This window comes from Cynocephalus volans, chromosome 8 (genome assembly GCF_027409185.1).
Source record: "Cynocephalus volans isolate mCynVol1 chromosome 8, mCynVol1.pri, whole genome shotgun sequence".
Lineage (NCBI taxonomy): Eukaryota > Metazoa > Chordata > Mammalia > Dermoptera > Cynocephalidae > Cynocephalus > Cynocephalus volans.
Window position 1 is genome coordinate 41,712,694 of NC_084467.1, and position 144,179 is coordinate 41,856,872.

A 144,179-nucleotide genomic window follows, 5' to 3' on the forward strand; every position below is an offset into this window, starting at 1 on the left:
TTGCAAGTATTCAGCTGAGATGGCTATAGATTTAAATGGAGGTCTACAGATAACGTTTCCCAAAAAGAATGACCCTGGATGAAATGAATTAATAATAACCCTTCTTTCATTTCATAGGCATTTTCTCTTTCTGAGATCAGAGAGTGGTTTTGTTGATCATAGAGATGTACCTGATTTAAACAGGGTAAGATAATTTAATTTCTGTTTATTCCACTTATTCACAAATATTTATTTATTTTAGAGATTGTAAGTAATTTACCCCGAATTTCACATACAGTAATCACCAAAGCCTTATGGCTCTAAATTCATGCTCTTTCCACTACATCCTGCTGTCTTATATGAAATAGATTTCGTCTTATGCAAGCTCTGTTTATGTATCTCTGTGTCATATTTCCATTTCTTTAACAGCAGCATCATTTCACCACCTAAAAGGACTGCCCACTCTGGATGGAAACCTAGCCATTGTGATGATGAGAATACCTCATTCTCTGTCTCCTAGTTAACAAAGCCCTTCTGGACCTCTAGGGCCCCCATTATTGTCTCTTGCCTCCGATTACCTAGAGCATTTATACTCCACCCGACACGTTCTCACACTTATCTCGTTTTGTTGCTTCTGGTTGAGTCTAGTCTCCCTGAATGGGTTGTGTCTTCTTCTACCCAAAGACTACGTTTTAAACCAAGAGCTCCATTAGTGTTTTGTCCAACACTAGACATAGTGCTTGTGAGCTACTTGTTTGATTCAGAACCACGTACGGCTAAAAAGAAAATTACAGTGAACTCCTCCGAAACAGGGATCATATCATTAACTTTAATTATATTCCTAGCCACCAGCATCTGGGCCAGAGTAGTTGCTCAATGAATATTTTTTGGATATGTGGTCTTAGTTCCCCTACACCCTTGCAATTTGTTCTTGGCATCTCTGTTTACCAGTGTTCCTCTTAATTAGTGATGTTGTTTACCTCACTATCTTTGAGGCAGGGTCCAGGGTTTATCTCTGTAATAATGGTAATAATAATAACAGTTTGTTTTTTTTAGATTTATTACTGGGTGCAGGGATTATACCAGGAATTTTACATGAATTTTCTTATTAAACCCTTCCAACCATCCTCTGAACCCAGGCAGTCTTGACTCCAGAGCCCACACTCCTCACCTTGGTACTTTTGACTTTGTAGCCCTTCCCTGTGCTCAGTAACTCACAGGGGGCTCACGCTTGTGAATTTCTGGTGAAGGAGGGTTGAAGATATTACCTAAGTATTTTAAATATTACTAAGTCCTAAGTCCTTCCTATTTTAGTGTCAGGGATGTTATCAATATCTTCTGTGTGAAGTTCTGTGGTTTCTCTTTCCTCTCAGGTGGATTTGCTAAGTACACAATTATTGCAGGGAATAGCTAGATTAGGCTGGAATTGAGGTATTTACCAACGTTGATTTGCCAGGCAACAGAATTCCTTGTTTTCCTGAGTTTTGTTGACACTGTTAATGGTGTTGGACTTAGAAGGATATGTGGGATGTAAATAATGGTCACTGGAATGGAGGGGATAGCAGTTCTTGGGACAGTGTTTTTAGTTTTCAGGAGATACAGTAAAACTGCAAAGGCCAGAGAGGGCTGAAGATTACATTTATTTTCCTGAATCCTCATTTGGATTTCTACTCATTTAATACTATTTGACAGTGGCTTCTGGGGGTGGGGAGAGCATGGGCTCTTCTATGGGACCCCCTCCCCATCATTTTCATTTTCCTCCTAACTACCTATGCATTCATTTGATAGATAGCAAGACTGTAGAGTATGAAAACTCCACCTCTAAATGGTGAGGTTTCAGAAGGGCAGAGAAAGTTACATAAATTTTTAGGCCTCAGGTTTTTCCTCCATAAATACCGAATACTCCATAGGACTGTTGGTGGAATAAATGAGATCCAGATTCCTAACTGAGGCTTACAATATCCAGTACAATCTGATCTCAGCCTCCTCTCAGACCTGCTCTCAGATCACCATTGGCCATTGCTCACCCACCAGCCTCACTGGTCGTCTTGCTCCTGTTCTCGGATGCCCAGCTGGCTCCTTGGTGCCATCCCGCTCCATCTGCACCTTCAGACCCTCACGTGGCTTGCTCCTTCTCTTGGTTCAGGCCTATGCTCAAATGGCCCCTTCTCAGGAGCCTTCTCTGATTCCCAGTCCAGAAGAGCCCTCTCTCCTTCCCTTGTTCTGTCCATCCCTCTTATCCTGCTTTATTTTCCATATGCTACTTACTACTATCTAAAACTATTTTAGTTTTTTGTTACTTGTTTGTTTTTCCCTCACTTGGATGTAAACTCCATGAAGGCAGGGACTTTGTCTATCTAGTTTCCTCGTCTCCTCAGCCCCTCCAACAGTGCCTGGCACAAGAAGTGCTTAAACAGCATTTCTTGTCATGGATATAAGCATGCCCAGCACTATCCATTCCACAAGGAATGAATAGACTTTGTAATTTCAACTTTGTAACAACTTTTTTACTGGGTTATATGTCTTTTATTTTTACTAATTTAGGCTATCAAAGTTTGATTGGAAGATTTGATTACAGAGACTCAGAGTCAAATTGGGTTCTACTGTGAGTACAGCCTCCTACTAGACCAGGAGACTGCCTTTTGTGTAGGAATTGTTAGGTGCAGGCTTATCACTGGCAGGTGATTTTGAGAAAAGCAGCCAAGGTAGAATGGGAAGAACTGAATTCAAGTAGATCAAGAAAATACCAAGAGCTTTATCTGAACATCATGGGAACTGTAACCAAACTGGACCGATGGCCTTATACTTACTGATGGTGAGACCTTGATCTAGTGCTTTTACCTCCTCTGCACTTCAGCTTCCTTGTCTGTAAAATGAGACCTATAATTGAAGAGGGGGGTTGGGGAGGGGCTGCCTACCACACAGTGGTTGTCATAAGACTGTTGAGAGAATGTATGTGATAACAGTTTATCTTGAATGGCACTCATATAAATTGTCATAAATTTGTATAAAGTGCTTGGCACCCAGAAAGTAGTCAACAAATGGTACCTATTACTCTTTATTTTAATATGATTAAGTCACTTGGAAATGATTTGAAACATTTATAAAGATTCGGATGTCTTGCTAGTGTTAATGATTAGTTTTTACCTAATTTAAATGAATTTTTGGATTGTCTTCTCCTCGTTTGCAATTTTTAAGCATGGGAGGGCCCTTGAGTGTAGTGAGTAAGAATATGGACTCTGGAATCAGACAGAACTCAGTTCAAGTCCTGAAGTGAATGAATAAATAAATAAGTTAGTGTACTAAGGCCCAAACCTAATCTTAGCCCATGCAAGTTTCAGTTTCCTTTCTCTATCAAATTCCTATCCATCGTCATCGCCTGAAGGAGGCACTATGGCCTCCAGGAGCCAGGAACAAGAAAAATAAACTGTGGCCTCAGTAATTTGCAGATGACTTTTGTACCTCTGTATGAATGTGAGTGACCCTGTATTTCTTCCCCAGCAGAGGCATGGGCATGCTTGATCCGCTGGGCCTTTCCACTGTTTTATGAGACAGATGCCAAGACCCCTCAGAGCAGCAGGTCCTCACTACCATTATCATTGATGAATGACAAAAAACCTGGAAAAGAAAGAGTTGTGGGCAAGTAACTCTCCCTCTACCTCATCAAGTGGAGACAGAGATCCTTCTTGTCTCAACAGTTAGACACTGATGTACCTTGAAGGTACAGCATATCTATGGCCTTTGCAACAACTGGGAATGACATAAGTAGTAATCCTAATACAAAGATTGATTGAGTGCTTGCTAAATACCAGACATTGTGCTTAATCTTTTATCTGAATCCTTCTACAATGCTAGGAGGTACAGGTGCTACTATTATCCCCATTTTACAGGTGAGGAAACTGAACTTTCAGGAGATGAAATAACTTTCCCAAGGTATCCCACCTAGAAAATGGAGGAGTTGGGATGTCAACCGAAGTCATCTAAGTCCAGAGTCTGTGCTGGGTTTTCACACTCTAAGGCTGTCTCCAGTTTTTGTCAGACTGTGAATTCTTTGGGAGGAGAAGCATCCCTCGTCCACCTTTAGTCCCCATCCAACCACAGTGCTAGTTCAGTCAATGGTTATTAAGATGAAATTTAAAAGTCCTCTGTGTGGATGATACCCCAATCTGTGTCTTAAGTTTTGAGGTAGAAGATGCCTTCAGCTGTGCATTCTACTCAGCCCATTGCTCAGACACACAGTATCCCTCAGCTATCCTAGCACCTGGGAGTGGAGGGCATTGCCATATCTCTACCGAGGAAGAAGGCCTCCATAGAAGGTAGTGCAGTTGGAATATAAACTCAGGATTCTTGACTTCATATGTGGCCATTTCACCTCCTCTGTATCTTTAAACTTTCAAGAAATTTGGAAATTTTGTGGGTTGGGGCAAAGATATTTAACAAATTCTCTTTTATTATTTAAAAAAAAAGTCTTACCTTAATTGTGAGGTAAAAGCTATTTTATTCTCTGATATAGGTACAAATGCCCTATTGATTTTTTTAAAGCAAAGCAACAAAAACTCATGTCTCTCTTTTTGTGAAAAATCATTATTATTAGGTGCTGTGGTCTGCAAGATGCTAATCAAGGATTTTAGCTAAAATGCTTTGCAAAACCATTTCAATGTAAAATCAATAATATGCATTAAAATTTTATGAAAAAATGAATTAAGGACAAAAAAACTCTTTACCTTTTAGTGAATACACACACACACAGAGACGTATGGACTATTAACATGGCATGTTAACTTTTGGTTGTCCATTGGTGTTTGAGGTGTAGTGGCTTTGTAGATGAGGAAAATGCCAAGAGTCTTGTCTGAAAACAATGGTGGCCATAACTAAACTAGACAGACAAGGAGTACCAAAGTCCTTAGTGCTTAAGACATAGAGGTCTAACATGGTACCCTGGAAGTCATGAAAGTTCTGGACTTCCAGGTAATACTCCTATACTTCCAGCTGTCTTCTGGACCTCTTCAGTGAGCCATGTGATCAAGACTGTAAGCTGGTATTTGGCCAAGCATGGCTGCAAGGCATGCTGGGTCACCAGCATGTTAGGTAGGGAGAGGTGAATGATTTTGGTGGCCAGCAGTCCAAATAACATACCTTGAAAGTTTTAACTGGTAAAGCTCAAGATCAACGTCCGGGGGCCATAGCTGTGCAGGTAGCATGGCTTGGCTGGCTGGGCTATGCTTCTCTAGTTTGTGGCTGAAGCCTAGCCAGACTCTTTTATAGTACTTAGGACTTGTTTTATTATTTATATTTTTGTTTTACCTCATTGTAAGTTCCTTGAGGAGTCAGTCTCTGGCCAGTTCTTTATTTTAACTGCCCTTGTTGTTTACACTCCAGAATAAGCGCTCTAGAAATATCTGTGGAGTGAGTCATTAACAGGAAGATCAGGTACAAAAATGGTACTATAATAGTAATGACAATAATTACTGTCATTTATTGAGCACCTTCAATATGCCAACTGCATTGTTCACATTCTGATTTTAGTATTTTAGATCAGCAATCTTTTGGTAAATGTTCACTTGGACTGATTATGTGTCAGGCCTTGTGCTAGCTCAGAAGTTTGCAGGATAAAAAGGACTCAGTCAGTTACCTTGAAGAACTCACAAAAAATACAAAGGGCAGTTACTGTATGGTAAGCTCAGTGCTGCAAGAGCTGTGGGAGTTCATTCAGAGTGGGTCTAGTAACCTTGAGGAGAGAGGGGCATGGTGGTGCTACAGCTTAAAGACGAAGAAGGAATTCTCCAAATTGAAGACACTGGGGACAGGGAGGGGAGCGTGGGTCAATCTAGGTAAAAGGGCAGTAAAGGCAGAGATGGGAAGATGCTCAGCTGTGTAATGTATTTAGGGAACATTAATTAAGCAAATACGTAGAGTATCTGCTGTGTGCTAGGCACTGGGAATACAATTATAAGCAAAACCTCATGGAGCTTATAATCTAGTGCAGGGGATAGCATAAATAATAGTAAAAGCACAAATAAACATTTGTCTACAAATTATATTAATAGTGCTATGAAGTGAAAGAATAAGATCCTAAGAGAATAAAACATAATTTGGATTTGGCCTTCATGGGAAAGAGATGTTTAAGCAGAGACTTACTGGCATAGTCAGGAAGAGAGTAGGATGAAGTGTGTGCCAGTTGGAGAATGCTGTTTGTGTGTAAAGGTCCTGGGGCAGGGAAGAGCTTGGCATGTTTAAGGGGCTGAAAGGCTACCATGGAGACAGGTAGAGACAGATCACATAAGTCCCTGTAGGTGATATTTTAGGGAATTTGGATTATATTCTAGGTGCAAGAAAAAGTAATTAAAAGATTTTAAGGAGGGGAGAGGAATGATTTTTTTCTTTCATTTTATAATGAACATTTTGAAACATACAGGGAAGTTAAAAGAATTTTAAAGTGAACTCCTGTATACCCACCATGTAATAACATTTTCTTTTTTTTCTTTTTTCTTTTTATTTATTTTTATTGAATCAAAATTGATTATACATATTTTTGGTGTTCAACATTGACATATGTTGATCAAATCAATATTACTAGCATACATATTTTTACAAATTGTACTTATTCTTTACCCCCCTTGTCCAATCTCTCCCCATCCACCTCTCCCTCCCCCCTCCCCTCTCTAATTACCCTAGATTTCATCTCTCCTTAAAGAGTAATGGTTACTCTGTTGATTTGTTGCCTAGATGATCTGTCCAATGCTGAGAGGTGCGTTCAAGTCCCTCAATATTATCGGACATCCTCTTCTTTGTCTCTGCTGGTGACTCTCCTTGTGTCAGTGCACTCCAGTGGCTGGTCGACTATCTGTGTGATGGTTATGGCATCTAGCCACTTTCACAGCAGCCATGGTTATTGTGGTGGCTGTGGTGGGCCACCGACATGGAGGTGATGTTTTTGGCATGCTCCTTGGTGCTGTCAGTGTGCCTGGTTGTAGGGAGTGTCCAGTCCCTGGCTCTATGCCTCAGGTCCCTGGGTGGGCCCCGAGGCACTGGTATAGTGTGCCTAGTTGTGGGAGGGGGGTCTGGTCCCCTTCTCCATGCCTTGGGTGACTGGGCAGGCCCCATGGCACTGGCGTGGTGTGCCTGGTTGTGGGAGGGGGGGTCCAGTCCCTGACTCCATACCTCAGGTCCCCAGGCAGGCCCCAAGGTGCTGACACAGTGTGCCTGGTTGTGCGAGGTGAGACCAGTCCTCGGCTCTATACCTTGGGTCCCTGGGTGAGCCCCGAGGTGCTGGCAGTGTGAGTGGCTATGGGCAGGGGTCCTGTCCCTGACTCCATGCTTCCTGTCTCCTGGCAGGCCCCAAGGCACTGGTGGTGTGCCTGGGCTGGAACTAATTTTTTGTCCTTTGCTTACTTCTAACATACGGGAACTTCCTGTGGAAACCAGTACTTGAGCTCTGTGGTTGAGCTAAATTGCGGCTTTGCTGCTGTTTCCCTAGGGAAGGCTTTTTGTGCAGCTCAGGGTTTAATGGTTGACCTTATAGGTACTTCTGGCTCTCTAGAGACTCAGTGCACCTGGATTGTATAGAAACTCTGATCTGGGCCTTACTTTTTTCATCAAACAGCACCCCATGCCATTCTGCATTCCTAACCAGTCTCCTCTGAGTGGTCTTGCACTGATTGGGGGATGGATCGGCTGTCCTTGCTATGTCCCAGTGTTCTCCCAGTGGGCCTGTCTTCCCCACCACCCATGCTCCAAACACTTCCCATGGGACGGGACCTGTGCTGGTACTTTGCGATGACTCAGCAGCCTCTGAATGCCTCCCCTTTTTCAGCTGTTCTGGCTCCTCGCTCCTGCGTGGGTCCATGGGACCCCTATTAGTGGTCTTGCTGTCCTGGGGGCCACCAAGATCCTCTTCTCCCCTGCCGCCTCCAAGTAACTCCATCTGAAGGGCACAGCTGCGGCTTCTGCTGGCTCCTGCTCCATGCACTCAGCAGTTCCAGCATTAAAGTGGCTGTGGCCCGAAATATTCAGAGCAGTTTTTTCTTTCTCTCATCGTGGTTTCTCCTGCCTTCATGAACTCTGTAGGTCCCTCCTCCTCTTCCCCTGAGCTCCAGCAGCCCCAGCTTAGCTGATGTTACATTTTTCCAGCTTGGCTGATGTTACATTTTTATAGTTGTAAATTGGTTGATTTGTGGGAGAGAGTGACGCTGGGGACCATCTATTCTGCCATCTTGACTGGAACTCAAATGATCGTAATACCATTTTCATTGTACTGGATCCAAAGATTTTATTTATTTTAAAATGTTCTTGCCTTTTTGTAGAAGAGTGTTAGAGAGAAAGATGAATGGGAATTGGGAGCTCAAGCTGTAGTCCCATTATTTAGTGCCATTTAGGTAAAGGAGAGCTCAGGCATGGAGGCCTGGGAGACTGCACCAGTGAGGCAGAGGCCAGACAACAGTGGTTTTTGTGTATTATGCCAGAGTACAGGTAGGCCATGGGAGGTAGTGAAGGATTTCAGTTGAGAGTAGTGTGATCAGGTTTGCATATTCCAAGGGTCCTGGAGGCAATAGTGTGTGGAGAAAGGTCTGACTTGGGATAGATCTGGGGCTGAGAGGTGAGTCTGGAGCCTTTAGTCTTCTGCAGGAGAGAGGATAAGCTGTGCAATGTAGGGCCAGGAGAGTGGGAAAAGAGAGGGATGGAGAGAGGGGGTGGATTTCAACATTACTTAGGGGTACAATGCCTGACCCATAATAGTTACTTTATAATTGTTTACTGAGTGAACGAAAGTACTATCAGCAGGACTCAAGAGAGTTCTGGTGATGAAAGACAAAGAGATTAGTTGTAATCTGTGCAAATCGTTCAACTTCTCTGAGCTCAGTTCTTCATCTGTGAGATGGGAAAGGTGAGGATACTTACTATATTAGTCAAAGTTCTCCAGAGAAACAGAATCAGTAGGAGGTGTGTGTGTGTGTGTGTGTGTGTGTGTGTGTGTGTGTGTGTGTGTGTGTGTGTGTGTGAGGCCTTGTGCTGGCTCAGGAGTTCTCAGGGATAAAAGAGACCCAGTCAGTTACGTGGAAGAACTCACAGAAAAGATAAAGGGCAGTTACCATATGGTGAGCTCAGTGCTACAAATATCCCATCTCTGTCACTAGCTGCATGATCTTAGAGGCAATTTACTCACTTCTCTATACTTTAGTTTCTTTTTCTACGAAATGGGGTAATAATTGTAAAGTGCTTAGTACAGAACCTGGCATTTAGTATATAAATATATACTGCACATATGTATACATATATGTAGTATGTATGTGTGTATTTATGTATGTATGTGTATGTGTTACAGTGGTGGGGGTAGGGATGCCAATAATTACACAGGGAGCAAACCGGCACGCCTTCCAGCACCAGTTAGGTAACAACTGTGTGTGAAGCAGCCAGGAATAGATCAGTAAGGAGTGGTGGGGTGAGGAGAGAATTGGGGAGTATCCTCTTAATTTACAGGCATTAAAATTCAGGAATTTACAAAACACTGCTTGGGCCATATAAAACGCCACCATTTTTTGACCACTGGACTTTCATATACCACACTGTGTAATGAGTGTTTTACAAGTAGTTTCCTTATCAATTGTGCTAGCAGGATTGTCCATTTTATAGACGTCAAAATTGAAACTCACTTCCCAGGTAGTCAGTACCAGGGGAAACTGGCATTGAGCAAAGGGAACAGAGGCTGGACTCCAAAGACCCTACCATATTGCCTTGAGGTTCCTGGGTGAATGGAACTGGGGCAGTCAGTCCATCCTGCAGTCTGTCAGCACTGACCCCTTTGTGGATGTGATCTCTCACCAATCTGTGATAGAGGTAGGACAAGTGAAAGAGGAAAGGTGCCTATGTTCCTTGCAGCGTCCCTGCAATGTCTTCTGGGTCCTCCCTGTGCAAACCCCACAACCTGCTGACATCAGTCTCTCTTCCCCATCCTCATGCCTATAACATGTGCCTCTGTTGGTGGCCATGCTGGTAATCGCTGTGTTTGTTCGTGTTGCTCACTCCACGATGAGCTCAGGAGGGTTAGAGCTGTATTCATTTTTCCACCTCCTGCTGCCTGAGCAAGTGGCGTTATTGAGTAACAACTGCTTGGTCTGAGTTCTGGTCATTGTCCATCTCCCATCAAGTGGTGGACTCTGGGCAATTAATTTACCATCTAAGATGTTCAGTTTCTCCATCTTTAAAGTTGGGATAATGACTGTCACAAGTTGGATTCCCCAGGAAACTGATTCTGTGATGTGGCCTAGCATGCAAGAGGCTTATTGGAAAGCATGCTTAGGATCATCACCAGGGGAAGGGAAGGGAACGAAGCAGGATCAGGCAGAGAGTAAAGTGAGGCTGCAGGACAGTCTCAGTGAAAGCCTCAGCCCACCCCATGAGGAGCTCTGTAACTGAGATAGCCTTTCTAAATTGTCCTGAGTCAGGGTGAGGGTGCCAGGTCTTTATACCCTATGTTGACCAGTTGATGGATGTGGGTTCCTCAAGAAGGGGACATGACTTTGCGAAAGGCACCTCTCTCAGTCAAGGCAACCTCCAAAGTGACAGTGGAGGGCTGTCTGGGGCACTTAAGTCCTTCAGTTCTGAAGGAGGATGTGGGTGAAGTAAACTCACAGGGTTATTAGGAAGCTGGTTCATGTGAAAGCACACTATAAAGTGTTAAATAAATGTAAGATTTTAGTTGTTGTTAATATTAATAGTAACGTTATTGAGGCTCAGTAAATATTTCTTTGACGGAGTTGAATCTATTTTTTTAGACCAGCTTCTCAGTAAGAATCATGAAGTCAGTATAGACCCTTGTTTTTATTCCTCTCACTTCCCCAAAGACACCATTTCCCCTCTCTCTTTTGTTATTAATCTCGTCTTAAAAGTGCTTAGGCCATCCTATTTTAAAACCTCTAGGCTTGTTTTGATTTGATTTCCTTTCCACTGAAATGACTGTTCTGAACTCTGACCTTAATCCGGGATGGTTAGAGCAGCTGGAAGCACTTTCTTGACTATCTGTCTCTCTTCACACTTTATATTCCATATAGGCTCAGAGAAATTCTAAGTCTAAGTGCACTTTTTAAACATTGCTAACATTAATAATTCCCATCAGTGAGGTTAATTAAATGTAAATGAGTGCTGGCCCTAGCATTCTCAACTTCGTACTGACCCTGTAGGCTTGCAGGGCTCAACATCACAATACCTTGGCAAAGCCGGGAAAGATCAATGTTCCAGAGATCAAGAATATTGAGCAACTCTGAGTCAATTCCAGGAACCAGCTGCTTATAGAAAGAATTGTACATGGGAGTCTAAAGGTGTAATATGTTGTTGATTTCACACACACACACACACATACACACACTGATATAATCAGGTAGTTATTCTGTGAATTCCATCATCATATGATTTCTTTCAAATATATGTATATGTACATGTTTCGAACTCACAAATCTCATTATGTCACTTTCCTGCTGAAATATCTTCTGTAGCTCCCTATCATTTCCATCATAAAACCCAAAGTCTTAGCAAAGTTCTTTTAGTTCCCTAAACATGCCAGGATCTGATGCTGCTGTCTTTGTGCATGTCATTTCCTTTCCCAGGAATCTTTCTCCTTGCCTATACATCCTTCAGTTCTCACTTCAAATGTCGTCTCCACTGGGCAGCATTTCCTGGCTTCCCCACAAAGACACCTGCCATTCTGTACTGCCTTTCCTCCCAGACTGTGAGCAGCAGGATGAAGGGAAATGAATTTGTGGACCTGTTGGAGAGATGAGAGGGTCAGGGTGGAGAGAGAATAGAAGTTACATGCCAGGCCTTTATACTTAAAACTTATATCCTGCAAGGTCAATAATTAGCTATATGTATCTCTAAGAGTGTGACTTAATGTATCTGATTAATGTTTGATTTTATTCTTGCTTTTAAGACAAACCAAGAACCATCTTTTGATCCAAGGATTAGAAGAGTTTCTGAAGGTAGGCTTTCTGACAGAAGCAAAACTTTCCCCTGACTGCCCTCTTGTGGAGGTGCCAAAGGAGCCCAGAGATGACAAATATATAAAAACATCTTAAACCTTGGTCCCCAGATTGAGAACGCAGTGTTCTGGATTGTCCACTGTCCTGGTTAGTCAAACTGCCATATGCAGATAATTACAGATTTATAAAGAATTTGGGTATGGCAAGACATACCCCAAATTGAATTCACTTTGTCTCTAGTAAATCAGATGCTTCTTCAAGAAGGTAGAATACTCAGAGTGAATGTTACGAACAGCACATGGAGAAAGGCCATGAGTGATTAGGAGAAGTCTCTGATGGATGAAGTGCTAGATGCACACCAGCTTTCACTAGCACATCTTCACGGTTGAAGAAAGCACTATTAAGCAAGAGCATTTAAGTTCTTTTTCCGCTAGACCATCAGCTCTAGCCATGCCCAACCTCGCCTGCTGAGTTATGCTGAAATGCTGATTTCTGAGCCCTTCATCCAGATTCTGATTCAGTGTGTCTGGGGTGGTGCCCAGGAATCTGCATTTTTTAAAAAAAATTTTTAACTTCTCAATGACCTCTCCCCCCACACTACATCATATCTGTTCACTTGTCTTAACAAGTTCAAGGAATTGCTGTGATTATTGTGTCTTCTTCCCTCTCCTCCTTTATTTGTTTGTATATTTATTTATTTACAGCTCCCACAAATAAGTGAGAACATGTGGTATTTCTCTTCCTGTGCCTGACTTGTTTTACTTAGTATAATTTTTTCCAAGTTCATCCATGTTGTTGCGAATGGTAGTATTTCATTCTTTTTTATAGCAGACCAGAATTCCATTGTGTATATATGCCACAGTTTCCTTATCCACTCATCAAATGATGGACATCTGGGCTGGTTCCAACTCTTGGCTATTGTAAATAGTGCTGCAATAAACATGGAGAACAGGTATCCCTTTGGCATGATGATTTCCATTCCTCTGGGTATATTCCCAGCATTGGAGTAGCTGGGTCATATGGTAGATCTATCTGTAATTGTTTGAGGAACCTCCATAACATTTTCCATAAAGGCTGCACCATTTTGCAATCCCACCAACACTGCATGAGAGTTCCTTTTTCTCTGCAAGCTCACCAACATTTACCATTCTCAGTCTTTTGGATATTAGCCATCCTAACTGGAGTAAGGCAGTATCTCAGAGTCATTTTGATTTGCATTTCCTGAGTGATGTTGGGCATTTTTCATGTGTCTGTTGGCCATTCATATATCTTCCTTTGAGAAATGCCTATTCAGCACCTTTCCCCATTTTTTAATTGGTTTACTTGTATTTTTGCTGTAAATTTGTTTGAGTTCCTTGTATATTCTGGATATTAATCCTTTGTCAAATGTATATTTTGCAAATATTTTTCTCCCACTATGTTGCTTGTCTTTTCACTCTGTTGATTGTTTCTTTTGCTGTGCAGAGGCTTTTTAGTTTGATATAATCCCATTTGTTTTTCCTTTGGTTGCCTGTGCTTTTGGGGTCATATTCATGAAGTCTGTACTCAATCCTACTTCCTGGAGTGTTTCCCCTATGTTTTCTTTAAGGAGCTTTATTGTTTCAGGATGTATATTTAATTTAACTCTTTAATCCATTTTGAGTTGATTTTGGTATATGGTGAGAGGTACGGGTCTAGTTTCATTCTCCTACATAGGAATATCCAGTTTTCCCAGCACCCTTTGCTGAAGAGGCAGTCTCTTCCCCAGTGTGTAGACTTGGTGCCTTTGTCAAAGATCAGATGGCTGTAGGTGTATGGGTTGATTTCTGGGTTCCCTACTCTATTCCATTGAACTGTGTGCCTGTTTCTGTGCCAGTACAGTGCTGTTTTGGTTATTATAGCTTTGTAGTATAGTTTAAAGTTAGGTAGTGTTCTGCCTCCAGCTTTATATTTTTGCTCAGGATTGCTTTGGCTATGCGTGGTATTTTGTTATTCCATATAAATGTCTGGATAGTTTTTTCCATTTCTGAGAAAAATGTCATTGGAATTTTGCTGGGGATTGATTGCATTGAATCTGTAGATCATTTCGGGTAATATGGACATTTTCACAATGTTAATTCTTCCAATCCAAGAGCGTGGGATATCTATCCATCTTCTTGTGTACTCTTTAATTTCTTTCAACAGTGGTTTCTATTTCTCATTGTAGAGATTTTTCACATCCTTGGTTAACTTTATTCCTAAGTATTTAATCTTTTTGGTGGCTATTGTAAATGGGCTAGCTTTCTTGATTTCTTTTTCTGCATGTTCACTGTTGGAGTATAGAAATGCTACTGATTTTTGTGTGTTGATTTTGTATGCCGCAACTTTGCTGAAATCATTTATCAACTCTAAAAGTTTTTTTTTGTGGAGGCTTTAGGCTGTTCAATATATAGGATCATATCATCTGCAAACTTCATCTTTTCCAAACTGGATGCCCTTTATTTCCTTTTCTTTTCTAATTGCTCTGGCTAGTACTTCCAACACTATGTTGAATAGGAGTGGTGAGAGTGGGCATCCTTGTCTAGTTCCTGTTCTTAAGGGAAAGGCTTTTCAGCTTTTCCCCATTCAGGATGATATTGGCAGTGGGCTTATTATATATAGCTTTAATTGTGTTAAGATACTTTCCATCTATACCTCACTTGTAGAGAGTCTATTATGAATGAATGTTGAATTTTGCCAAATGCTTTTTCAGCATCTATAGAGATGATCATACGGTTTTTGTCTTTGCTTTTATTGATGTGCTGTATCACATTTATTAATTTAGTGTGTTGAACCAACCTTGCATCCCTGGAATGAATCCCACTTCATCATGGTGTATAATTTTGAGTATGCTGTATTCTGTTAGCTAGTATTATATTGAGGATTTTTGCATGTATATTCATCAAGGATATTGGCCTGTAGTTTTCTATTTTTGATGAATCTTTCTCTGGTTTTAGTATCAGTATGATGTTTGCATCGTAGAATGAGTTTGGGAGAATGGCCTCTTTTTCAATCTTTTGGAACAGTTTGTAGAGAATTGGTATCAGTTCCTCTTTGAAGTTTTGGTAGAATTCTGCAGTGAACCTGTCTGGTCCTGGGCTTTTCTTTGTTGGGAGGCTTCTGATAACAGCTTCAATCTCTGTTATTGTTATTGGCCTGTTCAGATTTTCTATACCTTCTTGGCTCAGATTTGGTAATTTGAATGTGTCCAGAAATTTATCCATTTCCTCCAGATTTTCAAATTTGTTGGCATATAGTTGTTTAGAGTAGTCTCTAATGATTCCTTGTATTCCTGAGATATCAGTTGTAGTATCACCTTTTTCATTTCTAATTTTTGTTATTTGGGTCTTCTCTCTTCTTAGTTAGCCTTGCTAAAGGTTTGTCAATTTTATTTATCTTTTCAAAAAACCAACTTTTTGTTTCATTGATCTTTTGTATTGTTTTTTGGGGTTTCTATTTCATTTAGTTGCTCTGATCTTAATTATTTCTTTCCATCTAGAAACTTTGGGTTTGGATTGTTCTTGTTTTTCTGCTTCTTTAAGGTGATGTGTAAGGTTGTTTATTTGCCAGCTTTCCATTCTTATGAAGTAAGCATTTAATGTGGTAAATTTCCCCCTTAGTACTGCTTTTGCAGTATCCCACAGGTTTTGGTATGATGTGTCATTATTTTCATTAGTTCCACGAATTTTTTTAACTCCCTGTTTAATTTCTTCTTGGACCCATATGTCATTAAGTAGAATGTTGTTTATTTTCATTTGTTTATATAGTTTCCAGAGTTTCATTTGTTATTGATTTCTAATTTTAATCCATTGTGATCTGAAAAAATACATGGAATAATTCCAATTTTTTTGAATTTGTTGAGACTTGCTTTGTCACCTAACATGTCATTTATTCTGGAGAATGTTCCATGAGTTGATGAGAAGAATGAATATTTTGTGGTGTTGGATGGAATTTTCTGTAGATATCTGCCAAGCCCAATTGGTGTAAATTGTTGTTTAGATCTGTGTTTCTCTATTGATTTTTTGCCTAGATGATCTGTCCAATGTTGAGAGTGGGGTGTTCAGGTCCCCTGCTATTATGGTGTTAGTGTCTATCTGATTCTTTAGACCTAATAGTGTTTGCCTTATAAATCTGGCTGCTGCAACATTGGGTTGGAACCGTCTACTCTGCTGTCTTGACCAGGAGCCAGGAATCTGCATTTTAATATGCACCCTAGGGTGATTCTAATGGATGTGGCTCTCATACGTCTTGCAGTGGGGTTGGGTGTGTATCTTGTGCCCAGTCAACCAACGTGAACCAGAAAGAGCCAGCCTTTCAGAATGGGGGTTACTCTAGGATTTGGGCCTTTTTGGTGGGTAAAGATGAAAGGCATTGGCCAAGAAGTAACCTCTCCTGGAGAATAATACCAACTGCTATTTCTTGAGCACTTATCAGGTGCCAGGCACTCAGCACAGCTTCTTAGGTACATTACTACTAATCCAGCAAAGTAGTGTACAGGTGAGGAAATCAGAAGATTAAAGAGATTATGTGCCACTTAAACCATCCAGAGTCATCCAGGTTGAACTATAACTTGAATCCAAGTGTGTCTGACTAGAAAGCTCCCTTCTCCCTTTCACTGGATGAACGTATCTCTAACTAGCACTAATGCTCATCAGCCTTCTCTAGGTCCACTAGTCAGTTTCACTGTCATTAAACATAACATTTTAAGAGAAAACTCCATATTAAAGAAAGTAAGTTAGCAAATCAAGAATGTCTCTAGGGCACTGCTACTAATACCTTCCAAGTTTCTGGGAAATCTGAAAATCAGTCATATTGAAGTAGAAAGAAAACTGCTTACTGTGATTTCTTTTAGAGGCTCCTGGAGGTTGTTTTAGGACCAAATTAGGCAGCCATATATCTTAATCGTGTATTTTGTAGAGAACCCAAGGCATCATTGACACTCCTAAAAGGTCAGTAACAACTTGTTTGATATTTCAAGTTAATTGTGAGTCTCTGCATGTTTGCATAGCTGACCCTTCATAGTTAAAGTTTCCTTACAAATGTTGTATTGCCCCCAACATTCGAGGCTGCCTTGGATGCCTTGGATGCCAGTGGAAATTCATTTGTTGCAGTGGAAAGGCACTTGATTTAACACAGTGTACTTCATTTTCCTGTAGCCATCAGAATATTTTTTAAAATAAAGTTTGTATTCTTCTGATTTTGAAAGAAACACACATTCAGTGCTAAAAATTAGGAAAATATAAAACAGGAGGAAGAAGATAAATCATCCACAATCCTCTTATGCAAGAGTAATGATAATAATAATAATAAATACTTTTTATGTAAGGTATGCTTACTGTGTGTCAGCCACTGTTGTATGGTAGGTGACATAATTCTAATTTTATGGATTTGGTAATTTAAGTCTTAGAAAGGTTAAATAACTGTCCTCCTAAGTGGTAAGTAGTGAAGCCTGGATATAACATTCGGGTTTTTTCTGGTTCCAAAGCCCATGTTCTCCCGCATAACCATTGTTAATATTCTAGTATGTTTCTTCCAAGTCTTGTTTTTTGCGTATTTTTTCATAGCTGAGATCATACTCTGAATGTAATTTTTGACTCTCCCATTTTCATTTAACATAATGGCATATGCTTTTTTCTTATGTGATCTGTCTCTGCCTCCCTCTCTGCCTTTATTGCATTACCTTTTTCCACGCTGCATGTCACACTCCAGCCACACTGGCCTTTTGTCTGTTCCTGGAACAAGCCGAGAGTGTTCTTGCCTTGGGAACCCTTGCATTGGCCACTTCCTCTGCCTCAACCATTCTTGTCTCAGCTCTCAAATGGTTATTTTTTTTTGTCATCCTTTAGACCCCAGCTTAAATGTACAGGTTTTCCCTGAATATCTCATCTCAAGTAGGTCCTGTTCTCTTTCTTATCCCCTTGTGGATGTCCTTCATAGCACTTGTTTCAACGTAACATTAGTTTATTTATTTGCCTTTTTATTGTGTCCTTGTGTTGCCTTTATCTTTGTGAGTCTAGTCCTAGCATGGGCCTATACATGATGCTGCACTAAACGATTTTCATATAAAATACTTTCTCTATCATTAAAATAGTCTTGTAGAGGTTCAAACTGGGTCAAAGTGTACAAATATTCTTAAGGCTCTTGCTTTTTCGGAAATGGATACTGAGACTTTCCCTTGCCTGCATTATTTTATTTAATCTGTTTTTAAACTAGTTGTGAGAGTAGATGTTTTCCCACATGTTTGTTAACCAGTTGTAAGTCCTCTTTTGGGTAACTGTTCATATGTTTTGTCTGAGTCTATATTGATGTCTTTTATAATACATTTAAGTGAGTGCTTTAAATAGTAAAGCAGTATTCCTTTTTACATCTGTGATAAATATTTTCCAGATTGTCTTCCTCATAACTTTTACTATTTTAGACTTACTGAAGTTTTGAATTTATATGTAGTCAATTCTATCAATATTTTTCCTTGTTAATTGCTTTTAAGTTTAAAAAAGTCCAAAATTGGATAAATGGTTATTTATGTTTTTCCCTAGTTATTATGTCATTTGGTAAGCATGTCTTGTTCGGAAGGTGCTTTCTAATTGTTTAAAGGAGCATTGAAATTGTTTGAATTGTAAATACCTGGTTCTATAGCATCTTCCCCCAAATTGGTGTGAACATTTTTCCAATTTGGCTTTGAAAATATAGATTTCAAAATGAGGTGTAACTAGACACGCTTTAAAGGTATTTCTTTGTTTAGTTCCTTGGAATCATTCAGCTTTTTTTTTTTTTTTTTTTTTTCATGCTCTCCCTGCTCTTTCCTGGAATAGTACGCAGAGGAATCCTTTAGCATACTAATATAATAAGGATGCTTTTTATGGCTTAAGAGATCTTGGGAATCCTTGGGAAATTGTTCAGTGACTCTCTGCAATGGAATTAATGTTTTTAAGCCAGAAGGTTGCATTCTATGTAAGAGATATATTTTTCAGAGCTCTTCTTGCAACGAGCTCTTGGACCCCTGCCTCCTGCCATCCTGGGAGTGGTGCATCCCCCAGATAATTGGATTTTAGCCCTTGTTCCTTTGTTGTTTGCTTTTCAACAAGGGGAGGATGTGTTTTATATTCTGGAAGGGATGGGGGCTGCAGTAGTGTGAGTGCTTTGTCTCAGGGTCTCTACAGATCCAAGGCCAGTCCTTCGTTCTGGGACCCTCGGTCATTCCTTTGGCCTCTGCTGTTCTTCAGCTAAAGGGAGAGATTCCCATTGTTCCCATCTATTTTTCTGAAGGGAGAATCCTTGTACCAAGGAAGAGGGTGGGCTTAGAAAATCAATGGATTATCTTCTGGGCTTAAAACAAAAGAAAATGAGTCCACAGTTTAAGGATATTTACTTTATCATCTATTATTTTCCTTTGAAGATCCCTTTGGGGCAGGAGATTCTCTTCCTTAATCACTGTACTGATTTAGATCCCCAAAACAGCCAACCAGAAAAGGAATTCTGAAACATGGCTTATTTTAAACTAATGTATTTTCTTGTTTAAGCCAGCTTGATATAATAAGGAAACAGAGGCACAGAGAAGGCTATGAACTTAGCTAAGGTGACACAGTGACACAGCAAAGGTGCTTGCTGCTCATGCCTACTGCTCCAGTACTTTCCACCCTCTCTTTTCTCACAATCTTCAGAGGAGTATATATTACAACTTGGGCTATAAACAGCAGACTACATCTCCTATATTTATTTTCCTAAAATCTTAGCTAAAATAACCCATTAAGGATAAATATGTTTTGATTTTTGTGAATTTCACCTTAGTGACGTGACAAAATGTAACCACCTGAAGTCGATACTTTCTGCATTAATAGTTGCTAGGGACTGAATTGTGCCCTCAAAATTCACGTTGAAGCTCTAACTCCTAATGTGACTGTATTTGGAGATAGGGCTTTTAGGAGATAATTAAGATTAAATGAGGTCATAAGGGTGGGGTATCCTTATCTGGTAGGATTGTTGGCCTTATAAGAAGAGGAAGAGAGAAGAGATCTTTCTCTCTCTCCACAATGTGAGCCCACAGTGAGAAGGCAGCTATCTGCAAGCCAGGAAGAGAGCCCCGACCAGAATCCAACCATGCTGGCACCCTCATGTCAGACTTCCGGCCTCCACTACTCTGAGAGAGTAAATTTCTGTTTCTTAAACAACCCAGTCTATGGTATTTTGTTCTGGCAGTCCAAGTTGACTAATATAAAGGTTTTATTGTCTTATTAAATTCTGGTTCCTAGACCCAGCAGATATGCAAATTGTAAGATCATTGTTGATGATCTGTGTTTTAGAAAAATCGTTCTGATGGTTCTTTTGATGCTGTGTGTACCTTTTGTGGGTTTCAGTGGGGAGTGCTTCAGAGCACTTGCTTTAGTTGTACGAAATGCTTATTGTTGACTGGAAACATCCTGGCTCACAAATGGAACTGGCGGATGGAAGCTGGACTGTCCTCCACTGAACCAGAAGTGAAGGATGTATTAGCATCATGATGTCACTGTGACCAGAGGTCTTTGCTGGGCTGGGAACTCACTTCTGAGCTCCTGAAATCGCTTAATTATAGGCAAATGCACATACTACCTGAACAGCACCACTACACTGGTTTTATCTTCCCTGCCATGCTGAATTATTTTCTGATGTTTGTGTAAAATATCAGAATCATAGAATTCTTTTAGGAGGCGCTCTAGTGCATCCCTTCTCTCTGTAACCAACTCTTCCACAAGCTTCACTAACAAAACTCTGAACCACTCATCTTCCCCACGGCAGAGTTGGGACCCTTGCACTGATGAATTCAGCTGGTGTCAACAGTGGAAACAAATATTTAACAATGGAACCTTGGACAAAATAAAGAGATCTAAAAATGTGCGGCCTCAAGCCTCATAAAGTTCTTGAAATAAAAGAAAGCCAAGTTCTGGCCTGCAGGTCTTAGCAGAGTGGTTATGCTATTTCAATAACATTAACCACCAAATGCTCTTCAGCCCCGAGGAAAAACAGGCTCCTTCAATCACTCAGGACGCTAGAAACCAAGAAACAAGAAAGGGCACCTACCCACATAACCAGCCAGCACCTCTCACATCCTCCCACAGATCCTGTTCTCTAAATGCCAGACAGCAGAATAATCTGTTAAACCTTGGAGAGTGGCAGTGACATTCAGATTTGGTTCTACTCAGGGTTAGCAGTTATTCTGTGAAGCACGCTAAGTGCAGCCATAGGCCCATTTCACAATGTGATGCTGACCCAAAGCAAGGCTGAGGTCTCCACAGCAAAGGAATTGAGCAGCTCTGTGACTACGAGCCACCCTGAAAATGAATGAGCTCCTCAAATATTATCTGCCACACTTCCTGGCACTGGTATAAGGAGGAGAACCACAGATGGTCCCTGGCCTCGCAGAGTTCTCAATGTAGCAGAAAAGACCCACAAACTTATTACAGCGTGAAAAGTACTATAATGGTGGAAAAGGAGCAGAGGAAGTTATGGCAGCAGAGAGGAGGGCACCTAAGGCAGATTTTTAAAAACTGGCTAAATTAAATAGATAAGGCATTGTAAACTTGGAAGTTTTTCTTTTTAGATTCCAAGATGATCTCTATAGCTTCTAATGTGATTTTTTTAACAAACGAGCTTTTGGGGTTTTTTTTAACTTTGGTTTAATTTCATCATCTCTTAAGAACCGTTTTTTTAAAAAACATCTTTCTCACCCTTTCTGTTGTCAGAATGGGCTGGGGGAGTGGAGGTGCATTTTCTCAGTGGATGCCACCAGGGATAAGGAAGATGAGCGCAGGTGTAGGGAGAACACAGCTGGTTGCTAAGGCCACCTGCAGAACAGCCAGATGAGGAAATTCAGTGTCCAAGGGATTCAGATTTTTGTTTTGAGTCATGTAAAAGCATGGCAACTGAAGTCCTAGCATGTAAAGCACAGGAATTTTCAGGTTGGTGTTTGTGCGTCTGAAGGGCAGATGGAGGTTGTGAGAAGGTCTGTCCACAGGGGGCAGTTAGTTGGAAGGTTCTGGTGCTGAAATCAGTGGGGAATGGCAGAGGCTAAACAGGCTCAGTCAGAGGTTATGTACATCAAACTGAGTCTCATGTTTCCTCCTGTTTGTAATGGTGGTGATTATATTTATCTCATAGCGTTGTCATAAGGGGTAAATGAAACTCTCATGTATAAGGAGATTGGTCCTTGAAAATGACCTTTCCCACCTCTCCTTCCTTCCCATAGCCTCTCCCCCACCTTCCCACACTTCTCTTTTTCACTTTTCAGGAGCCAGCAGTACATAGAACTATTCTACAATGTTCTATACAAATGTGTGCCACTAAAGCTTCTGAGGGAGATGGTGAGGGTGATACAGTAACTTCTAAGACACTTAGTCTACTATTGCTATTGGGAAAAAAAATTGAACACACAGTCTATATTATCAGAATAGGCAAATTACTGTAACAACCCTCAAATCTCAGTGGCTTAACACAGTCAAGATTATGTCTCATTCAACATGGGTCCACAGGAGACTGTGCTCCACACAGTCATTCAAGGGCCCAGGCCCTTCCCATCTAGTGATTCTGCTCTCCTTTAGGGCCTCATAATTCTCCCTTGTACTCTGTGCATCTACTAGGTACGCAGGGGAAGAGAGAAAGTGAGCATCATGTAGAAGTTGTTTATGGACCACGCTTAGAAGTGATGTGCATCACTTCCACCTACGTTACCTCGGCCATAACTCAGTCACTTAGCCCCACTGTAATATATATAGCTGGATGGTCAGGCAGAAAAAGAACCAGGATTTGGTGGACACTTGGCAATTCCTACCCCTTGGCCAAATAGGGAAAATTATCGGAAAAGTAGTGAATGAGCTTTCTGTCACTGAAGGTATATAAGCAGAGTCTAGTGGCCCCTTCTTTGAATGTCCTACTGGGGTAGGGTGGGAAAAATTCAAGCTATAAGAATGCAGTGGACTCTTCTGTCTCTGAGATTCTCTGATTCAGTAAAGCAGCAGAGAATTGGAGCCGAATTACCCAGCTGAATTTCCTGTGCCTTAAACTGAGTTCTTGGAGTAGAAATAGAACGTTGAATTTCATTTCATAAATTGTTCTCCCAGCTTGACGTACTGGAGAATTTTAGCACGCACGCTCACACCTGGCTGCCCGCCACCTTCTGCCATTGCAGATACGCTTACAGGAAACTGTAAGTGGATCTGCTTTTGATGCTGGCAGCATCTTACTAAAATGCTTTTGCTGGCATCATGGAACAGGAGCAGAATTCAGCTGGGACCAATAATGAGGCTATTTAGAAAGTTCTCTCCTCTACCCCCTGACAAGGCAGATGTGGTGGGGATTTTTCCACTTCCATTCTGTTGATGGTGGCCGAAATGAGTTCAAGGCCATCAAAACTGTTTAGACCTGGAGAGTTGAAACCCCAGACCCATAAAGAGGACAAATCCTCTTTCTCCCATCTATCAAGAGAAAAAGAAACTCATCCCAGAAACTCACAACACAGATTTTGTCACCTATTGTTCTGTAACAGACCTAGAAAAAGAACAGCCATGTGTCAGTTTCGAAGGAAAAATAGTACTGACCTCCATTAAAAACATCTGCAGGTAACATTACAGTGGCTAATGCTTTTTTTCCCCTGAAACCGTGTTATATTTAAATAATATTTTCTTCTGAGCACTTTCACTTTTGTCATCTCAATTTAAAATTCCCAGCCATTATCATGTGAGGTAGGGGTTTCATGCTTTATCCCCATTTAGTAGATAAGACTCCTTGAGGTCCCAAGAGATTAAGTGACTTGCTTAAGGTCTTGGAGACGTGAAGGCAAGATTGGTATCCAAATCTCTATACTTCCAAACTCTTTCACTAGACCACACAAGGTTATGTCAGCTGACTTTTTTTTTTTTTTTTTTTTTGGCCACTCCAGCTCATTGTAACTGGCTCTGTCCATCTGTTGATCCATTTATCCATCTGTCCATCCACAAGCTCTGTACCAGCCATTGTGCTTCAGTTACAGAGATGAATAAGGGTCTTTGCCTTCAAAGTTCACAGCTTAATAGTGGAGATGGACATAGAGATAAATAAATGATGGATACAACCAAGTGTATAGATAGGGTACAATGAGTATGTATGTGAGTAAGGGGCAGGATAGGACACACAATGAAGATATGGTCAGTTCTTCCTTAGAAGGTCAGGGATAGTGTCACAAAGGAGGTGACATATGAGCTTAATCTTGTAGACATATGACTGTCAGACACACAGAGGTAAAGGAGCACCCTAGGCAAGGCACCAGCTTGTGAAAAGGCATACAAGCTTAAGAGAATGTGGCCTACATAGGGGTATCCTGGCATATTTATGGATGGATTTGGAGAGTAGTGAATTGCGGGGCAGCCCGGCAGCATTGCTGAGCTAAAAGTGAAGGATGATGTTCTGTAATACTTATTTGCAACCTTGTTCCTGGGCCTATGGTGACATCTCAATTCTCTGAACTTAAAGAGTGGTTTAGGTCTGACCTACACAATCTAGTCCTTGATTATGTACTCTCCTGTCTTGTTCTGCCTATGTTCTCATCAGCAAACCTGAGCTCCCTAGTTTGACTGTAAATGCTCAAAGGTCCTGAACCATGTCATGTCTTTGCCACATTCCCCAGCCCTGGGCTAAGAACAGGACATTGTGAGTGCCAAGGAACTGCTTGCTGATTTTTAAAATATTCAGAAATCAAGCAGTGAACTCAAGAGAATGTTAGCAAGGTATAGCATCATGAGAGAGAAAGAATGTGGACTTTAGTTCAATTAGGTAAACCGGCACCATGCCAGGCATGGAAGACAGATGTTCTTGCCCTCAAATAGCTTACAGTCTTGAGTGGAAGGTCGACATGGAAGAGAGTAATCACAATTTCATGAGGAAGGGAGTAAGCTGAGGAACAAGGTCTGTGAGAGCTCAAATAAAGAACCACTAATCCTTCTGGGAAGAATTGAGAAACTTTATTGTCTGTTCCCACTCCAATGTAAACTCCCAGGGCAGGGGATTTTGTGTTCCTTGTTTACTGTTGAATCCCCAGTGTCTGGCACATAGTAGATGCTCAATAAATATTTGCTGAATGAATTTGAAGTTGACACTTGAACTAGATTTTGAAGGATGAATTGGTGTTCACCAAGCAGAAGAAGTGGGGACATTATGTTCCAGGCAGAGAGAATAGCTCATGCAAAGACACTTATACAGATGTACATCTTTATTTGCCTAAATATTATTTCCCTGGATATAATTCCAGAGGGTATTCTTGTAAAGTGTGGATATCAATGGGATTTCTAGATAATAGCTTTTGTTTTTTTTAGCTTTTGACCAAATTCTCCTCACACATTACTGTGCTAAATGTTTTGGGAAGTTAACCACACCAGTGCATATTAACTAAGGATTCTGTCAACTGACATCCTTTTGAACCACCCATACTAGGGTGGACCTTGTTGCACCTGCATCCTCTGTCCTCATCCCCCTGTTGCAACCCATGAGTGGGTATCAGGTGAAGTTGGTCATAAGTAATGTGACCATGTGACCTTGTTTACCTTGGACAGTTCTGATTTATGCCTGTGTCTCCTTGTAATTACTATTAGAGACTTCTTGCACTCTCAGAAGTATCTGGATTTGACCAAAAGAAGGAAGCATCCCTTCTCTCAAGCATCATTCAAGGAAAATGGTTGATATAGAGTCACTACCAGATATCAGGAACACTAATTCAACACTTATTCAGCAGATATTTATTGAATGTTGTTCTATTCCAAACACTCCATGGACTCCTAAGGATGAACATGGCATTGTCTTTCCCGGCCCTTATTTCAGAATGATGTTTGTACATATGCTACCTTTCTCACAGTTAGTTGTAAGAATACCACAGTAAGCACTCTGTGAATGTTTGTTGAATGATTATAATGAGTCAAATAATGTATGTTACTTAACCTAGTTCTGCCTTAATTTTCCTCATCTGTCAGGGATAACAATAGTAGTACCTACCTTATAGGATTATTGTGATATTAAGTGAGTTAATGCATATGAAGAGCTAAATGTAGTACCTGACACAGTAAATGCACAATAGATAGTAGTATTGTGTGAAAGCACTTTGCAAACAAACCAGAGCTATCTATAGCTTTCTGCAGCTTAAAAATGAGAAAAAACATTGTTTGGAAGCTTTGTCTAGGAAAGGTTACATGTGTTAATTTATTCAACCATCGTTTATTATGAATCATAGATAAGCCCCACTCTTAAGTAGCTCAAGCTTAGTATGAGAGACAGACATGCAAAAGAAGACTGTGAATTTACATTCGTTTATATCATGAAACAATATCCTATAGATGTTTGGGGTCTGTTAGAGGTCTGCTGGGTACCCCTTCACAGACCACTCCTTGAAAATAGCAGCAGAAGAGGTGGTGGATGTTGACTGATATTAATCAAGGAAATAATGTGGTTAGACTGAAGTTTTAGAAAGGTCACTATAGATGGAGTTCAGTCAAAACTGGAGGTAAAGATATGTTTATGATAATAATCCAGGACAAGATCAAGATGTCAGATTTATTTTCCAAGCCCTCTCCGGGTATTTGTGAAACCTGTGTTGTCAACCTTGAGCATCCCCACTGTTAATTGTTGTACTTTGTGTTTCTGTAAGAATGGTTGGGACATAGATTAAGTGTGAAGCTTGGAAGTACATAAAAAGTATGAGAGGAGTAAGCACTGTTATCCTATATGCTTGGGAGGCCACAGCAACTGAGGCATTGCATTCAGGATTTTGGATAGAAATTACCAAATGCTTTCAATTGGATGTAATGGACAAGGAGTCTTGGGCCCAATGGAAGTACTTGGGGACTTGCCCAAGGTCACACAGCTAGTTAGTGGTAGCATTAGTGCTAGAATCCAAATCTTCTGACTCCCAATTCACTTTTTTCCACTGTAATATTAGACTAGACCGAATTGGTTTCCTCACTGGTTGCTGAGTTCCTCAGGGTGTCCCAGGAACTGTATGGCTATGGAGTAGAAATTTAGTGGAACCTATTCTTTTCCCAAGCAGGAGAGCAGAACTATTCTAGTTGTCTATATATTGGAAGTTTTCATAAGATTTTGTTTAGAGAAAAACACTTGCTGGAAAAGAAATTTTGAAAATAAATGCTCTGAAGTTATAAACTGGCGAAGTAGCCTGATACTACTGTAGTACAGAACTGTTTACTCTCCTTTTAAACTAATTATATATATATAATATATATAATATTATATATATAAAATATATATATATAATAAATATTATATATTATATATATATAAAATTGTACAATGTGTATAATTTTATACACACATATACACACACATTAACTAATTAACTATATATTTTTTTATAATTAACTATATCTAAAATATACTATTAACTGTCTTAACTTGCACTTCCTAGTTTTTCCAGAGTCCTTGTTGCCTAGATCATGGGAATATAGGCAGATGTTGAATTCATACTCCAGGCTACAATATCAGCAGTACCCTCCTTTTTTCCATAGCTTCCACAATATCTAAGCCTACAGGAGTTCTCTGTGATTGAGATCTCTCCAGCTATGGAAGCACAAATTCAGTGTGCAAACCCTCACATTATATTCACTAAATAAGGTTGCAGCCAGAGCATTCCCATCTCTACCAGTAAAACAATGCCTCTGTTGAAAGCTCATGACTTCAGTTCAATGGATTTGTCTTAAAGAACAACTTCCACTTTAGAGTTTCTGGTTTTAGTCACTTTGAAAACTTCTAAGAGGAAAAAGACCTTCCTTTGGCAGAATTATCTCACATCAGAGAAATGATTTTGTGGAAGGGTGGATTCTAAAAGTTAATTTTTTTGAGTCATCCTTGGGATTCATTTATTTTTTATGTATTCTAAGGGAGGTTATATCTCAGCCTGCTGCGTGAATATATTCATTTTACTTTAGCAAATATTTACCGAGCGCCAACTATGACAGCAACTGTGCTCAGCTGGAGGGAAACAAAGACAAATAAGAACAGCCTTTGCTCTCAAGTACCTTGAGAACAGGTAGAAGAGACAGACCTGTAAACAGCTATGGTAATACTCTGGCATGAGCTCCGTGGAGGTGGGAAGAGCAAGCTGCTGTAAAAGCTCAGATAATAGAGAAGCTAATTTTGCTTAGTGAGATTGAAACCTTGAAGGGTGAGTATGATTTTCCAGGGAGAGAAGAGATTCCAGATGGAAGAAACAGCATGAACAAAGACATGGGATAGAAGGGCCAAGTGTTATGGGAGAAAAGACTGGCATATTTAGAGCAGTGTGTATGGAAGGAAATGTTCCAGTGGAGTCAGGAAGCTTCAATGAAGGCCAGATTGTAAAGAGCCTTGAATGCCATGCTGAACAATTAAACTTGATATAAGCAGTGAGGATCTTGGAAGAATTTTTAGGTAGAAGAGTAAGAGTAACAAAACATAGGTTGAATCATATGGAATTGACAATATTTTGCCTGCTTTTGACCTATAAAAACAATTTTATGTGTTTCAACCTAACACAAAAAATAGTTAGCATTTTTGAGTACTTATCAGCATGTCATACCTGGTCATTTGTGTCTTACATAGATTATGTCATTTAATCCTCACCACCTTAGGCATTATTATTGTCCCCATTTTAAACATGATGACACTGAAATTCAGATAATACCTTTGGACTTGATCAAGGTCCTGGTCCCCGATTTTTAAAAGTCCATGGTTTTAATGATTTTAACCAACCATCTCCAGTTCTGTATTTTATTAAAATAACTCTGGTGACCAGACTTGATATTGGAGAAACATGATACTAACCTGGTTCTTCAATTGAGGCAGGTTTTCAAATCTCCTTCAAAATCTTAGATTCCCTTTAGCCAGCATTCTTACACTGTAAAATCAGTAGAAAAATCTGAGTTAACCTTACTGAAAATTTTGTTTGCTAATTAAAAATTACTTATTTATAGACTCTGACATATTAGAGCTGGCAGAGACTTGAGTTTCATTTCTTATTTACTCAAGAAGTTTCTGATCCAGAGAGGAGAGGTGATTTGCCTAAGGTCATAGAATTATTAGTGGCAGAGATTGTGCTGGCCTTGAGGTCTCCTGGCTCCTCTTTGTATGTTCCCTAGTGAATTAAAATGGATCTTACTTTCATGAAGACCCATCAAACACCTACTGTATATAGGGGCCATTATCCTAGGCATGTTCTTCAGTTCTCTTACAAATGGAAATACATAAAACTTCATGTCAAATAGATGGCTCAGTTTGGCTAAATACTGATACCACATCAAAGATACAGAGGGAAAATCTGTCTTTTAGCTACACATATCTTGGTGTTGGCATACATAGATTGTGTGGTCTTATTTGACAATACATTTTTTTGATAATGAGTTTTTAATAGTGAAGATATTCATTGAGATTACTGTTCTAAGGCCTTGTGTGTTTTGTTTTCCTAAAATACCCATGTACTATCAGACAATAAAGAGCAAATTTCAAGCAGGAGTTTGTACATTATTTAAATTGTGAAACCTTGAAGAAGACATAAGAGTTTCAAAATTCTTGAACAAGATGAAAGTTTTAATGATATGCATAACTTTGTGACACACATTTATATTCATAAGGTTTTTGAAGCCTATCAAAACTTTTTGCAAGCATTTTTATTTCACTGACAATGCAAAAACAATCAAATGTGGTGATTATTCGATTATCCCATGATCCATTTTATGGATAATATAATGGGCAAAGTAAGTAGCAAATAATAAAATCAGTAAGTACCTGTTTGGGGTAAAGTTGGAATTCTTTTTTATATTTTTTCTTTTAAATTGACCATAGAACTTTAGGTTACATGAGTTTAGTTATTCACTCTTCTCAGTAAAGGAGCAACAGCAAATAGTTGGATTGAATCGTGAGGTCAATATCAATAACCCTCTTCAAAGAACTTAAGTGTAATTTCTATAATAACCTAGGACTGATGGTGACTTGGTTAAAAAAAAAAGTTATGTATTTTTGAATAATCTCATAGTAGTACCAGGGCTTTTCTAGGGACTCCAGTTTCATAGGAGCCCAGCATCATTATGCTTACCACGTAATATCAAAAAGGAAGATTAACATGAAATAGGCATTTGTAGCAAACAAGGCTTTGGGTGTTCTAATGTTAAAACTTCTGTTCAAATATCTTACATTTAAAAAATACTCATCTTCATTAAAGATGTGATCATTTTCAAGGAGGTATTTTGAACTTGAAGCTGCCGTTGCTAAGGAGTTGCTAAGCAAAATGAACTACTCAGCACTAATGTGTAACTTTACTCTTCTGCTTAAAAGTAGTTAAATCATTTCCCCAGCTTCAGAGTCAGAAAGGCAAAGAACTAAAAAGGGTCAAGTGAAGAGTTGCCCCTTTCTGACAATTAGGTAGCATGCCTCTCTTGTTTTTCAGTTTTTCTTCACCTCACATAGAGAATGGAAGCAACCTTTCTGAGCATAAGAAGGTTGGGAAGGTAAACTAGGCTACTGAACAGGGCAGGGCTTATAATGAATCTGTAGAATGTCCCAGGCTAAGGCAGAGGGGAAGTGTCTGACCACTGAGAGAAAAGCAGCTGTGGGCTGCTGATCTAATGCTTCTGCTGATGACAAAACTCAGTAAGAGGTTTTTTATAATAATCCAGCATTAAGAGTGACTCAAAAAGAAAGTTATATATCAGTAAATAAAGTACCAAATAATTATGCCCTAAGCATGTGGTTCAAAAGTTTTTCTGAAATATTTGGAATCAATAATTTATGTCCTTTTATTGAGTGCCCACTATATTCCAGGTAGTAATTATCAATGTGCTGGGATTATTAGGCAAATACCATACGATTTCTCCCATGCAAGCTTCACAGTATAGTGTGAAAGTAACAATAAACTATAATTCATTGAATATAATCTGTAATAGAATTGTTTGACAATCATTGAAATTTAGAATTGTGTTCACAGTTGAACATAAACAAGATTTCTTAGATAAATTTTTGATGAAATTTGGATAATATTTGGAAAGATTAATGTCTCGAGGCTTTAGTAGACAATTCCATCTGAAGATCAGGCACTTTCTGCTCCACTTCCAGGGATGGGAAATGGAATAACACACACACAAAATAATAGCAGACAAAATGTGGCCCCTGTAATTCTCATAGTATAAGGGTTCCATCATCACCTGGTGGTAGAATACTGAAATTGCAGGCATAGATTAGGGGTTTTTTGTTGTTGTTGTTGTTGTTATTTTTTTAATATCAATAGATGTCAAAAATATCTTTCTGAATGCTAGCTTTTGACTATAGAAAAAGAGAATAAGACTTAAATCTCTTTAGATCTACTCTTTTCTATTTAAGGTAGTATGTTATAGTGAAAAGAATGTGGACTGAGGTTGGGCATACGTAAGTATGAAACCTTAATTTGCGTCTTACTAGCTATGTGATCTTGAGAAAATCACTTGAATTCTCTAATCTTTAGTTTTCTTATTGGAACTCTCAGAGTTATGAGATATATAGGCAAAGCACCTAGTGCAATGTTTGACTCACAGTGCATGCTGAGTAAATATTAATTCTTGTTCCTTTTATAAAAGTACTTACTGAATAAGAAGTCTGCCTTTCCACAGTCATCATATCATAATATTCCTCTGTTTATAATTTTTTAAAATGAGAGAGGTTGGAATAGGTTCAGAGGGGCCCTTGGAGCAGGGTCTAGCTAGGATGAGCTGGCTGTCAGTATCCCTTTTCTGCTCCCTTGCCCCACCTTTGTGTATGAAATATCCTGCATTTTCCTACCCAAATTATATCATTATTTAGGACTCACCTCAATTCCATCTTCTCCCATGAAGACTTCTCCCATCACTCCAGATTTCACGCTCACCATTGACCATCTATGACACTTAATTTTGATACTATTCTTTTTACATTCTTCCTTACACTGTTACAATTTGTGCCTCAAAAGGAAAGCTCCATCCCGACCAGACCGTAAGCTCCTTGTATTTCTTTTTATTCATCATGCCAAAAATTTAGCACTGAACTTTGCCCACGGGACCAAGTAAATGTTTATCTGCAGCAGACATTTTTAAAATTAGAACTGGAACATATCATTCAGCCTTTGTTAGTTATTATTGTCTTATTAGTCTCCAATTGTTTTGAGAGTCTTTGTATCATATCTTCCACAACAAGACTGAATTATCTCCCAACCCCATTCTCCATATTAATAAAAATAGCTATCATTTAGAGTGCTGCCTCCATCAAGCCTATGTCTGTTTTTATTCTGGCAACAGACCTTAAGGGAAGTATTATTGGGCCTGTTTTACAGATGAGGAAACTGAGGCTTATGAAGGCTAGCATATCATTTTCTCCTAAGGAGATGTTCAGTGACCCCTAGTTGAATCATATGAGGTGGGCCTTGGGATAGTATTTGAGGTGGCGGTGAGCGGGACTATTGATGCTCATTCATTCCCCATAACTGAGTAACACTGAGAAATGAGGACATAGATGTTAATCCAACCAGTGTTTATTGAGCAGCTACTCTGCCCAAGGATTTTTGCCAGGTTTGGAGGAGGAAGAAAGGGTGGGCTTGGGGACTCAATTCAGTACTCATCCTGCCTTTTAGCATTTTTTGTTTTCCAGCTTTAATTCTTTGTATCTCCTCCATTCTGAATTTACAGCCTGATCATAACGATGGATTAAAATGAGATATCTTGAGGACAGACCTAGCTAAAACCATGTCAAAAAGAAATCTCCTGGTCTTAGTTGAGAAAAAAATTCCACCCTCCCTTTCCTTTCCTTTTTAGTCTGTGCCCATTTCTCTCATTCATTCAGCAAATATTTACTAAGCATGTTTTTCTGTGACATGATGGAGCAGAGACCTTACTTTTAAATCAGGAAAACACCTTTCTTGAAACATGCTTAGATATAACACTCGTCACTACTTTGATGTTGAGTAAGAGTGTACATATCAAGTGCCTAGTGCAGTGTTTGGTGTATAGTAGACTTCTGGTAAAAAGCAGCATTTTTTACTCGTACTTTATAAGTACCATTATTTCTTTATTTCTTCTTCTCCTCCCTCTCCCTGCTCCTCTCCTCCCATTCACCTTTCTTCCCTCTTCTCCTCCTGCTCCTCCTCCTTTTTCCACAGATATACTTTCCTTGCCTTTTACAATACATCTGTTCTTTTATTGGTAATTACAGAATTATAAACGAGTCCAGAATTTTTTAGAGCCCCATATTTAATTATTTTCAAGACTGTATTAAATTGGTTAAACACTATATCCTTTAATGGTATGAATAACTATTCCATATTTCATCTGCTCAGTATTCTTAGATTTGTAAGAATTTATATTTATATTAAGAGTTTTTATTTATTCGTTGTTTTTTAAAAATTATTTTTAGTAAAGCTCATGTGAATTGATATGAAAAGGTCCCAAAGCCCTTAACACAGAGATCTTCAGAAGTTCCTCTGTGCTTTTACGTTGATTCTGTTGCATTTTCTTGGGCTGTGATGAAGAATATATCAGTGAAAAGCTCACAGTGACTCCACCTGAATTAGATTGCTTGGATGAATGTGTATTTACCTTTTTCAGAATTTTTTAAGTAAGGCAGTTTTCCTGTCCTTTAAATTTTTTTTTCCCCAAGAAGACATCCTAATGTGCTCAAAGGCACATTTGAAAATGCAAGCATACACTGATTCTGGAAAGAAACCTTCTGGCTTTCAGCTGCTGTTCTAGCATAAGGCTTAGGAGTATGAAAGGAAAATGGGAAGATCAAAGGTAAATCACCTCTTAGGTCAGTTTACCCACACAGGTGAACTCTTGGCAATTTGAGCATATTAGACATCCATTTGTCACATTTTCCCACACGGTAGCATTTTCTAGCTCTTTCCCACACTCCACAGTAGATGAAACTACTTAGGAAGGAGAAAGCCATAACATGGTCAGGTCATCATATATCCCTAGGAGAACATCCAACATTGAATTTCTGATCCTTCTGATAGACATCTTCATGTCTGTCTGGTGCACATTTCTTGTCTCTGTGGTATGTTTGTATTTTCCTTTAAAATTGATTTAATATTTCTACTTAGGAAAAAAAGACAAACACCATCACCTCAATTCAACAAGGGAAAATTAAGCTTTAAATTTTATCAAAAGCTTTTAAGTATAATATAGTATTGTCTGGGCAGACAGATTGTATTTTCCCTAAAGAAAGAAATACAGCAGTTTAGGTATATTTTTCAAGGGAAGAGGGAAGGGTAAAAAGAAATTGAACCACAGGAAAATCTCAGGTCATAGTCACTGATGATGATATTTAAATGGTGTGCCTTAATCATATTAGGGCAGAGGACATGGAATTCCCGATTTCTGCATGACAGGGAAGGGCCAGCAATTATCTATTTATCTGTGTGTGGATATGTGAGTGTCTGTTCACTGTACCTTCTCACCCCATTTTGCTAATTCAATTGAGGGGCAAGAAGAGGTAATCCAGACGGTCTGAACAGGAGGAAAAGGTCTGCAGCTGTGCTTGGAGGGACTGGTGTGAAGAGACAGGCTCAGTCTAAATTGGAGGTTTGTGCTGTTGCACGTGAATGCTCTGGAACTGCCCTAATCAACTGAAAATGAGCCGGCTACAGTCATATGGAACAGGTCTGTTTAGCCACATTACTGCATGGCAGATGGTAGACCGTCAATGGGTAGTATTGATTGGTTGGATTTGCCTTAGGGTAACAAGACTATGGGCCCTTAAAAATCCACTTCATCTTATTTTTCTTTGTGCAGCTACGTATAGTAGTGGTTTTCTCTTCTCACTCTCCCCAGTCCCTCGTATCTCCTTTTTCCCTTTTCAAATCAAAAGTCTGCCTTGGTAATCAAAATAGAGAGGTTACCTTGAGATAAACACTCTTTAAATTATCACGAAGGCAAGAAAACTCAAGAATATTTTATTTACTAGGCTGATTACATTTTAATGTTTCAAGAAAGTGACATTTTTTAATTAGTGTTTAAGACATATGGTGAGTGTACAAATTAGCTTATTTCATACAACCAGAATTTGATGAGAGCAACTCCTCTTCACTCCCCAGTTAAAAATTGTCACTTGAAACTTAATATATGCAAGGAGGTTAAATGGTATTAAGTGATGCAGATTTGACTTAAAGATGAAGGAGATAGTCCCTTTGGCTAAATTTTGCCTGGATGGGCTGGAAAAATACTAGTGTCAACACCTATGTTTGCAAGAGGTTGTGGAAGTTCCAGACCTTCGATTTTGTCCAGCCAAGAAAACAAAATCCCAGGTATCTGTACGTGTTGATTTCCATTTTAGACACATGGGAACAGAGAATAGTGCATGCATGCTTTGTACATAATAAGATCCTCCTTAAAATCAGGCCATACAACAATATAAGTGATGTAATTTATTTTTGTTCAGGTGGTTTTATATCCTTTTAACATCCCCCTTCCATCACTTGGAGCTTTCAACTTGGGACATTCTATTTATTCCTGGCAGAGGAGCAAGATTAATTGGAATAGAGTGGTACAAAGGAGATGCCAAGTTAACTATATGTCCAAAATAGTATACGACAGATATGTTACACTTCAAGGCAGATCTTAGGGGAAAAGAACAGCGCTGGATAGAGATATGTGATTGGTTTGCTCGTGTGGTTGTTTATAACTATTCATATAATTGTGTTTTAGAAAGAGATGCTTAGGGGGCTGGCCCGTGGCTCACTTGGGAGAGTGTGGTGCTGATAACATCAAGGCCATGGGTTCTGATCCCTATATAGTGATGGCCGGTTAGCTCACTTGGGAGAACACGGTGCTGACAACAAGTCAAGGGTTAGGATCCCCTTACCGGTCATCTTTAAAAAAAAAAAAAGAAAGAAAGAAAGAGATGCTTAGGATTTTGTTTGGTTTTTTCCACGGTGTCAGTACTTTTAAGCTTTTGGTTATTTCCTATTAGGAAAGACCATTTCAAATAAACTTAATGTTTTGCTCAGAAGAAAAGTTGCACCCTTAAATTCTTGCCCCCATCTGCGTGTGTTGACATGCACACTTTTGAACTGGGTTTTCATCACACATGTGATTGTTTTTCTCATTTTGCTAAAGGAAAATATTTCCATGGGGTTTTTGGGTTTCCCCCTTGCTCTGTGCTGATTGTATTTCCCTCGTTCATCCTTTGCTGAATGAAACAAAGCTTGTTTGTTTTTCACTCTTCAGTTCTTATTAGAATTGGCGGTGTCGTTTTGTTTCCTTGCTTTAAGTCAGGAGAAGGACTTTTATTTATTTATTTATTTTGACAAGATACAGTGAGAGACAATCTTGCCTGTTAGGATGCTGGCGTTTCTCATGTCACATCCTACATCCAAAAGCTATTCCAAGGGAAAGAAAAAAAAAATCTTTTAAGATGGTTCATTTGAATCTGTGCACTCTACCCACCTGGTGGTTATATAGTGAACTGTTACTTTAAAGAGTAGTTTAAACACCAGCCATGTTTGGGGCAGGCTGCTGCTCTTGCAAAGAGAGCAGTACATATAACAGGAGTCTACTGTGTGTGAGATAAGGGGAAAATTCAGCTCACTGACTAGAGGTTTTAATGTGCGAACTCTAGGGAAATAATATATTGACTGTTCCGTGGCGCACAAGAAAATTGAAGAACCCTTTGCAGACGGAGTGCTTTGCAAAGGATTCTATCTGTTTCTCTTAAAACAAAATCTGTGGCAAGATGTTTGAAATCAGCAGGACGCTTAATGCTGCTTTGTTAAATAATGAGGTAATATTTTGTCACTTTTTTTTCTGGGCAGCATCTGTTCCCCGCCCCCCTCATTTTTTTCCCCTATATTTATGAAGGATTCTTTTTCTTTTCTTTTCTTTTCTTTTTCCCTCATGGAAGTCAAGGAAATACAATTCACGCTTCCATTTCTGTTCCTTCCTTTCGGTGCTTTTGGAGAATTTGGTTGTCTTTTTTTATTTGCAGTTTCAGCCGGCTGCTGTTTCCTAGCCCATTGTGCCACGTAAGGCTTCTCCACTGCGCGGAGTAGGTAGTTATTAACGCTGAATTGGCTTCTGGTACAGTCCATCTGGACTCTGTGTGGGAAAGCTGGCTGCCGGCGACTGATGCTGAGATATCTACAACCTTTGGGATGTGTGCATGGTGGCGAGGGGCTGACTGATATGAGATTACTTCTTTTCAGGGAAATTGTTATCAATGAGTCAAGAAACTGCTCATTTATGGTAAGAGGGATACAGTGGCGTTGGTAGCCCCACAGCCCTGGGATATCATTTTTAGGTTGCCTTAGCTGCTTGAGTGAGACAAGTTTCTTTCTGTGGTGGTGGAGGATTGTAACAGAAAAAAAAAATCATGCATGACTGGGAGACTAGCCTGCCTGATTCTTGAGATAATATATTGAGAATCTGTTGCTTCACAAATGTCACACCACTGATGTAGCGGTCAGCCCCTCACTCTGAAAGATGAATGGTACTATTGGAAATGCGATAATAAGGTTGACTTTTCCCAACAATAGGATTCTGCCTTTGTCTTTAGAGAAAAGGCCTCTGAGGACATTTGTGCATTTGTTTGAGGACTCTGTTGAAAGACTTTAGAGTGGAGGTTTTTGGAGAAATGATCAATATACAAAGTCCATGGATTTTTTTAGTCTAGTAAAACCAGCTAATAATTTATTCTGTAATATACAGTTACTATTTCAGAAAAGTGGCCAGAGTGTCTTTTGATGTACCTGATGTTAATTTATGGCTCACTGTGCTGAGGTTAATATGGATGGGAGGAAAGGGTTTTTAAAATTCCATCTTTATAACATCCAGAGAAATACTAAGTAGATATTTTGTTCCAAATGAGCTGTTTTTATTTGTGTGTTTGTCAGCATTGTGTTAATGTTTACTTTTCACAATATTTTGATATTGGTAAAATGGTACTCCGAGTTTCTGTTGTTGATTTGGGGCACATGTACTGTGTACATATGTTGAGCCATTTAGAACACTTAACCTGTGAAGTCATCCTTAGTACACAGTTCAACAGATACTGTAGTACTATTGTGATTCAGAGGAGCCTTTATACATTTGCTAAAGCAATTATTTTAAATGTTTACTTAATTCAGCATTGTTCCACTTGAAGAGATTATAGTTTTAACATTTTACTTTTTCATTTCATGTATTTTCATTTCTAATACCTGAACTTATTTATATTCAAGTCTACTAGTTCATGCTGTGAAATCAACACATTGTTTTATGGTGTGTCTGTGTTTTGCAAAGTGCATATATATATGTATGTTTATGTGTGTGTGTTCACGAACAGAAGCTTGGAGAGAATAGTTTTAATCTTTTATGCTATACTTCTGGGCTTCAAAGTCCAAGAATAAATGGTTTTGTAAAAAAAAAATTAGAAAAGAAAATAACCTTCATATTTTTAAAGATGTGAAGGTTTTTAAAGATGTGAAGGTTATTTTCCTTTCTAATAATTATTTTTTAAAAAACCATTTATTCTTGGACTTTGAAGCCCATAAGTATAACATATTTTCCGGCCTGTATTTCTACTCTGCCTAGTCATATCTCGCTGTCAACTCCAGCCAAAGATTAAAGATTATGTTGAATTATGTCCCTGGTAATATTCGTTACTTCAGTGCATTTATTAAGGAACAAAATGATTAAATTTATGAATTAAATGAATAGTGATGTGTTTGCCTTTTACGTAGGTGTGGGGCATAAACTTCTCAGGTAAGCCTCTTAAAAAACCCAAACGTAACAGATATGATGTTGATGGGGGTGGGAAAGAGGGAGAGAAAGAGAGGAAAGGGAAGAATTGGTAAAGGGCCATGAAAATCAACTACATTGTATAATGATAAATAAAGATAAATAAATAAAAATTTAATTTAATTTAAAAAATGACCCAAACCTGAACAAAAAATAATATACTACTGAAGGCATGGTAACACAGAGGTTATGAAATGTGTAACATAGGCAGACAAATTGTATATATCACTACATACTTTCTAAATATCTCTTTGCAAATCTTTTAAGAAGCCAAAGGAAAAAAAACATACTTTGATGATGAGAAGCAAAATCACTTGTTCGGTTAAGCAAGATGAGCACTCTGCACACGTTATGAAATGAGGCTATTCTCAAAAGCATGTTTTACCTTTCTCCATAGCAGTAGGCAAAGCAAAAGGAGAATGTGTTTTAGTAGATTTTTAAAAATTACTATCCAAGTTCAGAAATAAATTCATTTAAATAAATCATTCATCATTCTATGTTTTGAAAATCTCAAACAGAAGACAGAAAGGTAGAAGCTGACAGATGACCCCCTCCTCCTCCCAGATTTTTCTCTTTTTTGTTTATTAGGAAATAGTTTCCCGAGGCAAACTTGTACAAACCTAGTTCACGAAGCAAACTTAATCCCAAACTTCCTTGCTTTTGAAACGTTGGCTATGTTAGATACAGAAGGAGCATTACTTACTAAAAATCAGCAATACTGGGAAATAATAAAGTTAAAATGTTGACGTATTAGCACATTAAAGTGCTTTTGTTGTATCTTTAAGCCTAGAGGCAGATCATTAAATATGCATTTCGCTAGAAAGCAACTGTCGAGAAAGATAAGGTGGTTGAAAATATTCCACACTGAAAAAGCTCCCCATCAGGGAGGAGGGATGGTGCAGCCTTCAAGACGGGGGAAAGGGAGGACACTCCCACTGGTAAGGTTTGCAAGCCTCCAGTGACCTGCAGTTGTTACAGTACTTTTGAGGTGGGAGGAGGGAAAAGGTAAAAATACAAGTATGGCTGTTGTTGCTTCAGCCGGGCCTTAATTACCAGACACAAGAAGCAGTTCAGAAATCTGGTCTCTGTTGTTGTAGAGGTCACCAAATCATTAACATCGTCAATCTGGCAGTAGCTAATTTAAATAGCACCTGATGTTGCAACGCCTCCCATCGTTTCCCCAGCCAATCAGATCCTGGCTTTGGCTGACAGATGGTCCCATAAATGGATGTAAAAAGGGGAAGCTTCGAGCCAATTTCAGCAAGGCTATGTTCAGTTGTTCTTATCTACATCCTAGAATCGGGGGTTTCAGCTCACTGCTCCTTTTCTTTTTTCTTTTTTTTTTTTTCTTTCCCTCCTACCCCTGCCCTCCTCAAAATAATAGATTTACTTTACAATCATCCGCACTGTGTTTTGTGGATCTTTAAATATATATGACAATAGTAGACATTTAAAAAATATATTCTGAAACCTTTGCAAATTTTAAGAGAAGAGTCGAAGCTCTGCAAGACCCAATATTTGCCAATAAGAATGGTTATGGTAGGTATGACTAGATTTATAATCTGTTGTTTGTGCTGCTGGAGGGAAGAAAATCATCTCCACCTTGACCAGTTTTATGCTTGCACAAGAGTTTAGTTCTCTGCTGCTGTTTGGTTCCTACATTTAATATCTCTTTTGTGTAGAGAATGCGGGTAGGTCCTTTTATTGAAAAGCAGTGGGGCGATAGATTGTCATTTTTAACAGGTCGTTGTCAGTTTTCCCTTCAACATAAAGGCTGGGCGGGGGCGAAGGGGGCTGTTGGCTGAAATAACTGCTGGTTTGTTGAAAGAGGTTATATTACTTGATACCATAATAGCAAAAGAAGGGTTTTCTTTTTGTAAGGGAGAGGGGGTTTGTCTACGTGCCCGGGTTTGTGTGGCTGGGGGTGGAAGCGGGGTTAGGAATCTCTCCATTTCCGTGCTGGAAATTTAAACCTGGAGAGGCAGCTCCTGGATGCTGAACGCTGAGATGGGCAGTTGTGTTTCGGGGGACTGCGCAGTCAAAACGGCAAAGAGAGTGATTTATTTGGGCTTCAGTAAATGCTGCATCTTGTATTTCAAAGAGTTTCCTGTCATGACCTCATAAAAAAGAGGAGGCGGCTTGTGTGTGTAGCGGTGCCTGGCGTGTGGAGTTGTTGCTTCCTTCTCTGGGCAGCAGCTCTGTAAGAAGGAATGTCAGCTTTTACATAACGTTCCTTTCCGCTTTTGACACACTGTGTGAGGGTCCATCTTCTTCTGATCACAGATGGAGTGGAATGGCTTGAAGATGGTAAGTGAAAAGAGGAAGGCAGCTTGGAGGTTCCAGCCGTGTGTGTGTGTGTGTGTGTGTGTGTGTGTGTGTGTGTGTGTGTGTGTGCGCGCGCGTGTGTGTGTAAGGATGGTGGACTGTACATCATAAATCACTGTGCTGATTGTTTGTATGTGTATGTGTGTGTTTATCAGTATTTCTCTTTTCTGAAAACCACAGTCCATCTCCAAGTGTAATGGCACTGCATGCACACAAGGCACATACACTGCCTCTTCCATCAAACACACATTTTAGCCAAGCAAGGTTGGTGTCTTTTTTGACAATCACAGTGTCACCGTCACTGTTGGCTGGCATGTCCACCGCCTCTGTGAGCCTTCAACGGAATTACACGACTGTTAAAGTTAAAGGCACATTTCTTTTTCAGTCTTATGCTAGGAGTGATGGGGAAGGCTGGGAATGAGGGGTGGAGGAGGTAAGATTCAGTACCAGCAGATGCAATTGTGAAACAGGACTTTTGGATGTGGAAGGGGAAGTGGAAAACCTTTCTGCCGAAGTAGTAAATCTATTTTTAGCATCATCTTTTTCTGAAAAAAGAAGCAGGGAAACTCCTTGAGTGCCGCTCCTGTCGCCTGATGTTGACCCCGAAGATATGGCACAAAATGGCATGATCAGATACCACGAGTGCCCACTTTGACTTTGAATTTTCACCAGCAATAGCTTTCACAGGGTTTCAGAGCTGGGTATGGAGGGAGGCTGTAAATTCATATCCATCTCACTTATTTTTCGCTAGAAAAGCCTGGGGAGGACTTTTCACTCTGCATAGCTGTTATAACAAAGCTGTGGTCTTTTTCCCATTCTTAGAGGATCGCCTTTGTCTGGCTGCTTGTTTTGATGGGTGTAAAACAAATAAGATTAGACCGAGCAGCCCAACTGAAAGCGATAGCTGGGAGGAAAACCCAATGAAAGGTTGCCGGGGAAACGAACAGAGGAGAAGCCGAGTAGGGAGCAGGTGGCTATCATGAGAACACACTGCAAACAGTGTAAAAAAAAGGGAGGGGAGGGGGGACAGGACCTCGATTATCTTTGCTGTTCTTTGTGGCTGGCCCAACTTTAATTATTCTTTATAAATAGGTGTTAATTACATTTCTAACTGGTTTACAGTGATTTTTAGAAATCTATTTTTAAGCATCTGTTCTGTCTCCCATGGTTGGTTTTTTTTTTTTTTTTTTTTGATTTTTTTGTTTTGTTTTGTTTTGTTTTAAAAACAGAGAGAGAAGGAGAGGGGGAAGGGAGGGTAGGGAATCTTGCTTTTTTTTTTTTTTCTCTTTCCCCCTTTTCCCTGCTGTGAAATTGTACGTGCGAAAAATCGCAAAGAATCCTGTGAGTCCATTTGAAAAAAATGTGAATTATATTGAATGAAGTTGACGGAAGCATAATAGTGAACTCCCACAGCTGATAGGTTCTGCAAATGATTTTTTAGAAATTTCCAGTAAATATTCATAGGAAAAATATAGGTAGAATAGATTTACCCTAAGCAATGATTTTGTGTTAGGCAATATTGGTATTTTTACTAAATCAGATGTTGATACTATAGTTCTGGAGAGTTCATTGTATCTCTTATTTTATATCCCGAGTAGAAATTACTTTAAAAAATAATAAATGAAGAGCTATAGTCCAGCCTTTTGCTTCCTTTCCCTCCCTGTGCTTCCAGCCACAGGATCCATCAGGCTTCGCCCGCACAATCACTGCCTTCCATTTGGCATTTGGTCCTCGTTCTGGTCTTGACATAAACTGAGTAAAATGCTGAATTTTTTTTTTTTTTTTTTTTTTTTTTTTAGTGTCTCTGAAAGTCTGGAACCCATGTATGCCCCGGGTGACGGGCATCTCTCACGTTTTCTCTAAGTGTGTTTTACTAGTAGTCTCTTTTTCCCATGATGGTGGGTACCAGAAGGACTGAAAGATATAGTACTTGGATGAATAGGTGGTTAGCGTAAAAACAGCTGAAACAGTGATCTCTGTTATGGTTTCTTCCTCAGGGACAAAACAGATGCATGATCAGGTAGCTAATTTTAAGACCAAAAATGAGAGATTAAGAAATACATTAAAAGGTTAGGAAATATAAGTGTCTATTGAAAGTACTTTTAATTTTTACTATCTTCACTGTGATCTTTGCACTCCTCCCACCCCCTGCTGTCCTTTTTTCCTTATAGATGCTTCTTTTTGTTTTGGCTTCCTATTGGGAGATTTAAAAATTTTGTTTTGGCTCTTGCAGTAAAAATAAATATACTTATATTTTCTACATACACTTGAACCTTGCTCTTCTATATTGAGCGCATAAGCATATCTCCTTTAAAAATAGAATAGTTTTTGAAAATCTCTAATTTTAAAAAATTTTCTGAGAATTTTCTGGCAATTTTTAGTTAGGAGAAAATAATTTCCATAAGAACTGTCATTTTGGCTTTGGTTGTTAAAAAAACACGTGGTTCTGCTGCTGACCTTTCTCACTTCTTTGTTTTAAAAATACTAATGCCTACTATCTGCATGTGGAGGTGTGCTTTTATGGAAGCACAAGGATCAGTGTGCATTTTTATTAAGAAGTGAAAATCTGATTGGAAATATTTCTGCATTAAACACCTGACTACATGGCACTTTTAATTATCAGAATGTCCATATATCTCATAGTAATATAATACCTAAATCATTTAATATTTAATTTTTGAAAGGGTAAAATGAATCTAGGTGAGGAAGTAGCTGAAAAACTTCTCTGAGAATCATGGATTTACAAGAAAGTTTTAATATCTCATTTACAAAAAAAAAAAAAAACTAACAAACAACTTAACCATTCATTTGTAGTCTCAGTCCCATTCATTCCTAACTGCCATTCATTCAAGTCATCCTCCTGGCCAGATATGGATGGTCCCGTTTCTGTTTAATGGTTTGTGCAAAGCCTTAAAACTTTTTTTTCTCCCTATAGCTCTTCCTTGGTGCTTTGAATATTAGGGTTTTGTTATGAGAGAAAGGCCAGATTACTGTGTGAGATAATAGTAGAATATTTTTTTTAAAAGAAAAAGAAAGAAAATGAAATATGTGTTTGCATTTTAGTTCTAAACTCAGTCTTGAAATGGGGTTTGGGACATGTTATAATCTGTTTGAAATTTCAAATCTAGAAATCATTGCATGAATGGTGCTTTGTGTGTGTGTGTTCAATATCTCTAAAAGGATTTGTGGATGAATTGAGGTGGTTTTCTCAAGTTAGAGTTACTATGAACAATGAAAGGGTTTCCTCAGGGCAAGTCAGTTTCTTTGGTTTGATTTCTTCCCTTCACACTTATCTCCTTATGGTGGGTAGATTCTCTTCCTATATGTAGACCAAATACTATTCCTTCTGTGAGGAGATATGCTGCTTTATTTAGCCCTTGGCATCTTAATGCCTCATTTTAATTTAAAAAAAAAGTGAAACAAATTATCTGTGTGTACCGCAAGTAAAGAATAGCGGTCTTGATAGAGGTCATTGTACGTGGACAGAGGTACTTTGGCCTTGACAAATTTCTTTATCAGTTCCAATAATCTGTGGCCACCAGGCACTTAATTTATATGCCTGGACATGTAATATGTACATTTGTTGGTGAGCTGGCCAGCAGATGCTAGACACACGAGTATGCGCTGGCAAATGCTGCAATGCAGTATTTTTTTCCCAATGTCATTGGGAGTTTTGGGGTTAGGAAGGGACATGAACATTCTCAAGCTTTTATCTTACTATTTTCCAATCGATGGACCATGTTGTACAGAATTGGCCAATTCCCCTTTTGAAGAAAAGTCAACCTTTTATTGACCATTATCCATTCTCCCATCTGTTTGATGGATATGTAGAAAGTATGTGTGTGAGAAAGAAGGAGAGACTCTCTGTGTGTATCGGTGTAAGTGTGTGTTGCTGGATTCCTGCACCTGTCTTAGGCTTTCCTTATTTGGTATTACCAATAGTGTGTACACACTTACTTGCAAGTATATATGCATCTATAAATGGAAAGAAAACCAAACTGGGCTACTTCCCATAAGAAATGGCTTTTTATCTTCATGAGCTCCAAAAGTCCTCTTAATAGAAAAATATCAAACTTCAAATACTCATCAAAAAAAATATATCCAGATCCTGCAGACTTCCATTAGTAACCAAACACCTTTCTTTAGCTGCCACCTGAGAAAATATAAATTGGCAAATACATAACAATACTTGTGAGCTAAAAGCTGCCCTTTCAATCAAGGAGTTGGATTAGAATTAAAATGTGTGTACAGGTCTATGGGGGAAGGGTTGTTTTTCTTTGGAGACATTTGAATCTAGTCTTTTTACCATTAGTGAAAAATGAGGAGGATGTAAGGTTGCTACATTAGTATCTGTGCTTTGTTTTTTTGTTTTGTGTGTGTGTGTGTGTGTGTGTGTGTGTGTGTTAGGAACATTTTGTATATTTAACATGTTAGCATATTTTAGGGGTAGAGGGCTTTTATAGGTCATCGGTATTCTAAGGGGGAAAAAAAGGTGATCTGTGGGTAGGTGGGAGTTGTCAGAAGCAATAATTTTCTTAAACTAACTATCCAGCAATTAAAAGGAAAACCGGCTGGAGGACAAGAGTGGAGGGGATACCAACATGTGGATCTGCACCTTTCCGGATTAGGAGATAATGAGTGATAAATTTGAACTGGTGCAGTGCGGGATGCCCGATAATTTCTCAGAACCTTGACTTTGCAGGTTCATTACTTCCTTGCTTGCTTGTTCACACCTTTAATTATATCCAGTTTGGGATCCTAGCTGGGGGCACCAACGATGAGCCATTTTGTTTGTTGTTTACTTCATTAAGTATTCAGGCAGTGTGTTTACAGTAGCTTTTGAGCATCAGTGTTAGGAATCAAGCACTTTGGAAATGAAATTGTTACAAAAGAACAAAAAAATAAGAAAGCAATCAACCAGGTAGTTTTCTTTGGATGTTCACATCCACTCTGCTTAATGGTGATATTTATGCTGTTCCTTGTACATTCATTAAAAAATAACTTCTGCAGTGTCAGGACTTCATAGGCTGGTGGCTTTCTCTCCATCTCTGTCTCTGTCTCTACCTCTTTCATCTCTTTCTCTCTCTCTCTCTCTCTTGCTAATCTCTACCTCTCCACCCCACCCCTGAGATTCTGCCTTTGCCCTGACCGTTTTAGGACCGACCATTTTTGCTTTGGGAGGCTCACTGTTAGATTCTTGTCGTATCTAACACCAGAGATATTTCCCTTCTCAATAAGGATCCCTCTCTACAAGGATCAAGAAATGTTGAGAGCGGTAAAGGAATCCTCAAATAAATTTTGGCTGATAAAGCAGTAAAAATGTTGAAGAAATAAGGTCAGTGTAATTGTTGTGCTTGCGTTTTTGTTTTTCGTTGTTTTTGGAAAGCCTTATTTTTAACCACAAGAGTAAAATGCAAAACTAGCATTTGTAATTTTTTTTTTTAATGGGAAAAAATTATATGTCATAGGTCTCTCCTGAAAATAAATTCCCTTGGATTTTTTAGTTTGAAAAATAACACTTAAACTCAAGTTTAACTTTTTTAATTATTCATTTTAAACATAAAAATGCAATTCATAAATATATTTTCTATAGGAAGTCTAGTTCTTTTTTCAGGATATGGGGAAGCAGAGAAACAATTCCAGCCAAGATAGCGAATTCTGAGAAACACACTACAGCACAGAGGTTTCCTCTATCTGCACTTTGTTGCACTGAATCCTTGCCTGCTTCTCTGAAGCAGTTATACTCTATTGTTGTCTACTTTCTTGTAACAACTAGCTCTTGAAATTGTTTCACCCAAGGTGTTCATAGTAGGGCTGGCTGCCATTTGTTGTTGGATGAATATGTATTTGCTGTGCCCTTACTCTGTGCATTTCTTTGGAAAGTGGAATTCAAGGTCACCATTTCTATTTTTTCTGACACTGATCAAAAGATATTATTAGAGGTTAAGTCCCGGTGATTGGGGATAAAATTGGGGTGAGAGATTTTAAGGTTGCATGTTACACAATGAGGTTTGCATCAAATAACATGAAAAGGTCTGTCGGAACATTCAAGTACATGGATGTTTTTCCATTTGTATTTGTAAGAGTCTAGGCATGACTACAAAAGGTAGAAATAAAAGACCTTCTGGACATTTTTGTCTATGAGGAAGCATGTATCCAGATGTTCTCTCTCAGGAAGAAGTAAAGTTTAGACAGTTGGAAGGAACTTGTCTTTCAGTCAGCTGCCTGTGAAGCTTGGCTGGAACCTGTTAATTTTACAGATGCCTTGCTTCTGACAGAAATGACTCTTTGAATATCTTTTCCTCTGTTACCACCAAGGAGCATCTGAGCAGATAGAACCCTCTTGGCATGCCCATGTGCAAATTGGAAGTTAGCTAGTGGAGCAGAAATCATAGTGTTACCTTGTCATACACATCTAGATACTGGGTACTGTGTGGGGGTGGGGGGTGTGCGTGTGCGCGTGCGCGTGTGCGTGCGCGTGCGCGTGCGCGTGTGCGTGTGCGTGTGGTATAGATGGCCGTGACCCCTGGTGTGCCGTGAGATGTTCCAATAGTGGCTTCTCAAGTAGTCTGTGTTTTCCTCAGCTGCCAGTCTAAACTCTTGAAAGTTTTGCTTTCTAATTTGTACATGAAAAATAACAGGCTTAGTTGAACTTTTTTTTCGAGTACCCCCTTTGAAGATGCAGCAGTTGTAAATAGAGCTCTAATGATAAACTTTAGCACTAAGTGCTATTTAAAAATCTGTAGTGGAAAGGCTGAGAACTTGCAATCTTTACTAATGAAACTTTCATTAGGAAAGTGCTCACTTAAATGGAGTAAATGACTAAGTCCCTGCAATTTTGTGATTTTGACCAGATTTGACTCATCCTTTCTTATGTTACTTTTTGTAGTGCAGCCAACCGCACATCTAAAATTCTGGATATTGTACATGTCTTAAACATTAATTATCTCTGTTGATGTACTGGGTACAGACAGTACAATTCCCACAAGTCCAGATTCTTACTGTAACACCAAAACAAAAGTGATATTTATGAATAATATTGGGAAAGTTATCCTCATAGTAACCGTTCCCCAAAGAAAGCTTTACATAAATGTGCATTTATTATTCAGGATATTAAAAGAGAATTCTTAGCTTTTACTTTTTAATTTGGGCTAAAATATGTAAATTGGTTTTATTTTGGTGTTGCTCTGTTTTAAGTGGCTTTGGGGGAGGATAACTTTCTAGCTTGATTATATTTTAATCACCTCTGTAGTAGAAAAGATTCCAATCTTGAAATCAACCTGGTTATTGTGATTAGGACTCAGAAGGCCATGTGTGCAGATGTGGCTAAAAACATTATATTGACTTGTACACACGTAGGAAAACTAGATTCGTTTCTACTAGATACCACTATTAGCATGCCTCTGTTGGCAAGGCCAGCTTAGAGGCCACGGAACCATGAGTCTATCTTTGGCCTCAGAGGACCTTCATGGTGTGCCTGTACAGGCAAGCTTCTGGAAAGATTGCTGTTTGTCTTAAGAAACCAGGAAGTACGAAGGACTTCAGCATCAGGTGGACTGAGTTAGAAACCCAACTTTTCCAATTAATAATTGGTTGATACTGGATGAGGTATTTCACCTTTCTGAACTTCAATTTCCTCATCTTTGTGATGAGAGTGACAGTGCCTAACTCACAGAGTATCTGTGAGGATCAGATAAGAAATAGTATTTTAAGACACCAGTCCTATACAGGACCTGAAAATTGAAGATGCTTAGAGGACATTAGGTCTCTTTCAGTCTGTCAGTCTTTCTGTCCCTTGGCAAAGGCCATTCCCCAGAAAGAGGCCCATCTGCACATACCAGATGTCCTGGGAAGTGACATCACATGCTCCCCTCATAGTCTCCATTCTCTCCCCAGCACTCAAGGGGGTGACATACAGTGGTTTTTTAACAGTGTTAAGCCCTCAGTTCTTCCCTGGAATTGTGCAGCTTTATTAAGTTTTCTACATCCTCCTATGGTTTTGCCAGTTATATCCATGATCTCCTTTGGAATTAGCATTAACTTGGGATTTAGTCACCAAAAGAGAAAAAAAGTGAAGATAAAATTACTTTTAACTGGTGCTGTGTTTTTAATTTTATGAAAGAGTTTGTTAGGAAATTTAGAAGTCATCTAGAAAGAAAATAAAAATTGTTGAGCTTAATTGATATGACCCCATCTTTATTGTCTAAAATACATATATCATAACTTGTGAGTTATTTGACTTTTTCCCAGAAACCAACTCACACTGGAGCTATTTTTTTCCCCTTCACCACATCAGCTTTTTTCCCCCCCTCTATTCTCCTCATTTTCTCAATTGGCTGAATTTTGAAGTTCTGTTTTGCAAGGAGTAGTAAAGAGGTTGAGGCAAAAAGTGGCTTGATGAGATTTTTCTAACTTGCCATCAGTTTTCCCTCTTCTGCTTGGTGAGGCAAAATGATGGATCACTTCGGCACAGCAAACAGCTCCAGAAGTGATCGGATTGACTGAAGAGGTATGCGAGATGTGAGCAGAATGCTGGCCCTCAATTTATTACTCTCCGATTTGAAGAAAAAGAAATAAAAAGAGAGAAAGGAGGAATACTACCACAAAGGCCCTGACATAGTTATCGATTGCACATACTTGGGAAGGGGTAGTGAGTGGTATTAGGACTGGTGTTAGACCAAACCTAATTTTGTACCTTTTCCTCAAGGCGCTGAGGGGGGAAATAAATTGGCACAATAAATAAATTCACCAGTTGTTCTAAATTGGGACCTGTTGCTGTTACCCGTGAGGATTGAAAAACAATGCAAGTAGTTCCTGAAGAGGTTCAAGACTTAAACTGAAAACACAGTCTTAGAACATTATTTGAATGTGACAGATTTTGAATTCCACTTCATATGATGATGAGAATATGAAGGGCGTTCATTTTCTTTTCTTCAATTTAACCCTTAAAATAGGGGGAAGTTGATCTGATCCCTCAAATGCCATTTTGCAGGCCCTACGCTTTTTTTTCAAAAAGACCTTTTACTGTGAAACAGACAGACAATACAATATTTCTCTTTCCATGTGAATCTATTTCAAGACTTCACCAAGAATCTCCTGAGGATTTTGCAGGTATATGTGTATATACCTTGCATGTGGTGTGCAAGCTCACTGGAATAATTTGGTTGATTTTTAGAATGTGTTTGTATGGGCAGAAATATATTTGTAAAAAAGCGGGGGCTTCATTTTGGGAAAAGGGTGTTATAGAAGATGTTTCTCAGTATTGTAACACAGCAAAATCTCATACCTATTAGTGAAGAGCCAAAATGAGATGATTGAGTGAGTGGTTTGAGCAGGCAAGTGGGCAGGGCAGGGGGTGAATAGATAGTTTTAGGTCCTTCTTGCTAGAAGGTTTCTATTATTTAAAAAATTGAAAATTCATTCAAATCAATTCTTGAGTCTCAATTCCTTCTTTTTTACATTTCTGGCATAAAATTTTCTACAAGGAGAAAAAAGACTTTGAGCTGAGAAGACCTTTAGTAAGAACTTTTAAACAGATCTCCAGTTAGTGAATTTTGGAGACATGGGTTTTCAGTTGGTATGATCTTATCAGTAGTACTCTTCCTGAACTATCAGGCTGTGTCAATTTTCCAAAAACAGAAGAGCAAATTTACATTCTAGAACGTCAACTATTCCCAGCACAGTTCTACTTGTAATAGATCTGTGGCCATGGAGATCATCTCTAATATTCACTTAGTGTTGTATAATTTTTTCCCTATAGTGTCAGTTTGATATCTTTAATTAGGGTAGGTACTGTTAACCTCTTTTATAGAAAATGAAGCTCAGCCACTTGCCTAAGGTCACATGCTTAGCAATATCAGGACTCCTTGTTCCAAAGAGCTTGGGAATATGTCCAGCTTGGCCAAAGTTTGCTTTCTTAGGGGGAAAAAACCTAATTCCTTTTCTAGATCAATTTTTTTAGTGTGGAATCGACAAATATATATTGCATGTCTATTGCATGTAAACCACATTCCAGGTGCTCCCTGGAATGTTGCAGTATTTAAAACATATTCTAATAGAGTGGGTAAAGACAATGACAGGCAAAATGTGGACAGTGTCTCAGCAGAGGAGGTATAATGTACAGAAGAGGGGAGACATTTATTCTTGTTGGGGGAAGGAGACAAAGTTTCACAGAGGAAATGCCATTGAGTGGAGACAGGAAAGCTGGTAGGCAGAAAAATCAGGAGAAAGGGGAATTTCACTTGGAGGGAATAGTATGAGTAAAGACATGGAGATGGGAACTTACATGGCTTGCTTAAGGAATCATAAGTAGTCTAGTGAGAATGCAGCATAGGATGTGTAAAGATAAAGCTAAAGAGACAAAAGCTATGGTTTAGGAAGGTTCAGGTGTTTTGACTTTGAATTGGTAGCTATAGAATGTCTTAGATAAGAGGACTGTCATTTCCTGACTGTTTTGCAGGATCAAGACCTGTCTTTATTAAGTCATGATTTCTCAGAAGTTGAAGTCATCCTAAAGATGCTTCTAAATTAGATGTTGGTAATTTAGGGGGATTTGGCATTAGAGCATTCTTTTGGTCATAATGTGATGTTATGATGATAATGCTTATTGGTGAAGTCACATTGAGAAATGCTTTTAGGGTTACAGTGTCAGAAAACAGTAGGAGGAAAAATATCGTTTATTTCAGATTGTGAAGAAATGTACCATTAGAGGAGTACACTGCATCTTCTCATCCACAGGTACAAGTGCTCATTTTGCAGTATAATGTGTGACCAAAGAAAGGATGGTGGTGGGTGGGGAATAAGCTTATTTTCTGCCATATGAAAGAGTACCCACTTCAGATTTCTAAGTGCATGTACCAAGGCATGCTCGTCTTTCCTGGTTGTCTGTTCGAACTTGAGGGCAGAGATCATGTAAAGTGATCCCTTATTTTAATGTCTGGCATATAGTAGGTACTCAATAAATGTTTACTAAATTGACTTATCATAATATAGTTTGGGGGGCAGGGGTATGTTTGTTCTTTTGTTTGTTTTTTAAACAGTGTGAACTAGAAATACAAGTCTTGTGGATCTTGGATCTGCCATCAACTTGTGGGAGTCTGTTTAGCCCGAGTCACCTAACTTTTCTGAGTTTTAGTTACTTAATATATAAAGTAGAATTAATACAACTTCATGACTTAATTGGAGGATCAGTTGAACAATATCCTTGATATACCCTAATGGACAGGATAACAATATTAGTAAATTACTAGGTTCTAGTCTTGCTTATAGTCTTAGTCAGTAATTGCTGACATTTTAAAAAATCAAAACAATGAAATGATGAAATGGAATGAAATAAACAAGAAAATATCAGTGGATGGTACTTAATAATGGTATTATTTAATGAAACTTTTGTTTCAGTTACCTATATTCTGAGTTATGATATGAAGTTGCTATGTTCAATATATTTCTTACTTTTTAAAATTTTGTTGGTTTGTAGTCAGAAAAGTTTGAGAAATGCTATTCTAGATGATAGTAAATTGTATATTATCCAAAGAAAGAATAACAGCCAACTTTTATCAGAGCTATGCAATGCAAGATCCCTAATATTTTCCAAAATTATTAAAGAAATGATGACTTCTGATTGCTTTATATTTAATATGAAGCATCATAGCCTAAATCTTTGAAAACTAATGATGTCTGCATGATATATGTTGGGGTTCTCTGTTAACCAAAGTATTTAGCAAACTTCATTCCTTGACTGTGCTACCTAGCTGAACCTGCAAAGTAATAATAATGAAAATAGTAAGTAGTGAAGATGATCTAGAGTTGGGACTAAAAATAATGAGATTCACTTGCATTTCTTGACCTCTTACTATGAGTCAGGCACTGTGCCTTAGAAACACCACCCTTTTTAATCCTTAGAACAGTCTTAAAAGGTAAATGTTAATTTTTCTATTTTATGGATGAGCTAACTGAAGTTTTTGAGAGGTAAATAAATGTTACACAGCCAGTAATCGGTTGGGCCAGAATTTGATTTAAACCCAGGTCTGTCTGATTCCAGAGCAAAATTTAAAAGATTTATTCATTTCCATGACAATGTATTAAAATGCCTACTATGTGTTAGCACTGTACTCCTCTACAAAGATAAGTGGCTCAGCTGGTCTCTACCCTTGAGGGTTTGCTAGCTGCCCTTGAGGTTTTACTGTGCATGTAAGTGAACAAGACTTCATTTAATCACAACAGGAGATAGGACAGGTGCAGAGAGAGTTTCATAGTATATATTTTACTTTGGAATTACTGAGAAAAGTACCTGGCATATAGGGGGCATTCAGTAAAGATCTACTGAATTGAATTGAAGCTGGATTAATTTTCACCTAGGGATTAGGGAGGAAGTGAGGAGAGTTTTGGGGAAACTTTATGTTACAGAATCACTATACTTTTTTATTATGGATACCTACATGGGTGTCCTTACCTGCAGTGTGGATAGATCCATCTGTCCCAAAGTCATTCATTTCCTTTTGGAGCTCCTAAAATTGGCAGCAGAGAAAAGCCAATAATTGTTCAAGAACCCAAATTGTATACTTCACATTTCATTCAGCCAGAGAGAACATTTTCTGTGTTAGTATGAAAAGAGAATCCATGGCAGAGACATTTGGAAAATGATAAATGGAGGTGGACTTCCTTAGAATGGAAAATAGTAATTATTATTAATATTGTTGTTATTTTTACTATACCACTTACTAGCCTTATAACCTCAAGCAAGTCACAGTACCTTTCTGAGCCTCAGTTTTCACATTTGTAAAACAATTTATACCTCTCAGGGTTGTGAGAATTAAATAGATCCATTTGATAAATACTTACTAAGCACTTACTATTCGGTAATCTCTGAGGATTTAGTAGTGAAGGAGACATAGCTCCCTGCCCTCAAGGAACTGAGAGTGGTGAAAGTGCTGTAGGAGGTGGGAGACGCCCACCACCTGTGAAGGCCACCAATGAGAGAATGCAACACCCTACATTCTGCCTTGGGGTAGGTATATTATTGTCACGCACATGTCTCATTTGCACCATCAGAATTTCAAGTTGATTGAGGGAGAGAGTACTGTGATATTCATCCTTTTATTTCCTCCTACGCTGAGTCCCAGCCTTGCCTGTTGGCACAATGTTACTTTACACCATAGTTGCTCTATGAATCCAGCCCAATTCAGCAAATATTTACCAGGTTGTTCAGGATACTGTGCTGGGGAAAGGAGAGTAGCATTTGCTGAACTGAGTTGAATTTAAAACGATTTTAGAGCACAAAAGGGGAACAGCCTCAAGAGGTGGTGATATACTACACTGGTGCTAAAGGTGCCTGTGATCTATTTGGGAAGAAAACAGGACCCCAATGAAAATTCAGCAGCAAGCATAGAAAAATAATGTATTCTTTCTCTCTCTCAGTGTTGTTTTGTTTGTACTTCATGAGGAAACAGTGTATTTGCTATAGTCACACAGTTGAGATGAGATCTCAGAAATTGATTTGTGGCTCAGGACCAAGTCTGGCCACCTTCACAAGGCTCTAGAGACCCTCCGTGGCCTGGCCCCTGCTCTCCTTTCTAACTCCCATCCTGCAGCTCTCTGCTGGAACTGTCTAATGCTCCACTGTGGAACTGCGACATGCCGTTTTTACCTATACTCAGGCAGATCTCTAGGTCTCTAATATCCTTCTGGTTTCTGCACCTGCCTTCATGAGACAAATAGGAGGTCCGTCTCACCTGGGAAGGTTTCCCTAACCCACTCTGCATGGAGCCTTCTCTGTTGGCATGGCCAGCGTCCTCCCGTCATTTGTCTTTCACACTGCATAATCAGTTGCTGATTTGTCTATGTTTCACCACCTCCTCAGCAATCAGGACCGGGTTTATCTCTGTGCCTGGCACCTAGCAGGCGCTCAGTAATGAATTGTCAACTGAATGATGTAGGTGGATGTCACTTAGGTTGTCTATAATGTGTTCTCATCAGGTGCCCTCTAGCCTATAAGTTGGGTATTGGACCCAAAGCCAGGTTGTCATGAAGACTGGTTTTGACACTGCTATTGCTCACCAACCACACGCAGGTCTATAACTTTGAGCTGAAGATCTTGAGCATCTGTTTACATGGAACTTTTCCTAATCACCATGACTCACCTGTAATTCCTCAGTAATTCCTCTTTCTTCTAGACTCCTTTATGTCACTTGTTCTCTGTACCACACAGTTAACAATGATACATCACAATATAGTGTACGTGTCAGGCTTTGCAAAAAGAACTTTCCTTAGGTTATCTCCAACCTCACAACAACTGTAGGAAGAAGATATTTTTATTCCTATGTTGAAGAAAGAGCACCAAGTAGCTTAAGTAACTTGAACAAGGTCACATGGGTAGGAAATGTCAGACATGGAATTCAAAGCCTTGTTTGGTTGATTCTAAAGCCCATATTCTGCCTCCCGTTTTGTATCTCTCACCCCTTAAAATGTATGGACTAAAGAGAGGCATTTGGCCTAGTAGTTATAAAGAAGGACTTTTGATCAAGACTACCTGAGTTCAAATCCTGGCTTTACCAGTTATGACCTTAGGCAAATCACTTCCAATCCCTGTGCCTCAATTTCTTCATCTGTCATCTAAGGTTATTGTGAGGATTTAATGGACCAATTCATATTAAGGACTTAAAGCAGTGCTTGGCATATAAAGTGATAATGATTGTCATCATTGTTATTACCATACAGTATTAATTTGTGTCCCATTCTTTAAGTATTTGTTGGGAGCCTATTATATGCCAGACTCTGTTCTAGGTGCTGGAGATGACAGCAGTGACTAAGACAAGTCCCTGCCCTCATGGAGCTTTTGTTTTAGAGGGGGAAGACAGACAATAGAGTAAGTAAATAGATATTAGTAGATATTATATATTGTGTGGTATTTTAAAATTTCACATAGTGAAATGCTATTTAAAAATAACAGGTAATGGGTTGGAGAGTGACACTAATGAACACTTGTTTGTTTACGCACGGGGAGGCCACACTAGTTCAGCCATTGCCGTGCTTCTGCTTGGTGAACTGGAGCAGTCGGTGCCTGGTCTGAAAGGCTGAGCTTCTAATGTCCAGTTGCTGGCTCTTGGAGTGACAGGCTTACCTAACATGTAGTCAGTGTGAGGTGCTCATTCCTGGATTATAGCAGGAAATGGAATGATTGGGTTGAGCTGTCTAGGCCTTAGGAAAACCCAACATAGAGAATTCTTAAATAGGCCAGGGGTCCCAGCCTATGAGGGAGAGGCTCAACTCTATTTCCCTGCGTTAGTGTGTGAAATGTGATAAATGTCCTGAGAAGGTCAGAAGGAGGGTTTGGCCAATCATTCACCTAAGGACAGGGTCAACCAGAATGTCTTGTCAAGTAAGTTCATAATATCTCCTGATGGCTCCTTCTGAGACCCTGAACATAAAAGATATGGTAGTCATTGGCATTATCATAGGATTCTTCGCTTCCATGAGAGTATTCTACTGGTTAAGAGGATCAGCTTTGGAGTCTGAGTAATAGGGTTTATTTTCTTGGTGAAGTCACTACCTTGTCTGAACCTCAGTTTTCTTATCTGTAAAATGGGGTTAATAATACCTTCCTCAGGCATGTTTAGAGGATTAATTAAATTAGCATATGTAAAGAGCCTGGTTTAGGGTCTGGCAACGTCATAGGCATTTCATAAAGGAGAACTTTGAAAACTAGTTCAGTCCCCCTGTGGTGTGCATTTTATATATTAGTCATTTATTTCAAGGCTCACAGGGAGAGAAGATTTAGACTGAAATATGAGAGCTACTTTCCGTTCCATAACTTTAAAAAAGGAGAGCAGATAATCTCAAAACCCAGGATATATCATCTCGGAAAGGATTGTGGATGCCAAAGGAAAATAAGATTGGATTTGCTCCCAATCAGTATGATAGAGACTGGAATAGCCAGTCTATCACAAAGTTGTGTTGGCTGCATCCTCCTGGAGCCACAGGCCCTTATAGGCCTGAGGCTCTGTGAAGAAAAGCACTTGGTAAAAGGACTTTGGAGTCTGAAATCCTGAGTTCAATTATTTCTAATAATAAGTTAAAATATTCACTTTTGAGTAAGGGTGACGGGGAGGGATGATTTGATTATTTTCATAAGCCAAAATATTCAGGGAAGGACTCCTCTAGTAACTGGAATTGTAAATAAACCCAATCCAATGCAAGCAACTGGAAAGCACTAATTTTAGAATATAGATATACCTTTATGTATTTTTATCTTCTCTCCTCATTGTATATAATATTACATTAGATTAAAATTGTAATATTAAAAAGGGGGGGGAGAGAAAGGTACAGTTTATTCTTATCCCAGAGTTCCTTTGTTTTCATTAGCCATGTGTATACTTAAAATTACTTAAAAAAAAAAAACCAAATTCTAAATCAAATGCATTTAAGAATAGAAGAATAATTTTTCAAGCACTTGGCAGTGCACTTTTTGTGCAGAGTACTGGATGAAGGCCTAAATATTTTCTTCTTCTTGTGGTTAGTAGCGTGTTCGTACAATGTTGTGATTCTCCCAGAATTTATGTGACCCCCTTGGCCACTAGTTCACATTTCTTTTTATCTTGATGCCTGAGCTCATCTAAAATAAACAGAGCAGGAAGAGGGAAGAAAAAGCTTAAGAAAAGGATTTAAAAATATAGACCCACGTGTTTCTCTTATGATTTTCTCAGCATGCCAAAGAGCCTGTTGGGTTGGAAAAAAGGAAGTCTCCTCCTATGTCCCTGTGTTCTCTCTCTCTAAACTCTACTAGTACCCTGCACCTGATCATCGATCCATTCAGTGGGCATTAGTTGAATTATTTCTGTGTACTGCATGCTGGGAGCAGGAAGTCAACCAAAATTCAGGCCCTACCATGAAGGACACAGGCAGGTAAAAGGTGACTCAACGTAGAGTGGTGAGTACCAAGACAGAGGAGGGAGAGGAAGTGCCTGAGGCTATGTGGGTCAGGGATGCAGCTCTGGGAGGTTTTGCAAAATGGCAGGGTTATTTAGATGGTGGTGGGAGAAGCATTTTAGTGGGCATATATGCAAAGACATGGAAGGGACATATTGCAGAAGGCATTCAGATTATGGCACTTGCCTCAGTGAATTTTGAAATACTGTTTACAGATCTGTCTATTAACCTCCCAAGACTGAATTCCTAGAGGTCAGGGATCAAGTGCCATGAAACAAGTGTCAGTTATCTAACATTAATAACACATTTAATCTTTACCACATTCCTATGAACACTATCAACATTGCCCAATTTGTATTTCCCATGTTACATTTGAGAAAAATGAGACACCGAGTGGTTAAGTAACTTGCCCAAGGTCACAAAGCTAAACAGGAATTTGAACCTGGGCAGTCGGACTCTAGTGCTTGTGTTCTTAACCATTATGCTATGCAATAGATATTTAACAAATGTTTGAGTTGATTAATTGAATTGATGTAGAAGTAATTACATGATAATTTATTTATTCATTTACTGAGAAGAAATAACATTCCAGGCATACCCAGATCTAATAGCTGTTGCAGCAAAATGTTAAGAGCCCCATTGGCTTTCACTTGGGCTTGTGTGACTTACAGAAACTCTCAAAGGTGGAAATGTTGTGTGAGGCTCTTAACCTCAACATGCAGACTTCAAACAGACTCAGACCCAAAGTGAAAGTGAAATATGAGTTTAGGCCTAAAACAGAGGCTGTAAAGATGGCCTCACCTGGAAAATAGAAGGCCTCTGATCTTAAAAATGCAGTCTTTTGGGACAGTTTGAGAGAAGTTGAGGAGACAGTAATGATAAGGGCAGTATAGCTTTAAAAGTATGAAAGTGCTCCTATTTTAAAATTGATTCTGAAGAGGAAAGATAAGAGAGAGGTTTGTAGTCAGAGAAGAGTGGTGGGGAATAAGGCAAGGAAAGCAGACTTGGCTATGGAAAGCAGGTGAGGACCCAGACAGTCATCTATTTATTCATTTATTCTACTAGCAAAACCTGGAGTTCTGCACTGATCCCTAGGGTTACAAATGAATCAAGCACAATCCCTGTCCTCAAGGAGCTCACTAGTCCAATGACAGAGAGACCGGAAGCTGGAGAGTTTCGATGCTTTGTGGTAAATGTCCATAAGAGAAGTGTGCAGGAGGGATGGAGATGGGGTCCATGGGCATGGGGACGGGGTGGGGGGAGCTGAGGAAGGGCATGTTACACTTGATGGCAGAAAGGAGGGCTTCCCAGACCAAGGGGAGTGCTTGTGCAGAGTGTGGCATGGTAGAGAGCACAGTGTGTTCTGGTTTGTTATTGCTGCCTGCAGAAGGAAGTTGCCTGGAATGTGTTTTCCAGGGCTTATGGAACTTGTGGTGGGTAAAGGAGGAAGATGGGAGTCAGTGACAGAAGATGTCAGCTCAGATCCCAGCTCTGCCCCATGTGAACAGGGTCTAGTAGCTTTACCTTCCATTTGCTCCTTAACCCTTAGTCTGCACATCTGTAAAATGCAAGTGATGGTGACAAAGAACCCCATCCATCTCTCAGGGTCTTCATGAAGATTCAGTGGGGCGATGGGTGTGAATGTGCTTACAGAATCCTCTGAGTCTAGCATGTGATTTAATGAATTCTTACTCTGTAAGCATTTTGTAACGGCTTTGTAAGGGTTAGTCTCATTTCTTCAGGGAGGATAACACTTGCTGTGTTATTTCTCCACTTCCCAGCACACCTTTCTGACTGTGCCCTGGAAAATCCTCTTGAAGCGCATTCTGTCAGTGTAGCTGCTTCTCAGGGTCCACAGGAAGGAAGGAGCTGTCCAAGTGGAGGGTGGACCAAGAACACCCCCTGCTCTTCCACCCTGACTGAGCAGGTCCTTGTAGAAAGCCAGAAATGTCTTCTGCTATCAGTGTACAGAGTGCACTGTGGCAGTGTTCTGAAATTTCCCATGAAAACACGAGGGTTTTCCTGCAGAAACTCAGAAACCCTAATGTCTTTGCTTATTTACATTTGAAGTATTTCACTTTAACCATTCGCAGTGGAGGGTGTTTTGAAAGGGCAAAGGATACTAGAAATTGTGTGAGAGTCAGAACGGTACTTCCATTATTCACTTTTTAGAGTTCACTTAACACCACCCCCTTGCTGTGTCTTTTCCTGTCTTATTGTGAGAAATTATTAGTGAATGTTTGTGAGCATTGTAAAGATGAAGAAAAGAGCTATCAGCATAGGTGATGAGTAGTGATATTTTTAAGTGTTCTTTTCTATTTCAGAAATTAAATTCTAAGGATAAATCTTACGAGCTCTTAGGTTAGTTAACTTTGCCACCTGCAGCACATTTTAATGAGCATGTGTTTTCAGAATGTTTCCTTTTAGACAAGGGGAGCGAACATGTATCGAGTGCTTACTGTGTGACAAACCCTGGACCAGATATGCCTCAAATTTGTTATTTTTAATCCTCATAGTAACCCTGGAAGGCAGATAGAATTGTTTGCATTTTTCAGCTGAGTTAATTTAAATTATACCTCAGAGAGTCTTAAGTAGCTAAACCAAGGTCAAGGCTGGAGCTGGTTTTCAAACCCAGGTCAGTTCAACTCCAAACCTCGGCCTCTTCCCATTACGACATGTAGAATTTTGAATTAAGATCTTTCCTGTCACATCCATTTGTTTGGCAGTATTTACCGACTAATAGACAGAAGATACACAGACTAGATGGTTTTAATCAGATTAGATCATTTACTTTCTCTAAGAATGCAGGGTTGTATTTATGGTGATAGGAACGTTCCTCAGACTTAGAGTTTTAGGAAAGGGCACAGAATTTGGTTTCAGACTTGAGTTCAAGTTGCAGTTCTGGCTGAGTGACAGTGGATACTGCTACTTTTCCATCATGTATAGACTGGCCGCACTTCTACAGTTTGTAAGTGGGGGGAGTGGCAATACCCACTTTGCAAAGTTGTGTGGGAATTAAGAGAAGCAATGTATGTAAAGACACCTGTCATCATTGATTTTGTGCTTACTAGTGGCAGTACTGGAAGGAGTTAATGGTAATGGCTTGCCTAAACATTTTCCTGTGTAACCCAAAGCACTTTTTAGTCAGGGTTATAACAGGATCTCCATTTACCAAGTGTTTGCCATGTTCCAGGCAGGGATTTTGCTAGGCATTTTGTATATACTTCTCCATTATATATACATTTATGACATTATATAATAATTACTCATACACCTATTTATTTACTTCCTTGCAGGCAGGAACTCTTTCTCTCTCCTTCATATTCCTGGCATTTAATGTAATGGTTTCTGGCCCATGGAAGGAACTCATTAATATTAGGGGACTTAGTGTGGTTTTATTCCTGTGTACTGATTTTCCTCTTCTTTTAAAAGCTAACTCCAGGGGCCGGCCCGTGGCTCACTCGGTAGGTAGAGTGTGGCGCTGATAACACTAAAAGCTAACTCCAGTTGCAGGGAGGGGCTGTGCAAATGAAGCACTATGTTATCATTAAATTGTGGCTCATAACTTCCTTTCATATATTCCTATAACTAAAGAAATTTCAGTGCTCTAATTTGACAACAGATGATTCTGAATATTTGTTAGCCTTTCAGTTTTTTAAAAGGTAAATTTCTGGGGCAAAAAGAATATGTCAAGAGTTGGAAGAGATTACCACGCAAATTTACTCTGTATGTGTAATTTCAGAGGACAAGGTACCCTACTCAAAGAAGTAAACTTTTTTTAATACCTTAATTTCATATACATATATCATATCCATTTGATACATATATACATGATACATATACATGTATCATATCCAAATTATTCTTGGGGACATAATAAATTAGTCCTAAAAGGACCTTATCTAAGAATTATATATTATGCAGTTTGAATTATAATACAAAGGTAATATTTTTGAAACTTTATCACGTGCTTATAAAGTCTTACTATTTCTGAATTTTAAAAATGCCAGTTTGACTTTTGTCCAGTTAGTGAGGTTTAAAAGCATATTTTGAAAAGGGCAAAAAAGATTGTTTGTGAAGACAGAAATATTAACTTATTTATTCTGTTATAATCTAAAATTCTCTTTTTATGAAGCAAATCATAAAATACATATGAGATTAAAAAAATAGAACTATAAGGAAATTGGGATGAAGAAAAATTCAAAGAATAGAAAAATAAGATAAATTCAGAGGTGAGTTCATGTTTTTTGTGAAAAAAAAAAAAAGTTTGCATTGAAGTCCCATGTTCTTTACATACCTGGGGCTGCAGATTTGGCTCTAATTTTCCTAACAGTGTTAAAAAAAAGGGGGACCCAGTGAATTACTAGATTCAGTGTCCATAAAACAAAAGCAAACCCATCTCACAGAAGACAGAGAATATTAGTAGTTCACTTTCATAATAAAGTATTTGCCTCAAAGCAGTCGAAAATACTCTGATATTTGTGACCTTTTTTCCTCTTTTCTTCTTGTTCATGAAATTTTAAATATGTACTAGGAGGATCTCTGTGTGCAGGAAAGAGAGAGAGAAGCTTAAAAAGCACGGTGTGGAATGCTGCTTGACAGTGTCATACAGTCACAAGATGTCCTTGAAGATGGATCACAGAACAGAGATCAGGGAAATTTTGGCAGCTGCAGTTGGGAAAATAAATGGCTGTTGTATGATTGGGCAGATCCTGAAAGTAGGCTCCTGCTCAAACCATGTAATTAAGAAAAGTGGGAGCTTTTGTCCAAGTGCAGAATGTTCATAATATCAGAGTTTGTCAGCAGTTTTTAGGATGGATCGGTACTTTTCACTCCCTTACCCAGGGAATGATTTTCTTGTAAATCATCTCCTTTCCTTGCTGTCCTCATGAAGGTTGCTGCCAGGCCCTAAAACAGACTTAAGATTCACTTTGCTAATTCACAGCTATGTAGGTGAAGGGGAGACTGAACCCGAGACTGTTTCAGGAAATGCAATTTTTGTTTGTTTAGGCTCCCATGTGTCCTCTAATGTAGGAACAGAGGATGGCCAAGGAGAGATCCTGCAGGATAGCTCTGGGGAGGAGATAGAATCATTTTTAATACTGTGGCTACAAACTGGTTTGTAGCACTTGACATTTTCTTTCTTTTTAAAAAATAACTTCCTTTCAGATTATAAAAGTGCTTTATTCTCACTATAAAAACAAAACAAAAAGTTGGAAAAAAAAATGGAGACAAGTATAACAATCATGTATAATCCTACCACTTACTGTTAGTGTTTTTATTTTTCTCTCCTGCTCTGTACATGTTTTTGTAATTGAGATAATCAATCTTTTATTTCATCTTTTTCTACATTGATCATACACATTTTCTCATATTATAAAAACCCATTATAAAATGTAATTTTAACAACTGCAGAATACTGTTTAATAAAATTATACAATATGTTATTTAGCCATTCCTCTTGTCAGGTCCTTAAGTTGTTTCTGTTTTTTTCACTTGTCTTGATATACCTCCTGGTGTGCACTTTTAGTCTACAGAATTACGGATTCTTATCTGAATTTCATGATGGATCATTGGGTGCAAGAATATGAACATAAAGCACAGGAAGGTCGTGCCAATTCATATTTCCACCAATAATTATGAAAAAGACTTTCACTGCACCTTAAAGCTTGACAATTGCATACTTTGAATTTCTATTTTCTATGTAAACATATTGCCCACAAATAATTCAAAGACATACTTCTCCCAGCCTCGGTCTGAGTTCTCACCAACACTGATTTGGTGGAATTCAGTTTCACTACTGCCTAGTCTACTGTCCCAGAGAATGTCTAAGAGGAATGGTGTCCAACTGGCTCTCAGAGGTAGTTTGAGGGATAAAATTCTCCCATCAGTCAAAAAGTCCTTTTTTTAAATGCTTCTTTCTTATAAATAAGAAAGAAAGAAAGACAGTAAAGAAGGAAATTGATAATAAAACTTCAAGTGTGATAAAATAATTTGCAAATTTAAAACTACCTTATCAGAATGACATTCAGGATCTTTTCAGTAATGAACACATAAAATATAATATGAAGCTGTGTGAACTGTCAATGGGTATAGTTTACCATGGCCACTTATATATACATTGAGGTACTGAGAATCTTTTTATTTCCCTCAGTATCTTTGGCTTCAGAATGCCCCAAATAATCTCTCTCTTTTGAATTGCACAATTAGAAGAGCTGTTGGCATTAGCCAATTCCTGTTAAAAAAGAGAAATTTGCTCTACACTAATCTTTCTAAATACTAGCTCTCTCTAATCCCCTCCTGATCCTCACTTTGGCTGTGTTAAGAAAACAGGTATTAATTTTCAAAATAAAATAAATGTCTGTGTAGATTTCTAAAGGATTTAATCTGAGTATGCATATAACTTAAATTCAGAGATGTGACCTAATGCTTTAGATCATGATAGCAGTAGAATAGCACATTGCATTTTACAGCTAAATCTGATGAGTTTGCTCACACTCAGAGCCACTAGCCAGGCATTTTATAAATATACAGTACTTGTGTTTACATGAATTGCGTCATTGGCTATTGTTTATGCATTTAATCAGAACATAAGTCGGACTTAATGAGTCTGTGGGAAGTTTTTCAAATGATTCATTAACTGTTGTTTGTATGGAAGATGAAGATAATATATTTACTACCACAACTGGTTCCTATCCCAACAGGTACCCAAAGCTCATTATTAGACATTTTGTTTATTTTGTTTATATTAAACATTCAGAGTTCAGAGGGGCTTTGGGGGCAGAATGAGAAGGAATTGTTTTCCAATTGATATATATATATATATTTTTTTTTTTACCAGAGCTAATATTTTTGCAGGAGCCTGAGCTTGCCCAAGAAATTTATACTTGTATTTATATTAAAATGAAAACATCTGTCTTTTTCAAATATGACTTTAACAAAGAAAGCTTATTGGAAGTTTGAGATTGTGTTTATTTATTGGCCATTTTGGAAAAGAGGACTGAATTGTGGGGGATGAAGGAAGGGTTCCGTCATCTTTATAATGAAGTGGATGTCGAGCTGTCCCTCAGCTCTGAGAGTTTGCTGTAAAAGTCTGTTAAAACCAAATACCCAGGGGTTTTACCAGGACTGCACCAGGATGGACATACCAGAAATCATTTTAGGCCCAAACTGAAGTTCTAAAGAAACACTGTAAAATGTAAAGGAGGACAAAATTTATTTAGGAGGGGAAATGTGTGTGATGTGTCTGGGGAAGAAGATTAAAAACTTGGATTTCTGTGAATCTGAGAATAATGCCTAAGAGAAATTAAATTTTGATTCTGCTTTTCATATCCATGCTAGCCTTGCTATTTTAAGCATTAATGCCTCTTGTTCTCTTCAGCGGCTGCTGATTTTTTTAAAAGCCCTGACTACCACCACTGAGAATACTTTTGGCATACCCAGTGTTCATCTGCAGTGGAGAAGATGCCATTTCAAAGGAGGGATGCCTCAAGCTTACCTCATTGTCATGAATAAGCATTTGTTTAAGTCGTAGGCATTTAGACTGGAAACAGGACTGTCAACTCGGTATCGGAATGGTGTAGGATTAGTCTGAGTGTACTCAATTTATGTGCTTTTGCTGAGGAGGGGGAGTCATTAGAGAAACTGGAGGGGATCACTTAAAAGAAAGGGGTGTATACAATTGACTTTAATTAATCATTTGTTTACCTGCCTTTCTCTGCCATCCTCCCAGCTTGAACCCTCTGCTGGCCGGGACCAAATTATTTTTGTTTCCCCAACTCCTAGAACAATGTGTTGGCCTATAATAGCATTCAATAAATTTCTGCTGAATTGAATACACTTCTTTTAAGGATATGCTGAGAATTTATTCCCACCACTTCCTAGAGTAAATAGGTCTTTCAGGTTATTTGTGCATCTGCCCTAAGGTATTATTAAGCTGTCAGCATGTTTTCCCCTTGTTGGAATTAAATATTTTTTTCTAGAGTTTTCTAGTTACCTTCCAGCAGAATCTACAGAATCTTTGTATGAGTGGTTTTGGGGGACATGAGTGCAGTCTTCAGTCAGAATCCCCTGGTCCAGTAGTTCTTGTGAGTCAAATTTGGTCGGAGGGGTGGTATTTCCAAATTCCCTTTTCCTAGAGCGATCAGATGATCAATCTCAGCCACTCCTCTTGGGTCCCATTAATATTATCTGTCTTCTTTGCAGTTGAATCATAAGAAAAGAGTTGCATCAAGAAAAAAATATTAACCTGAAGGGACTAGTACAAATTAAAGCCTTTTGAAAAGAAGGAGGAGAAAATATGGATTTTATGAGCTGATGGAAGAAATTTTAAATAAATATGAAATGGGGGGGTTGTAAGGACATTTTTAGTATCTTTCAAGGAGCAAGAAAAGAGAAGTGAAGAATTATTACTGAAAATAATGTCTGTCTTCAGGAAGACAGAGACTGCTGTGTAATTTTCTAACTTTGGGGATTTGTTTTTCAGGCTTTTAAAAGGCGAATAAGATTGCAGCGGTCTGGGCTGCTCCACCAGAGTCTAACGTACTGCATGTCAGAATTTTATAAGGGTTAAGTGGGAAATGCCTACAAAGAGAATTAGGACTTTTATTTTTGTTCTTATGAATAATTTAAATCTATTTCTTTAATGGTTCGATTCAGAGACCGCCCTTGGTAAACATTATTCTTCATGCTCTCGGTAGCGCATGTTCTATTACATAAGGGTTAGCCTTTATACATAAATTTTCAAAAGTCCTTCCAATATGGTAGAAGAAAACACGTTTAAATACTCGTTAAAATATTTAATAAAATACACGTGTGTGTGTCTCAAATGTACACACCTGAGACATGTTTACAATTGGTAAATTTCTTTAGCGGCTTTTTAGTTTCTGGGAATGCTGACACTTAAAGGGGACTGAAAGTAGAGGAGAGAGTATTTGGAAAACAAACATTATATTCCTGTGACCTTCTTTGTTTCTTTCCTCTTGATCCTCTTGCATAAATTGAGCAGTGAGACCACCACCTCTCCACAAGAAAACCGGAGGTTGAGGGCTGCCAAGTGCGTGGTGACGGCTGCGTAGGGCCCTGCACTGGGCTTTTGGACTATGAGTTTCAGTAGTGAGTTCTACATCAAGGCAGGTTCCTGTAATGTAAAGTTGTAACCTTTTATTTGCCTCATGAAGTAAATCCTGAGAGTATAAAGTAGGTTAAAATAATTAAATACAAAACAATAGTTTGTCAGACCGCCATTTTTATGGGAAATATTGGGCAAGGACACAATATGGTGTGGCTGGCAGGATTGGTAGAGGGATGATGGCAGTACCTCTGATGTGGCTTTCTGGGGCCTCAGACAATGACTGTCCCCAGTTGTGAGAAAGATCAATTCTGTAACTCTCACCTGATTTCACCCAGATTTGAGTAAGTTAAAGCCTGTGAAGAGTAGAGGATGAAAAAAAAATTTTTTTTTAAATAAATAGAGTGGAAGATGGAGGGAGGTGTAAGGAATTCATGAGCTAAAGGAAGATATATTAAAGGGGACTTTAAATACATTTTTAATACTTTAATACTTAAGTACGCTTTTAGAATTTTAGAGTGATCTTCCTGATACACTTCAAGAACTTTTCTGGCCACAGGACATGCTCTCTCCTCTGACATATGGACCCTTCAGCAATAAATATTTGTTTGATTAATGAATGAGAGAATTCTTTCAGCAAGAAATTATATTAATGGAATGATTTGTGAAAAAAAGGACAGGTTTTGCCCTTTGATTATATTGCTACTCTTAGCTTTTCTTGTCTAACTCCCAACCTAGTTTCTTAACTATTGGTTTTTAATCTTTCTCCCTGTTCCCCTTCTAATAACATTAACATCAGTTGTCACTAATAATCTGTAGGGATTACCATTTCAGGAATAGCACTCAGTGCTCCATGTACATTATCTTATTCAGTCTTCATGAGAATTTCGTGAGGACAGGTATACTATGACAAGTATTATTTCCTTTTTATACCAGTAAGACCAAAGGCTGCCCTGAACCACTGGGTTCTCTCTCCGTCTTGATGACTCATTCAGTAGAGCTGCGATAAGGGCGTGGAGGGCCCCAGTGAGGGCGATGGACACTACATGCTGCCAGCATAACTAGCAGTTCTCACCATCTTTATATGGGGAGTGAGGTGGAGGGTGGGTGAGTGGAGGGGGTGGGTGAGGCAGAGTTCTAAACTTTCCTATCAAGAAGCAAACAGAGTATTAGTCTACACGAGATGCTTCAAATATGTCACAGGCTTGAATGGGAAGGATCGATTTGAGGACTTTCAATCTGGAGACAAGAGATTGGCTTTAGAGTATGTAAAATGTTGTATAAGTGTACATTTTTCTGGGGAAACAGGGCCAAGGCATTCAGCAGGTTCTCAGTGGGTCCATGTCAACCAAAGCTTCAACCCTCCTTCTTGAATAAATGCCTCTGCATTTGACATAGAGACAGAAAGTAGAATGGTCATCGCCAGGGGCAAGAAGAGGGGAGCATGGGGGGTTGCTGTTTAATAGGTGTAGAGTTTTAGATTTGCAAGGTGAAAAGAATTCTGGAGATGAATGGTGGTGATGGTTGCACAATAATATGAATATACTTAATACCACTGAATCGTACTTAAAAATGGTTAAGATGATTAATTTCATGTTATGTGTATTTTACTACAGTAAAAAAATTTGAGGGCTGGCCTGTTAGCTCACTTGGTTAGAGCACAGTGCTAATAACACCAAGCTGAAGAGTTTAGATCTCGGTACTGGCCAGCCACACACACAAAAAAATTTGCATTTGAAATAATATCTAAATGTGTGCCTGGCATGTAATAGATGCTTAGTGACTGACTAGTTGCTTACCTGTTTTGTCCTCTTTTGTTATATATAAAATGGGGATGGTGTTAATACTTTATTGGCTGTACTTCAAAGGGTCATTTGAGGGATCCTGAGAGCTATTGGACATGCAAGGACTTTCATTCATTCAACAGTCCTTTATTCAGAGCCTACCAATTGTCAGGCCTTGTCCTACATGCAGGAGATACTGTCATAAATAAACAAAACAGATATGATCTTTGTGCCTTGGACCTCAGAGTTCAGGTCACCATTCTTTATGAACTGTCAAGTGCTATACTCAGAAAGGTGTGGAGGTTAACATGTCTGCACACATCTGTTCAAGTGCATTTCTATGATATGGCCACCCCTTACCAGCCCTCTGCCCCCAATAAAGGAGAAGGAAATCCTCATCCAGATGGCCATGCCTGCGTTGTCACAAGACTACACAAGTGAAGTAATCTATAGACCAGGCTCTAGTCCCATCTCTGCCTCTAACTAGCAGTGTAACCTTGGGCAAGTCATTTTCCCCTTCTGGTCCTCAGTTTCCTCATCATCAAAATTATGGGGTTGGGCTCTGTGGTCCCTAATATTCTTTAATAATCTGCTACACGACCTCACTGTGAGCTCAGTGAGGTTCTGCTCCTGGAGCTTAGCACAGTGTCTGGCATATCAGGGCTATATCTCTATGTTCATCTAACATACCCAGATCTAGCCATAGTGGAAATAAACACGTTTTTTAATGTGCGTATAACCTGGCATGTCAGGAAGTACTGTTACAAATACCTTGGGTGCACATAAGGATGCAGGATTATGGCAAGGGAGATGCCATAAAGGGCAGAGAGGATTGGCTTTTTTTTTTCAGGAGCACACTGAGAAAGAGGCTAGCCCATCTCTGCTCAATACCTCCCCTCCGCAGAGATAAACGACCCTGGTGATGATCTAGCAGCTGCACGTCTGAGGCCTTCCCTTTTGCTTTTGTTGTATATTTTGCAGAAAAGAGTGGTGGGAGGGGTGAGGTTAATGCGTTGAGTGTGAGTAATTAGTCATTCAAACCATCGACATTTACAATGACAGGATTTGAGTGCCTACGTTATTGTGCACTGCTCTAATAGTTTACCCCTGAAATTTTCTGCCTGTATAATGTTTCTTAAAATATATCACGAGAACATAAAAGATTTAATGTAGTGCTTTGTACAACCATTAGAGTTTGAAGTCAACTGAACCTCCTCAGTGCTCTATCCTGGATGCTGATTGTAATTCTGTTCTTAATTGCCATTCAGAAGAGAAAAGGAGGGCAAGTCAGGGGTTTGGAACCTGGTCAGCTGCAAAGTTGGCTGTGAGACCCACACAGAATATTCCATTAAAGTACATATGCACACTTGAGTAACTGATATATTTATTTGCAGTGAAAATTGTGCTGTTAGAATATCAAAGGCGTTAGCCTGAGGAAGCAAATGTTCCGATTTTGTCGAGCCAGCCTCTGTGCTTATTGAAGGATGTGCTTCCCACCAACACACATTTCCTCTACCTCTGGTCTGTTCCCCAAGTAGAGAGCACAAGTGTCCTCTCTTTAACATCTATCATGTAACCTTAAAATGCTGTAATTTCATATTTATGGGTTTCATATGTTTACATCTTGGCAACTTCTCTTATTTTCCAGTTAATGTTTTAAAACCCTCTTGGTTCACTCATATGTCAAATTTGATTATGATATTTTATATTTCTGATTCCCTTTTTTAGCCTTTATTGAATCTGGATGCATCATTAAGGCCAGTGAAGAATCTTATTACATGATATACATTAATAAATTTGCAAATGTTTCTCAGTTTCAGACTGTACATTTTTATTAAGAAAACTCTGTGTGTGTGTATTTATTTAGTTCTTTTGAATACACAAAAGGATAACTGTGTAGTGTGTGTGCAGAGCAAAGAGAGCTCCATCTCCATCAGATGAGAATGATTTCACCTAATTTATGGGTGTGGTCGGTCGAAGTAGCTTAATAGTGAGCATTGCATCTCATGGCTCCTTTTCAAAGGTTTGGGCCCAGTTGGGGTTGTCTAATCTACAGATACGGCTCAGCTCCAGTAGTCAACATAAGTTAGGAAATCCACATAGGATGCAAGGAAATCCAGAAAGCTAATAGGGGAACTGAAATTACTTTGCTGTAGCCTTGATACTTCTTAGGCCTTTTTGGAGCAAGTGGACCTGTGAGAGGTTCACATGGACAAGTGCTGGCTTTCACCACATGTCTATGAAGTGAACATCCAGTAAACAAAAGATACACCTGGCTGTCAGGTGACCTTTAATGGTTTTGGTCCCACAGAATCTCAGCCTGCTTAGGTGTGGCTTACATTCTTCTACATATGCCATTGTAAGCATCAAAACAGCTGCCTCCATGCAAGATATATTCTAGGTGTTTGTGGGGGAAGAGAAGGGAAGGGGATCTATAGATTGTGGGATTGCTTCTTTTGCCATTCAGTCAAAATGTAGCAGTTGAGAAGCAATGTGGTTCTGCCACTGGGCCTTGTGAAATGGACAAATTCTGATTTTCAAGTTTCTTATCAAGTTAGCAGTGCTTCCTGTATTTGTTGTCTGGACACCTGACTCAGTGAGACCATGAGGCCACACAGCAAATGGAGGCATTGCATAAGCCCAGGAAGCCTGATGGCTTGGCAGAGCAGAAACCTGCCCACCAGGCAGGAGCTGTATTACTTCTTCTCCATTAGCACGCCCGTCCCCTGGGCCCATCTCCCTGATTCTCTCCCTGGATCCTTGCCTCAAGGGCAGAGCAGCCAGATAGGCTTTGCTGGGTACAGTCTCTATCAGTTCTGAGGACAGCTAGATTTAAGATTCTTCTCAGAAGCTTTTTGCTTTCTCCTTGCTGTCTGGACCAGCCTTCTGGAATCCTACAGCTGACCTGAAGTCAAGAAGAAAGTTCTGGTGATATGAGAAGTGGAGCCACTTAAGTTACTTACATAATGGTAAAGAATCTTAGATGCTTCCCATCTTCCTCAATCTGCTTTATCCTCCTGGCTCCTCTTGAGACTTCATGTTTTTCTTTTGGCTTCATTTCACTTTTATAACCGTCAGAAGAGGAAACAGACTAACACCTTTGTGGGGCATGATGAGGAATAATAGTTATGATGCCTCTGGCAACTTTGTGTTTTATACACTTAGTGTATATGATCTTCCATCCCAAAGATAACCCTGCATGGCAAGCTTTATTCCAGTTTTACAGAAGAGGAAACAGGCTCAGAGTAACCTGCCTGAGATCGCACAGCTAATAAGTGGTAGAACTAGAATTTTAAGTCAGCTTTTGTCTTGACTCAAAAATTCATTTCTTTTTAACTATATCACTTCTGCTTCAGATGAGAAAATAAGCAAAAACAAAAACAAAATCAGTTTTTGAACATTGAGAGGATGTGCAGCAACTGGAACTTTCATACTTTGCTGGTGGGAGTATAAATGGGTGTAACCACTTTGACGAATTCTTGGCAGTATCTACTAAAGCTGAATGTACGTATATCCTATGACCCAAAAAAATAGAATCCTCAGAATTCATGCAATAGGAATGTGTGCATATGTGCACCAAAAGACATGTATATAATGCTCATAGCAGCATTATCTATAATAGTTCAAAACTAGAAACAATCCAAGTGCTCATCAGCAGATAGGTAAAATGTGATATTTGTATACAATGGAATTTTCTATAGCAGTGGACAAGACCAACCTACTGCTACATATAACACAACAGTACATGACAATCCATACGTGTGAAAAGTCACAAAAGAGTATGTATTGTATGTTTCCATTGTTCAAAAATTGATTAAATTAATCTATGGATTAGAAGTCAGAATAATGGTTACCTTTGGGGGTGATGTAAATGACATGGGAAAGACTTCTGTTCTATATCGTGATCTGAAAGTGTATTCATTTTGTAAACACTCTTTGAGTTGTACCCTTAAGATTTACACATTTTACTACACGTATGTTATATTCAATAAAAATGCTTACCCCCAATGAGAGAAGTACATCAGGTGATTGGCAGAATGACCTTAATAAGTATCAGTGATTGTGTTCATGTTTCCACCACTGTTCAGGCAATTTACATACATCACGTCACTAGATCCTCCTCAACACTTTGCAGGGCAGGTGGCATTGTTCCCATTTTTCAGATGAGGAAAACTGAGACTCCTAGAGTTTAAATTCCTTGCCCAGGGTCACACAGCTAATGAGTAACAGAGCATGCTTCCATTTCCAAGGAGTTGAGGATCAATTCCAGAGGAGAAAGAAGACCTATCATGATGGACAAGTAGGGGACAGTGGTAGATAGAATGGAAAAGTGTCACTGATGGGCTGCATTTGGGGCCAGGAAACCTGGGGCCAGGCCTGGACCTTGGTCCACTTTCCTGTGATGACAAAAAAGTCCTTGGACGTCTCCGGACTTCATCCCAACATAAGAATATTGAACTACATTTTATTCCCTTACGTGCCACCTGACTCCTCAATTTTGTGATTCTCCATGTGTTTCATTGCATACAGGGCATCTTCATGATCTGACTCCATGAGCTTAAACCCATCCAAAACCCTATTCTAGCATCATCTTCTCAGTACTTTCCCTGAATGCCCCTATCCTGTAAGCAGGAGTAATTGCTCCTCTTCTACATGCCCGTTGTCCAACCATGAGCTGCCTACCTGCCTGTGTCCTTGAAGATACGGACTCTTATTCATTTCTTTATTCCCATGCATGCTACCTGAAACAGTTCACATATCTAAGGAAATCTTTGTTTAAATACTTAAATCCAGAGAAAGCCCTTTTTGAGAAATGTGTGAGAGGACAGCCTCAGGCTGTACTGGACCTAAGGTGGAGACCCAGAAAAAACTTTTCCTTCATGTTTTTGTTTCATTAGAGGTCTGGGAGAAACAGTAACAGACTGCTGAATTTAAAAAAAAAAAAAAAAATCATTAGATGACTTTGTACCTCCCCAGCATGAACTTAAGAAATCTGAAGTCTGATCAGTGATTAAGCATCAGTGAAAATCTAAACCCTACCCATATGGAATAGCCCCACTTAATTTAATGTCATTTTACTTTATGAGATAGTTAATAAACAGGTACTATATTTGATCTTGTGAGTGTAGCCCTCTATATTTAGCTTTTTCAGCTTTAATGGAACTATAATTTTAATCATGATTATTACTTTACATTTTAATTATAATTTGGTGTGGCTTAAGTATACATTTCTGAGAGTGATTGTGTAATGAAAACAGGAATTAGCTTTTCATTAACAAAATAATGGGAGAGTTCCCACTGCATTCTAGTCTGTGTTCAAGATCTATGGGCTAGCCTAAAAATAGCAAGGGGAGTTTAACATTTTGGTGAAAAACATGTTTCTAAATTGACTGTGTTCACATCCCAGTCTCTTTTGCTCCATCTTCCTTTATCTTGTTCTCTTTCTTCTCAAAAAAAATAAAATAAAATAAAATCTTAAAATAAACTTTGTGTCTTTGGGATTTCAAAAGGCTTCTTTTTATTATTTTTATTTTTATTTAGATAATTAGCACCATGGAGCCTCAGGTGTCAAATGGCCCGACATCCAATACAAGCAATGGACCCTCCAGCAACAACAGAAACTGTCCTTCTCCCATGCAGACAGGGGCGGCCACAGATGACAGCAAAACCAACCTCATTGTCAACTATTTACCCCAGAATATGACCCAAGAGGAATTCAGGAGTCTTTTTGGGAGCATTGGTGAAATAGAATCCTGCAAACTCGTGAGAGACAAAATTACAGGTATGCTCTTTTTCAATATTCTAGGCTTGGGATTCGCAACTGCATTTCTCCGTCAGATGTGCAGACCTTAGCAGAATGCACATGCGTCATGATGCATCTGAGTATCCATATCATGTACCTCGCATGCAAGAATGACATGGCTGAACAGTCATACACTCACACCACATGCATGTGTGTCTACCACGTAAAGCCGTATTGTGGATTGGTAGGACTGGGAAGTAGATGAAGTTTTTGGACCTTCTTCACATTTATGAGAAGTGATCCTTTGTATTCTTAATCACTCACCCTTTGTTTTTTAGTTCCCAGATCTGCCCTTTGCACTCCCTATACTTCACACTAGTTTTTATTTATTTATTCTTCTCCTCTCAAACGTTTGGTTCGTGTGTGTCCAATGTTTTTCCATGTGTCTGAGATGAGTGTTTTAAAGGGGGCCACTGTGAACTTGTGGAAGGGAGACACACTGCCCGTTGTCTCTGGGGAGAAACAGGCCCTAAGGATAGCAGGTTATTCTGTAATATAACTTACTCTGCAGTAGGAGGGGGATGCTTAATAAAGATCCGCATTTGAAGTATTTTATTTTATTTGTTTGTTTTGAAGATACTCTTTGAGAAGTCAGAGACTTGTTACTTGAAAGTAAAACAATACCCTATACAACTTCAATATGTGAAATTTTTAGGTTCTGACTTTTTCCTAAGTGACATCGGTTCATTGCAGACCTAATGTTTGCCAGACATTGATGCTATAATTCTTTGGGGGCAAGTTTCTCTGTAATTGTATTGAAAGTGAGAATATTTTCTTAGAACAGTATTGGGCTGCATAATGATGACAGTGAGGCTGCCATTCCCTGGTGCTCTACTCCTGAAGTCAATCACACTCAACTTTGCGTACTTGTCAGTTCTGAGTGCCGACTTTTGTTCCCCTCTATCCAGACAGTTTAACTGACAAGCAAATGGCTTATATGAGGGCACTTCAAAAAGTTTATGGAAAGATTTGTATTACCTTTTAATTCTATTTTTCCATAAGCTTTTTGAAGTACCCTCATATAAGAAAAAAGAAAACTCTGTGATTAAAATAGGGAGATACGTCAAATTGATTTTAAATACAGAATACAATGTTCCTGTATAGGTATGCATGTAAATATATATTCTCCTATTCTCATAAGTCACATGTAAATTTGTCCCCTTTATAAATTAAGTACTTTGCAAAATCATAAAACTAAAATAACAGCGCTACTTTCTAAAGTATGTCACATAACCCTCCAAACACAATTTTCTCATCTGTAAAATTAGAAAATAATACTCATCTCAAAGGGCTTATTGTGAGGATTAAATGACAATGACAGGCTGGATATATAGCATCTTGCACAATGCCTATTGTTTAGCGGTGTCTCAATAAATGGGGGGATGTTATTATTATAGATACAGCTAGCATGCTTCAAAGAGGGTGGCCAGAACAGAAAAATTATGTCAAGGTCTCCAAACACGGCCAGGCTTTAATGATCTTATCCCTGAGCAGGGATCATCTATCTTTCAGTAGAATTGCCTGTATTTTCAAAAAGCCAATGTTTAGATTCCTGAATAATCTTTATATAATAGGATGATAATTCAAACCAAATTAAAACCAGTTAACCATATGATTCTTCCTCCCACTCCTGTATAGAAAATGTATTTTTGGTGTAGCCTTATCTTCTAAGTAGGGACTCTGCCAGCTATGTTAGTGAGTATTATTAATCACCTTTTCAGAAGAGTTCCCTTAGAACTGTAGTGAGATTTTTGAGAAGTACTGATTCATGGTGTTGTTCCTTGTTTTCTAAAGACACATGTTTAAACAAGCAGATTCCTTTACTGAAAGAATGCTAATTTGGTAGTTCACCAAGTGGATTTGAATAGGAGTGACAGCTTCGAAGACAGCCTTTAATTTGGTATACAAAACCAAAATTGTCAACTTTGGTTTGTTTAGCACCCTCTCCAGCACAAGCAGAGACATACAGTAGCATCTGAGCTTGAAGAAGAAGCTTATGGGTTGAAAGCAGAAGTACAATTCAGACATACATTTATAATTATGCATTTTTTAAGTTCAGGAAAAAAAAAGAATTTTATTTGTAGATAACTAATTGGAATGAGGCGGGGAAATATAGAGAGACCAGAGATATTTGCCCTCATTTGGTAGCAGTGTTTAATAAAAGTAGAACTTGTGGTTGTAAAGTGTGCTTATTAAATTCTTCATTTACACTACCTAATTAATTCTAGCATTTTAAATTAACAGTGAAACTGGTCCCTGCAGTACCATTCCATAGATGCAGCATATTTCCTCCATCCACCCGTTGTTCAGGTTTAATTGGCTGTGCTAAAAGTCAGAGAACGAGGAAGAGACAGGGCTATGGGAGATGGGGAAGGAGTGGGAATTGCTCTAGCGGAGGACCCTCCCAGGCCTACATTTGGTGTTAAGTCATAACACAGGCTGAGAGAGGTGAGGTATCACACCAGGCAGGTGGAAAGGCTGCAGCTGGTCGTCCAGAAGTCAGGGTAAATGACATCATAGGTATTTTTGTTGCCCTGATTTTTAACATCCCAGTCCCCCCTTTTCCTCCAACACCTCCTACAGATCTCAATGCATCTCAATCCTGTGAAGTTTACAAGGAGTTCTAAATATCCAGTGGGAGGATTGGGGGGTGGGAGGTGACAAAGAGATAAGAATTCAAGATTAAGATTTTCCAGCCCCAAACCACTCCCTAAGAGAATGTAATGGATTCTCTTAGAAGGTTCTGGCTTCCATAAAGTTAAGGTCCCTTGAGAGAGAGAGAGAGTGGGAGTGACTCTTGATTGCATTACCAGCAGGCTGGATTCACCCCTGGCTATGGGTTGCTGATAAATTCTTCATTTGAGAACACATAAAAGAAATCTGGGCATAGACTTAAGTGTTACAATGCTGAGGACATAGTTGTCACTATTTATTAAGCACTTACTCTGTGCTAGATACTTGCTAAGCACTGGACATACCTTATTTCATTTAACATGGAGAATAGTCTCCATTTTCTTAGTTGAGGAAACTGAAGCTTAGTAAGGTTAAGTAACTTCCCCAGGAAGCACGGTTACTAGCAGATGGTGGGGCTGGGATTCACCACCAGTTCCCAAAATCATGATTTGATTTAGAAGCATATGCAGGTGAAGACCCCTGCTTAACCCCTATCCCGTAACCCAATGCAACACAGTGTTCCTCTGAATAAAGACTGCTGCCGCCCTCTGTAGAGTCTATTTAATGCACCATGGCTTTAAAGAGACTCCTGTGTATAAAGGGAAGCAAAAATAACAATATTTATCATTGTCTGGGGATTTAACTCAGCCTATGTCTTCCTTCAGAGTAGAGCCAAATTTACTGATAGTGCCAGATTTAAGATTCCCTTACAGTGCTTTTGGACATCTCTGTCACTTATCTTCTGAAAGACATTAGATTTTCTTTTCCCTGTTGTGAAAAGACACTGATCAGGATAATCTAGGTACCAGGGGGAGAGTTGCTTTTGTGTGCAGCCGCAGGCATGTGATGGCATTCGAAGCCAAGACCTTTGCTTTTTTCCTTCATCTACCTATAGCCTCTGCTGCTGGAGAAAAAGGGAAGTGTCATGTGACCCACAGGATTCATGCAAACCAGAAATTCAGGCAAAGGACACCAAATTCCTGGTAGAAGTTATGTTATTCTCATGGACTTCAGAGAATTTACTTCTTATTTTTTTGTTTTGTTGCCTTTTTGGTTTTGGTTTTGTTTTGCAAGTATTGAGATTGACTCACTGAATCCAAGCACCTAGATGATCAGTATTCCAGGGGAGGAAACACACGACTTGGCCAGGACAGGGTTAGGTTGCTCTGGATAGATATAGCTGGAAGCCAGCAGAGCTGGAATGCAGAATTACATTTTCATAAATGTCTATCTTGTTACCATCCCACCCCAAAAGGAATAAAGAAAGGTTAAAAAAATAATAACAAAGAAAAATCCCTAGAAAGAAAGAAATCAAAGACAACAGTTTTGATCTGCCTATCTAGATTGTGCGATTATTTGCATAACAGTGATAGAAAATAATTGTATTTTTATTTGATATTACTCTCCATGTGTCCATGCAGTATAGTTTTTAAGGGTAATTTCTATGCATTTCAGGCAAGTGAGAACCTTGTAGAGGGTTTTTTGAGGGCAGGGCAGTCCAAACTGAGCATTATTGATTACAGAACTGAATATACAGAGAGGCTAGTATATGAGACAGACTGTAAGTGCTGTGGATGGTTGAGAAAGGTGAGGTCTGTGTTAGCTGGACCTAGTGGGATAGGTCTGAAAGATGGGATTAGGATTTAGGTAGAAGAAAGGAATAGAGTTAAAATTCCAGGAAAGGAAGGAAGTAAAGCTGGAATGTGCCTCTTTGGAAGCAGTGTTCTAATATAAAGCAGCATTGCCAAATTAAGTTATGCAGGCCAAAAATGAAGTCAGAGTTTTACCCCAATGGAAAAAGATAACATTTCCTAAACACACCTCTAATACATCTCTTCGTTTCTTCCTTTATAACAAATGTCTTTGATGTAATTAATATTATCATTCAGTGGAAGAAGCAGAACAAGGCAAAGAAACCCAAACCCTTCAGTGCTGTGGACATCACAGTGAATACTTTGCTACTGCTTTTGTGTCTGGGTTTACATCTCTAATTAAAGGAACTAACTCGGTTTTGATGTGGTGATATTGGGTAACTTCTGTTCTTTCTCGGATTTGTGAAAGCACTACGAATCCTTTGTCTCTCTTGGCACATGAGATGTAGGATATGGGTCACAGCAGTGGTGAGAGTATCTATTAGAGCACCCAGGTCAGGAGGCATGACACAGAGTATATAGTGTGTTGGGTGGCAGAGGGAGACAAGGGAGAGGGTTGTGGGTTATTTTATGTTATCTCATATACTTTCAAGGAACTGGACTCAGAGGAACACTATGGGAATTTGGTTGTCTGTCTTTTTTTTTTTTTTTTTTTGACCGGAAGGGGATTGCAATCCTCGGCTTGGTGTCGTCCGCACCACGCTCAGCCAGTGAGCACACCGGCCATCCCTATATAGGATCTGAACCCACAGCCTCGGCGCTAACAGTGCTGCACTCTCCCGAGTAAGCCACGGGGCTGGCCCATGGTTGTCTGTCTTCTGCAATAACTATAAACACAATAAGAGGCTCTGAATTACCAGCCAGCCACCAAAAAAGAAAAAAAATTAAAACTTTTTTAAAAAATAGAATTAAAAAAATAAAGGCTCTGAAAAATTCTAAAATATGAAAGTGCTTTGAATTTACTCCTGAAATATGAATTCAGCCCTAAAGTGAATTAATTGGCATAATTCCTCACAGCACCCAGCAAAGACAAAGAATAATAATAGCAGCAGCTTTTGTATGTTTTTTTGTGTGCCTTAATGTGTGTTCTGGAAACTATATTAAATGCTTTAAATATAGTATCTTATTTAAATAATAAATTTGGATTTCTTAGAGAATCATAATAATAGCCCATGTTTACTGAGCACTTACTATATGCTAAGCATTGTGCTGAGATCAGTAGGTGGAGTCTCATGTAATCCTCAAGACAGCTATTTTGCAGATGAAGAAGTGTGAACATAGGAGCAAGGGGAACTTAGCTTCCAAGTAGGAGGACTGAGACTTGAAACAAGCACTGTCTAATTGTGAGTTGTCTAATTCATACTTTACCTCTGGGAGTTTCCCCCCAAATACTAACTGACTCCTTCTTTTTACAAACCAACTCAGCTTATATACCTAGGGAATGAAAACTTTCAGTGCAGGGAAAGCATAATCAGAGCTCAAAGTCTTTTGTTTTGGAAAATAGCACATTGTGCATTAAAAAAATATTTTTTTTGAGTTAAACAGGTCACTGCTTACCTAAATGAGGAAGACTAGACTTGGAGAGGTTTTTAACTGATTTTTCTCCCTTCATGAAATAGCCTTCACTATTCACCTTTTCTTTATTTTGCAAGCACTGTATTAAAATGGAAGCTGCCTTAAATTTTAAGCATAGTTAAAACCCAGCCTCAATTAGACATATCCAAGAAAATCCCAAGATATTGATTAGCTAAATGAAGTTTTCTATATGCACATCAGAAGGATATTCATTAGCGATGGGAGGATTACAGGAAATAGTAGCATTTATCAGCATATTTTGCTGCTGATTTGGAACATGTGTCTCCTGAATTCAGATGAAAATCAGCCAGATTTGCATCTGTCATTTTATTTATCACCTCCCTGCAGTCATCTTATACATATTCCACAAAGAAGACTAAAAGAGTTTTGATTTGTTGACTTGGGGAGGTGGGTTGGTTATTGTTGGGGGTGAATGGAAAATTTTTAGGTATGGAGAAAATTTGGCAGACTAATGGGGTTACAAAACAGGAGAATACAGTTCTGCCTTATTAAGGGGAACTTGAAGAACGTCAGAACGTTAAGTAAACTGTGTGATTGTTGTGCCTCTTACACACCCATCAAGGGCAATCAGAGACCTGTCATCCTTTCTAATTAGGACAGGTTAGCAGCTGAGTGGAGCTGTGAGGTTTAGGGTTTGTGCAGGTACTTTATGCATCTTTCAGCACAATTTTTCCCAGGATGGCAATAGTCAGGATTACAGACCAGGTATGGTTTCCTTTTGCCTGCTGGCTATCTTCCCCTTCATCTTCCCTTCCAAATCAGACTGTTCTTCCCTGCTTCCAAATTCAGATAACCATAGGAAAGTATTGTCACATCCCAAGAGAGGTGTCTCAAAGGGTATTTACCTAGGATGTGAATCAGGCCTGGGTATTTTAAGGATTTTCTATTTCTGTGCTTTAGCTGACTGTTTGGTTCGTAAGACCAATTCCCTGTTCACCCATCGTCCTCTCCTTCCCCCAACACACACACACACACACACCCACACACTCACTCGCTCACTACCTCCTTCTCTATAGAATGGTCGGGTTGATTGAGACTAGGAACTAAGCAGGAAGGTAATGTCAAACTGAAATTTCCACACATTATCTAAAAATGTAATTCATCAGCTTCAGGTAGGAGGAAAGTGCTTTCTGAAATGTGTTAATGGGAAATTCATTTTTTTCTTGGCTTCTGTGAGGTGTGGCAGTGGTGATTTCTTTTTTCAATTTAACCCCCATCCCAACCCCACACCTCCCTTACTGCTCTTAACTGATGAACTCTGCATCTGTCTTTATTCCTCGTAAGAAATAAAGATCTTTAAGTTGCCTTTCGTTTTTTCTGCAGTCTCAAAATCGAGCTTTGATGGGAAAAGATATTTCTAGTTTGGAGAGAAGATAAAATTCAGATAGAGACCATATATTTGTATCAGGCTTTTAGATTTGTAAAACATTTTCAATCAGCCAACAGTATTTATATAGCGTGTCCTCTCTCACACTTTCCTTCTCTTCTCTAAAATTATGTATCAAAGTTTGTGAGGAAGCCAGAAAGGATAAGACACAGTTTGTGCCCAAATGTTGCTGCAGGGCCAATGAGTAGGGAAAGCCAGAACAAACTACAGGGCCCCCTATTGGCCCACAGGTCTGGAATGGACTGGAGCCTGTTTATGATGCATGTCGCTACACATCTACCTTTGCTGTTTTGCAGGGGTGTTTTGTTTTGTTGTTTACCAAAGCCCAATCTTATCCTTCCTGGCCCTGGCTATTAATGTCATTGGAAAGAAAGCATAAAAGAATTTATAACAGTACAATGAAGTTGGAGGTTTGATGGCATGCCTGCTGTGTGTCAGCTACAGTGCTAGACATATTATAAATGTTATCTCATTGAAGCTTTATATCAGTGCCACATAATCAGTAGTATTGTCCCCATTTTACACATGAGGAAGCCAAGGCCTAGAATTAGTCAGCTGGTAAGTGGGGTTAGATCTATCGGGCTGCAAAGCCTATGGTCCTTCTGTTACCTTATCACTCTGCCTCTGCTGAATGAAGAGGAAGACAACATCAGCTGTGGGTGTTCAAAGGAGGAAAAAAATGACAACGGACTGGAGTTCTCAGAGAAAGTGTCAAAGAAGAATGAGCCTTGAACTTGACTCTGAACTTTGCAGAGATTAGATTGTATGAGACCAGTCCATGCAGAGGATGTAGCTGAGCCAAGCTTCAGAGACCTTATTATGGAGTGAATGTTTATGTCCCCCAAAATTCATGTTGAAGCACTAACCCCCAATGTAATTGTTTCTGGAGATAGGGCCTTTGGGAATGTAATTAAGGTTAGATGAGTTCATAAGAGTAGGATCCGATAGGATTAGCGTCCTTATAAGAAGAGGAAGAGAAACCAGCACTCTCTCTTTCCATGTACACACAAAACAAGAAATCAGCCTTTTGCAAGCCAGAATACGAGCCCTTACTAGAACCCAACCATTCTAGCACCCTGATCTCAGACTTCCAGCCTCCAGAACTGTAAGAAAATAAATTTCTGTAGTTTAAGCCACCAAATCTGTGGTATTTGTTATGGCAGCCTGAGCTGACTAATACAGACATGTTGGAGTAATAGTGAATAGAATAGTCCAGACTACTCTGTGTGCTAAGTGTTGGTACACCCTTTGGATCAATAAAATAACTGAAGCTCTGAGAGGTTAAGCAATTTATCCAAGGTCACAGCTAATAAGTAGTGGATCTGAGATTGAACATAAATCTGCTGGACTCTGCAGCCCATGTTTCTTCTAATTTGCTGGTAAGTAACCCTACCTAACACAGAAAGAGGTTAACAATTTGCAGACTTCCCATGGCGTCTATGATCTGAGAATCACTGTCTACCTCGCTGAGGTCAGGTGCATATATGCTTGGTGACTTGCTTTCCACCCACTTTAATTTCTTGCTGATTTATAAGTTTGGTTTTCTGTTTGTCCCTTGTTTTGTACTTGGGTATATGGTGAGATGTGAGACCCCATCAACACAGAGTATATACAGCTAGTCAGGGTAATAACTCTAATTCCTATGGCTGCTTATGGAATTTCTCATCACAAATATCTTGAATCAGATTAAATCATTTTATTGGTGGTATGAGCATAAGGTGCACTCTTAGTAATCTTTAATATTTGCCCTTCATGTTTGTTTTCAGAGGCTTTTATATTCAGTACTTCCTTTAACCTGTTCAAGTATCCAATAAGGGAAATGTCTGTACTCATTTTACAAATGAGGCCAGTGCAGCCCAAGAAGACTTGAGTCAAGAACACTTGGCTTCTTATTTTCCCAGCTCTTTCTTCCCCTCTATTTTCTTTTCTTTGCCTGTCCTGCTTCCTCTTTCTGCCTTCTTGTTTATTTATATGCCACTTTGATCCAAAAATGATTTGAATTAGCTTATTTGATAATATGGAAAAGAACTAAAATTAAAACACCCATAGATTTTTTGAAAAAGCAGGGTAGAGGAAAATGGGTATGGAACGGTAAAAGGAGGCCAGAGGAAAATTAGTAAATTAAATGTCGCTAGGTCACTTGTCTGAGAAGTAACAGACCACTTAGCCTGAGTTTTCTTTATACCAAGGAAAAGTGGATGGTGACAACCTTGATTGCTGTCTCAAGTGGTAACCAGGATCCCGGCCCTACCCCTGCTTCCCACCACTTTCACTATTGCCCTTTCTCTGGATGTAAAGGCCTCTGATTGGGGAGAGTTGTCTGCTACAATACAGGATGGGATAGAAAGCCTGAAATCACATACATGGAATTTTCCTTTTCTCATCTTTTTCACCTGGACCCATTTTGAATTGATTGACTTCCTTTTTATGGCCAGGGCTGGCAGTAACACAGGGAAGCTGTCTGAGTGGAAACCCTGTTTTTATTAACATAGGGTATAAATAATGTGCCAGAAGAGGTGTTCCGAAGCTGGCCTGAGCCTCTTCAGTCTTCTTGTCCCTTCAGACCCCAAGGTTAGACAGACAGGAACTTCAGTCTTCTGTTTGCATTTTTCCGGTGAAAATTCTCACAGTGAGTTCCGGCTGGTTTCTCATTGCCCAGAACCCTGAGCTGGACGACAAACAGGAAGCTCAAATGTCACTCTCACTCCCTGGTCCTGACCATAGAAATGAGAACTAATCCTCAGACCCTTTGCTCTTCCCAGTGCCCCTCACCAGTCAATGGAGCCTTCCCAATGAGACAGACCACCCTCTAAGCACAAAAGAGAGAGAGCACTGTCCAAGAGCTCCACAGTCCCCAAAACACACACACATACATCCCACAGACTTCCTGGTCAGAAATACCAAACAGTTCATTGAACTAGCCAGAAGCAAGACAGACTTCAATGAAAAGTCCTGCCCCCAACCCCCCACATACTTAATAAATGCACATGTGGCCTTACGTAAGTCTCTATCCCCTTGGAACTTCATTTCCTCAATATGTAGTAGAAAAGATAAATTTTAATCTTCATTGGGTGGTATTTATGAGTTCAAACCAGGTGACACATATGAAGGCACTTTGTAAACAAATGCAACCAGTAGATGGGAGGAGCCTCTTCTATCTCATAAGTCCTTCCCTCTTCTCACCAAGGGTCCTACCCCTGGGCCAGCAGGTGGGTAAAGGAGGAGGAGAGGGAAAGCGGATGTCTGTTCCTGGTTAAATCCTCAGTTATGTAATTTCAAGTAGGAAGAAGGAGACCGTGTATGAGAAGGCAGGAGAATGGAAGGGGAACTTATATTTATCAAGCACCTGCTAGATGCCAAATGTTAGACGTTGCTTTTATTTGTTCTCTTATTTAATCCTGACAACAACCCCAATAGGTAGATATTCGTGTCTCTGTTCTTTAGATGAAGAAACAAGGCTCATGGAGTTTAAAGTGGCTGACCTAAGGTCACACAGGTGGCAAGTAACCAAGCTGGCTTCATAAACATGTCTGTCTGCCAGTTGGGGTGAAAGATCTTCACAGAGAGGGTTCCCCATGTCCTTGCTGTTTCATCTTGAGTCACGAATGTGGCTGTGTAGGATGCATTCCAGTAAGCCCTAGAAATAGCTGCAGTAATAACCAACACCAGTTTTGGTGGTTCCAAAAGATTGTAAATGAAAGCCTAACTTTAGTTCAGTATTTTAACATGCCAGAATAATTTCTGACATTGTTTTAAAAATTAGGCCATTTTTGTGAGTGGCAACATGATAAAATGGAAGGATCCACCAAGTTCTTATTCTGGCTTTATCTGTGGGACTTTTGGTGGAACAAACCATTCTGTGCTTCAGGTTGTTGTACATAAAATGGGGATAATAATACTGGCTCTTCCCACCTTACTGTGTCATGAGATTCGATGAGCTGCTAATGTTGGTAAATCATTAAAATGGTACACCAATTTGGGATATTACTACAGTCGCCTAGAAGATAGGACATTGTAAGCAGGGGATTTTTGAGGGTAAAGCAAATACTAAACCTCCTATGATATGCTAGCTTTGTTTTCTAGTCTGCTTTCCAGATGTTTTGTTCAGTTATATACATACATCTCAACAAAAGCTGATTAACTCTCTCAGACATCAGTGTCTAACTGTTATTAATGCTCAAACTGATCAAATTACAATGCCACAGATCCTACTTGTGCTGTTAATATTAGATTTTGGATTCCGGTCTATAATGAATGATTTTTCCTCCATGCATTGGAAAAATTGGTTAGCAGAGTTCATAAGAAAGTTTAATTAGCAGGCTGTTTGTGAAAATAGCGGTTGTGAGTCATCATTCAGAATGAACATTTCTCAGGGTTGAATTTGTTCTTCTATTCCTTGAGCAACCACATAGGATCCTTGTGTTTTGGAAGCTGGAAACTGTGTGCTACCCACTTGAACTGCATGCACCATGTAATAAACTAATAACACAAACAGCAGATTTTAAAAACCAGAGAGGAAGAGGAGGTGTAGGAGGTTTGTATATTTGTGTATGAGTGTCTCTGTCTTCCAGGAGAATATCATGGACCTACTCTACTCCAGCACTGTGCTAGGCAGGATAGTCTAGAACTAGACTGCCTGCATTTACATCCCAGCCTGAGCACCTACTAGCTGTATAACAAGTAAATTCTTACCCTCTCTGTGCCTTGGTTTTCTCATTTATTAACAGGGATATTGATAGGATTATTGTGAGCATTAATATATGAGAAATACTCAAAACAGTACCTGGCGTGTAGTAATATAATTCTTAAAGCAATTTTGTGAGGTATAGGTATTGTTAGCCCTACTTTACAGGTGAGGAAACAGGCTGAGAAAGGTTAAGTAGCGTGTCCCAGGTCCCACAGCTTTTCAGTGCCAGAGAAAAGTTGAACCCATATTGGAATGACGTCCAGCTTCTTTTTTTTAATCTACTATACTACACTACTGTGCAGGGTCTTATGCCTACTTAATTAAGAATAGATATTTTGCATGTGCGTATCTGTACATGTGTACCTACAACTGTGAGCTCCTGCTTGACTATCCATAAGCCACACACAATTATGCTTTGTTTCTTTCCTTGTGTCTTTGGTTCTTCTAGTAAAACTCCTTGCACTCATTGCATGCTGACTACTGATGCATAGTGAGCAAGAACCAGACTTGCATACTTGTACCAACATGAAAATGTGTCTTCTCATGTCTGATTTCCCTCCGCCCCTGATCCACCCCCCCCCCGCCCATTCATCTCTGTCCCATGTCTAGATTACCACAGAAGCAAGACTGTGTGATACCTTCTGAGAAACAGAATCATAGATTGTTACAGTGAAACCAAACCTTAGACGTATTCCGTGGTTTGGTCTTGCTTTCTACTGGCCCCTCTGTTATCTCAGGAACTGTAGCTCAGCATTGCGGACCATACACCCCACCTCAGGGTAATTACATTCTGAGACAGTATTCAGTCCTGGTTCAAAAGGTAATGATCCCACCTAAAATCTTGCCCAAAGGGGTTTAATCAGTAATATGTTTTTTTAAAGGGGTTCTGTGACCACATGAGTTTGGGAAACTGAAGTGAACCAAGTTTAAAAGGGGTTTCTTTTTATGACTGCTTCTTCGAGTCTGTGCTAACATGCATTGTAAAACTTAAAAGGAATGGTATGATACATAGCATGACCCAAGGAACCTTTTTTCTCCAGGATTTTGTATACTGTACTTTCCATGCCAGGAAGGAAGAATGGAGCTCCATGAGGGACAGATAAGTTTGGAGGTGGAGGGAAGGAGGCAGTTTGGGACAGTTCTTTTTTTTTTTTTTTTTTTTTGTCTTTTTTCTTGACCGGCCACACCACGCTCAGCCAGTGAGCGCACCGGCCATCCCTATATAGGATCCGAACCCGGGGCGGGAGCGCTCCTGCGCTCCCAGCGCCTCACTCTCCCAAGTGCGCCACGGGGTCGGCCCTGGTACAGTTCTTACCTGATGACCTCATTTCTTTTGACCTCATTTTGTTAAGAAAGAGGTGGGGTCTTCTGCTCGTGGGTGGGCACATGGAGGCATTGGTGTCCTGGGGAAGTCTCACTTACTACCAGGAGGAACAGAAAATGGTGCCATATGGATCCATCTCTCCAGCACGAGCACAGTCCCATCATACACTAGGCATTTTTTTTTTAAACTTATTGAGTACTGAGTGTGATTCTAGGTATGATTCAGACCATGGGTTCATTTGGTGTCCTGACTGTTGGGATGACATTTCATTTTCCATTACCTAGAAGAGCCAAGCCATTAGAAGGTGTTTGTGTTTTGTGGTCTCACACATATTCCCAGGCACTCCTTTATTTTCACGTCTACGAGGTACTTGACTCAGTGTAATGAGACTGGTCATACTTGCTTGATGTAGCCATTCCCTGAGAATCCCCTAGCTCTTTAAAAAACCAATGAAAATGGCTTTCTTCCTCAATTCCTACCCTACGGTCCTATTTCTATGCGTTGTTCTTTTGTTCTTGGGTTTTTATTTCTTTGTTTTGCCTTATTTCCTGCTTTCAAGATAAATGGTTAAAAAAGAGAAAAAAACATAACTTTGTTTCTTGCTTCTTTTCTTTTTCATAGATGCGGGGAATTTCTTTCTTTTTAAAAATTTGTTGGATTCTAACTAAGCTGTCAGACTGTGGTGGTGAGCTTCCTGTCTGGTACTTTACTATCATTGAATTCCTTGATGATAGGGACAGAGGTGTTTGACGCTGCATTTCAGACAGCTTTTAGTGGTAGGTCCAAGGCCAGAGAACCCCAAGCCATTATTTCAGAAAGGACACAGTGACAGGGGTTTTCAAAATAAGTCCTTTTCCAGCTAACATTTGACATCCTGACTTATCCCTGCATAGACAAGTTATTATCTCGTCTCCTTCAGCAAGAGCCATGAATTTTCTTTTACTTTGAATAAAGACAGTTTTAACATATTTATATTCTGTTAATATTTATGAAGCATTACTTTGTGCCAAGCCCTCTCACATAACTTATCTCATTTAATCTAAATCCCAACATGATATTAGAAGACGGTGCATGCCCTTTGTAAGAATGGTGTCTGGTGGGAGTTTTGGAAGCCATTGTCTTAGTGTTAAATACAGCAGCAGTTCCTTTCACCTGCAGACATTTTACCCACAGAAAGTCTCATTTTGCCCAAAGGCTAATTACAGTGTATGTAATTAGTATTAACCTGATAATTTTTTTCTACCTCATCTTCCTTTGTTTCTCAACCCTCTTCTTTAACATCAGCTGCACTTCTGGAATCACCTGTTAGTTTGCATCCACTCTGGGTGGAAAGTCTTGTCTATCTGACATCCAGACCTTTGTTTTATGTGAGAGTAAGCCAACCAAGAATTAAGAATTCTGGTTCATTTTTCTGGCCAGCTGGGAGTTTTCCAGAATCCTCCTTTTTTTTGTTTGAACCCTCGTTAAAAATATTTGTAAATGTGTAACTATTCTTTTCCGTCTTGTAAGAATATTCTGAACATAATTTAATTTAATGTTGCTTCGATTAAGAATCTTTCATTGCCCCAGGGTCATCAGTCTGAACACTCCTTCTTTTCGTGTGATAAATACTGAAGGTGAGATACTTGTCACTGAGGCTGCTATTGTTTTCGGCACATTACCTAGAATATTTTTTCCTTTAAGTTTTTTTTTTTTTTTTTTTAACTAAGTATGTGATACTAGCTTTTTCTCTTATGAATTTCCTTTATTTCCTGAACAAGCCAAAGAAAAATAGGTTTCAGATTAGTTCCGTTTTTCATTTACTGACTTTTATTATTGAAATATATATTTGAAGACCTGTCATTTGGAGCAACTTATTTTATAGGACAAACCAAAAGTGGTTAAAACAAACAAACAAACAAACAAAAACTCCTTTGAGAATTGGTTGGCTTGCTATTCTTGTCCAATAATATAGCCTTATAACTGGTCCTTTCTACTTCGGGGATTTCTGGAAACAAATCTATATACTCTGTGAATTTCCATGTGCGGAGGCATCGTTTTACGACTACGTGAACAGTTTGGTTCATATTTTCTCTGAGATCAGGAAACACTATTAAAAGCATGTGTGGGCTTTGAAACCGGATGGATTCACATCTTGGGATCTGGAGCCTCCAAGCATCAGTCTCCTTGATTATAAATGGCAATGATAATGCCTACCTTGTAGGATTGTTTTAGGGAACAGAAGAGATGATAGAAATAAAGCGCTTAGTACAGTGACTGGCAGTCAAAAATGGTAACTATTTCTGTTACTATTTCTGTAACTATTTCTGTTACTACTTATTGAATTCATTCATTCATTCACCCATTCAACATATATTTATTGAAAGTCTACTCTGTGCCAAACATTGGTCATACCAAGATTAATAAGGCTCACATTCCTGCCTTTAAGCAATTTAGGGTCCATTGAGAAATACATTCAGTTCAACAAACTTACACTGAATGCCTGCTGTGGGTGGAGCACTTTGCTTGTTGCCATCTTGATGCCACATGAGTAGAAATGACATCTACTTGGGAAGCCAGAATGTAGCCTCTGGATATAACCAAAGACTGGTTCAAGACAATTTAAAATATTTTAGAAATTCAGAATAAGGAAGGCTGGAGTCTGTTTTTCTAATAATGTTGTTGGCAGGGAGCAGACACACTCAAAATTGCAGATGCCTAAATGATTCCTGAATCTCTGCTAGAAGTATAGAGAGATCTCATATATGCATCTGAAGATAGATTCAACTTAGAAATGGTATTAACAATACAGGCTGATGTCAACAACTAGTGGCCTTGTGGAGGTGATGGCTGTAAACTTAGTGGCAGTCCTCTCTTCTCAAGTATCAAGTACTTACTCATGCTGTCCCCTCCTTCTGGAATGTCCCTCTCTGCCTATTGCTTTTGTCTGCCTGTTGCCTATCTCCTATCAATCTTTTCAAATTAGTCTCAGCTCAGGTATCACATCCTCCAATGAGCCCTCTCTCTTTCTCACTATCATAACACTTAACCATACCCTTCTATCATTGTTAATTCATGGGTCTGAGTTTCCTACTAAACCACGAACTCCTTGCTTTTTCCTTGGTCCTCAGTTTGCATTTCTGTAGAAGGGCTTTGAAGACGATTGATACTGAGGTCCTTCCAAGACTGTAATTCTGTGAGGCACCACATCCAGTTTGACAGACACAACCAAATTGGGAGATGGGAATGGGATATTTTGAGATACATATTGGAATTAAGTGGAAAGAACGAGGACTTGGAGATAGATCTAGAAAACACAGGCTCTCTCAAAATCTCAGGCATTCTGTGCTACGTCAGGACAGGTGTTTAACATACAAATAAACACATATTCAAGATTCAGTGCAGAACCACAAAGAAATGTTCAATGTTTAGGTGGTAGATATGCTAACTATTCACAGTATGCATGTATGCATATTCACAATGTGCATGTATTGAAACAACAAACTGTACCCCATAAACATGTATGATGAAAAATAAAAAGTAAATTAAAAAGAAGAAAGATTCAGTATAGAAAGTGCACTAGCTCTAGAGTCAGATAGCCCTGCCTACTACAAGTATTGTTTAGCCAAGTGACCTTTAGTAAGTTAATTCTCTCTCTCTGGCCCTTAGTTTCCCCTTCTGTAAAACAGGGATAGAAATGCCTGCTTCAGAGAGTTACAAAGGTTTAAGTAATGAGGTAAATAAAGTGCTTGGCCCATAGTAGGTACTCAATAAATATTCCCAATTATTTTTGTTTCCTCAGTTAGAAATCAGTATAAACTGAAACCAGCTGTGAGCATTGGGTCTAAAATAAATATAACTGAGAACCTTCAAATCTTAGCATTAGAAGGGATCTTGTGGGTCAGTCTTGCTTACCACAGCAGTATCTCCTGACAAAGGGTAGTAGGTCCGGCTTCTGTTTGCATACTTCCCGTCATGAGGCCCTTACTGCCTCGCAAGGCAGCCCACCCCTTTATGAAATCAGTACTAGAAAGTTCTTCCTTTTGTCAAGGCAAAAATCTGTTCCCTAACTTTCTTCTACTGTCTTATCCTCATTTTCTCCTTTGGGCCCCATATAGCAAGTCTACCTCTGCCTTCCCATGACAGCCATTCAAATATTAGAAGAGGCTCTTTGGAGTCTTTTTTCCTTCAGACAAATCGTTCACATGTCTTTCAGGTGTGTCTTATGGGATCTTTGGGCAGACTGTTAACATTTCTTAAGCCCCACTTTCCTTATCTGCACAGTGGGTCTGACTACTACGAGTATTCTCTAACCAAGAACAGTGATGATACCCATTTCACACAGGATTAAATAAGGTAATATTAGTAAGCCACTTAGCACAGTGCCTGGCACAAAGTAGGCACAGAACAGATTGTAATTGTGGTCAGTCCCCATGTTGATGTAATCCTCATAGTGATCCTTTGATTGTGAGGATTAAGGGCTTATCTCTATTTTTCCAGATAAGGGAACAGGCTGATGAAGCTTAAATGACTTAACCAAGGTTATACAGCAAGTTTGGTTTTGAGCCACACACATATTTATGTATGTTTTAACAACCACAGATCTATCTGACCCCCCTCTTGGATGTGTTCAAGTAGATTCAAGGCAGTAAAAAGCAGGGAACGGCATCTCGGAACTGGCAGGGAGGGAGTCCTGGGATTTGGAGTTGGCTGCAGTTAGCCCAGTGTGTGGGTGATCACCATGCATCTGATCTTGAGGTGACTGGGGATTTTATCATATGCTTCAAGGAGAGGATTTCAGCCTGAGCTAGGGGTTCTAACATCCACAAAAATTCCTTACTCAACTCAGAAGTTTTCATCAACAGCAGCTACCCATCTGGCTGCCCCCAGGGGACTTTGCAGATGAGGGAAGTAACTGTTTGGTTTCTGGAGAATGATGGTTCTTAAAGAGAGCAAGAGCAAGGCGTGCAGGTTGGCAGCACAAAAATGCTGAGGTTCCTTCTTTTTTTTTTTTTTTTTTTTTTTTTGTCTTTTTCGTGACCGGCACTCAGCCAGTGAGTGCACCGGCCATTCCCATATAGGATCCGAACCCGCGGCGGGAGCGTCGCGGCACTCCCAGCACCGCACTCTCCCGAGTGCACCACGGGCTCGGCCCCTGAGGTTCCTTCTGACCAGCTTCTTTGCTGCTGCGATCAGCCATGAGGATGTCAGGATCAGAATAATCCCCAGTACCCTAAAGGCAAGGAAAAACTACTTCTATCCAGAATGGCTGGGAAAACAAGGAGTTATAATTAGCTATGATCTCTACACTTTCTAGAGTTTGAATACAATAAGAATGCTTAACACAAACTACTGAAGATAATTTACTTTTCTTCAGTGATTTTAGAAAGCCTCTGAGGTATTTCACGGCCTCACCATAGTTGTTAATAACATTTTAGTTCAGATGGGATAACTGTGGTTATGGCAAAGGGTACAGGATTTGGAGTCAAAGGATCTAGACCAGGGAGGTTAACAAACTACAGCCCAAGGGCCAAATTGGGCCTGCTGCCTGTTTTTACGGGTAGAGTTTTATCGGAAAACAGCCACTCTCATTTGCTTGCACATTGTGTATGGCTGCTATGCAATGGTAGAGTTGTCCTAACAGGAACCGTAGGACCCACCAAACCTAAACTGTTTACTATCCTGTTCTATCCATTAAGAAGTTTGCCAACCCCTTATCTAGGCTAAGATCCAGCTCTGTGATCTTCGGCAGATCACCATTTTCTCTGAGTTTCAGTTTCCACATTTGTAAAATGATGATTATCTCTCACATGGGGTTGTTGTATGCAACAGAATGGATGAGAAAGCACTTTGTAAACTCAGAATCTCTGTAGAAAGGTAGGCCAGGGTGAATTTCGTTATTCACTTGGCCTGTGCTGGAGGAGAACCCACCCAGTACATTCTTTGTGTTTTGTTTTCCAGTCCCTGGTGTCAATGTGTTGTCATATTCTCTCTCACAAATGCCAAATGAATTCCCCAGTTCCCCCTTTTCTCCTTCTTCCCGCAAACATACAAAACATTCTGGTCATTGCTTCCAGAAATGGAGGATTGGTACAAATGCATACATTCATTCTTTCACTTATCAAGCATTTGTTGAGTACCTACTATGTGCAAGGATGCAAACCCACTAGTTCTTGTGGAATGAACTGTTTGGATTCCAAGAAGAGAAGTTAGATATACAAATTATTACAACAGAATAGAGATGTTGTCATGTCATAATAGGAGGACACGTGTGTTTGTATGTGTGTGCACATGCTTATGCTTTATAAAAACAAAAATATTCAGGTTGAGATTTAAGAATAGCTTGTTAAAAACATGAACCTGTTTAATCCAAAATACACTGCAGTGCTTTAAAATGTAGCCATTATGCATAGCAGTTTTCTCTTGGAAACTACATTCTGAATTATAAGTTTCCATCCCAAACTGCCAAGAATGCCTTTCCTGCCCATGTGTGGTAACTGGGGCCCCCTCACCTATGCCTGCTGGACAGGACTATTAGGGACTGGGACTGGTGAAATGTAGGGCTTGTAGGTTACCTGGGTATCAAGGAGCCAAATGCTCACTATAGTTTCTAAATTTTGGAGATGGTCTTCATTTTATAATCTTATTTTTTCAATAAAGATGATTCAATAAACATAACTTCAATGATTTAATTTTTTATTTGTTCAGCTTGCCATCAAAACAAACTCATAAAAAAATGTTTGTTTTAATTTTCTAATCTGAAAATACTATTTCCATACCTATATGCTCTAATCTTGCTACTGCTGATAAAGGAAGAAGATGTAGCTATTTGATTTTTTTAAAAAAAAAAGAATAAAATGATATTTTCTATTTCTGGAATGCAGATACATACTCACTTAGCTCTAAGCTCCAGACTGGGTCCCCCAGGCCCTCCCAGCATGGACACTCTCTTGGTCCTAATGGAAAAAGTGTTGGTATTCTTTTTGAATGTGTTTCATCTGTATTTTTCATGTTCACTTAAATGTAGAACTGAAAATACAAAACCCATCACCAATATACGGCCACCAAAATTAAAACATAAAACTCTTCCTCATTTTATTCTCCCCCACTACTAAAACAGCTTCTAAAAGAAATGTGGCTTGAGTTTTTATATTTTCTACCTAGGGATTTAGTCCTCTCTAGGGCATTTTAAAAGAGAACGCTTAGATCCATAGAGTATTTTTATTAGCCTTAGCTGGACTCCTCCTATGATGGGGAGAAGCATGTGAAGAAAGCCTGGTCGTGAACTAGGCTAACCACAGGTAGTTTCATTGTGCTGCCAGTTTATCTCACATCTTTCAATTCACAGGCAAGTTTTTCCACCTCTGTCCTCCTCTGGTTCGATGCAGTGTTCTGTTTTAGAGTTTGCAGTTCATTATTTTATATCAAAGAGAACCTTCGTCTTTTCCCCCCCTTCCTTTCTGAAATGATGGTTTATAGTTTTCCCCAAAGCACCCTCATTCTTGACGTTAAATTCAGTCTCTTTCTAAACCTAGAGCAAATAATGATAACACGGTAGTACTAATTGCAGTCAGGAACTAAGGTGATGGTAGATTTGGGACTGATACAGGCAGGTAGGCTGATAGGCACATCTTGCCAGGCAGGAGTCCTTTTCTTCACTTGACCTTCAAGCCTTCCTAGGACCTGAAACAGAGTATATTTTCCTTCCTCCAGAAGCAGAGGTCTAAAACAAAGAAAAAATATGTAAAAATTATGCTCACTGTATTTATTTTAGATTTCTGTCAATATATGAATAATTGTAGAAAGAAGGGTACTGTATCAGGAACATGCACCACTGGTAAGCATGATAAATTCTTCCACATATTCCATCAGTGTGATGAATGAAGAACTATTTCAGTGTGCGTTAGGCCTAATGCTTACAGTTCAGTGGTGAGTGTTTTGTTTATATTTTTTCATATTTCGTTTTAACTTTACACAAATTAATTTGGGCTAGATAGACTGAGCATCTGACCAGTTTCCTAAAACTCATGCATAAGGTTTATCACTGAGATAATTGTTTTAAAAAATGCCCTTTCAAAGCAGCTTACCTTGGTGCATGACTGTGTTTAAAGAAAAAAGCGATTTTAAGAATATTTTATTACAGCAATTTTTAAGGCTTCTCATATATGCAAGGTAAATATGACTGAAAAATTTGCATAATGAAAATGGATTTAATTAGGTGAATTTTGTTAGGCTTGATGAGGTGGAGCCAAATTTAGGATAAGTGATATTTTTAAACCAATGAAATTAGTCTAGTATTTTTATATTTGCAAAATGAAGTTTCTTGGAACATGTGGCAGGATCTTATAATTCACACACCTTTCTCTCTCTCTCTCTCTCTCTCTCACACACACACACACACACACACACACACGTACACACACAGTGATATGGAAAGAGAGAAGGGTCCCAGCAGCTGGAGTGTGCCCAACATTTTCTCCTCCCTCTTCAGTTATTAATTCCGGCTTGTGAAGGACATATTTGGCAAAGTTTGCCCCTGTCTTTCCTATTCTAATCCTGTTCTTCCAAAACACAAAGAAATATCCTGCTGAAACATATTGTCATTTTGGGCTTTCATTTGGGGGACAAATGCCGTTGAATTTACTCATGATTCTCTTTGCTTCCAACCTATAAAGGATAACAAAGTCACCCACTTTCTGATCCAGAACCTAACTTGTTTTCCCAGGTTCCCTCCTACAACCAACACAAACACAGACATTTACCAGCAAAACAGAAGCTGTTGAAAAGATTTTTTTGGCTGCTGAAATGGGCTCCTGCCACCAGGACATGGCAGGCTTTTTGCTGTATTGTCTCCCAGCCCTGGCCCCCGTAGTCCAAAGAGAGCTTTATGTAATCAGTCTTTCCTGACATGTGACGTCCTGTCATTTTCCTCCCCTTCACTCTGCTGCTGCCCACAAATCAATAACATTGCCGGGGAAGTTCAAGCTGGTTTTGCAGCCACCCCAAGCTCTGTGTTTCTTAAAGGGTATGTCAGAAAATGTAAAGTTTCCTAATGGTATTTCTGGCTGATGACACATGGCAGAGCTGATGGACTATTTATAATCAGTGGCACGATCGCAAGCACATTATTTTTATTTCACTTAGCGGGGAGCCCTGTCACTTGTTACCTCTCTTTGCAGACAAGTTGATGCCATCTCCACCTAACATAGCTAAATGTTCTTTGCAGAATGTGTTTGCATTCTCTTCTTTGTGTTAGACCTTCAAATTCTTTCCAATAAAACCACCCCCCTCCTTTTAAAAATTGTTCTTTGGCTCAAGGGATGATGAAGGCAAAGAATGATTTGTAGCAACTGCTTTAAATTCTGTCCATGCTTGCATCCTTCACTATAAAAGTCTCTAGTCTTTGCTGCTCAGATCCTGCTACACCCCTCTGAGTGTGGGTGTGGCTAGCATGACCAAGGCAATAGACACAGCTACTGCATCCAGCACTTGCCCCAATTTTACAGGACTAAGCAGAACATAGCCATCTTTTGTTGAGCACCTACTATGTTCTAGGCAATGTACTTGATAGGCATTTTATATACAATGTCTCACTAACTCTCTCAAACCTGTCTGAGGTAAGTGCTGTTATCTCCAGAGTAGAGATTCAAGGGTAAAATGGGAGATTACATGACTTCTCTACAAAGTCACATAGCTGGTAGGGAAAGCCCCAGGACACCAGTTCAAGTCTCTTCTAACAAACCATAACTGCATTCTTTCCGCTACCCTGTCCTTCCTCTTCCTGATCATAACACATTTGTATATCTGGTGTGGAGGTGCAGGGACACTTACCTGTTTTTAGGTTGGGCAGCTCCTGTGAGTTTAAAGGCCGATGAGAGTGAGAGAAGGAGGAATTGGAAACCTCCCAGTCTGGGGGTAAACCCTGGTATAAGAGGAGCCATAGACCAGAGGAGGGTTTTGACTCATTGCAATGGGAAGTGTTGCCTCTATAAAGATACTGAGCACTCTCTCTCTTTCTCTCTCTCTCTCTCTCTTTTTAAATGTTTTCACAGGACAGAGTTTAGGGTATGGATTTGTTAACTATATTGATCCAAAGGATGCAGAGAAAGCCATCAACACTTTAAATGGACTCAGACTCCAGACCAAAACCATAAAGGTAAGAGGTGATGTGCCAACTCCTGATTCAGGAGGCACTGGTTAAATTTCATTCTGTTGATCTAATAAATCCAGGCTATGGGTGAGCTGAAAGTAGTGTTCCTTTATTTATTCAAAGAACATTTACTGTCACTCTACTGGGGGACACAGGCCATTATAGATTAGTGAGGTGAGGGCTGAGTAGAGGGAAGGGACCATGAGCTGTGGGACCTCTGATCCAGAGGGCAGATGGGGTGTTTGGAATTCAAGACTCCACCAAAAGGGCCTGTGTGTGAGCCTGAGTCTGCAGGGCTGAGCCAAGGGAAGAGTTGAGGCAGAAAAGCTGTTCCAGGCAGAGGAAACAGCACTTAGAAATCTGTGAAAACGTTAGGAAAACATTGTGAGTAGGGAACAGCATATGAATAGCGTGGCCTAACTTTGGACAGGGAGGTGAAAATGTGAGGATGGGAGGAGGACAGGGCCAAGTCAGGAGACCTTGTGTGCTAGGCTGGGCAGCATGTCTTTATGTAAGGGTGGATAGGACCTGCCTAACCGAGGCTCAAAAAGGAAAAATCAGTTATAAATAAACACACTAGTGTAATAGGGACAGATACTATAAAATCAATGAGAACATGGTAAAGAAATGACAGGAAAAGTAACACTCCAGCAATCTGAAATAATCAGACAGGTAGATAATATCTCAGGAGGGGTTATTTTAAGTCAGAAAAGAAAAACTATAACCCGGAGCTCGCTCCTCCAGGAGGTTTAGGTTTCTGTGGCTGGATTGTTGTGCTCTCCGTTCAGACTTCACTTGTGGGATCCTTCAGGAGGTGGTGCTGTTTGCTTTGGGACCCTCCTTGGGCAGCAAGTGGTGATCTGGATGGAACCTGCCCCCTCTTAAGCCTCCCTTACCCTTCTTCCACCACCTCCAGGCAGCGTCCTGTTTAGGGGCAGCTGCCAGCCGATTAATGAGACCCATCCTTCATAGCCTATTAAACCGCAGGGAAGTGTCTCCTGGGCGCTCTTATCCTCACGACAGCAGGTCTGACGCAAAGTAGGACAAAAGAGAAACCTCCCAGAATGGAAATCTATAGATGGCACCAGCTCTCAGTGTCTGAAAACACAAAACCAGAACTTTTTAGTCCAATAAAGCTACTTTTCCAACATCTAAACTGACAGAGAAGACTGCTGGTATCAGATAATCTTAGCTGAGAGGTAATAAAAACAAAAACAAAGCAAAACCTTTCTCTTTTTTGGAATATATTATGTGATTATCTTTCTTTTCTAAGCAGCTTACTTTTGCAATTGAGGTTAGCTTATTTCTAAAGATGATTGCTTTCGCTGATTTCATACAGTCTGTGGTACACAAAACCCCCCAAAATGGGCCTGATTCAGGCTGCCTCAGTCTAGGCTTAGAATCAATTCCTATGAGTTCTCTAAGGGGGAAATAATCAAGAGTTGTTTAATTATAGGGTAGTCCTCTGAGAGGCAGGAGGATTAATTTCTTTCAGAGGAAAAACATACCTATTTTCATGCTTTAAGTAAAGAAGGGATGTTCATGTCACCTGATTCTTTGATGAGGCCACACCAGGTTGAGAGCTGTATTTGTAGGTTTGATTGATTTTCTGTGCTATCCAGTCCAGCATTATAATGTCAGACATTTGCTCTTCCCTTGATGGACACCCTGACCTTGAACTGAGAAGGTACTTTTCTTTACAGTTTTCTTGAAACTCAAACTCTTCTCTAGGGGCTTAGGATCAAATCATCAGTCATCGATTCTGCTTTTTTTTTTTTTTTTTTTTTTTTTTTTAAGTATTCCATAAGGGAATCAGGGCTTCCCCAAAGACTGGGTGAGCCCAGATTTTCAGGTCTCAGAATGCACCCCCTGCCCAATCATGTCATCAGATGTTTTATCTGAGTGGGTCTTAAGAGACAAGCACATTGATTATTTTCTATCTGTGAAGAGCCTGTCTGCCTCCTTCCCTTATCCATATCCCTTTATCTACCCCCTCTCCCACCCTGTGCTCACCCTGAATCAAAACACTGCCAACACATTTGCACCCAGCAGTAACCTGGGCTTCTGAGGCACTATAGGATTCAAAATGCATGGTGCCACGGCTGAATCAATAATTTCCATTCTCTACTACGAATGAAAATTTAATGTGCAAACCTGGGGATTTCAGCCCTTTCATTAAAGCAGTTTATTTGCCATACTGAAAATTAAGTTTGAGTGATAGGTTCCTTTATTAACGTTTCTTCCTTTTCCTAAAGGGACACAGTGTTTAAGGTAAAAATCATATTAAAGAGAAGAAAAAAGCAAACCCTTTTCATGTGCTGTTAATAGTCTCATCATTTATTAATTTTTTAAAATTGCTTTTTTGCATTTCAGGCCACTGTTTACTTCTTCTGCTTCAGTTTGTTTTGATAAGTGACATGAGAATTATCTCTCTCCTCTGACTCCCATGAAGGAATAGATAACTTGCCCTTCTGTAAAAAACACGTATCTTCTTTGGAAGTATGCATTACAGAGATCTCCTCAGAACCATCTAGTATATGTTTGGGAACTTTGGTCAAGTTTGTCCCTCCTTTTCACATTTGTGGAACATTTCTGGAGTGCTTCATGCAAAACACACTACTTGAAATGTAATGCTCAAAAATAGGTGCCGACAAACCAAGAGTTAACTCCTAAACTGTGAAGGTTAATGATTGACTTCTAGATTCAGGAATGGTTCTGGAAAGCCCTGAGAGAGTGATAGAGACTGTAGTGAGCTGGGGAGTAGTAAAGAAGGCAGCTATTCTGCTGCTGATGCTGATTATTTAAACCCAGATTTTTGCCAGATATTCCAGTTGTTAAATAGAAACCAAGGTCTAGATTTTTTTATGCCAAATTTCCAATTTTTTATTTTTTTATTTTTATTTTTTTCATTGTGAAATGGGATCTTGTTTCTCTCTTTTTTTTTTTAAGAATATTTGTGAGATACAAAGCTAATTGTCACCCCTCGTGCCCATGATATGAGGGCCAGATTCATACTGGGGGCATATCCATTACCAGAAATAATTTCCAATTTTTTAAAGCTGGAATCTAACTTAAAAACTTTTAAAGCATTATGTAGGCAGGCTAAACAGAACTTATAGTTGACCTTTGGACAGGCAGTTTGCAGCCTCTGAACTCAAAAACAATTTTTTTTAACAAATGTGGTTTGAATTCTATTTCTTCTTATTTTAATTTTTATTTACTTTTAAAAAATATTTATTTTTTCATTGTACATGTTTATGGGATATAGTTTGTTGTTTCAATACATGCATATATTGTATGATGATCTAATTAGAATAGTTAGCATATCTATCACCTAAACATTTATCATTTGTTTGTGGTTATAACATTCAAGATCGTCTTTTCTGGCTATCTTGAAGTATGCAATACAATATTATTAGCTATTGTCACCCAAGGGCACTAGAACTTATTCTTCCTAGCTGTGGCTTTATAACTTTGTGCTAGTCTACCGACCTTTCCCCGGTTCTCCTTCCTCCTTTTCCCTGCCTCTGGTAAGCAATATTCTACTATTTCTTTCTTTCTGTTCTCTCTTTTTAATTTATTTTTCTTAATTGACCCATGATAATTGTATATATTTATGGAATACAGTATGAACTCAAATTTAAATATATAAATACTGTTTTGCCAAATTGGCAGTGAATTGCTCATTACAGTGCTACTAGTAGGAGGTGCCCACAAAAGATGGTTCCCTGTGAAATATCCATTTCCCCTTTACTAAGGGGGATGTAATGTGACTGTAGGTGAATACTGAGGATATGTGGAGGGCAAAGCCAGGCATTGACGTAGCATCAAAGCAGGGAAAGAGCATGATGCATAATTAAATCCCAATGCATAGTGAGGATGGTGACTCCAGAGGAATTGTTCTTTGCATTTAATTTCTTTAGTTGGAGGACGCTCCCAATCCTCAACCTGGAGATCAGGCTCAGAGAGCTTAAGTGACTTGTCCAAACCCGCACAACTAGGCAGCAATTGAGCTGGAGTTAACATCCAAAGGGCCTTGAAGGATTCTTCCAGAAGAGGAGCTGTGTAATGTGTGAGCATGAGCTTGAAAGGAAATAACAATAAATAATAATAGTAATGCTACCTTATGAGTATTTACTTTGTCCAATACTATTGTAACCCTTTTCCATGCTTGATGTTATTTAATCTTTGTAATACCCCTGAGACTAGGTGCTTTACACATATAAGCTGTAATTCTTAAAATAGCCCTGTAAGGAAGTGCTATTATCTCCTTTATGTAAATGAGGAAACTGAGGCCCAAAGAGGTTAAGAGACATAACCGGGATCACACAGTTGGTGAGTGAGATTTGGAGTAAGGAAAAAACGTTTTAAAAATAGCTCTTTGGTAGTAGGTCGTAAGTGTTGGAATGTCACACTGCCTGTTTGCTCAGCAGCACGTGCTTTCTATGAGGGTGTGTGGGTGTGTATTTGGCTCTGTGCACACACAGGTTATACTCCCTGGCATGGGAAGTAGATATAAAAAGCAAACAAAAATGAATTGTGTGGCTCCTCCAGGTTCTTCAGTAAACAGACTTGTGGCTCAGGGCTTCTGCCATTTACCTGGTGACAGATTGACTTCTGGTCATTTCTTCTTGGGCCCCTGCTTTCCAGGTTCTGTACAAGGTCCTGTGATTTAGGCGAACCAGAGATGGCAGCGCCCTGGAGATTCTCCCATCCATGTGGGTGAGAGAGGCATGAGCTATGGACCATGGGCTTACATTCTCTAGCCTGCAGAGCAGCCTTGAACCCTACTTGGGAAACGGGGTCAGTTCTCAGCATTTCAACCTTGAACCCAATGGAGATGATTTGCCCCATTTATGGCTTTGAGCATGCTGTTTGTTTAGCTTTTTTTTTTTTTTTTTCCTTCTAGTTGTCTCCAACAGGGGACTTTGGGACATATTGGGTGAAAGGGCTGTGGATTCTGTAAACTGATCCTGGTACTCCTTGATCCCACAACTGATGCCTGTGCCAGTCCTGACCCTCTCCTGGGCTCTGAAAGAGCAGCTTTTGAATTGACACTGTAATTTTAGCCTCATATTAAGGAGCATTCAATTGAATCTAATTGCATTTGGTCTAGCTCTTTGTCACATTAATTAGGAACAAAGAAAATAAGATGGTTCCAGAGTACCTACAAAAGAGGAATATGTTTACCAAAGGTTTGCAACCTTCGTTAAAAAGTGATCCAAAATAGAATTTGAGGGTGTGGTACCACTCCTGTTAAACCTTTCAGAGTAGTGGGACACCTGTTTGGGTTTTAACCTGTGTGAGGAGCAGGATTAGAGAAGTATTCACTGCTGGCTCTGTCTCCAGAAGTTCCTGTCTCATGGGTGACACAGACATGCAAAGGACCAACTCTCATGCAGTGGGGGCAGTCATAGAGCTGCAGAGGTTCCCATTTGATGTTGGAGGGAGATAGGCAGCTATGCAGTGTTTGAGCAGGAGAGGCATCCGGCCAAAGTAAAGCTCTGAGAAGGTCCATCTGTCGATGGTGTGCGTGTGGAGTGTTTGATGAAAGAGACCAGCAGCTTCCAGGCTGCTGTGGTAGGTTTTTCTCATCCTTAGACACTGGTTTTCATCAGCTCTATTAGGAGCTTTATTCACTCATTTTAAAGGCAAGACATACATATTTGTGAATAATTTGGAATATACAGAATCATATCAGGAAAGCACTGTCAACCATACCCAAGCTAATAGTGTTAATATTTTTATATATTTCCATCCTTTTTTATTGCCTTACATGTTTACAAATGATTTTCTGGCTTATCTTTTTCTAATAACTGCATTAAGCTTTTACTCAAATGATAAAAGTATGACTTGAAGTAAAACATTTCCAGAGCACAGCTCTTGTGCAAACCAGAGGCATGAGCACTTTCAGGACGGGGTCTGGGTGAAGGGACAAAGGACTTCTTCTACCGCTCTGAGCAAACCCAGGAGAATCAGCTTCTAATGAGAAAGCAAGAAAGAGGCTTTATCATGGAGCAGCAGCCCAATTCTAGAGGGAGCAGGAGTAGAGAAGGGGAAGGTGTGTGAGTGAAGGTTTTTCAGAAGGAAGAACCTCCCTTCTCCAGGAGTGCGCTCCTGTAATCCTCCTCTCCTCTCATGTTGTGATGCTGCTTAACCATTTCTCCATTTTCACTTTATTCTTCTAATAGCACTAACGCTGCCTCCAGGGTATCTTTCCACATTTGAGCTTTGCAGGTTCCAGTTTGTCCCTCCCGCTTCCTTCTCCTGCCAGGGGTCATCAGGAGCTGGGCCTCCCACCCACCTCCCTCCGTCCACCTGCCTTGCTAAAGGCTTCCATTCCACTGAAGTATCTTTTTGCTGCACTTGGCATAAGCAATTATTTCTCCTATCACTGTTTGTAATGCTTCCCGAAGAGTTAGCAGATCATTTTTTGCTGACGGATATCACCCCACCCAGAAATGATGGACTGCCTCCCTCGGTCTTGTTAATAATAAAAAGACATTTTCTCTCCTCCCCCATTATGGCTATACTCAGAGCAAGTGCGGGAGCTCTTCCCTGCCAACGTCAGCAGGGGTGGCTGGATCTCTGAATCCCCAAGGAGCCAAGAGAGGGCACATGTCATTGCCAGCCGAAACTGGAGACACGTTTCCTCCAGTTGTACCAGCTGCCCTCTTTCTTGTGGGACATTCTATTTGGCTGCTCTGCTTCCCAGTGCCTGTTAACTTCCTTTGAGTGAATAATTTCAGATACAGGGATAGGAGTTAGAGAGATGGAAATACAGTTCCCCTGCTCTCAGCTCAGTGAAGTTGATATGATTCCAGTATCTTAAAGGTCATCCACAGTGTCCTGTATGGATTACAAAAGAAAATTGGACAGGCAGGTTGGGACACTTAGATTTTCAGAAGTGCGTAGAATGGGGTCTGGGGACTTCAGCTGTCTACAAGTATAAAAGAAGCCAACAGTGTGATGTGAGATGCTTTTTTAAAAAAAATCAGCATATCCTTGGCTGTGTTAGAAGAATTGTGAACTCCAGATCACAGGAAATAGTGGTCCTTTATTGTCTACTGGGTCTCCTCATCTCTGTTGTCTCGTGTCCCACTCTCAGCCCCACTTTGTAAAAAGACTTGGCGTTCTAAAGGTTGTCCAGAAGTGAATGAAGAAGATGGCAAAGAGAGCTCTGCACCCACATATTAACTCCACAGTGGTGGTTTTTCCATTCTCTAGGAAAGAAAATTCTGCATGATCCTAAGGCATGAGTTCAATCCTATATTTCCAGAATCTGGGAAGAGAACCTGTGTAGCTATCAGAGTAGCTGATGGTGGTAGTGACTCCCCAGTCATCAGAAGCATTCAAATGGAATCACTAGGGATGATGTAGAAGGGATTTCTGTCCCAGAATGGAGTCTGACTAAATGAAAGTGCTGAAGGTCCCTTCTAGCTCTGAAATGCTATAACTTGTGTTATTTCTGGGCCTAGAGCCACTGTGTCTGGTATAGAAGCCACTAGCCATATATGCCATTTATTTTCAAATTCAAATTAATTACAATTAAATAAAATTTAAATTTCAGGTCCTCAGTCAGACCAGGCATGTTTGAAATGCTTTTTTCTCTTTTTTGCTACCATATTGGACAGCACAGTTACCGAACATTTTCTTGGTTCCAGAAAGTTCTGTAGATCAGTGGCCATGAAGATTAAAGAATCACTTCTCTGTGGTCATCATACAACCTCAGGGCGGGACAGCGGATCTGTCAAAGGTCATAGAGCACCACACCCCTCTTCCCTTCCCCCTTCTTGTCCATTCAAAAGAGCTATGAGTTAAAATGAAGAGTCAAGTCTTCTGTCAAAAACTACAGAGGGTGACCCTGAGCAACTTTTGCTTCTCTGGACTTATTTCCTCATCTGCAGAATTGTTCCTTCCAACTCTAACCAATATTTTATTGTGAGATTTTTCCAGCTTGGTAAATCTCCAAGGAAAGTAACAGTTTGTGCCAAGCACATGGCTTTTTTTTTCACTGTCCAGGTTAGCATGGCAAAGTGGAAAGATCCCATAACTTGGAGTCCTATCTGGGTTTGTCTCTTAGTCTGGCTATGTGACCTTGGATAAGTACTTGATCTCTCTGAGCCAGAGTTTGTCATCTGGAAAATGGAAATAATGCTACCTCACTTGTAGTAAATTATTGCTTATAGTGGGTGCTCAAGAAGTGCCCCCCAGGATGAAGAGGACAATGAATAGGTTTACCCCTAAGGTGAAAATTACATGAGGAGAGGGGAGGACTTTTTTTAATATACATGTTTCAGAGATGCATGAGAGTAAATAATAAGTCTGAGTCTTACTAAGACTCAGGCAACATATATAAAAACCTTTGTATAGCGGAAAGTATTACAGAGCTTCCAGATGGCTACAGTAATTTTATCAGTCTTTCATAAAGCAGGAGCCAGGAGCTGCAGTTGAGTGAGACTGAGTCTGGGGCCCTCAGTCCAAGACCAGCTCTTCTAGGCCATGCAATCTTTAGTTCGTCTCTACCTTAGGGGGGCCACTAGATACTGAGAACCTTGTACCAAGTAAGCCTCTTTGATAATGTGATGGACTGTAAAAGAAGTTACAAGGCATGTGAATCTATCATCACACCTTTTTTTCTTTAAAAGAAATGCTTACCTGACCTACAGTGTGCTAGGTACTCTTATGATATTCTTGGATACTCTTTAACTTCATGATTCCTTCTAACTCCTTCTTTACATCAGAGTCAGCTCCTGGGAAAAAAGCTAAAATCCACTGCATAAAGTGATTTCAATTCAGGGAGCATTTCTTGAGCTCCTGCCCTTGTAAGGCTTTGAGACTAGATGCCACAGGAAATCTGCAGAGATCGCCAGGATGCTCAGACTGGTAGCACAGATGGCTGTGATGAGAGGCAGGGTGTGATAGCTGCTGCCATTGAAACGTGTATCTTCTGTAGAGTCCAAGGGGTGAGCAGTCATTTGTGCCTGGGCCTCGTGGAAGAGGTGGCATTCAGGCAAGGCCTAGAAGGATGGTCAGGAGTTCATTTTGCCATGATGATGAACAAACAGCAAGAACAAAGACATAGAAGTAGAAACCTTCAGCACATATTCAGAAAATAGTGAACATGTTTTTGTTTGAACTGAAGCTTAGGGTGCATGAAGGGGTTAGCAGTACATGAGAGGTTGGGTCAGATTCCAGAAGGCTTTGAATGCCCAGGTGAGGGGTTTGGACTTTTTGTCACAAGGTGTTAAGGAACCATTGAAGGTGTTTGAGCAGGGAAAAGTGGCACGATCAGAACTCATTAGAAATGTTGTCATCAGGTTTTGCCCCCCCCAAAATAATAGCATGTATCAGGTGGCAGGTAGGGGAAGCATAATGATTGGGGCTACCTAAGTGGATACCTGTCCTGCCTGTGGGTGTGGCTCCAGCTGCAGGCACAGAAGTAAACCAATCCTCACAATCAAAGCTGCTGTTTCCAGGAGACAGCTGGCTTCTTTCTTCTCTCCCTGCTCCTGGAGGTAGGATTGGAGGTCCCTGGGTTGAGGGTTTGCTCCTAGAATGCCCTGGTAGCACCAGAGTCTGTTCTCTGCTGCCGTTCTCCTGGTTTCTTTGGAATGAATGTTCCCTAGGGACCTGTCTGCTCTGGAGAGTTTGTGTTCACTCAGAGAGTAGGGTGTTACAACAGATTGAGGAAAATCTGCAGCCTGATCTTCTGAAAAGATAGGTCCGTGTGTGTGTCTCCTCTGCTAGACAAATAGTACTACATGGCAGAGACTGTTGTATTCATCTCAGCGCCCCTGGTGTCTAGCATAAGGCCTGATTACATAGCAATCATATCAACACAACTTTTTATTGAGTACTTACTGTGTACTGGGTATTGTGCCTAGAAATCTTAATTCATTTGCTTGTTTAACTCTCAAACAGTTCTATTAGAGAGACTCTAAACTGTTATTCAAGTGATACAGTTCAGAAAGATTAAGTGACTTACCCCATGGTCATACAACTAGTAAGTGGTCAGGATTCAAATCCACATCACTCTGATCAAAAAGCCCTTGCTTTTAACCTCTGTCTCCTTTCCTTCCTTGAGCAGGTGCTCAATTTCAGCTAAAGTAACATAAACAAGAACTTCTTTACAGTGGCCTGTCTCAAAATACAGTTACCTGACACTCCACTTAGCACCTAGCAATGAGACCCACAGGATAAATAAGGAAGGATGTTTCTAGGGTGTGAACTAGAATAGAAATAGGAAAAGGATGGAGGCTATGGGAGAGAAAGATTAGAACTCAGTAGAAGGAAGAACTTTCCAACAATCAGTGACGGCCAGCAATACGGTAGGATACCTCATGAGGTACTGAGTTTACTGTCCTTGGAATGTGTAAGGTGAATGGCCAGCTGTCTTGGATCGTGTTCTAAACTTTTTTATTCTGGTTTGTTGTTGTTTATAATTAGTACATAATAATTGTACACATTTATGGGGTTCAATGTAATGTTTCAGTGCATGTATACATTGTACAATAATCAAATCAGGGTAGTCAGCATATTCATAACTTCAAATATCTGTCATTTCTGTGTGGTAATAACATTCAAGATCCTCTTTTCTAGCTATCTTGAAATATACAATACATTATTTTTAGCTGTAGTCACCCACTATGTAATAGAGCACCAGAAATTATTCTCCCTATCTAACTGTAACTTTGTACCCATTGACCAACCTCTCCCCAAAACTTTTGATGCCTCTTCCAGCACCAACTTTCTGTGAAGCAGATTTCAGGGAGAGCACTTTCTCATGGGATCACCAGTCTCACCTTTTTCTTCACTTACCATGAACAATAGTTGTAGAGGTGAGCAGTTTTATGAATGGAATACCTAGCTCATGAAAATATCCAGTCAGTGATAAAGGTCATGTCATTATTGTAATCTGAAGGGGCCAACAAAGACATCACTGTTTTCCACATCCAAGTTCTAAACCGATTGAAAGGTAAGACAAAAGGGAAAAGCATATGGAATCCTAAGGTCATCTTTATTACTGATTAAGTATATGGATGGGTTATATGGATACAATCAGTTTCCTACCACTGAACCCTCCACTAATGCAGACTGACAGGTGCTGTGGACCCCACAGGCCTCCCCATATGAGAGTAGAGCCTGCCCCCATAGAACTCAGAGCCTGGAGTAGAATGTGTGCTCCGGCTGGCGTCTGGCTCCCAGAAGGGAGAAAGCAGGCAGCCTCTGAGCCCCACATGCCCATTTCCTTTATTGAAGCCTCCATTCAGAGCAGTCACTCTATTTCTCCTGGAGAAGAGTGGGTGAAAGGAAAGGAAAAGGTCTAAACTATTACTGGGGGAGGGGCGCACATCTGCATGGAAGAAACACCAGGAGTGGGAAATGAGTGTCGCCTGTCAGGAACAGCCTTCTGTGTTGCACTCTTCATTTGTTTGCTTACTTCCCTCACCAGGCTGTGGGGTCCTCGAGGCAGAGACACTCCTAGTGCCCATCTCAGGGCCTGGCACACAGTAGGTGTCCAGGAAGAGGCGGAATGAATGAACTCTCATCTTAGTGTTTTCATGATGGAGAACCTTTCTGGGGCTGAGAAGGATGCCTTTGCCTCTCATTTTATCTTCCTTATAGCACCCAAGAGCATGCTTTTATCATCTGTGGGAATGTGTTCGAGGAAATTCATGGCAGTGAAGTGGTAAAAAATGGTCCAGACCCTGCCAGAGTTGCAGAGGACAGTGCCCCTACAGGCGTTTGCTGGTAATGTTCCAGATGTTTGCCTGTGTGGTAAAATTGGAGGGTATGTCCCAAGAAGGTCTAGATTCTCAGTCTGGCCTCCAAAAGTCTGCATGACTCATCACATAATAATATTTAATAAATATCTACCAAGTTCTAGGTATGTGCTAGACACATTAAGTATATTATCTCAACTCATTACAATAACCCATAAAAGGAGAATCATCACCCTTTTTACCAGTACAGAAATTGAGATTTATCAAGATCAAATTACTTGCCCAAGGTCACACAGCTAGTGAGTACAGGAGCTGCCCCACAGTCAGGGTTCATAAGCTTGATGCTGTACTGTCATTCTTGCAGAGGGTGTGGGGACTGCGAGCCAGCAGGGATGGAGAGAGCTGGGGACTTTGGAGGGACTGCAAATCTTCCATGGAGATTAGTTGTAAAGTCAGCTGTTTATAGTCACTTGCCTTTGGGCCACCCTGACCCAGAGAAAAGAGTGGCTTCTTCATTCCCAGCTCTTTCTGAGCTTCAGAATGAGATCAGTGCTGGCCTAGAAATGCCAGTCTTATCTTCAGAGATTCTGGATGAATGAAGCAAGCAGGAATCTGACAGTCCAAGGCAAGGGGGATTCTCTAGGGTGCTGGCTCCAGCATTGGAAACCCCGGGCTCTAAGCCCCTGGCTCAGGGGGGTTAACTTACCAGTAATGCCTGACCCTCTGCAAGGGCTGAAAGTCAGCAATTTTTTAGAAATGTTTCAGCCTCACAAAGGGACTGACACCTGTAATCATTCAGTTAGAATTTAATAAGTGTTTGAGGAAACTTGAAAAGTTTAGATACTGGGACAAGCATTTGGATATTGAATGTGGGAAAATCCTTTTTCCATCATTTTTGCCTGCTCCTCACCCACAGGTTTCCTGGACAGGGGCCTAAGAAAACAATAGACTTAAGATTCCAACTAGAAAATAAAAACTAAGCAGGAATTACAATCGGTAGAGAAGGACTAAGGTGCTGTTCACCTTTGAATTTGTCGCTGTTCTGTGGCAGGGATCTGTCTCTGGGGATCTGTCACAGTAATTCTCCCTGGCTGAGATTCTGCCTCTGTCAGAATCATCTTTTGGGCAAGTGGTTTTGGTTGTGTCATTGACTTTCTAGTGCCAGCTCCTTTTCCCAGCAGGATCTGTACCCAGCCTGCTCCCCTCTGTACCCCAGCTCTGGCTGCCCAGAACTAGTGAGAATCAAGGTCATTACTATCCTTTGTGCATTTATTGGGTACCAGGCACTGCACTAAGCCCTGGACCTTCATCACTTCTGTTGGCCTCACAACAGAGGAAGGCTATTTTAGGGCCACCATTCCCTGACATCACCCCCATCTGTCTCACCACTAGTCTCACCTCAGCTCTGTCTCCTTCCTGGCCCTTTTAACCCTTGATTAGTCTCCCCTTCCTCTGTGTTTCAGTCACACCCATACATAGCCCTGGCTAACACACATCTGTGGCATTGTGATAGCTGGTCTGTATGTTTATTCATCCATTCTCCTGTTCAGCTCATATATACTGAGTATCTCCTGTGTGTTGTCTATTGCTCCCATTGCTTTAGAGCAAGAGACCATGCCTTGTGCTTGCTGTATCCCCAGCATACAACACTGTGCCTGGCTCATAGTAGATCCTCAGGAAACATTCGCTGATAGAAAGCCTCTAAGTGATGTCAAGCCCTAGAACACTTCTTTCAGTCCTTCCAACCCCAGACGCTGGAGAATGGGAAACCTATCTCTGAGCTCTTAGCTTGGTGGAGAAACACAGCTCTGATTCTGGGTGCTTGACTCTCGGTGATTCTCCTTAGTGGAGGAACCAAGCTGCAATTAACCCCAAAGAGCCAGTAATGCCAGTGTCGTTCAGCAAGAGCTGTGGGTGTTCATTCAGTTTTTTCAGTAGGCGTTGAGCACCCTGCGGTTATCAGGCTCTGTGCTGGGAGCTAGAGCCACGGAGATGAATAAGACACACATACACACAACCCACAACCTCAGGAGATCATCAGACTAGGTGGAGAAGTGGTGAATTAAGGTCAGAACGTGTTTAGTACCATGGTTCATTGAGAGCACTTCTAGGGAGACTTTTAGCAGGAGGTGAGATCAGAGAAAGCTGTTTAGAGAAGATGGTATTTGAGCTGAGCCCTGAAGAGGAGTAACATTTGGACCTAAGGAAGTAGGTGGAAAAAATTTTCTCCGTGAGCAAAGGCTTAGAAGTGGGAGGTTGTGCTTTGTGGGAGCACAAATGTCATTCAGATAATTAATTTGTCAGTAATTGGCAGGGGTGAGACAAAGTTGACCCTCATTACCATGGACATATCACTGATGTTTTCATTTCCTTCTACCTACTATTCCTTCCTACTGCCTGAAAAATAGTTCTGCTAGGTTATAACCTGAAAGACTTTGTCCCTTCAAGGACAGGGGTAGGAGAACCTTTTGTGGAGTAAAGCCCTGTCTAGGTAGTCACATGGGGCTCTTGGTCCTTAAGCCCCCATACCTCAAATGCACACACAAGGACCTTCTGTGTAAAGGCCTCTCTACCTCTCAGCCTGTGATGGCCAGGAGCCTACAGAGGCCTCTCAGGCCACCCAGAGTTTCTAGAAGATGTAGACACTGCGGGCAGCTGCCTCGCTCCATCAGCAGGAGGAGACCAGCGAGGCAGATTAGTCACTCACATCATTTTATCTGTTGAGTCAACATCTATTTTTAGATGTGAAACCCATAAAGGGACCTGGCATCTCTGTCATCAAAAGGGAGAGAGTTCCATGGATGAGGGGTATGCTCACTCTCTCCCTTGAAGGTCTCAGAAGCAAGGCCCACTTTGCTGCTGGAGGTTTAGTTCCTAATGTCAAAGGTCGACTCTAACATGTGTGATTCCTTTCACACACATGCTTTTGTGTGCATGCACACACACACATACTCATCCCTGCAGTCTTAGCAGGTCTTGTGGACTGGTTGTATAGATTAAACAAAACTCCCAACTGGAAAATGCTAAGGCATAAGTCCCTTCCTGTCCAACGCTGTCAGATGTGCTCTGAAATGACTGTTTTCATCATTTATTCTGAGCCATAACCGCCCCAGAAATAGCTTTAGCAGGAAAGTGCTTTTGTTAGACTAGCTGTAAATTATATTTCAAATGTCTGATGTTGTTTTCTTAAAAAATAAATAAATAAATAAATGCAAGTCTAAAATTAATGACTGCTGGGGTTTGCTTTGCTTATGTGTACTGCTACAGATTTGGCTTCTTGCAGATGGAATTTCAGATCTGTTTACACTTCTGTGTTAGCTTTTTGGAAAAAAAAAATGCAGTTGAGAGATCTGGGAGGACAAATTTACAAAGTCAAACTTATAACCATCGGTGAGGTTCTCTGCTCTCTCCCACTGCCCTTTCCCTCCCTTCTTTCCACTGTGCCCCCATTCTGTTTATTGTGGTTTTGTCTGCCCTGCCTCAAAGTTAGAGGTAACTGGTCCTTGCAGATGTGACGACAAGGTCACATATCCAGTTTCACAAGCAGATGTTCATTCAGCCCCGTTTCACCAGCACTTTGTCATTCAGTGAGAGCAGACCTTGTAGGAACAGATTGGAGCAAAACAAAGGATGGGACATAAAAAAATCTTGCGGAGAACCTGATCACTTTTACGTGTTCAAGAAGGAGATGGGGTAAGGAGGGTGGCAAGGAGAGAAATGTGCAGAGCACAATTTCATGGGGGATTTTTTTTAGTTTATTCAAAGATTATTATGTGTTGGATGCAGTAAATCATCTATACACCCACATCCAGGAGGTAAATCTTCAGAACTCCATGCGTGGGTAGTTCTGCATTTAACAGCTGCCATACAGTAGCTATTTTGTTCTGCACTTAGAGACCCTTATCTGTGCATTTGTTTTAAGTTATCATCAGCTTTCCTCTTGTTCCTCTATTGCTGTTCTCCTGGTTCTCATTACTATAATAAGAATAGCTAAAACTCTGAACCACTGAGTAATCTACACTGACACCATGAGTTGTAACGATAGATGAGGGGCTGTCATCTTGGTTGTTGACTCAGACTCTACTCTGAGGGTGATTGCCTGTAATGGATTTAGCTCCTCTTGCCTTTTCCTAGGTCTCATATGCCCGTCCAAGCTCTGCCTCAATCAGGGATGCTAACCTGTACGTTAGCGGCCTTCCCAAAACCATGACCCAGAAGGAACTGGAGCAGCTTTTCTCGCAATACGGCCGTATCATCACCTCACGAATTCTGGTTGATCAAGTCACAGGTTAAGTGTTTCTTTGTAATTTCTTTCCTTGTGTCTCAATGCCCTGTTACCTATAGGAGCAGGAGGCTAATATTACTTTGAGGTAGAGGATATGGGTCATGAATAGAGTTTTTTTACTTGGGAGAAAGATCTCTTATCAGTCAACTGCCCAAATTTAAAATGGGCCCTCTTGGGAGGTAGGAATTCTCCATCATGGAATTGTTTCAGCAGCAAATAAACTACTTGTCAGGTTTGTAAAGAGGATTCAGGCATCAGGTTCAGAGTGTATGACCTTCAGTCTCTTTCAGCCCTCAGCTAAGTGACATGACTTTTGTATGTGAAAAGAACATGTATGTATAGCTCTAGCTCTAATTCATACAATATACAGTTAGAAGAAACCTCAGACTGCCTCATTTCACACATAAGGAAACAGGTCCAAAGTGGGGGACTTGACTTCCCACCAACTAGTTAGTAGCCATGCAGGGATATGAACCTCGGATCTGGTACTGGGATTCTTTGTCCATAATGGAGAAAGGCAACCACCGCCCTACAGTGAGAAAAGTAAGGTACCCCAGGTTGCATTTTTAGTGACAAGGTATTTATTCCTACCCCCAATTTGATCCCAATTTAAAAGTCACCCCGAGAGTAGTTTAGCATGTTTATCATTTGATTCATGAGACAAACCCTCACTGGAGTTGGCTCTGCCCCAGACAGTGTACAGAGAGACACTGGGAAACAGGGATGAAGGAGGCACAGTCCTCACACTTACAGGACTCCAGAGTGACAAGTATTTGCTAGGGGCTGTCCAGTGCCCCATGAGAGCTCAGGAGAAGGAATGCTAAGTCTAGTAGAGATTGTTGGGAAGGCTTCATCGAGGAGGCAGTGTCTGAACAGGGGTTGGGAGGATGACTCAAAGCTCTATGGCAAAAAGGAGGTATAGAGCATTCTAGGTGGAGAGAACTCCCACGGCATGGAGTCGAGGAAGAACACAACCTGCTTAAGGAACGTAAGGCAGTACAGAGTGGCTGGCGTGAGGCTCAACAGGGGATTTGGAGCCAGATCAGCAGGGGCACTGAATGTTGTGCCAAAACGTCTGGACTTCATCTGTATGCAGCATAGAGCCATGGAATGGTATTTTGTAGGTTTTGTTTGTTTGTTATTCTGTTTTGAATGGGGGGCGGGCAGTGAAGTATAGGTTCCATACATAAGGTATAAAATTTGAAAGGTACGAAAGAGGTATACAAAATATTTGTAAAGAGTGTGATATGGTCAGAGTTTGCTGTTCAAATAGATTACTTAATGGCTAGGTGTGGAGGACATGTTGGGGGACTAGAAACTGGACAGTGGATGATCAGTTACAGTAATTTAAGGGAGATGAAGACTGAGCAGAGCATTGGTGAGCTAGAGAGGACAGAGGCAAGAAATCCCTGTGTTCTGTGGGTGGGAGGCATCTGTCCAGAGCCACGATGGCAGAAACGCAGGCAGATTCGTTTTGGTGGTAAGAAAGAATCAGGAATCTGGGCTCAGCCCTGGCCCCACAGGTGGGCTGACTCTCACCGAATGTCTATGGGACCCAGCCCATCTCTTCCTAGAGATGTTTACCATTTTGTTTGTTCACTCTTTACAAAGGCTCTTTCTCTTTCCCCAGGAGTGTCTAGAGGGGTGGGATTCATCCGCTTTGATAAGAGGATCGAGGCAGAAGAAGCCATCAAAGGGCTGAATGGCCAGAAGCCCAGCGGTGCTACGGAACCGATTACTGTGAAGTTTGCCAACAACCCCAGCCAGAAGTCCAGCCAGGCCCTGCTCTCTCAGCTCTACCAGTCCCCCAACCGGCGCTACCCCGGGCCACTTCACCACCAGGCTCAAAGGTTCAGGTAGGCATGCCCACAGGGAAAACAGCTCTGCTATACAGGTACAGAGCTGGCCAAGGGCCAGGGAAGCCCATGGCCCTGAAGGATGGGGCAAGGGTAAGAGCCTTTGCCCCCAGGAATCACTGTGCAACCCCCCCCCAAGCTTCAGTTTCCAGTCCTGTAAAATGAGACAATAGGACAAGATGCTCTTCCAAGCCCCCTTCCAACTTAATACTGTAACTGTACAGTTAAAGTTCAGATGCTTTGGTGGAAATAAAATTTTTGCATTTAACTGAACAAGATTTAGTTTCAACCAGAGTTAATCACAGATAAGTGACCATATTCAGCAGCTTAGACTTAAGACTGGACAGTAGGTTTTAATACAGTCAAAGAATAGACCAGGAGGCAGGTCCTTGCCAGAGGGAGTGGTTTTTCCTGTCCTCTTTTCCCTGGGCAGGTAGCTCTGTTGGGTTCAGGGGAGGGGGAATACTGTCTTTGGTGTTAATTTTACTCTAAGTTAGTAGACACTGGGGAAGACAAGGAGGAAGATTTTGTCCAAGCCTTATTAGTGTTTCCTTCAGGTACCTAACCCCCAGGAAACCCCTAGTGCAGTGGGGCATTTCCTTTCTGCTGGACATTTGTGGACGGCAGGTTTCTCTCCATAAAGGCAGAACAACCTTGACTGACCTCTACTGTACAAGAGATAAGAATATTCTTGACCTACCCGTAATAAATTCAAAATAATTATTTTATTCCACCCATATCTCAACTTCCCTTTAATGAAAGGGTTTTTCTCCTTAGACTTCACATGGGAAAATAGTAGGGCCTTCTATGTAGAATAGTATTGTTGATCTGGCCACAGTGAGGAAAAAAATCAGTCTCTTTAGTGTCCTCCCATGCCCCGTGAATTTGAAATGGTTAATGATTTCATGAAGAGTCCAAGTCATCTAATTTTTATTTTGTGTGAGAGCACATGCAGTATTTATGTCAAAAGCCTCTCCAGCAGGCTTCTAATGGTGGAAACTATGGTTACTACTGCCCCATGGTGTGAATAGCTTGTCCCCAAGTAAGGTACTGAACATGAGGAAGATTACAACATAATGGCAGTTTGCTGAGAGGTACTTTTGGGCTGTAAATAGTAAGGTAATTTTTAAAAATCTTAATCCACAAACTCCCCCTGCCCCTCAAAAATGTGTGTGGTAAGAAGATCCAGTTAATATAGATAGACTGGCAGAAAAGATCCATTCTGATGCATACTGTGTGAATGGGTATTGTTAATTTGGAACAAAGACATTTATTCACAAGTGTAATTATAGTAAAAGGTGAACAATTGAAGAAGCTTCCCCCCACTTTTAACAATTTCACACACAATATAAAACAAAATCCACACAAATGTCCTGGGAGGTGGGGGGAAGTGGGATTAATTCAGACCTTGAAAGAAAAGGAGATTCATTAGACACTTGCTTTAAACTCTAGTGTTGACCCGAACATGAATTACTTGCAGTTGGAGGCAGGAAAGGGGGAAACTACCGGTGGATAGACTCCTAAGCAATGGGGAAAGTTGTCGAGCTTTTCTTCTTTGAAAATGGAGCATTCTTATTAATAGTTCCATTGAGCGATCTTGCCATCTGTGAGGCATTAACCCAGAGACCCTCCTTCTCTTTGCAGGCTGGACAATTTGCTTAATATGGCCTATGGCGTAAAGAGGTAATTAAAACTCCACAGATTGCCAGATGTCCGTGTTGGCACAGACTGGGGCTAGAATTTTTTTTTTTTTAATTCACTAACTTTACTTTTTTTTTTTAAATTCTTCCTTTTTCTTCCACCAGCATGTCAAATTCTTAATTTTAATTTCGGACCTCAGTTGATTTTGTTTCTTTTAGGGCACACAAAATGTATTTGTGTGTTTCACTTTTTCTTTTATTTGCAGGTGGGCTTCTCCTATGGTTCAGGTGCCACAGCTACCAAGCCTTTGATAATCTGGTCTTTCGAATGGCTCCCCTAAGGGGAAAGGCTCCAACCCTTTGCTGGCTGGTTTTGTAAACTTGCAGAGCAACTGTTTTGCATTAGCAATGCCAAGATTTAGTTAAGAGGTCGGATTCCAGCAAATCAAAATTAGAACATTTTGCTAATCATGGTTGACAATCTTATGATTTTCAGTAGAAAAATTAGATTCTGGACTATCAGCCCTAGCCGAAGCATGAATAAATGCGTGGGTGACTTTCAGACTCCCGCCTCCCCCTCGGTGTGCATTTTAGAGCACATCCTGAGAATGAGTGTATCTGTGTGCACCTCAACCAGGGGTTTCTTTTGTTACAGGTTTTAACGGTTATTATAAATCCTCCCTTAGTTATATATGTGTGTTTTAAACTTGCTGTTTCTTTCATTTAAAGCCTTTTTGTGGGGTTGGGGGCTCAAACAGACTCAGGGCTTTGGGGGCTCTCTGAATGCAGTCACAAGGGTGTTCCAGACCCAGTCTGAAATAAGAGTCTTGGGAAGTTGGGTGTATTATGTCACTGTGACCATGAAATCCCCGTATGTGTTTTTGATAAGCTCCACAGCACTGCTAGGGACATAGTGTCTTCATCATCTTGCTCAGTAGAGCTGCACACTTTAATTCCCCTTTCCACAGTCAAGGGAAAGAGATGTGGTCTTTAATAGTTTGCATCACACTCCCCATACTAGGCAGTTCTTTTACTTGGCAATGCGTGGTAAGTACCCTGACTCTGGAAACTGGCACACTGTGGAGGAAGTAACTGGACTGCAGACTTCCATATCAGAGCGCCAGCCTCTCGAATCTCAATCCCAGCCTGGTGAGGATAACTGTCAATTATCGCCACATGCCTAACACACTGCTTGCCTGTTCCTGGGCATTTTACATCTTTCCTAGCTCTGTCCCATCCCTTTGCTCCTCTCTGACTTTAGTGAGGAAGCACCAAAAGTTATGAAAAGAGTGATGCTTGTAACATAGATGAGGCCAGGGAAGACAGAGCTGCGGCTTGTGTGTTGCCACCTCCTACAGTCCCACCCAGAGTAGACATCACTAATTAACAGCATTCCCTTTTCCTACTGAACACAGATTTGGATCTAGACTCCCTCCTACCCAAGTACTCCAGATAGCCATCACCAACTAGAGCAGGTGTTCTACTTGAGACCTCGTTGCGGGCCCTGACCTTGGCCTTATCATAAATAGTTAGCCGTTCTCTACATATAAACTGAAAAGGGGTCAATTCACCCAGTTGGAGGAGAGAAGGATGAGAAGATAGTCTTCAGAAATAATGCAAATAGCAATTAGATGTGGATTTGCTCTTTTAAGAATCTGTTCCATGATTTTTGGTTTTGTTTTGTTCTTTGTTTTTAAGCAGAAGGGAAGATTGACTTAGTGAGTAATAGCAAAAACAATGTCTATTGTGTTGTTGTTATGTTTATCATATCTTCAGCAGCCACTTGATTATCTAAATTCTAGTTAGATTCAGAACTATTCTTTAATAAGACTTTCAAATCTCCAAGAATATTTGCTTATTTTAAAAAACAGTGTCCTAGTTCACACTTTACCCCAGGCTCTTCCCTTGTTCTTGCTGCCTCTCCTCCTCCCTCTCTCCCCCCACCCACACAAAACCCCAACAAATGGGAGGCAAGCTACTAGTCATTGTATAGGGTCAAAATCCCTGTATAAGTTTGGTATGAAACAATATGTTTACAAATATTGTTCTGCTGGAGCACTGGTAACCTTTTCCATCTGATGCATGCATCACAAATCACACATGGATTTATTTTATCAGACGGTGAATAGAATCTGAAGGGTTGTTTTTTCAAGATTACACAAAAACTGAAAAGATTTCTAAGCCTAATACAAAAGTATTGTAATAGGACAAATAACAATTTTATGGTTTTCTAATGGGAATTCAAGATATATAAATGCACAAGCTACTTGAATTATTGCTCCAGTAACACTTAGAAATGAATTCCAGATAACATAGCATCAAAGAGTGACACATTTTATTATTATTGCCCCATGTTTTTATGGGAATCCTTTTGAATAAATTTTAAATGAAACATGAGCCACCCATCTGATTAATACCAAGACATGTCTATTTATTCTCACGTATCTCCATCCTCAATAATACCAAGAGGTCTTTGACAATCAGAAGTTGAGAGACTGCAAAGATGGTAGATTTGAGCACTTCTAGGGCCATCCTCTAATCTGCCTAAAAATAATAAAATGAAATTTCCCAAGCATTAACAACCATCAATTATCCACTAATTCAATCAATAAATATTTACTGAGTGTTTTTTATATGTCAGTATGTCTATGAGATTCCCATTTGTGCTGCACTGAATAAATAAATAGAGCAATAGAATAAATGAAATAGAGACCCCACCTGTAAGAACTCACTATCTAGTGGCGGAGGGGGATAAGGTCGGAGGGGGATAGATACCCTATGAGCATATACTGTGATAGAATTATGATGGAGTCTTGCTCTGGGAGGCTTGGGAGTCCCTCGTGGTTTTTAAGTATTGACGTAGGCCTTTCTCTTGGCATGTCCATGCCTTAGCCGTTTCCATCAGAAGAAATGCCACAGACATTAGTTTTTGCATTTTGGTTTTTAAACCCTGAAAACTCTCCTGCAAACACTCACTCAGCCCTCTGCCCCGTGTCTGTGTCTGTGCATCTGTGTTATCCATGGTCAGACTGATGTCTGGACCAGTCCCCCCATCTGCTTGTCCCCCCAGGTTCTCCCCAATCACCATTGATGGGATGACAAGCCTTGTGGGAATGAACATCCCTGGTCACACAGGAACAGGCTGGTGCATCTTTGTCTACAACCTGTCCCCTGATTCCGATGAGAGTGTCCTTTGGCAGCTCTTTGGTCCCTTTGGCGCAGTAAACAACGTCAAGGTCATCCGTGACTTCAACACCAACAAGTGCAAGGGATTCGGCTTTGTCACCATGACCAACTACGACGAGGCAGCCATGGCCATCGCCAGCCTCAACGGGTATCGCCTGGGAGACAGAGTGTTGCAAGTTTCCTTTAAAACCAACAAAGCCCACAAGTCCTGAATTTCCCATCCTTACTTATTAAAATATATATATAAATATATACGAACAAAACACACGCGTGCACACACACACACAAAAGGGAGAGAAACAAACCTTTCAAGGCTTATATTCAACCATGGACTTTATAAGCCAGTGTTGCCTAAGTATTAAAACATTGGATTATCCTGAGGTGTACCAGGAAAGGATTTTATAATGCTTAGAAAAAAAGAAAAAAACAAAAACAAAAAAATACCTTTGATGCATTGAATGTTCTTTCATAGCTGTCGTTGTTGAATATAATATACATAGATAGCGATGTGCAGGGATTTTTACCCAGCCAGCTAACTTTACTACCTTCCTTGAAGGTGGGTCTTTTTAAGATGACCATTCACTCATTTGAAGAAGAAAAACAAAAAACAAAAAAAAAATAAAATAAAAATAAAACAATTTTTACAAAGTAATGGGATTCAAAGAAAGAAAAAAAGATTTTTCTTTTTTGTCAAAATGTTGATCCAATCAGATTGGTAAAACCCCCCACACAAATTAAAGAGGAATAATAAAAATTGCAAAAATGAAAAAAAACTTTTGCAAATTTTTTTATTTTTCCTTTTTTCTTTTATATCATGTGAACTAAAAAAGTCTTCTGTTAGGGGATGGGGGCAAGGGGGATACCTGATGACATTAACAATTTAATAACATTAACATTGTTGCCAAAGAGGTGGTCTCTTTGCTGAAAATGGGTTTCAAGAAAAATCTATTTTTATAAAATATAAAGAATTTTTACAAGAGAATCTGGATTTGAGAAAAAAATATTTTGACTGGCTAATTTAGGGGAAATTGACAACTTTGTCGCGTTCATACTGCACTGGTAACTTTTTAGAGATCAAGATGTGTGTTTTAAACTGGATTCGTAGACTGTTTTTTGAAGGATGGGCTATAAACAGATGATCTTCATATCTTTTCATAGCATGTAATAATAATAAAAAAATATTAATTACTAGGGGAAAGGAGTGTTCGTTCTACCCAGGGTACCACAGTTCCCCACAGTCAAAACCCAAAAGCAAGGAGATGAGTTGAAAGACAGTTTTTCTTTAAGTCATCAGTATGGGATGTCAGCAGAACAAAAATTAAAAAGATTAATTTTCCTTTTGATCTAAAATTTCCTTAGTTTGAGCAGTAGGTGCTACGAAATTATTTACATATCTTAGTATCATAGTTAAATGTAATGTGTTTAGGAGAGGAAAACAAAAGATACATTTGCTTTAAATTCATTAAAGAATTTTCAAACTCACTTTGTAGCCCATGCTGATAGAATTGGGCTGTGTTGGTACATTTGAAACACTGTTTATGTTGCTTGAAACACTTATTTATTTAATCGCCGATGTGATGATGCCTATGGCCGAGATCAAATATAGCTAGATTGGCTAGACTACTTATTTGTTTACTTAAACTATGGGAAGAAGCATATTATTGTGTCATTCTGTTGTGTGTGTATGTGTATATACAATATAAATATATATATATAAAGTTATTTTTTCTTTGGGTTAATTTATTATAAGTTGTAACACTTGGCTAGTTTTGTTTGTATATGTCTTAAAATGTTTTCTTATGATATTTAAGTGACAGTTAAAGAGGTATCAAGGTAACTTGTGTAGAACTATTGTTTGATATATTGTCATGTATGTTGTGAATATTTTTTCTTACTGCACAGTAGAAAAATAAAAACAACTGGGTCTTTATTTTAATGTAATTCAGATTGGGGAAATCAAAACAGAGCTAAGGGAACAAAATGACTGAGGGAGCACTCTCCCACGTCCAGTGCACTGATCATTTTAGTATGTTTGTGCTTTGTACGGTTATATATTTAAAACAAAAACAAAACAAAAAAAAATACAAGGGTTCATGCTCTTCCCTGGGTAATAGAAACAGTTACTCGCTATGCATAATCTAGTTGATAGTTAAATTTGCTATTGCTTTTCTTGTCTTGTTATATAAAATCTTTTCAATACAAGTTTAGTCTTAATGGTAATAAAACGTTATGGTTATTTATAACTTGTGCTTATTTTGTGCATTTTTTCCCATGCTGAACCCACTAAGTGCATGTAGACAGGACTGTTGTTTTCACACTGAAGAGGCAAACTTTGTAGTAGTCGTTGTAGTGGTAGACAGATAACGAAAACCAAGGCTGCATCATAGACTTCTCCTTTAAATTTTTTTTCTGTTTTTTTTCCTCTTTTCGGTTTTGGGAAAAAAAAAAAAAAAAAACCCGCCAGATTTCAGTTCAGAGAACACTCGTTCAACATTCAGGGAAAACTTTTTATGTCACCTGCTATGAATGAACGCAGTTTGCTGGCAAAGTTTTGATGCATTTGCTAAGCATTAGTGGGAAAGGCATGCCAAAATCTATTCTCTATAACGTGTTCAATCTTGGGGGAAAAAAAAGGAAAAAAAATCTTAGGACCAGGCAGTTGTATACTTTAGTTATAATACATGACTTCATGTTAATCTTGCTAGTTTAGAAGATTTCCAAGGGCAAGTATTGTAAATGTTTTTTTTTCATAATCTTGTTGTGTTTGAATTATTTGTACTTTATCTGTCCAGACAATAAATGAAAGTGTGTAGAATGGATTTGAGCTTCCCAAATTTTTAAATGTGTTCATTCAAACTTTTTTTCTATAGCATCTTCAGATTTCCCCAATATTTGTATCATTAAACCAGGCAAAAAAAAAGTAGAGTAAAATTCTGTTTTGCAACTTAGCCCAGTCTCTCAAAGTCAAGTTGGTATTAAGAAGTCATTGCCCTAGCTCCGTGCTACTAAAAGTGTGGTCCCCAACTGTCAGTATCAGCATCATCTGGGAGCTTGCTAGAAATGCAGAATCTTGAGCTGAATACAAATCTGTATTTAACCAGATCCCCAAATGAATCACTGGTACTTTAAAATTTGAGGAGCACTGCCCTGATTGATAAGCCAGAATACTTGGCATTAGGTTTGTGATAAGTTAGTATCTATTATTCATTTATAAGCATACTTGTGACTTGTTCAGAGGACAGGGAGTCACCGTTTGCAGAGCTTCTGTTATGTATTGGGCAGGCTGTATGGTGTCCTCTGCATTCTCTCCCTTTATCCTCTCAGCAGTCCAAGAGTAGATAGCATTCTCCCCATTTCACAGATGACAAGACTGAGGCTCAGTGAGATTAAGTAACTTGAAATAGCCAGCAAGTTTCTAGCTGGGATTTGAATCCAGGCCCGATTCTACTGCCCTCAGCATTGAGACTGCAGAACTTGAGAGATAGATATTAAGGGAGCAGACCATTTGCGCTGAAAGTAACAAGAAAGGTCACCTTTTATTTTAGCACTCATCTTTGTTTAGAAGTAGAAAATATTTGACTTTCTTACCTTTGAATAGAAACCCCAAGGACTTACTCATACAATATATAAAGAACATGATTTAAGCTCAACCTATGGAGAAAAAAACTGCCTACATTATAATGAAGTCACATTAAAATATGCCCTGAACTTTACAGATGAGCTTTTTAGTGATTTCCTAATATGATCACTCATTGATGATCTACTGTCTTTCATTTTCATTTTCTCACTAATTGAAAATTCATATGTACCCTATAAAACATCACAATCCGTAAACAAACCCTTCAAGAAGAAATTGTCCCATTGAGCCAGATGAACAAATAGTCAGATTCTCTTCTATTTCTCATTAACCCTTTTTTTATTATGATATTAAATTACCACATTGGTTCAGATAATTAAATTCAGGGCAAAGAATGGGATTTAATTAACCAAGCTAAATATTAAACCTCTAAGTCAGCCTGAACTTCACATCATTGAACTTAAAGTTTCTTATTTTAGTATTACCTTAAAGACAAGCCCCTATGTTTCTTTTCTGAAGAAAAATGGGCCTTTAAATGACTAATTGCCGTCAGAGATAACACAGCTTCACACATATGTTTATAGGGTCTAAAATTTTTGCTGCCAAACCAATGATAGTTACCAGTCACGTCAAAGTGTTGTTTTAGTGTACTTTAAATGGGTGGATATATTATTTTAGAATACTGGAAGTTGATGAAATCTTACCAGTTTACATAGTTCGTTCCCCAGCCTCCAATAGATCTATCCTGAAAGTTTCACAAATAGATGTAGGTTTTTAGATCTTAAAAATATCCATAGAAGGACATTCTACATACACTCTCTTAGGAACACTTCCCAACATCAGCACAATGTGTCTTCCTAACATCTAATAAAAAATTCATCTTGCTGTGAGTGTAAGCCTGTTACCTTAAATTTCCAGGCAAACATATATAATTTCTGTAGGTGTTTATGGGAAAGGTCTAACAAATCACAAGAATACAGAGATTATTAAATTTTTTTGACATCCTAGGTACATTATATTTTGCTTGGATGAAAAATTACACGTCACAGAAGGCTGACAGCATTTACTTAGTGTTGTTTCTGTCAAAGTGATAGGAAGGAAGAGTGCAAAAAATATGTGCTTGTGTCTACAACCATCTCACAACACCACCAGCACCAAAACTTTACTTCCGCTACCGAAGATCAAACACTGACCAAATGACGGTTACAGCCAGAAATTTTTATCAACTTGGGCCCTGTTTAAATTTGTTTCATCAAGATCATCATTTGTTCACTGTAAATAAAACATTTAACCCCCAAAGGACAACATTTAAAAGTACATTTGAAATTCACAGAGTCTTGTGGGGCCTGTACTCAGTCAGTATTTGGTTGTAGATCCCTTAACCTTGTCAAAATGAGGCACACAATCACTTTTTGCCATAGATAATTTAGGAAACTCCCAGCCTTGAAATTGTTTTGCCTTTACTTCCTGTAGGTGCTGTGCATTTATTCCTTAATGGACATACACATGCAAACTCACAGAGGCACGTGCTTGTACAATGAGTGAGAAATGCTTCTTTTTACTTTCACCTATGAATTCAAAAATCATACCTGACAAGAAAGCATTAAAAGCAAAAATGTGTTTTCTAAACAAAAGAATCATTTAAATCTTAATTTGATGCCATCCTGCCCAGCTCCTTTCCACAGCCTTTAACGAGAGCTCATGGAACACTGCCTTTGTTCTACCTGAAGAGAGAATAAATTACATTTTATTTCCATGAGCTAAAATCAAGTTTTAGTATTGTCCAAAAATGATTCGTACCGTTCCTTTATCTTATTAGCTTTTTGGCATATTAGGTAATAGGATAATTTCTCATGGTATAGTATTTATGTAAGAATCATATTTCTCTCTGTGCAGATCACTTACAGAAGTGTCTGTTAACAGGAGAGAATGATGCATAATCGGCACTTAAGATTAAAATAGACCTGAGAACATAAAAGTGTTCCTCCAATTAAAGGAATAGCATTTCTCCAATCTCATCTTTTTTGTTTCTGCAGCAGAATGAAAACTGGCTTAAAATCACCCAACCCCAGGTTAATTACCAGAAGGCTTTCCTATGCAAGTTCAGCTTTATCTACTAGTGGTTCAAATGCAAAGTGGGCTCACATGACACTCCAGTATGTCATGTAATTATTTCAAAGTCCTTGAGGTTTAAAAAATCATTTCTTTTCTTTTCTTTCTTTCTTTTTTTTTTTTTTTTTTTGGTGGCTGGCCAGTAAGGGGATCCAAACTCTTTGACCTTGGTGTTATTACAGCGTGCTCTAACCAACTGAGCCAACCAGACAGTGCTACCAGCTATGTCTTTTCTATGCCAGGCACTATCCATGCATATAGTCCTAGTGAGGAGCATTGTTCCCCTTTTACAATAAGCGAAAAGGAACTCGGAGAGATTAGGTATTTTGTGCAAGTAGGTGGAGGTACCAGAATTCAAACCCAGGTCTGTCTGACCTTAAGACCCCCAGTTATACCACCCTGGCTGTCCCAATTAGAGTCAAAACAATTACCAAGTAGTCCTCACTTAAATTAAAGGTGGAGATGAGTTCTGTATGTAAGGAACAAAGGAAATTACATCAATGCACTGTGTCTGGGACTAACCCCCTTCCTAAATCTTTTTTGGAAAAACAGACCCAATAACATTGGTTTATAAGCAAATTGATAAAGAAAAACTAAAAGTGGTAGTTTTTAAGCACTATTGCTCAGCAAGTTTAAAAATGAAATTAGTTTGTTGACAGGCCTATTTTAACCACCAAAAGTCTGAGGTAGAAAGGAGTTTGAGGATAGGACAGGCAGGTAAGAATATTAACAAGCCAATTTAGCTGCCCTTGGAGCAGGCCACATGGGTCTCCTGAAGAGATGAAGGCCTTATGTAAACCAACAGCACCTTGGAAAACACTTCTTTTACTGTCTGTGTTGCTCCTAAATCCTCAGAATAATCCTGGGAGGCACATAGCATAATCTCCATTTTACATCTGATGCAAACTGGCTCAGAGAAGTTAAATACCTGCCCAAGGTTGCTCATCCTGTAGCAGAACTGGAATTTACACAGATGTCATCTGGTTCCAATCCAATGTCTTTCCACTAAAACATACTGATGGCTTTCAGTGTGACACTACCATTTGTTAAACACACACTTAGGTATGAGGTCTGGCAGGGTGGGGGTTGAGGGAACCAGCCTAAGCCTTGTCTACACTAGAATCCTTACTCTGAACACCTGCCATATGCCAGATACTGAGCTGGGTCATGACAATGAATAAAGATGTCCAGCATTATTTTTTTCTTGAACCTATTTTGTGCATGACATTGTGCAGTGAATTATGACAGGAAACCAAAAAAAAAAAGGAATGGAAAGTTAGAGTTTTGTTACAACGACAAGACATTGGATCAATGATCTAGCCATGACATACAATTTCTGTGCTGGAGGGAGAATTTCAGGAAATTCTGAAAATCTGTGGGGAGTGGAAGGAGTATTCAAGACTCAGGAAGGAAGGAGATTGTAGCCTGGTAGAAAGAGGACAGATTCTAGCGAAAGAAAGTTCTAGGTTTAGGCAGATCATTTAATGTCTCTGAGATTCCTGATCAGAGAAAGGAGGATTAGAGACAGTTCCTGGCCATCAATGAAAAGTAGTAGGGATTAAACAGTAGCCAGAAGGGGTTCCCAGAACAGAGCTTAGGCCAGGTCCTCTGCAGGGGGAAGTAGACTTGGTGGATGACCCTGGGTGTAAAGAACAAAGAAACCCTTAGGTCCCTTCAAGTAAGAGAAGGAGGAAATAGTAGGAATCCATGTGGGAATAAGCTGTTGGAAATCTCACCTGGCTCATGAAACTTAAGCTGCTTTTGAAATACAGTAACCCCAGTCACATACCTGCACAGGCTCCAATTGCCACTCAGCAACTAGAGACCCCGTTGTTCCCTCCTCTGGTGCCCAGCCATTACAGTGACTCAACCATTTCACCTCATTAATCCCTGAAAATTAGACACCTGGGAGTATCATGGAAGAGTCATAAGGACTTCACTTCACGGTGGAGGGATGGAGGCCAGCACTAAGGAGCTTAGGTGGGCAGCAATGAGAGGGGAGAGCAGAGGAACAAGAGGAAAAGGGTTGGACACTCAGGCTGAGAAAAGGGACTTCTTTAGGAAAGCAGGGTAGCAGAAGCCTTTGAGCAGGAAAGTGAGGCCCCTTCATTCACAAGCAAATTCATGGGAAGAGGCTGCTACCCCAAGCCTACTCCTCTAGACTATAAGCATAAGCAAGAGTCAAAAGTTCACTCATCAAAATGGGAAACAGATCCAATTAGGCCATTTGTAAAGGGCAGCCCTTTCCTCCTTGTCACACAATCAGCCTTGTCCCTGGCTGCTTAGTTAGCTATGGAAACCCCCCTTGGAAGTCAGTTCAACCTCCTCATTTGAATCCTTGAGAGAAAAAGGACTTTGGGTTGCCCAATCTCCAGCCCACCCCATGTGACTAACTATCATCTCATTCACAGACATTAGCATCTTCTCCTCAGGGTGCTCTTCCTTCAACTCCCAACCCCATTTTGCTCAGAGCACACACAAACACACGTCCCATCCACCTGGCTAAACCTGCTTGATCAGCTCAGGATTCACTGCCTCCTGGGAACCTTCCCTGATCCTGGGCTGGGTTAGGAATTTCTCAACAATCCCCCATCCATCTGCTTTCCTGTATCACAGCACACTTCACGTGCCGTACGAGTACCTGTACTGCTGCACGCATGCCTCCCTGGGGACAGAAAAATCAGACATAGTGCCTGCCTTGGAAGAGTGCAAGTGTAATAAGCAGAGCATAGAAGGGCGAGAACAAAGCTACAGGGTGTATGGGAAGCACAGAGAAAAGAGCAGTCAATTCTAACTGTGTAGGGTGAGATGGAGTTGAAGTGTAATTCGAAAGACATACTAGAGTTGTTTAGGAATCGGCTGTGTCTTGAAGGATGAATCAGACTTGGACAGGCAGGCATTGTGGTGAGGTGAGAATCACACCGGAAAAGATGGAAGGGACCCAGGACTGGGAGTCAGAATCCTCAGCTCTGCCCCTGATTTGCTGTATAACACAGGGCAAATCACTGGTCCTCCCTGGGCTTCGACTTACCAGAGGTTACAGAAAATGCTGGACTAGATGGTCTCTGATGGTCTTGTTCCTGCTTACTCCTAGATGCTCATCTACTCCTATAATTTTAATGGGGTCAGCAATATTTATTGACCCCTATTATGTGGCACTGAGGAAAATGAGGGGACAAAAGAGACAGCTGTATACAGCTGAGGTTCATGCTGTCAAGGTCAAGTGCAGGCTGCTCTCATAGTGAGTAACAAGGAGACCTGCCTGGCTGAGGATGAGGAACGCTCTTTCTGAGACTGTGGCATTTGAGCTGAGATCTGAAAGATGAGGACAGTGTGTCCCATCTCAGGCAGAGGGAAACTGCATGTGCAATTGGTTAGCGTGGAGGGGAGTGAGGCTCAGTTGAGGGGCTTGACGGAGCTCAGTGGGGGTGGGGGGATGGGGTTAGGGTGGGAGTGTAGCGGAGACCAGGGTCTTGCAAGTCACGGAAAGGACTTTGATCTTTACCTTAGGAGTAAGCACTAACTGTAAAGTAGGGATGACAACAGCACCCACCTGTTTTGATACTGAGAGGGTCAAATGCACTAATTCGCAATAAGTGCTTAAACCACTACCTTGCGGATAATAATAACTATATAAATGTTTGCTCCTCTTCTTCCCCTTCTTCTTCCCCTCCTCCTCCTCCTTCTTCTTCCTATTATTATTATTATTATTCAGCTGGCAAATTCTTATACATACCTCAAAACTCAGCATGGATACCCTCTCCTCTGGACCTCCTTCCCTAACCTCTCAGACAGGTCATGAACCAAAGTCCTCTCTCACCCTGCAGAGTAACTTGCTGTTTTCCTCTTTGCTTTCTCTCCTAAACTGTAAGCTCATCCAGGGCAAGGACTGTGCCCTACTTGTCAGCACAAGGCAGGGCACAAAAAGAATGTCAGTAAAGGTGCTCGGCTGTGGCAGGCTGAATAATTCCCCACCCCACCCCCACCAAAGATGTCCACACCTTAATCCCTGGATATATGAATATGTTACCTGTCTTAATCTATTTGGGCTGCCATAACAAAACATCTTAGATTGGCTAATGTATAAACCACAGAAATGTATTGCTCACAGTTCTGGTGGCTGGGGGGGTCCAAGGGGCCAGTGGAGTCGGCATCTGGTGAGGGCTGCTCTCTGACTCGGAGATGGCACCTTCTTTCTGAGTCCTCATATGGTGGAAGAGACAAATGAGCTTCCTTGGGCCTCTCGTATAAGGTCACTAATCCCATTTGTGAGGGAAGATCTCTCATGACCTAATCACCTCCCAAAGGCTCTATCTCTTAATACCACCACATTAGAGATTAGGTTTAAATTTGTGAATTTGGAGGAGCACAAACATTAAGACCATAGCATTACCTTAAATGGTCAAAGTAATGCAAATGCGATTCAGTTAAGGATCTTGAGATGGGAGAGAGTGTCCTGGATTATACAGGTGGACCCATTGTAATCACAAGGATCCTGATAAGAGGGAGGCAAGAGGATCAGATCAGTAGCAGGGGATGGGATGATGAAAGAGGGTGCAGTGATGTGAGGAAGGGCCCTGAGCCAGCAAATGCAAGCGGCCTCTCACAGCTGAAAAGCGAAAGGAAATGTACTTTCTCCTGAAACTTCCAGGAGGAACGCAGCCCACTAACACCTGGATTTTAGATTTCTGACTTCCAGAACTGTAACAGAATAAATTTGTGTTGTTTTAAGCCACTGTTTGTGGTAATTTGTTATAGCAGTAATAGGAAACTAATATATCAGCCAAGCAGAAAACAGGGGCTAGAGAAAGAATAATTGCGAGGAGAAGCCAGTGCTCAGTCCAGGCCTTCCTTGGCCCCTGGACATCAGTGAGGACAGGGCAGTATTGATGGTGGCCTTCTGCCCACCCTTGCAGCACACCCTCATCACACTGGACCCTTCAGAAACAAGATGCCACCACCATATTAACATCTTCCCTGGGATCTCATGACTTGGTGGGTGAGGAAGGGAGAGGGATAGTCAGTGAGCCTGAAAATATCAGTGACCAGTAATTCTGGGTCCAGAGGAGAGAGTTTGGAGTGTAAAGTAGGGTAATAGAAAGAGCAATGGCCCAGGAGACCTGGTTCGAGTCCCACCAATTTCCCATGTGATTTTGAACACATTGTGTACTCCAGACCTTTCTCTTGTGGTCTGCATCTCAATTAATAGTGGACAACCCGGTATTCTTAAACTCCTCTCCTTTCCCCAACCACCCAATTAGCAAACCCTGTCAATTTTGCCTCCTGAAAATTTCTCACGTTCATCCCCTCCTTGCCCTCTTTCCCCTCCTCACTGCCACCATCCCAATTTAAGCCTTATCTCATTCAGAGACTAATAAACTGGGTAACTTCTATGTACATGAATTCTGGTACTAACCCAATAGGAGATTCTGGTACTAACTTAATAGGTACACCATCTGCACCTCCATCCCTTCCCTCAGTCAATGACCTAAAACACTAATCTAGCCAAATCGCTCTCCTGCCTAAATCCCGTCATTGCATTCACATCACCCGGGTGGTACGGTCCAGACCCCTGAGTGTGGCTTGACAGGCCTTGCATCACACAGGCTCTGACTGCTCAACCAGCTTCAGCCCTCTTCTCTTCCTGCCTCGCAGTTTGTGGTCCAGCCATGCAAAATAACTAGTTGTTCCCTAAAGAAAACACAGTGTTTGTCACAAGCCTGTTCATATTAATTCTCTTCTTCCCTACCAACAGAACCCTGATTTTGTTAGGGCAACAAAATGTCTAGCTACAAAACACCTTTCAGTTTTCCTGGTGGTGGCCACATCACATAGCTATGGCCAGCGGGATGTAAGAAGTCCCTGGTGAGTCTTCTAGGAAAGCTTTTTAAAAGGGAGCAAACTCAAAGGACACACTGTTTTCCCTTTGCCCTCCTCCCCGCTCCCTTCTTTCCACCTGGAATGTTGATGTGATGTCTGGAGCTGCAGGTGCCATACTGCAACCATGAAGGCAACAGCCAAAAACCATGGATGGCAGGTTAGAAACGCATGAGGAGCCTATGCCCTCAGTGGTGTTTCTAACCTGCTACAGCAGCCCTGGATTGTCTTCTCTGGACATCTTATTACTTAAGAAAGATACATTCCTTACTGTGGAGCCCCCTAACCAGTGAACACATTCTTATTACAGTGCTCACTTTATTTCTTCAACCCTCTGAGCAGCCAGGCAGGGCCCTGGGCTGTTAGAGCCCCCAAACCATTTGTCTCTGGCCCCAGCCAGCGTGTCTCTACCCCATTGGGCCATATGAATATTTTCATATGTGTGCTGCTAGGTGAAAAGGGCAACAAAATTCTGTCTCACTGGTTTAAGTTTCATTATTCCCCTGTCCCACTCAGCCAGTTTTCCAGTGCTCTTCCAGACTTCTAGGAACTCTATCACCACCTGCCTCCAGATTGTCATTGCCTTACTGCTGCCTGCATCAGTCTGCCATGCATCTAAGACTCTTCTTGGGCCACCTATATAGTGGCAACGACCTATCTTTGACCCCCAGTGCTCCCTGGTGCTTCAGTTCCTGCCATCACACCGACTGGGCTATCTCAATATCTGTGTTCTACATCTCTAGGGCTCATCTCTCTCTCTCCCTTGCTCATCATTAGGGATGCACTCCCTCTTTCATCTCACTTTGATGGGGAAGAAACTGTCCTACCACGGAGTTACTTGGATCCCTAATGACTTAGTGAAATTTTTTTTTTTTTTTTTTTGGATTTGCCAGTGTGGCCAGGTCAGAGTAAGCTAAGAAGAGTTTTACACTATACCTGCAACTAGTGCTCTTTAACTCCAAACCTTTTGCTTGTCTAGTCCTCTGCTGGACTCTCTCTTCACTTATGGGGATATTTTCTCTTAGGAGCCCCATTGTCTTATTATAATCTGGCTTCCAGTGTCCTCTATCCCCGTGACCTCAGTGCCCATCAGATATGCTTATACATGTCTGAACTACAAATACAAGCAATCCAAGTACTTATTCATGGAATCTGTGCCAACCCAGGGATGTAGCTAGACATTCAGAAGGGCATGGAATATATGTGGGTTCCTGAGCTTCCTGCTACAGAAAGAATGACTAACTTCTCTAGGCCTCAGTTTCCCCATCTAAATGCAACAGCAGGACTACCTGGTCTCAGCTTCATTGGTCTGACACCAGAAAGAACCCCAGGGGCAGACTTGAGTCTCCTGAGTGCATTACAACCAGTATAGGAGCCAAGGGAGGAGGAGAAATGAGGGGGAGAGGAAGTTTTCAATCAGGTGCTGAGTTTCACTGCCAAAAAATTTCCCACAAACAAACCCACCCCAGCAAAGGAAGCTACTGTCTGCTGGCATGCTGCAGAAAAGAAGGCGGGCACGAGCCCTCATTAATCCGGCGACTGTGGGATCAGTTGCAGATACCCCCAGCCCACCCACTTTCCACCATCTGTTGCTGTTGTTGCTGAGCCAAAGGCGTGTGGCTCTGGTGGGAGCCCAGCTGGAAGCCAGAGAAGGGCCTGGACCCCAGACTATGGGACAGTCTCAGCAACAGGGACCCATCTATTCCCTTGAGGCTAGGCTCCTGCCCCAGCAGTGTCTCCTACCCTCACCCCCACCCTCAATGCAATGCCACAACATTCCACAAAGCTCTGCTTTGAAAGCAGCCGTGGGAGAAGCCCCAGAGCCCTGAACAAATATTAGGCAAATAAATGACTAAACTGCACTGAATGAGAACGCATTGTGTGCCAGACACATACCTTATCTCCATAAATATTCCCCCAAACCACATAAAGATTCTCCCCAAAAGTATATCTGATGATTTCAATATGCACATAGACCATTCTCCAACATCCCAGCTCCTCAACCTCCTTCTACCTCAGTTCCCCCCTCCCTGCCCATCCTTTAGGCCTAAATACCTTCATTTCAATTCCAAGCATCCCCTTGTCAATGCACTCTTCCTATCTTACTCCCTTTAACACCCTGACTCAAAACAACCCTCAATGCCCCTGGGACCTTCAACCCACTTTTTACTGCCCCACCCCCATGTCCTCACTTCCCTTCCTACCAGTTGAAATTCTATGTGAAACACAGTCGTTCCCTTGCCTACCCTCTATTTTCCTTGCCCCTCCCTCCCTTCATTGTACTCTCTGTCTCAACCACAGTTCTCCATCTACTCTGCACCTGCCCTCTCACAGCTGAACAGACATGGCAAGAGAAAAACACATATTCATACTGCCCAGGCTCCCCATACATGAGTGACCACCGGCCTTGGTGGACCCTAAAACTGCCCAAGGGTCACACTGTATTTCTCTAGTTCATTCACTCTCCCTCTCTCTTAGATGATGTCTTCCTGCTTTCTCCTCTTTCTTCAAACCTCCAACACCTTTTCCTTCATTTCATTCTTAACTAAAGAATATTTTACTGAGAAAATTGCTATTTTACTGAGAAAATCAAAGCAGTTAGAAGAGAACTCCCTTTAGCCACTATGTCCACCTCTCTCCTATCCCTATGGCTAAACTTGCACCTGTGGGTGACATCCCACCCCGTTTGCCTACTCGAGAACATTGAGACAGCAATTTGCCTCTCTTGTCCTGCATCATCAGATTTTCCTTCTCTACTGGGTCATTCCCATAAGCATACAAATATACGTTACTGCTCCCATCTTAAAAGAAAAATACCTCTTTACCTAGTTCCTATTACTACCCATTTCTCGCCTCCCCTCAACAAGAAAACCTCTTAGAAGCATGGTGATACTCACTGTCCGATTTCTCTTTTCCCATTCTCCCTTGAACTCACTCTAAAGAGATTTGCTCCCCCCGCCTACTCTTCCCAAACTGCTCTTGTCAAAGTCACCAGTGATCTCCCCTTTGCCAAATCCAAGGGGCAAGTCTCAGTCCTTGTCATGCGCAATCTTGCAGTAGCATTTGACTCAGCCAGTCACTCTCTCCTCAAAATGCTTCCTTCATTTGCCTTCCAGGACCCCCCATTCCCACTTAACATATTTTCTTCCTACCTTTCTAGCCAACCCTTAATTTCCTCCTCTCTTTGGCTCTAAATGTTGGAGACTGAGTTCTTACACCTCTTCTCTAACTGTATTCACTCCCAGATCACTCATCCAGTGTCATAGTTTTTAATATAATTAGTGCTAAATGACTCCCAAATATATTTCCAACTCAGACCTCTCCCCTGAACTCTGCAGACATATATTCTATTGTCTAGTTGACATTTCCACCTGACTACCCAAAAGGCTTCTCAAACTTAACATGCCAAAAAAAATTTCCTTTTTTCCTTCTTGTCTACCCAATATGCTCTCCTCCCCATCTCAGCAAACAGTAGCACTCTCCTTCCAGTCTCTCAAGCCAGAATCCTTGGAGTTACACTTAACTATTTTGTTACTTCTATCCCCTAAAAAGTCTACCCATGGTGAAGATATTTGTAACTATTTTGATCTCCACTGTAACTTCAGGTGCTAAAAGAGTGGAAGCTCCTGGACCTTAGTCAGTGCTCAATAAATATTTGTTAAATAAAGAAATAATTAAATGAATTTAATTTAATGACTTGAGTATCAGTCATTCCTCATCTATTCATTCGATAAATAAAATAATTACAGATTGGATAAAGACTGGGAACGAAGGTGCTCGGAAAATAATAACAGAGGGGATTTTACTTCGACAAGTACAGGTTTTGTTTTGTTTTGTTTTCCCTGAGAAAATGGCTTTGAAATAAGTCCTGAATGATCAAAAGGAGCCATTGTGGGGCCGGCCCCGTGGCTCACTGGGGAGAGTGCAGCACTGGTAGCGCCGAGGCTGCCAGTTCGGATCCTGTATAGGGATGGCCAGTGCACTCACTGGCTGAGCGTGGTGCAGACCACACCATGCCAAGGGTTGCAATCCCCTTACCAGTCAAAAAAAAAAAATATCCATTGCAGAAAGAGCCAGGAAAAGAATATCGATGCAAAGGCCCAGAGGTAGGAAAAAGCTTAATGGGTTTTAGGAAACAACAGATGGCCAGTGGGGAACTGGCCAGAAGATGGCCATAAGAACTGTGAGGGAAGGAAGAGAGGTGCTGGCAGACTTGGAGAGCTGAACAGGGGTGAGATCATGCAGGCTTTGCAGACCCTGGTAAAGAGTGTAGATTCTATTCTAAAGTCACTGTATTAGTCCGTTTCTGATGCTTATAACAAAATACATGGAACTGGGTAACATATAAGAAAACAAAATTTATTGCTTACAGTTTATGAGGCTGAGAATTCCAAAGTCCAGGGAACACAGCTGGTGAAAGTCTTGGTGGTGGTGACAGTAACAGCAGGGTATCATATTGTGAAATGGTAATGCAGAGAGAACAGAGAGAGAGATAGACTCTCTTCTCTCTTTTAAGGCCCCCAGAACCACACCCCTGACCACCATTTTTAATCCATCCACTACAGTGCAGTCTTACAATCTAATCACCTCTTCAAGGCTCCACCCTTCAATCACCATAACAGGATTTTCCACCCTCCTAACAGTCATAGTGGGGACCAAGTTTCAAGTACATAAAACTTGGGGGACACAATTCAAGCTTCAGTGAGTTTTGTGGGAACATAATCCGTTACATTCCACCCACAGCCCCCCAAACTCATGTCCTTTTCACATGCAAATACATTCCTTTCATCCCCAAAGTCTTAACTCATTTTGACTCAAAAGTACAAAGTTCAAAGTCCCATCTGTGAAGTCAAAACAAGTTATCTACTTCAAAGATATAATGGTGGGACAAGTATAGGGTAAATATTCCCATTCAGAAAGGGAGAAATAGCTTCTGATCAAGATGTTGGAGTAGAAGGTTCCTAGCATCACTCACCCCCACAAATCAACCAGTTTGCAACTATTAAAAAGCAACAACAGGAGGCCTGAGAGCTGCACTGGAACAGGAAGGATCCACACACCTTGGGACCCCAAGTTCAGGCCAGCGCCTGCCACCCAGAGAGTCCTGCAAGCCACTGGGCCCACATGCCCTGAGCCAGCCATGCCAGAACAGGCAGGTGCTGCAGGACCCCCAGCCCAGGCTAGGTCCCACTGCCCAGAATTGGTAGTCACTTCAGGATCCAGGCCAAACATCAGGGTGCAATCAGTGGACCATGATACCCCTGCCCACAATGACTAAACACCAAAGGAAATATAGCAGAAATATGAAAAATCAAGAAAGTACATCACCACCAAAGGAAAATAACAACTCTCAAGCTCTAGATCCTACAGAACAGGAAGTCCTTGAAATGACTGAAAAGGAATTTTGAGCAACGATTCTAAGGAAACTAAATGAGATGCAAGAAAACACAGACAACAAAATGAAATGAGAAAAACATACAGGATCTGAAAGAAGAAATGTACAAAGAAATCAATGCCTTGAAAAAGAATGTAGCAGAGCTTGAGGAGCTGAAGGATTCATTCAATGAAATAAAAAACACAACAGAGAGTCTAACCAGCAGGCTAGAACAAGCAGAAGAGAGAATTTTGGAACTTGAAGACAGGCTGTTTGAATTAACACAGGCAGACCAAAAAAAGAAAAAAGAATTTAAAAAATTGAAATTCTAAGAGAGATAACAGCCAATCTTAAGCACTCAAATATCTGAATCATGGATATTCCAGAAGGGGAGGAAGAAGGAAATGGCATTGAAAACATATTCAATGAAATAATAGCAGAAACCTTCCCAGGGAAAGTCACAGATTTTCAACTTCAGGAGGCCCAAAGATCCCCAAACATATTCAACCCAAAAAGATCCTCTCCAAAACATGTAATAGTCAAACTGGCAGACCTCAAAGACAAAGAGAGAATCTTGAAAGCTGCAAGAGGGAAGTGGCAAGTCACTTATAAGGGAGCCCCAATCAGAATAACATCAGACTTTTCATCAGAAACCCTAAAAGCTGGAAAAGAATGGGATGATATATTCAAAATACTAAAGGACAAAAATTGCCAGCCAAGAATATTTTACCAAGCAAGGGTATCCTTCCAAAATGAAGGACGAATAGTATATTTCTCAGACAAAAATTGTGGGAGTTCACTACAACACAACCAGCCTTACAAGAAATTCTCAAGGGAGTACTGGGTTTGATACCACAAAAACAACCACCACTGCCATGAATACTCAAGAAAGAACAAACTCTATCAGTAAAACAAAAATGCTAAAAATAAAGATTAAAAAGTTTATCTACCACCCTAAGAAACCAACAAACACAGAAGACAAACAGAAAATCTGAAAGAAAGGAACAAAAATACCGAAAACATCTAAACAAAGATCAATAAAATGCTAGGAGTAAATCAACACCTTTCAATAATAACTCTAAATGTAAAGGGATTAAATTCCCCATTCAAAAGACACAGACTGACTGACTGGATTGAATAGATGGACCCAACAATATGCGGCCTTCAAGAGACTCACCTCACCTGTAAAGACGCACATAGACTAAGGGTGAAAGGATGGAAAAAGATATACAATGCAAATAGAAATGAGTCTACACACTGAGGAAGAGACTGCCTCTTCAGCAAATGGTGCTGTGAAAACTGGATATTCCTATGTAGAAGAATGAAACTAGACCCATACCTCTCACCATATACCAAAATCAACTCAAAATGGATTAAAGAATTAATTATACATCCTGAAATGATAAAACTCCTTAAAGAAAACATAGGGAAAACACTCCAGGAAGTAGGAGTGGGTACAGACTTCATGAATATGACCCCCAAAGCACAGGCAACTAAAGAAAAAATAAATAAATGGGATTATATCGAACTAAAAAGCTTCTGCACAGCAAAAGAAACAATCAACAGAGTGAAAAGACAACCAACAGAGTGGGAGAAAATATTTGCAAAATATACATCTGACAAAGGATTAATATCTAGAATATACAAGGCACTAAAATAACTACAGCAAAAAACCTAATAACTCAATTTAAAAATGGGCAACGAATAGGCATTTTTCAAAGGAAGAGATACAAATGGCCAACAGACACATGAAAAAATGCTCAGCATCATTCAGCATTTGAGAAATGCAAATCAAATCCACTTTGAGGTACCATCTCAACTCCAGTTAGGATGGGTGATGCCCAGAAGACTGAGAATGACAAATGCTGGTGAGGATGCAGAGAAAAAGGAACCCTTCTACACTTTTGGTAGGACTGCAAATTGGTGCAGCCTTTATGGGAAATGGTATGGAGGTTCCTCAAAGAATTACAGATAGATCTACCATAAAACCCAGCTACTACAGTGCTGGGAATATACCTAGAGGAATGAAAATCATCATGCTAAAGGGATACCTGTTCTCCCATATTTATTGCAGCACTATTTACAATAGCCAAGAGTTGGAACCAGCCCAGATGTCCATCATCAGATTAGTGGATAATGAAACTGTGGTATATCTACACAATGGAATTCTACTCCGCTATAAAAAAGAATGAAATACTACCATTTGCAACAATGTGGATGGACTTGGAGAAAATTATATTAAGTGAAACAAGTCAGGCACAGAAAGAGAAATACCACATGTTCTCACTTATTTGTGGGTGCTAAGAATAAATAAATAAATAGATAAACACAAATAAAGCAGGGAGAAAAAGACACAACAATCACAACAATTCCTTGAACTTGTTAAGACAAGTGAACAGATATGATGTGGGAGGGTGGGAAAGGAGAGAGGGATGGGGGAAAAGGAACAGGTAAAGAATCATAAAAACCAACTACAATGTATACTGAGAAGTTAAAATAAAAAAGATTAAATTTTTTTACAAAAGGAAGTAATAGACCAAAAGAAAAGGGTAACAGGTCCCAAAGAAGTCTGGAACCCAGCAGGACATTAAATCTTACAGCTGATGAATCATATACCTTGACTCCATGTTTGATGTCCTCTGCATGCTCGTGTTGGGGTTGGGTCACCAAGTCCTCAGGCAGCTCCATTTCCATGGCTTTCCTGGTCCTGGGACACACTTCAGGCCTCCCTGGCTGGTGTTCCACTCTGGTAGCTCCACAAGTCTGGGGTTTCCGTGGCTGTTCTGCTCCCATTGCTCCACTAGGCATGGCACTGATGGGGTTTCTCTGCTGCAACTCTGACCCCACACTTCCTCTTGTCACTGTTCTAGTGAAGTCTGCCTGTGGTGACTCCACTCCTATGACAAATATCTTCTTGTGCCACAGACCTCTCCATACATCCTTTAAAATCGGGGTAGAGTCCCCCAAGCCTTCACAGCTCTGGCCTTCTGTGAACCTGCAGACCCAACATCATGTGGATGTCATCAATGCTTTTGGCTTATATATTTCAAAGCTGCAGGTCTAGCCATGCCTGGTGACAATTTAACCAAGGCTGGAGCAGCAGGAGTGTAGGAAGCAGTATCCTGAGGTGGTACTGTGCAGCAAGCCTATGGAGGGCACCTCAGGCCTATTCCCCAAGACCATTCTGTCTCCCTAGTCCTTTGGGCCTGAAATGGAAGGGTTGGTGTCCATGGCTTCTGCAATGCCCTCAGGGCTTTTTCCCCCTTTCTTGATAATACTGTTCTTTTGTGTTAATCTTCTTAGTACCATTGAATTTTTCTTCTAATAATACTCTTTGCTTCTTTACCATATGGCCAGACTGCAAATTTTCCAAATCTTTACATTCTGCTTCCATTTTAAATTCTGGCTTTATGTTATGCCTTTACCACCATAACTCAGCATAGGCTCTTACAAGTAGCCATGCAGCTTCCTTAGTGCTTTGCTGCTTAGAAATTTCTTCTGCCAAATACTTTGGTTCATAACTCCTAAGTTCCAACTTCCACAAAGTCCTAGGGCATGGACAGAATGCAACCAAATTCCTTGCCAGTTCACAGCAAGAGAGATCTTTGCCCCAGTTTCCAATAAACTCCTTCTTATTTCTATCTGAGACCTCCTTAGAATGGTCCTTACAGTCCATATTTCTATCAGCATTCTGCTTGCCACCATGCAACTAGTCCTTAAGACATTGCAAACTTTCCCTCATCTTTTTGTCTTCTTCTGAGTCCTCCAAACTTCTCTAATCACTCCTCAACATCCAGTTCCTATGGTGTTTCCACATTTTCAAGTATCTGTTATAAGCAACACCCCACTCCTGGTACCAATTTTCTATATTAGTCTGTTTTCTGTTGCTATAACAGAATACCTGAGACTGGGAAACTTGTAAGGAACAGAGGCTTATTTGACTTATGATTCTGGGACAGCTGCATCTGGCACAGGCCTCGGGCTGCTTCAACTCATGGTGGAAAATGGCAGGCAGCCAGCAGGTACAAGAAGATGACACGGCGAGAGGAAGCAAGAGAGAGAGAAGGAGGAGAGGTGCCAGGGTCTTTTAAACAACCAGCTCTTTTGGGAACTAACAGAACAAGAACTCACTCACTACCCTTATCTCCCAGGGAGAACGTTAATCCATTAATGAGGGATCTGCCCCCATGATTCAAACAGCTCCCAACACTGCCACATTGGAGATAGATTTCCACATGAGTTTTGGGGGGACAACACTTCCAAACTCTATCAGTCACTGACTTCATTTGTCTTGTTAATTTTCTAAATAAAGAATGTGGAGTAAGGGAGGCTAGGGAAAGGTTGGTAGACTAACACAAAGTCACAAAGGTAACTTTGTAACTAGATAGGAAGAATAAGTTCTGGTGCCCTTGGATGGCAATAGCTAGTGATATTGTATTGCATATTTCAATATAACAAGAAAAGAAGATCTTTTTTCTTTTTTTGTATTTATTAGAAAAAAAAAGGATCTTGAACATTATATCCACAAAGAAATGATAAATGTTTAAGCAGTAGATATGCTAACTATTCTAATTAGATCATTGTACAATATATGCATGTGCGAAAACAACAAACTGTACCCCATAAACATGTACAATGAAAAAATAAATTAAAAAAAGAAAAGAATGTGGAGTAATGTTAAGACATCAGGATTTGTATACCTGTTCTGCAATCTTTAGCAAGTATCTTCCCTTTCTGGACTCCTTGTCTATAACAAGGGATAACCATTTTTTACTGCTTACTTGGTACCAATGTCTTGATGTACAAATGAGATTAAGTCAAAGATCTTCAGAGGCATCATTGCTAGAGCTTGAAGGTCATTTTAACCAGACTGTCAAAGACAAGGACTAAGCAAAAGGAAAAGCTAGAAATGCTTTGCATGTGAGGAGGTTAAAATGCTAAACTGGGTGCTATAGATTGGATGACTCCTCAACCTCACTGAGGCTTAATCCCCACTCTAACTGTTGAAGGTGGGAAATCCTACTATGGTCATTGAAAGGTGGGGCCTTGAAGGGGTGATTAGGTCATAGGACTATGCCATAGGGAATGGGTTAATAACGGTAGTCAGAGGTATGGTTCTGAGGGCTTTAAAGAGGAGAGTGTGTGAGAACCATCTCTCTTTCTGCTCCATCATTTCTGCCATGTGAGACTCTTGGATCACTGTTGCCACCACGAAGACCAGATGTGTTCCCTGGGTTTTGGACTTCCCAGTCTCCAAAACTGTAAGTAATAAATTTCATTTTTTTACAAATTACCCAATTCTGTGTATTTTGTTATAAGCAACAGAAACAGAATAATACACTGAGCAAGGGCTGTTTTGCTATGGTTCATGGAAAAAGACATTTCATAGTGATACCTCAGGGTTTCCAGCCAAGATTCCAGATGAGTTCCTGGCACTTGAGAAGACAGATTGAGAAGTGACCTGCTGACAGGAGAGTATTTGGAGCTCAGATTTCTGGTCTATTAGGCCACAAATCTGGGGCTCACTTCACCTACCCCCACCCCTACCTTGGCCGTTGACTCTCATCCCACCCTCTCCCTCTACTGAGGCTTGCTGGAACTCATCTCTGCTCAGGGAGAGTTAAATATAAGCTTCAATGACATGAAGCCACTGCTGGCCCAAGGTCAGGACAGCCCCAAGAAGGGTTACAAAAGGAGTAGGGCATCTGAATCAGGCCAACGAGCCCATGCACTTTGGCGACCTGGGAGAGCCAGTCTGGAGCTGCAGGTCAGCACCAGCTGGGCAGTGTGGGGGCTACAGGTAGCTACATCCCTTCCTCCATCTTCAGTGCTTAGGGCTGTTCAAGGGATGTTGGGCACCTGTAGGTAAAGGAATAGACTTCCACATGCTAATATGGCCAGGCCTGGCCCGGGGATGGAGTCTGGGAGCTCGGAGCAGAGATAGTAGTGATAACTGCCTTTTTGTGAGTACAGACCAGGATCCAGGGGCTTTACTCCATTATCTGTAATCCTCCTAACACCTCTTTGAACTACATAGTGTTTTTCCAACATTTCAGATGAGGACTCAGATGCAGAGAAGTCAAGTGACTTTCCCAGCACCTACAACTTGTCCATGGGGAAGGTGGTATTCTAGCCTGGTCTGTTTGACTCCAAAGCTGTATGTACTTTTTCTACTAAGTCTCACTGTCTCTGCCAAGGACATTTGCCTCCTCCCTCCTATTACAGAGCCTGGGGAAGGGGACACCAAAGTTGCCTTTACAGCAGGAGAGTTTGCCCCTCACAAATATTTACCTTACCAGTATTTGCCTTATCAGGTTGTTGGGAGGATTCAGTGATTTAGAACACAGACCAACACATAGCAAGTTGTAGCGCTAGGGCTGGGTCTGGAGCTCACAGACCCCTCAAGCCCATTGTCCAGACTGGGTCACAAACCCTTCACACACTGGTCTATGAACTAGGTAACCAGAAAAAAGGTCCTTGTAGCCTTGGTTGAAG

The 144,179-nt window shown here is 40.2% G+C and overlaps 1 protein-coding gene across 5 annotated transcripts; it reads left to right on the top strand.

The window, feature by feature from the left end:
• The first annotated feature begins 37,048 nt into the window (after window positions 1-37,048).
• On the top strand, window positions 37,049-120,956 carry ELAVL4 (ELAV like RNA binding protein 4). 5 transcript variants are annotated; one of them, XM_063104068.1, is made up of 7 exons: window positions 37,049-37,165; window positions 74,342-74,582; window positions 97,954-98,057; window positions 113,912-114,065; window positions 115,693-115,918; window positions 117,563-117,601; window positions 120,629-120,956. In XM_063104068.1, the coding sequence occupies exons 1-7, from the start codon at window positions 37,049-37,051 to the stop codon at window positions 120,954-120,956; spliced, it is 1,209 nt and encodes a 402-aa protein (XP_062960138.1). The 5 variants fall into 5 exon arrangements, with proteins under 5 accessions (XP_062960138.1, XP_062960142.1, XP_062960141.1 ...); XM_063104071.1 differs by lacking the exon at window positions 37,049-37,165 and adding an exon at window positions 119,031-119,033 and having other exon boundaries at window positions 74,348-74,582; XM_063104073.1 differs by lacking the exons at window positions 37,049-37,165; window positions 117,563-117,601 and adding an exon at window positions 116,266-116,268 and having other exon boundaries at window positions 74,348-74,582.
• The last annotated feature ends 23,223 nt before the right edge of the window (window positions 120,957-144,179 follow it).

Bases quoted from the DNA above. Each gene is read 5' to 3' on its own strand.
- ELAVL4 (XM_063104068.1), top strand. From the start codon at position 37,049: ATGCTGAGATATCTACAACCTTTGGGATGTGTGCATGGTGGCGAGGGG. The intron at 74,583-97,953 runs GTATGCTCTTTT...ATGTTTTCACAG, and splicing joins CGTGAGAGACAAAATTACAG to GACAGAGTTTAGGGTATGGA. The intron at 117,602-120,628 runs GTAATTAAAACT...TTGTCCCCCCAG, and splicing joins ATGGCCTATGGCGTAAAGAG to GTTCTCCCCAATCACCATTG.